At 43.8% G+C, this 144179-nt stretch overlaps 1 protein-coding gene and 4 pseudogenes across 3 annotated transcripts; 2 read left to right on the forward strand and 3 right to left on the reverse strand.

Moving 5' to 3' along the window:
- Nucleotides 1-5588: 5588 nt before the first annotated feature.
- LOC102123848 (cytospin-B-like) lies at nt 5589-53649 on the reverse strand (annotated as a pseudogene).
- Nucleotides 53650-79923: 26274 nt separating this feature from the next.
- Nucleotides 79924-115630, reverse strand: LOC102138683 (serine/threonine-protein kinase Nek4 pseudogene; annotated as a pseudogene).
- LOC102125286 (CMT1A duplicated region transcript 15 protein-like protein) lies at nt 102704-103900 on the forward strand. Of its 3 annotated transcripts, none has more exons than XM_045375301.2 (3): nt 102704-102997; nt 103139-103287; nt 103564-103900. In XM_045375301.2, exons 1-3 carry the CDS (start codon nt 102733-102735, stop codon nt 103717-103719), a joined length of 570 nt encoding a protein of 189 aa, XP_045231236.1. In that variant the 5' UTR covers nt 102704-102732; the 3' UTR covers nt 103720-103900. The 3 variants fall into 3 exon arrangements, with proteins under 3 accessions (XP_045231236.1, XP_045231237.1, XP_045231235.1); XM_045375302.2 differs by having other exon boundaries at nt 102704-102870; XM_045375300.2 differs by having other exon boundaries at nt 102710-102997; nt 103139-103900.
- A 20523-nt stretch (nt 115631-136153) lies between the features above and the next one.
- Nucleotides 136154-138494, forward strand: LOC102124249 (CMT1A duplicated region transcript 15 protein-like protein; annotated as a pseudogene).
- Nucleotides 138495-141272: 2778 nt separating this feature from the next.
- LOC102139054 (zinc finger SWIM domain-containing protein 5-like) overlaps nt 141273-144179 on the reverse strand; it is a 6682-nt pseudogene continuing 3775 nt past the window's right edge.

The following is a 144179-nucleotide window of genomic DNA, read 5'->3' on the forward strand; positions in this document are numbered from 1 at the left end:
CCTGGTCTCGAACTCCTGGGCTCAAGGGATCTGTCTGCCTCGGCCTCCCAAAGTGCTGGGATTACTGGTGTGAGCCACTATGCCAAGCCCCAAATACAGGAGATACTTGCATATATCTTCATCGAAGGGATATGTGTATTAGGTTGGTGCAAAAGTAATTGCAGTAATGGCAAAAACCGCAATTACTTTACACCAACCTAATACATATCTTCATCAAAGTGAATTTTTTCTATAAAGGGTCAAATTGTAAATAATTTCAGTTTGGTAGGTCATCTAACTGAAAAATTTCTGTTGCAACTACTCAGCTCTGCAGTTGCAGCAAAAAACAGTTCTAGAGAATATGTAAATGAATGTGTGGAGCTGTGTGCTTACAAAACTTACTTACAAAAACATGTGGCGGGCTGGATTTGCCATTCATCTGACTCAAGACTTAAATCTACTTTAACAGTAGCAGACTCACATCATTACTATTTCAAATTGCAAAAGCTCTGATGATATAAAATGTTCACTTTTATTATTTTTATAAAATAAGAACAGACCATGTCAAAATGAGAAAATTCTGAGTTATAACACAGTATATGCAATTCAGGCTAAGGGCATTTTTAGGTAAGCTACTTGGAGAAATACCATTTTTCTGAACAATGTTTTTATCACTCTTTTATGTGTATATGTTAATTTAAAAAGTCACAGTTTAGGAAGAAATAACTGACTTGTGAATTGTCACAGGGCTGTGAAGTGGGATAGAAGCACTGTGGATCGTGCCCAGCTCAGGAGGCCCCTCAGGTCCATTCCTGACGCTGTCATTCTAGGACAGCACACTCCTCATGGGTTTTATTTCTCCATTTTAAATCTTTTCTCAGAAAGCATCTGGTTTAATTATTAACTACAATACTTCTTCATGGCCTTTCCTTCAGATTTTCCACATCCAAATTGTAGGTCATAATATAACCTCTGACACAAAGAATATGCTTGGATTATGAATGATAATAACAAAATAAATACTTGTGAATCCCACCTCCCAAGTAAAAACTAGATTACTAATAACTTGCATCTATCTCTTTTACTTTATTGTTTTGCTTCAATTATTATTATTATTATTATTATTTGAGATGGAGTCTCATTCTGTCACCCAGGCTGGAGTGCAGTGGCATGATTTTGGCTCACTGCCACTGCTGCCTCCTGAGTTTGAGCAATTCTAGTGCCTCAGCCTCCTGAGTAGCTGAGATTACAGTTGCGCATCACCACACCTGGCTAATTTTTTTGTATTTTTAGTAGAGACGGGTTTTCACCACGTTGACCAGGCTGGTCTCGAACTCCTGACTTCAGGAGATCCACCCACCTCAGGCTCCCAAAGTGCTGGGATTGCAGGCATGAGCCACCGTGCCCGGCCTTCAATTTTTTTTTTAATATACAAAGTAATACATGTATATTCTTAAAATTATAGTTTGATAATATTTATAATTTAAATCACAGCTCCTACCCCATCTGATGTACTCCCTCCCAACCTCTTCCTAATCCCTCTACTTAAGCCCTTCAAACTGTATTATTTTTAAATAAATCACTTATTGGTATATAAATCACATACCACAAAATATACCCTTTAAAAATGTGCTATTCAGTGATTTTGAGCATATTCACAAGGTTATGCAACCATCACTGTTCACTTCTGGAACATTTTCAACCCCCAAAGAAGCTCTGTCTTATCAGCAGTCACTCCCTATCCCCTCTCCCCTGGCAACCACTCATCTCCTGTCTCTATGGATTTGCCTATTCTGGACATTTCATAGAAATAGAATCATACAAGATGTGGCATTTTTCACCTGGCTTCTTCATGTAAAAAAAGGCAATTTTAGAAACTTTTTTTTCTGTTAAAAATACAATATGTTTGGAAGGACACAATGGCTCATGCCTGTAATCCCAGCACTTTGGGAGACTGGGGCGGGTGAATCAACTGAGGTCAGGAGTTTGAGACCAGCCTGGCCAACGTCTCTACTAAAAATACAAAGTTAGCTGGCGTGGCAGTGCGTGCCTTCCTGGCCACTGGGGGCTGAGACAGGAGAATCGCTTCAACTGAGGAAGCAGAGGTTGTAGTGAGCCGAGATCTCATCACTGCACTCCAGCCTGGGTGACAGAGTGAGACTCCATATAAAAAAATAAATATATATATGTATATATATGTGTATGTATGTATATGTGTGTATATATGTATATATGTGTGTATATGTATATGTGTGTATGTATATGTGTATGTGTATGTATATATGTATATGTGTATATATACACACACATATATATACACATGCATACATATATAAAACGTTCATTGCAGAAAATATAAAAATACAGAAAAGCATGAATTTTAAATATTCACCCAGAGATAAGCAATGTTAAAATTTATATAGATCTCTTTTGCAAAACTGAAATTATACTCCCGAGACTTAGAATCTGCTTTTTGACTTAACATACTGTGCACATTTTTTCCTGTGCCTTTAAATAGATTTTCCCAACCCATGATTTTTAAGGGCTTTATAATATTCCACCATACACATATACCATAATTTATTTAGTTGATTCCCCTATTGTTAAAAATGTGTACCATTTCCAGTTCTTTTGAAGTAATTATAAATAAAACTATTACGAACTTACTTGCAATTACATCTTTACAGGCATCCATGACTATATCGTTAACAAAAATATCTAGAAATACAATTTCTGTGTTAAAGAACATACTCATTTTTAAGATTCCTGATACACACTGCTCAACTGTCCTCCCCAAAGGCAGTATTCATCTGCACTCCCAACAATGATGTAGTAGGATTCTCACTTGGACCACCTTTTCATTTTAAAAAATCTTCCAATATTGTAAGCAAAGAAACATTTCACGCCGGGCACAGTGGCTCACACCTGTAATCCCAGCACTTTGGGAGGCCGAGGTGGGTGGATCACCAGAGGTCGGGAGTTCGTGACCAGCCTGACCAACACGGAGAAGCCCCGTCTCTACTAAAAATACAAAATTAGCCAGGTGTGGTGGCACATGCCTGTTGATTCCAGCTACTCGGGAGGCTGATGCTGGAGAATCGCTTGAACCTGGGAGGTGGAGGTTGCAGTGAGCTGAGATCACACCACTGCACTCCCACCTAGGCAATACAGCAAGACTCCATCAAAAAAAAAAAAAAAAGAATAAAAATAGCATTTCATTCTTTCATTTGCATATCTTTGGTGACCAATGGGATTGAGCAATTTTACATTTAGTTTACGAAACAATTTCAATATTTCTGGCTATTTATAACTATTTACAATGCTTGTTAATGATTGAAGCCAACCACTTTAACTTATGTAGGGGTTCACCACATTGAGCTTCAGGATCTACAGTCAGAGGTGGTTGTCTGAGCCTGTGCTGCAGAGAAGATGTTCAATGCTCTGGGAAGGCAGGGTTGCCACGTTAAATCCCCTGGCAATACATGGGGGAGTGCGACAAATACAGGTGCCAAGGTGTCCATGACTTCAAGGGTAGCCACTTTCCAGCTGGGATGGAACAAAGGTCAAGCAACCATTACCTTTTGGAGGCTCTGAACCCTCACCCAGAAGCCCCATTTCCACAAGAAATAATAAACCTATGATGCAATATTGGTTCAACTCTCCAATCTCATTGGGCCCACTCTGTGCCCGCCGACCATCACCCTGGCCACAGAGCCTTCCTCTGTCCCCCCAACATGGCAAGCTCCTTCCTGCCCCAGGCCCTTGGCTCTAACTGCTCTCTGTACCTGGGATTCCTCCACCCCATCTCCACAGAGTTGGTTCTTCCTTTCATTCTGGTCCAGGTGTACATGTCACCTCCTCAGCTGGCCTTCCCAACTTGGAGCACCCCAGGCACTCCTGTCCATCCTGTGCAATTCTCTGCACAGCCCTTCTGCCTGTTCCCCTTCCCCTTTTATTTTCCTTCTTTATTGTCTGTCCCACTTCCCTTGACTCACCTGTTTCCTGGGGGTCTAGGCCTGGTTGCTGAGCACAGGGTCCAGCAAGTATTTAGAATATATTTAGTGAGTGCACACATGTGTGCACAGAGTTAGCCTGGAGACTGCCCCTCTCCCACCACTCCCTTGGACTGGAACTTGTTTGGTCATTCCACAGTCACGACTCGCCTAATAGACTGTCTCAGGATGGGGGTGAAGGATCCCCATGATGTGCCCCCCAACCCTGAAGCTGCCCTGAACCAAAACTGCTGGATGCAGCACTGCCCCCATCAACAGCAGTGCCCAGTCTCCAACACCTGCTCTTCCTGCAGCCTCTGCCAGGCTCCATTCATCCTCTGACTCTCACTTCTCTGGGCCCACTGCTTGCAAAAGAAAATTATAAGCCCCTCAAACATTGATTCAGCCTGGATTACAATGAAAAGATAAAATGTGAATCACAATGATGTGCAAAGAGTGCTTGGAGAAGAAACCTTCCTGCTGACATTGAAATTCTCTTACTAAATTGTCTTTTCTCAATGATCTCACATCAGTGACCTCACTGAAGGCACATAAAGGATGAGGCAGTTAGAGGATATTATACTCCAGCAACTATAAACGTACTGGGAGGAGAAGCATGATCAGAAGAGGGCAAACGTCTTACTTGAGTTTAAACATGTGGTGCTTCTCCTACTCATCAGAAATCATAGTCATTCTGTTCAAAATATCCTGAGAAGGGGAAAGTAGCTCCCTGAGCTACTCAACTATCTGCCATAATTTTTGGTTTAGTTCCTCATAGATGAAGTCCTTAACTATGAAGTATACTATGGTAGCAAAGCTTGTAAACAGGCTTGTTATAGGAAATACCATCTGCTTATTATCATACGGGATATAGGAAAATGGATTTCTGTTAAGAGGAAAATGAACTCAAGAGTCATGAGGTGAATGACCCACTCCATGGGCAGTGTACGGCTTTCTCTGTCAGGAGACTTCAGAATCCTTCTGGCCTTGTAGGATGCTTGACATAAGGGGTGCCTCTAGGGCTTTCTCTGTCAAGAGACTTCAGAATCTTTAGGTCTGGCCTTGTAGGATGCTTGACATAAGGGGTGCCTCTAGCGAATCCACATCCAGCTGCGGAACCTCGTTCTTCCTTGGTGCCTGTGGGTTGACTGGGACAGGCCAGCACTAAAGCATTAGAGTGCTGAGGCTGACAGCTGCAAGTGTGGTGCCACTGGGTCCTTTGTCCTCTCTCTCCTTGTTCTGATAGGCAGGAGATGGGTCAGTTTGCTTTGCCCTCTGCCTTCCCTTTGCTGAAGGACTTTGGCCTGTAAGTCATCTGATGAATGTGTGAAATTCAGCCCTAGGTCTCTTCTCAGTCTTCTGTCACTTCCCAAGAAGCATGACGAGGCACAGCTACCGTATACCTCCACGGCTCGCAACCTTGGCTGCGTTCCTAGGGCTCTGCCATGTCCTAGATTCTGCGGCTGACACTGGTGATGTGGTCAAGGTCATAGGGCAATTTTTAAAGGGTGAAGTCTGCCAACACTGGAGTGAACTTGGAATCAGATTCCTTCCCAGAGCCTCCAGGTAAGAGCCCAGCCGACGCCTGGACACACGGAGCAGAGAACCCACCTGGGCTCATAGGGGCTTCTGATGTACAAAACTGTGAGCTGCTAAGTGGGCACTGTTTAAACGACTATTTTTGTAGCATTCTGCAGCAACAGAAACCTGATAGAGAGGAATTACTGGGATCAAGAAAAACAGAGAATTCCACAGTTCCTTAGGATCAGATTATTATCCTGGCCTAGATGGTGAAAGAGTGGTGGTCTCTTCTTCAGGCCATCAGTGTCTCCATCGTTCACGTCCACCATCTTTCTCATCTTTTATAGCACGCAGACGGCTGGCAACTGGAGACACAGAACTGGAAAGACTTCCCTCAGGTTTAGGCATGAGTTTTAGATCAGAGGTTTTCAACACTGCCTGCATGTTAGAATCACCTGAGTAGCTGTCCTAGGTAATTCTGTGGCTACAACGAAGTATCACAGGTGGGGTGGCTTATAAGCAACACAAAGTTTTCACAGTTCTGGAGGCTGGACAGTCCAAGGTCAAGGCAGGTTTGGTGTCTGTGAGGGCCCATTTCCTGGTTCATAGGTGACACCTTCCCACTGTGTCCTCGCACGGTCGGAGGGGAAAAGCAGCTCTGAGGTTTCTTGGATAAGGGCTCTTATTCAGTCCCGGGGAGGGGACTGAATCACCTCCCTAAGGCCCCACTGCCTAACACCGTCACACTGGTGATTAGGTTTCAACATACTAATCCGGGGTTGGGATAAGAGGAACACAAACAGACCACAGCAGCAGCTTTTTAGAAACCCTGGTGCCTGGGGCCCTCCGCATTAGAATTTGATTCTTTAGATCCAGGGTTAGACCCAGACACGGGTATTTTTAAAAGCTCTCTAGGTGGTTCCAATCCATAGTCCACATTGAGAACTGCACCTGAGGGGCTGAATTCTAAGATGCCCCGACGACTTCTACTCCCTGGTGTCAACCTGGTGTTATTCCCATGATTACTTATGGCAAAGGGATTTTGCATATGTGATTAGCTGATTAATGAACTGACCCTAAAGTAGGGAGAAGATCAGATGGACCTGACCTAATCACATTGGATGTTTAAAGGCAGAGAGTTCTCTCCAGCTGGTGGAAGAGGAAGTCTGAGATTGGAGGCACGACCACGAAGGCACTGCCACAAGGGATCAGCCTCGATGGAGGAGCTGAGCATGACCCCTGGCCAACAGCCGGTGGGAAAACAGGGACCTTGGTCTTACCACCGTGAAGAGCTCATCAATCCCTGGATGAGCTGTGGATGCAGGCTCTCCCCAGAGCCTCTGGGTGAGGGCGCTGCTCAGCTGATGCCCTGACTTCAGCCTCAGGGGACCCTCAGTGGACGGCCCAGCCTCGCAAGCCAAACTTTTGACCTGCTGGGAGCTAATGAACACATGATGTTTACGTCACCAAGTCTGTGATAATTTGTTACACAGTGAAAGAAAACTAATGCAATGACTTAGATGAAAGCAATAAAAGTACTTGGCCATTTCTAGCCAAACCATTTCCAAAGTTATGTTTTCCACAAGAGTGAACTTTGCTGTCACTTTACATCTTTTCCTTTCTGCTACAATACTGCTCTAATATTCTAAATTGACATGTGAAACCAGTGGACTTTAAAATTCTTAAACTTGGGCCATTATAACTTCCTAAGGATTATGGATTCCAGCTTTGGAGACGCAGGTGAGATGTATGGACTCCCCACCCCTGCCCTTGCCTGATTCACCAGTATTGGCCAAGGGCCCAGGGAGCACAGCCAAGCTGCCACCCATCAAGGGGCGAGGCAGCTATACCTCTTGATGCTTCTTGGGAGGTGACAGAGGACTTGGGAGAGACTTAAGAGCTGAATTCCACATACTCATCAGAGTGACTTTTAACCCAAGATCCCCTAGCTGAGGGAAAGCAGAAGGCAAAGCAAACTGAGCATCCCTTGGTCTAGCTGAGGTCTGAGGGCATCAGGCCAGGGAGAGAGGAGGCACCACCCTTGCAGTTGTCAATCTCAAAACTGCAGAGCGCCCCATGTGACAATTTCTGGCCATGGCTAGGACCTCAGCACTAATGCTTTAGTGCCACAAAGTCCCTGTTTCCTGCTGGCTGTCAGCCAGGGGCCCTTCTCGGCTCCTTACGTGCTCCTCCCTCTTTAAGCCACCAGGAACACAAAGAGTCCTTTTCACACTTTGAATTTCCCCGACTTCTGCCACAAGCCAGAGACATCGCTTGGCTTTTAAGGGGCTCTGTGATTAGGTGGGGTACACCCAGACCATCTCCCTGTGTCATATAAAAGGGAGGACATTATACCAGGGAGAGTCATGGGGGTTATCCTTACAATTCTGCCTGTCACATTCATCCTCCTGGCTTTCTGTCCTTTCAGAATTCTTACTGGTAATTACATTAGAGATAGAGATCTTCCCATTGTAACACAAAACTAGGAGCTCAAGGTAGACTTTTAGATGAAAGGAGGTGTAGGGGTTCCCTGGGTCAGGGCTGCCTTTAGTGTGGAAAACAGCTAACAGGCATCAGGAGCATGAAATGTGAGGACTGAGAGTAATTTGCAGGGCCTTCCTGGGAGTGACTTATTCCAAAAAGACCTCAGGATGTCTGAGTTGAGCAGAATGTGTGGAAGGGTCTCCCAGGAGCATCATTTTGAGCTCAGTGAGGGCCTCACCTGATAATGAGGGCAGACTCATGTCCTGTTACTGGGTCTCAATCCTGGGCCACTCAAGACGTCAGGCAGTCGGCTCGGGGCTTGGCAGTTGGGTCTGGCTGCGATGCTCACTTCCCAGTGCTGCTGACCTGGGGCGGCCACCATGTGTCACTTCAGCTCCAATTGGCACAGTAACGGCAGTGAGGACCTCCTTACTCTGACCCTCCACACCTAGTCCTTGGTGGGAAATAAACCTTCATGCAGACACCAAAGCCCTTCAGGGGAGGGGAGCAAGTGCTCGAATGTCACCTCCCTGACCACTGTGTATAAATTGTACCATTCACCCAACATTCGCAATGCTCCTTTCCTGCTTTATTTCTCTCCACAGCAATACAACCTTCAAATACGGTACACATATTACTTTCTAATTTTAATTAACTGCCAATACCCCTGAAAATGTAAGTTCCATAACAGCAGAAACTTTTGCCTGTTTCTTTCGCTGTGTAATCCCCAGCAACTGCAATTACCTGGAGCTGAACAGGTAATTGCAGCTCAACAAAAATTCATTATTGAAATAACACACAATTTAATTCATTATTGAATAATATATTAACAAAGACCAGTAGAAACTGGTTACAGAACCCAAAAATAAAGCTGTATACCTATGATCATCTGATCTTCAACAAAAGCAACAGGAAAGGACCTCCTATTCAGTGAATGATGCTGAGATACCTGGCTAGCCATATGCCCAAGAATGCAACTATACACCTACCTTTCCCCACATACAGAAATTAACTGAAGATGGATTAAAGATTTAAATGTAAGACCTCAAACTATCAAAAATACTAAAAGGAAATGTCCTTCTTGACATCGGCCTTGGCAAATAAATTTTGGTTAAGTCCCCAAAAACGACTGCAGCAAAACCAAAAATTGACAAGTGGGACCTAATTAAGAGCTTCTGAACAGCAAAAGAAACTATAAACAGAGTACACAGACAACTTATAGAATAGGAGAAAATATCCACCAACTCTGCATCTAATATCCAGAGTCTATAAGGAACTTAAACAGATCAACAAACAAAAAACAAATAACCCCATTTAAAAATGGGCAAAGGACATGAATAGACACTTCTCAAAAGAAGACATACAAGCGGCCAACAAACATGAAAAAAATGCTGATCAGCACTTAACATCGGAGAAATGTAAATCAAAACTGCAATGAGATGCCTTCTCACATCAGTCAGAATGGCTACTAAAACGTTGAAAAATAACAGAGGCTGGTGAGGCTGTAGAGAAAAGTGAACACTTAAACACCATAGGTGGGAATGTAAATTAGTTCAGCCAGCGTGGAAAGCAGTTTGGAGATTTCGCAAAGATCTTCAAACAGAGCTACCATTAAACCCAGCAATCTTACTACTGGGTATGTACCCAAAGGAAAACAAATCATTGTACCAAAAAGACATGTGTACTTGTATGTTCATTCCAACACAAGTCACAATAGCAAAGACATGGAATGAACCTAAGTACTCATCAATGACAGACTGGATAAAGAAAATATGGTACATACATACCATGGAATACTACACAGCCATAAAAAAGAAGGAAACCATGTCCTTTGCAGTAAGATGGATGCAGCTGGAGGCCATTATCTTAAACAAACTAATGCAAGAACAGAAAACCAAATACCTCATGTTCTCACTTATAAATGGGAGGTAAACATCAAGTATATGGAGAAAAAAAGATGGGAATAACAGACACTGGGGACTCCAAAAGGGGTGACAGGGGGTGGGGAGTAAGGCCTGAAAAGCTAACCATTGGGTACTATTCTCACTACTTGAGTGATGGCATCAGTTGTACCCCAAACCTCAGCATCACACAACATACCAGTGTAACAAACCTGCACATACACCCCTGAATCTAAAATAAAAGGTACATGGCTACCGGTTTTCAAAAAGACTATGAACTATCTGACTTTCACCCGTTCTTTTTGGCTTCCTAATTCTGACAGAATAAGCCTATGAGCCATCTTAGACAAACAGGTCTAGACAGAATATTTCGTGAAGAGTAAATAAAGCAGACACATATTTATATTTCTAATCTTATGGAGATTTAACAACAAATGGAAAGTACTCCAGGCAAAATGAGTTTTGGGTTTCATTAAAATGTTATGAAAGCTAATATAAGACATTCACAAAAACAAACAAAAAAAGCACTCCAGCAGGAAATACTATCCGTAGGATCATGACTGGAAACATCTTACTTTCTGTCTCTTCACTGCAATCGCATTACAACAAGGTTACATCATAAAAGGCCACTCCTTCTGAAAATGTGAATTGCCTTTTCATATCTACTCTGGCAGCTGCCTCAGTCCATTTCTTTCAGGTGGGGAACAGCACAAGTGGCATCTGTGGCGTCATTTTTTTTTTTTCTTTTTCTTGAGACGGAGTCTCACTCTGTTGCCCAGGCTGGAGTGCAGTGGCATGATCTCGGCTCACTGCAACCTCCACCACCTGGGTTCAAGCAATTCTCCTGCCTCAGCCTCCCAAGTAGCTGGCATTACAGGCCTGTGCCACCAAGTCCAACTAATTTTTGTATATATATATATTTTTTAATAGCGATAGGGTTTCGCCATATTGGCCAGGCTGGGCTTGAACTCCTGAACTCAGGTGATCCGCCTGCCTTGGCCTCCAAAAGTGCTGGGATTATAGGTGTGAGCCACGGCACCTGGCCAGTGGTGTCGTTCTTGAATGATTGCTCCTTTTAACTATTTTCTTCAATTTCTCATTACCATTCCTATCTTCTTTATGCTAAACCTCCTGCTGGCAGCTGTCTCCCTCTGGCTTCTTATTCTTTCCCATGTCCTTGGCAGTGTGTGGCTGATGGGCTGGGGAGGCTGTAATCAAGGGATCTTCCTTCATGGCATGGTCTAGCCTGGGAATGGGGCGGAGGCAGAGTGGACAGGGTAGCAGGAAGAACAAAAAGGCACTAACAGGGGTCTAAGGCACGTTTATACTTTGGGAGCCACTATTACTGGAGAGTAACACAAGAGACCCTCCCTCCCTCCCTCTTTTTTTTTTTTTTTGAGACAGGGTCTCCCTCTGTCACTGTCACCCAGGCTGGAGTGCAGTGGCGCTATCATAGCTCATTGCAGCCTTAAACTCCTGGGCTCAAGTAATCCTCCTCCCTCAGACTCCCAAAGTGCTGGGATTTTTTTTTTTTTTTCTGAGATGGTATTTCACTCAGTTGCCCAGGCTGGAGTGCAGGGGTGTGATATCAGCTCACTGCAACTTCCACCTCCTGGGTTTAAGTGATTCTCCTGCCTCAGCCTCCCGAGTAGCTGGGATTACAGGTGCACACCACCATGCCCAACTAATTTTTTGTATTTTTAGTAGAGATGTGGTTTCACCATGTTAGCCAGGCTGGTCTCGACCTCCTGACCTTGGGTGATCCTCCTGCCTCAGCCTCCCAAAGTGCTGGGATTACAGGCATGAGCCACTGCACCTGGCCTCTTTTTTTTTTTTTTTTTAAACATAAAGTCAAAAGAAGCTAATGGCAAAGATAAAGTTACATACACTCTGAGTAGATTCTGGTTTTAAGACATCTGACAGCTGATATGACAGAGACTTCCAGTTCTGCTAATTTACTATCTGGGCTGCATCTTTGCTGAGACTGGGTTTTTCCTTCCACCTTCTCTCTCTCCTCACCTCCCCCAAAAGCTTGAGGCTGGGAAGGGAGTGTTGTGGTGCCAGAATTTTCGGAAGGTTTAGCAAAATGTTGTAAGAATGCAGTAGGAATTGGTGATTCTAAAGAGGGTTTCTATTTAGCGCGAAAGATACAGTAATAAAGCTTTTACAGAAATAAGTAGGACAACATGTTTATGATCTATGAATAAACAATTTCTTTTTTGTTTTTTTGAGATGGAGTCTCGCTCTGTCGCCCAGGCTGGAGTGCAGTAGCATGATCTCAGCTCACTGCAAGCTCCACCTCCCGAGTAGCTGGAACTACAGGCGCCTGCCACCACGCCCAGGTAATTTTTTGTATTTTTAGTAGAGACGGGGTTTCACCATGTTAGCCAGGATGGTCTTGATCTCCTGACCTCGTGATCCGCCCTCCTCGGCCTCCCAAAGTGCTGAGATTACAGGCATGAGCCACCACGCCAGACCATGAATAAATCATTTCTTATACAGAAAACAAAAAGCACTAACCATTAGAGGAAAGACTGATAAATCAGACTTAATTAAAATTAAGAACTTTGTTCATCAAAAGAAGAAAATTTAAGGCACACTGGGAGAAGGTATTTGCCATATATGTATTTGACAAAGGACTTACATGGAGAATACATAAAGAATTCTTAAAAGCAATAAGGAAGAGAATGACATCTGATTCTTAAAATGGGCAAAAGTTCATATCCTGTTTAAAGAGCCAATACTCCCCGCCCCGCTATGCAACCAACAAATAAAGTGGGCAAAAATTCTGAGCAGGTGCACTCCAAAAGGGATTATCCACACGGCCAATTTGCTATGAAAAGGTGCTCAATCTCCACTGCCAAAAGAAAAATGCAAATCAAAACCACAATGAGACACTACACATTACCCACATGACTTCCAGTACAGACTGATGCTACTAAGTGCTGATGAAAATGTACAGAAATTGACCTCTCATACATTGCTGAAAATACATAAATTATACAAATATTTCAGGCATCTGTTTGGTACTATCCTAGAATGTATACATACCCTAAGGCCCAGGAATTCCATTCCAAAGTATGTAACCGGAATGAGCACATATGTGTTTCAAGAGACATCCACAAGAACATAACAGCGCTATTCACCTTAGCCCCAAACTGGACTTGACTCAACTGTCTACCAATAATAGAATGGATAACTAAATAATGCTATAATCCTACAATGAGTTACTAAATGGTGAAGAAAATGAATAAATTACAGTATAGGCGACAACATGAGTAAATCTCACTGATTCAATACTGTGTAAAAAAAAAAAAAAAGCTAGATGCAGGGGGTTCCCTCCCTCCGCTCTGAAGTCCCCCTCCCTCTGTCTCTGTACAGGGGAGCTTCTATTTTCTGCCTTCTCCCATCTTTCTTGCCTATTAAACCCTCTGCTCCCTAAAACAAACAAAAAAGATAGATGCAAAATTACACAGTTTTAAAAATTCCATTCGTAATAAAATTCAAATGCAAGCAATACTAACATAATATTTACAGCTGCATACTTTTGTAAAAATCCATAAGGAGAAGAATTGAGGACAATGGTTATCTTAGGGAGTAGTGAGGGGTTATGATGGGAAAGTCGTAGGAAAGGTCTGTGGGAACTGGCGATGCTCTTCTTCTGGATGCGAGTGGTGACTGTATGACTTTTCACTTCCTCACAGTTCAAGAAACTATCATTTGGGGCTGGGAGCGGTGGCTCATGCCTGTAATCCCAGGACTTTGGGAGGCTGAGGTAGGTGGATCACCTGAGGTCAGGAATTCGAGACCAGCCTGGCCAACACAGTGAAACCCCATCTCTACTAATAACACAAAAATTAACCAGGTGTGGTGGCTTACACCTGTAATCCCAGCTACTCCAGAGGCTGAGGCAGGAGAATTGCTTGAACCCGGGAGGCAGAGGTTACAGTGAGCCGAGATCACGCCACTGTACTCCAGCCTGGGCAACAGAGTGAGACCCTGTCTCTTAAAAAACAACAACAAACTATCGTTTAAATTTTGTGCATTTTTATCTTTGTGTATAGTGTTTTACACGCACAAAAAACCTAAACTTATACCAGGTATTAATTCCTTTTCTGAACAGAAAACAGATACTGTCCTAGTAAACAAAAACTCTTAAATAAATGCAAACAACTCCGAAAGCAATAGAAAGAAAATATTTGGAGAAGTTTTGGAGGTCCATTTATGTAGGGCCTTTATATGAATTAAGCAAAGCACTCTTCTTTGGGAGTGTAATTTAGCAAAAGCTGTCTCCTTGGGTGGAGGCCCCACTACAGCATTCTTCCACACATTCCCACTGATCACAAAACCCACACCACTACCTCACTGACGCCATACCCACTAACAGTCACGCAAAGAAAACAGCCATTCTATATTGTTCTTTGGTGCTCTCATAATGTTTAACCTTGCCTTTTACTTAAAGGATTACAGGAACTGGCCTTAGGAGATCCAAAATATCCAACCAAGGTTGCAAGTATCCCACCTCAGGAAGGAATGCTAAACAACTGATTCATACAGCCTTGCTGCCACCAACCAGAACACCAGGTGGCCCATTACTCAAGACAACCATCACCAGCAGATAAGTTGACCCACATCCCTTCCCCTCCCCGTTCTCTACCCTACCCAGCCAGCATTCCCTACCTTGACATCAATTTCCGCACATTGCCTAATAAAAAAAAAATCCCTACCAGCTCATTTCAGGGAGTCAGCCAGAGAATCCTCCCTCTCCTGTGCTTCCTCCCTTGTGCCTGGGCATATGCTCTAATAAAGCCTTGCTGGAAAAACTCTTTTAGCCTGGTGAGAATTTCTATTGCATCAAAAGCCTAAGAACCCGTGGTCGGTAATACTTTGAGGAAAGGAAAAGGTCCCACTTCCCTAGGGAGATGCAGCTCTGCATGCAGCCATATGTTTGGTGGGTGGAGTGCAGACTGGCTTCCCGTTGCATTTGCCTCTCGGTTTGGGGGAATAGAAAGATGATAATTACATGCATACTGGCCCACTAAGCACAGGCACACATGGAACATGTACTGGCACAGGACTACTACTGCCCTGGGCTGGTGGAAGTTGGCTAATGTTGCCCCTTACCGCGTAACCTTCTGTCTTCTGGTACCACTTCAGTACAGCATTGTGCTTGGAACCGCCATATTCCCAGGCCAAGGCCACCAGGTTTCTTCTTTCCACACTGGTTAGAGAGAAGAGCAAATGTTAAGGAGAATATGCTAATGTTTAGAATCCTCAAATTCACAAGAAATAAATACCTACTTTAGAAAAGAGAATGTCTGGTTTATGCAGCCAGACTCTGAAGAAGCAACCACATTAGTTACAATATATTTGATGTCTCATAGTGTGAAATAAACATGAAATTGTGCCTCCTGTCATGAGTCTGGGGAGAGTTTTGCTACATTTTGTTTTAAAATCCATCTGTTGCTCATCCATCTAGTCTTTTATTTGTGTAAATATAATTCAGGCTAGAACTTTCAATTCAATCTCATTTGAATTAAGGATATCTATACAAAAGCATTCTACAGGTTTCAAGACTACATCAGTATCTAAATAACTTGCAAAGGGTAGAGATTGGCACAGCACAGTGGCTCACGCCTGTAATCCCAGCACTTCGGAAAGCTGAGGCAGGAAGATTACCTGAGCCCAGGAGCTTGAAACCAGCCTGAGCAACATAGTGAGACCTCGACTCTGAAATAAATAAATAAATAAATAAATAAATAAATAAATAGGCTGGGCATGTTGGTGCACACCTATAGTTCCAGCTATTCAGGAAGCTGAGGTGGGAGGACTGCTTGAGGCCAGAAGTTCAAGGATGTAGTGCATTATAGTTATACCACTGCACTCTAGCCTGGGCAATGGAGCGAGATCCCCACCTCTAAAAAATAAAAATTTTTTAAGGTATATTGGAAGGGCATATTAAAAATACCAGATATCCTGCCATTGCTTTATCTCAATGAGATAAATGTAAAATCAAAATAAATTGATTTTACTAATTCAACTTTTCACTATGAAAGATAAAATATCAATAGCATATTGATAGCTTTCCTGTATGCATATCTGGTATAATAAAAATGAGAATTTTAGAATAGCACTAATACTGGTTTTTAAAACCTCTTTTGATTATTTATATCTTGTGCACATAAACAGGACAATATGTAATATCTGGGGCTTTAAATTAAACCTCTGAAATATATGACTTCATCTGTTTGGGTGCAAATATAGGCTACATCAAGGTATAACAATAAGACCTAACTTTTTCATTCAGACTTTCATAAATCCTTTGACAGTACCCTTATTTGTAATTATAATATTTATTAAAAAGCTACTACTAGCTACTCGGGAGGCTGAGGCAGGAGAATTGCTTGAACCCGAGGCAGAAGTTGCAGTGAGACTCTGTCTCCAAAAAAAGAAAAAAAAAGCTATTACTCCAAAAGTAGCCAATTTTATATATTGATAAATAAACATACATTCCTAAGTTTTACTGAGTGAAATATTATGTGTATTGCACAATGCAAGGGGCTGGGAGAGATACCAAATGTAAGCTGAACATTTACTGTCCACTAAATTACAGCATAAATGGAGATAAAGGCAAATACTGTGCAGAAGTTATCCACACCACAAAGCAGTACAGAAATTAAACACTGGAAACAGTGTAAGACACCGAAGTCAGAGAAGGGAGATGTTGGCCAGGCATGGTGGCTCACACCTGCAATCCCAGCGTTTTGGGAGGCTGAGGTGGACGGAGTTTGAGACCAGCCTAGACAAAATGGTAAAAAAACTCGAGGTCAGGAGTTTGAGACCAGCCTAGACAAAATAGTAAAATCCCGTCTCTACTAAAAAAAATTACAAAAATTAGCTGGGTGTCGTGGTGCATGCCTTTATAATCCCAGCCACTTGGGAAGCTGAGGCATGAGAATCACTTGAACTCGGGAGGCAGAGGTTGCAGTGAGCCCAGATCGTGCCACTATACTCCAGCCTTGGTGACAGAGTGAGTGAGGATCTGCCAAAAAAAAAAGGGAAAAGGCAGATGTCAATGCTGCCAGGTGTTAGCTATAACTTCATGGAAGTTTTGACCTTTAAATAAAGGGAACAGTATTTAGAGTATGAAAGGGCAAAAGGAAGACAATTCAAGTTAGAACCTTATACACAAAGACTTACACTCAGATATGCTTGTGCAGTATTGCTAAGACACGGACTAAAATAGGTTCGGGTGGAAGGAGAGGCCAGGCTATTCTGGCAGGTGGGCAGGGGTGGTGCTAAGTACTGGAGCATCTAGAAGACTAGGATGAGGAGTGTGGATGACAGAGTCATGAGAAATTTCTGCAAGTCTGTAGCAGGATGTGCTCAGTGCTTCAGAAGATTAACCAACATGAAGAAGCAGGAAGACATGAGAGGAAACAGTTGAAAGAGGTTTGCTGTAACCTGGGTGACCAGGGGCACTGAAAAGGAAGGGGGTGACTGACAGAGGTGTGGCAGCAAAGACCAGCTCTTAGTGACCACCCTGCTGGCCTTGCAGTCCTCTCCCTCTGCCAACCCCTCCTTCACATCCCTGCAAAAGTCCTCCTTAAACACTGATTTCAAAATGCCTCTCTAATCCTTATATGCCACTGTTTTCTGTTGACTCCTCCTTAAAATATGGGTCCAATCTCACTGTACTATAACTCAAAAACAGGAACAAAATCCCATAAACTTGGTGGCTCCTCAGTGTTTTACCAAAATAAAGCACAAACCTCTTCCTTAGTAATGAAGATTTGCAATATGGCTCCAACCTGCCTTCCAGCTAGAATGACCTAGCCACCTATCCATCCACCCAACAAATACTGACAAAGAGCCTACCATGCATATATATGGCAGAGTGCCTGGCCTCAGGAAGCCCACAGTCTAGTCCAGACACACACCACCACCCACATTCCTCAAACTTCTACTTCTCTCTAGACTTCTTAAGCCAACTAACGACTCTCAAGTACTTTGCCTATTCAGTATTGTTTTTTTACAGCTCTTAATTTCATCTTGCACACTACTTACTGTCCAGCATCCTCCTTTTAAACTCGCTGAAGGCGGGCACTGCATCTTAACAGGGACATGGATTCTCCAGGCAGGACCACCACATCCTTTATAGGATCTATAACCAAATCAACCCTTGCTCAAAAATTGTGAATTTCAAGATGATGTCGTCAGAGCCCTTATGAAATTGCCCTCACCTGGGGAAAGACATTACCTGCCCCCAGGTAATGTTTTAATTGACAGACATCTGATAGACAGAGAGAGAGGGAGGAAAATGCCTCATGTGATGATCAGATCACAGGCAGCAGCAGGCAAGAAACTGGGAACCATGAAGAACTATTTTACATGAGAAAAGGCCATTCCAGCCACAGGGCCTGGTTCAATAAAAAAGTAGAAATCATTCTGCAGCAGGAAGAGCCGCAAACAAAACCCCTCAGACACCAAGTTAAAGAAGGAAGGGGTTTATTCGGCTGGGAGCATTGGCAAGACTCCGGTCTCAAGAGCCGAGCTCCCCAAGTGAGCAATTCCTGTCCCTTTTAAGGGCTCACAACTCTAAGGGGGTCTGCATGAGAGGGTCATGACTGATTGAGCAAGCAGGGGGTACGTGACTGGGGGTTGCACACACCAGTAATTAGAACCAAACAGAATGGGACAGGGATCTTCATAGTGCTTTTTTATACAGATAACTGATTAGGTCGGGGTCGATGTTTAACTACCAGGTCCAGGGTGTGACACTGGGCTGTCTGTTTGTGGATTTCATTCTGTCTTTTAGTTTTTACTTCTTTCTTTGCAGGCAGAAATTGGGCATAAGACAATATGAGGGGTGGTCTCCTCCCTTAATTCTTTCAAGGCTCTTTCTGTTGTTATATTAGTCAGATTCAAAACAGATAATGAAATAGACCGAATCCTCCAGATGATATTTCTTTTTCTTTTTTAGATATGGGGTTTTGCTATGTTGCCCAGGCTGGATTTGGACTTAACCTCCTGGGCTCAAGAGATCCTCCCAAGTCAGCCTTCTGAGTAGCTAGGACTATAGGAGCATGGCATGATACCTGGTCAGATGATATTTCGTAAAGGACCATAAAAATATAGAGCAGGAGAAACCTTTCAAGATTGTCTAGTTTATAGTTATAGAGGAAACTGGAGCTAAGAGAACTAAGTGCCTTGTTTAGAGCTATGCCACAGGCCAGAGACCAGGCCCACAGTTGCTGCCCATGACCCACAAATAGTCACGGAAGAAAACAATCCTTCTACAGCTCACAGCCACCAATTATGGGTACTAAAGTTGGGAGTGGGGCTAATTAGCTCTAAATAGCAGAGAAAAACAGTATTTACATCACTAAAGAGAACAACAAAAACAGCCCATTAATCCCTGTTTCTGTAGCTTCTGATGACCTCAATGTTGACAAGCAACTTCTGGGGACTGCTGGAAGCAAGCAATTGTCACTGTGATCCTTTGTTATTACAGTAAATAGAATCATCCAAGCAGACAGGTGCCTGGAGGGGGCTAAGTGGGGAGTATTGTCAGTTAGGTATTTACTTCAGGGCAATAGTTGTGGTCTCAACTTTAGCATGCATCTTGGCAATTAAAATAATGTTGTTTTTGGCCAAGCATGGTAGTTCACATCTCAGTGCTTTGGGAGGCTTAGGTGAGAGGACTGCTTGAGGCCAGGAGTTCAAGACCAGCCTGGGAAACAAAGCAAGACCCTACATCTCAAAAAAAAAAAAAAATCAGCAACAAAGTTTCTGTCTCCCTAGCACAAGCACACTGAGAGGTACAGCTGGCAGGAGGTAAGACACTTAATTCCTTGCATCAGCTGCACTGCTGGATCTAATGTCCATGACATGTCCATTATTCAGGGGTTGAAACTGCAGTTAAGTCAAAAATCTTTTATGTTTACATAATTTACCTGAGAGGGGAAGGTCAGGAAGGTCCAAGTCACCCCTTTGCTGGCTGACCTCACACTGCTCTAAGCCAGATGCCTCTGTAAAAAGCGGGGCACCAGAATGGTGAGCTTGTAACATCAAGAACAGCACCAACACAGGTGTGTGTGTCTGTGCGTGTGTGTGTGTGTGTGCAACAGTTCTTAAACACAGTGGAGTAACTGGGGGAGTTTTTAATTAACTCATTTATTCAAATAGGTAATATATGTAATAGACACAATCCTTAAAAGAAACAAAAAGGGCAAATAGCGAAGAGAAAGTCTCCCTTTCACTCCTGTACCCCAGTTCTCCTTCCCAAGTGTACTCAATACTAATCAGCTTTGTGAATATCTTTCCTGGAATGTTCTCTGTATATTCAAGGACATGTGTAAAGGTATTCTATTTTGAATGGCCAACGAGTATACGAAAAGATGCCCAACATCACTAATCATCAGGGAAATACAAATCAAAACCACAGTGACATGCCACCTCACACCTGTTAGGAAGGCCATCATCAAAACCCAGAAAAAATCAAGTGCTGGTGAGGAGGCAGAGAAACCCTTGTGCACTGTTCATGAGCACATACAATAGTGTAGCCATTATGGAAAACAGTATGGAGGTTCCTCAAAAACATAAAAATAGAACTACCAAATGATCCAGCGATGCCACTTCCAGGTATTTATCCCAAAGAATTGAAAACAGAATCTCAAGGAGATATTTACACTCTCGTGATCACTGCAGTGTTATTCACAAAAGCTAAGAGGTGGAAGCAACTCAAGTGTCCACCACCAGATGAATGGATGAAGAAAATATGGTATGTAATATACAATGGAATATTATTCACCCATAAAATGGAAATATTATTCACCCATAAAAAGGAAATCCTTCCCATGCCACAACATAAATGATCCTTGAAGACATTATGCTAAGTCAAAGAAGCCAGTCAGAGAAGGATAAATGTTGCATGATTCCATGTATGTGAGTGTATTAGTCCATTTCACACTGCTATAAAAACAAGTCAGTCACCTCCAAGATACAATGGGAGTACAGGAATTGAATAAATGCTCCTGTTCCAAATGGGAGAAATTGGCCAAAATAAAGAAGCCACAGGCCCCATGCAAGTCCAAAACCCGGTGGGACAGTCATTAAATCTTAAAGTTCTGAAACGATCTCCTTGACTCCATGTCTGACATCAGGTCACGCTGATCCAAGGGGTGGGCTCCTATGGTCTTGGGTAGCTCCATTCCTGTGGCTTTGCAGGGTACAACACCCCTCCTAGCTGCTTTCACGGGCTGGTGTTCAGTGCCTGTGGTTTTCCTGGGTGCACAGTACATGCTGTCAGTGGATCTACCATTCTAGGGTCTGGAGGACGGTGGCCCTCTTCTCACAGCTCCACTAGGTAGTGTCCCAGTGGAAGTTCTGTGTGGGGGCACCAACTTCACATTTCTCTTTTGTCCTGTCCTAGCCGGGGATCTCCATGAGGGCTCCATCCCTGCAGCAGACTTCTGCCTGGACATCCAGGCATTTCCATACATCCTCTGAAATCTAGACGGAGGTTCCTAAACCTCAGTTCTTGACTTCTGTGTACCCACAGGTCCAACACCACATGGAAGCCACCAAGACTTGGGGCTTGGGGCTTGCACCCTCTGAAGCAATGGCCCAAGCTGTACATTGGCCCCTTTTAGCCACCACTGGAGCTAGAGTGGCTGGGACACAGGGCACCAAGTCACAAGGTTGCACAGAGCAAGGCAGCCCTGGACCCAGGCCACAAAACCATTTTTAATTCCTAAATCTTCAGGGCTGTGATGGGACAGGCTGCCACCAAGATCTCTGACATGTCCTGGAGACATTTTCCCACTGTGTTGGTGATTAACATTTGGCTCCTTGCTATTTATGTAAATTTCTGCAGCTGGTTTAAATATCTCTCCAGAAAGTTGGTTTTTCATTTCTATTGCACTGTCAGGCTGAAATATTCCAAACTTTTATGCTCTGCTTCCCTTTTAATCATAAGTTCCAATTTCAGATCATTTCTCTCAAGTTTAAAGTTCCACAGATCTCTAGGGCAGGGGCAAAATGCCACCAGTCTCTTTGCTAAAACACAACAAGAGTGACCTTTGCTCCATATCCCAGTAAGTTCCTCATCCCCATCTGAGACCACCTCACCCTGGACCTTTCCAAAACGTATCAGCATTTTGGTTAAAATCATTCAACAAATCTCTAGTAAGTTCCTAACTTTCCCAAATCTTCCTATCTTCTTCTGAGTCCTCCAAACAGTTCTAACCTCTGCCTGTTACCCAGTTCCAAAGTCACTTCCACATTTCCAGGCTATCTTTAAAGCACTACCCAACTCTACTGGTACAAATTTCACTATTAGTTTTCATGCGGCTCTAAAGACCTTCCCTGAGACTCAGTAATTTATAGAGCAAAGAGGTTTAATTGACTCACAGTTTCACATGGCCGAGGAGGCTTCAGGAGACTTACAATCATGGTGGAAAGGGAAATAGGCACCTTCTTCACAAGGTGGCAGGAGGGAGGTGGGGGAAGGGGAGGGGACAGAGAAAGAGACAGTGCATGTGGAGGAGGAACTGTTAAAGACTTATAAAACCAGGAACTGTCAAACACTTATAAAACCATCAGATCTTGTGAGAACTCACTCACTATCACAAGAACAGCATGGTGGAAATGGTCCCCATGATTCAATCACATCCCACCAAGTCCCTCCCCAGACACATGGGAATTATGGATATTACAATTCGAGATGAGATTTGGGTGGGGACACAGAGCGAAACCATATCAGTGAAGAATCTAAAGTAGTCAAACTCACAGAAGCAGAGAGTAGAGAGGCTGTGGGGAGGGGAAGTGGGGAGTTGTTCAGTGGGTACAGTTTCAGTCAAGCAAGATAAAAAAGTTCTAGAGGACAAAAAGATGGTAACATAGACATCAGGGAGTGCTAGGTTGAAAAAGGGTTGAAAAACTACCTATTGGATACTATGCTCACCACCTGGATGATGGGATCAATTGTACCCCAAACCTCAGCATCCCACAATATACCCATGTAACAAACCTGCACATGTACCCTGAATCTGAAATAAAGCTGAAATTATAGAATAATAGATTCTATAAATTATAGAAATAAAGCTGAAATAAGTTTGTGGAGATCTGCTGTACAACATTGTGCTTATAGTTAACTGTACTTGAAAATTTGTTAAGAGGGTAGTTTTCATGGTATATTTGTTTTACCACCATTAAAAAAAAGTATTTCAGAATGCAGGTGAGAGTGATATTATTGAAAGAAAAACCTTGAAGAAAAACCCTCTGTTATGCTAAAAACACAAATGTTATCACAGGATTCCATTGCTTTGCATACCGTTTTGCTTCTTTCACTTACTGGTCATTCTCTACCTATCATCTTGGTGGCTTCTCATGGGAAGTGTCACACAAGAGGCCAAGCACAGGGCTCTAGGGCCAGATAGCCACCACCCAGCTGCATGATTCTGGGTTACTTCATCCTCTGTGCTTCATTTTCTTTACCTATAAAATGGCACTGATATAAATAGTACCTACCCCAGAGGATTGCTGGGGGGATTAAATGAGTTAAATCTGGTTGGGTATAGTGGTTCATGCCTGTAATCCCAGCACTTTGGGAGGCCGAGGCAGGTGGATCACTTGAGGTCAGGAGCTCAAGACCAGCCTGGCCAACATGGTAAAACCCCATCTCTACTAAAAAAATATGGAATTAGCCAGGCGTGGTGGTGCACGCCTGTAATCCCAGCTACTCGGGAGGCTGAGGCAGAAGAATCACTTGAACTTGGGAGGCAGAGGTTGCAGTGAGCCAAGATCGTGCCATTGCACTACAGCCTGGGCAACAAGAGTGAAACTCCGTCTCAAAAATAAATAAGTAAATAAATTAATAAATGTCTCTGAATTGAGTTTTCCAAGATTTTGTTCAGGATTTTTGCATGGAGGTTCATGAGAGAGACTGACCTTTCAATTTTCCTGTCTTTTAATGTCCTTGCAAGAATTAGGTATCGAAGGTATACTGCTCTCTTAAAATGAGCTGAGAAGGTTTATCCTTTTTTCTAGTCTTTTTCTAGTCTCTGTATGAATATGTAAGATTGGTGTTATTTCTTCCTTAAATGTTTGGGAGATTTCATGATGAAAACATCTGGGCCTCCTGGCATTTCCTTTGAGAAAAATATTTAAATTACAGACTATCAGGATTTCCTACTATTTTTTCTTATGCCAGTTTAGTAAGTGATGGTTTTCTAAGATTTTGACCATTTCATCAACATTTTCTAATTTACAGAGTAGTACCATACAGAGCAGTAATCTGTAATCTCCTTATCACTGTTTTCATAATTATGGGATCTTTAGTGATACACCCCTTTTAAAATTCCTGATATAGTTAATTTATGCCTTTTCTTTATATCAGCCTTGTCAGAGGTTCATCAATTTTAATAATCTTTTAAAAGAACAAACTTCATGCAGAACTTTTTAAAATAATCTTTTCATTTCATTACAAGTACACTAGTAAAAAAAGAAATCTGTTTTTGTTGGACTGAAAGCATCTTCCTTTTGTGTCCATCTTTGAAGGATATTTTCACCAAGTACGCCATTCTAAGAAAGCAGGCATTCCTTCAGCATTTTGCAGACGCCACTGCATTGTCTTCTGGCTTCCATCATTTTTGCTGAGAAGGCAGATGTCAGTTTTGCTCTTGCTCCTTTGACATTAAGGTTTCTTTTTCCCCTTTGAGTGCCTTTACAATGCTTTCTCTTTCATTACTAGCAGTTTTAGCCTAATGTGTCTAGGTGGTTTTCTTTGCACTTATTTTGCTTTTGGTTCATATTGTTCTTGAATCTGGGGCTTGCCATCTGTTTAGTTTTCAAAATTCTTGGCCATTATCTCTTCCAATATTGCTTTTGCCCTATCTGTCTTGTTTTTCTTGTCTTCCCTTTTGGGGACTCCAATTACACATTAGATCTTTTCACTCCATCCCATAATAGCTCTTATGTCCTTTTCTCTATTTTCTATTCTTTGTTTTCTCTGTACTCCAGTTATTTCTATCGACTTGTCTTTAGTTCCTTAAGCCTCTCTGAAAACGTTTAATCTACAGGTAAACTTTGTTGAGTCTTAAATTTAGGCATTTTATTTTTAAGTTATAACATTTCTAATGGGTTCTTTTTTATAGATTGTGGTTTTCTGCTAAAATTATCCACCTTGTTACTTATTTTCTTTACTGGATTAATCCCAGTTGTTTTAAAGTCCATGTCTAATATCTGGATCTCCTGTGTCTGTTTCTGTTGCCTATTTTTTCTCTTGTTTTTTCATCATTTGGTATTACCTATTTGTATACTTAGTATTTCTTAAATTGACTATGACACCATTTTTTTTTTAATGTGGCTGTAAGTTGAAGTTCTGGATGATGTAATCTTCCTTCAAAGAGTATTTATTTCTGATTCCAGAAGGCAGTTAGGATAGAGAAAGATCTCTTAAATTCAAACCCAAGTTTCTACGGGTTTTAAGACTGAACAAATAAAAGACTTCCTTAAGATGTTAAGGAAGAATATTTTCATAATCTAATAGCTAGAAAGGTCTTTTTAAGGCAGGAAACAAAACACTTAAAATCACAAAGGAAAGCACTGAACACAACATGCAACATTTTTCTTCAGTAAAATATAACTTCAAACAAAGTTCAAAGATAAAGAAAACAGCATTACATATAAAAAAGTTAAAAAGCACAATATATCAAGATTTCTTACAAATATGAAAAAGACTAATACCTCAAAAAGAAATACAGACAAAGTATGTAAGTTTTCATTCACACATACAAAAGACAGATAAATGGTCTGTAAACATATGAAGAAGTGCTCAACCTTACTGAAGAACAAAGTAAATCAAGATATTATTGTTCATTTATTTAATCTTTAAAACGTATAGAGTGTGAAAATTCTGGGAAAATGGTACCTTGCATGTTGTGAGGGGGAGGGTAAACTGAAGGGCAGTATGTCTACCAAGTTTTTCAACGTGCCAGGACAGGTCAAACACACTTCCTTTTCTAGGACTCCATTTTCCTTTTCTAGGCATCAATGTGTGGAAGATCTCAGGACAGGCTCACTTGATTTCATCCTCATCTCTTTGAAGGGTGACGTACTGGCTTATAAGAGACTGGAAAGTCAAAGGGTGTATTTGCCAAAGTCCTTAAAGCTTGGCTCATCAAGTGGCCTAGTTTCTGTCAAACAGGCCCCTTCTCAGAGGATGTGGAAGGTACAAGAGAGTAGAAGGCTGCCCTTCTGCAGCTTCTCCTGGCAAGCATGGCTGGGAAGGCATTTGCTGTTCTGTGGCAGGGGAGTGGAGGTTCTTGGGTCTATTTCATCATCTTCTGGGCAGTATGAGGGAGGCACAGAGAATGGTTTGCTGGCATGGACTGCACCTGTGGCTGTGTGGTCCCAAGGCTGATCCTAGATCTTGGCAGCAATGGTGGACCTGGGCATGTATCTACAGAAAGACTTCCTGATTCTGGCAGGAACAGAAGCTCCTTTACTGGACCAGCACTGAGATGCACTGGGAACTCTTCCTAGAAGCTCAGTGGACGGAGCCTACTGCCTTCTCCAGCCCTTTCAGTACAAAATGCCCTGGATTAAATCCCTTTCTGCTTAACTACAGTGATCTCTCATATTTACAAATGAATCTTGATACACCCTTATGCAGAAATAGCCTGTTTAGTGGTCAAAAAACTGCATAAGGATCTTCACTTTATTGATTACCCCAAATAACCTAAAATCTATCAGTAGAAGTATGGCTACATAAATTGATGCATACTATGTAACCTTTACAAAAAGGAATCATTTCTCCAAATGTTGAAATTTAAAGATGTCTCAGACATATTCCTTTATTCATTCAACAAATATTTATTGAGCTTCTATCATGATGTGACCATGTGTCACTCCCTGTTAGCGACAAAAGATGTGTTAGCAAGCAAAATAAACAAAAATCTTGGTCCTCACGGTGCTCACATTCCAATGATAAAGTGAAATAAGTGTTGGACTAATGTGTAGTATAATCCAATTTACACAACACACACCCTCTCTCTACACACACACATATGTATACAGAAAAACATCTAGAGGGATATACAGCAAACCATAAGCAGTGGTTATTCCTGGGGCTCATCTACCTGACTGAAGAGACAGCAGCTGCTGGGGGGGGTCCTCACTGCTATTTCACTTAGGGGGCTTCTAAGGGCCTTATGGACAGAAGTATTCTGTCCAGTTTCACCTGCCAAGAAAAGAGATGGGAACATTTATATGTTTTTCCAGTTCAAAATAGCAAATAATACTTTCTGATTTACCTTTCTGGTGACTTGAGAAGTATTCCATGTTGTTTAGTGTGATATTTATTATCCTTTTCTCCTCTGGACTAGAGCTGAATTGGAGAAATGAGAGGGGAGGAGGAGTTAGCTGAGTGGAGGCCAGTCCTAGATGTAGGACAACTGAATAAAATGAAGATGTTTAAATAATAAGGTGCCTAGGGGAGGAAGGAACAGGAAAGTTCTTGCACAAACTGTTACTGTTAATTCATTTCCCATTAACAGTAACAGTTAATGTAACAGTCACAGACTCACTCACTGAGCTTTCATGTTTTTCAATATGTGTAGTTTAATCTTCATTTAATTTAATTGCAAACTATTTTAGCAGAGATAATAACTGGGTACATTCTAGGATTAATTTTTACTACAGTCTTTTATTTTTTTTTTTTGAGATGGAGTCTCCCTCTGTTGCCCAGGCTGGAGTGCAGTGGTGCAATCTCAACTCACTGCAAGCTCCGCCTCCCAGGTTCACGCCATTCTCCTGCCTCGGCCTCTCGAGTAGCTGGGACTACAGGCATCCGCCACCATGCTCGGCTAATTTTTTGTATTTTTAGAAAAGACAGGGTTTTGCCGTGTTAGCCAGGATGATATCGATCCCCTGACCTCATGATCCGCCTGCCTCGGCCTCCCAAAGTGCTGGGATTACAGGCATGAGCCACGGCACTGGCCTACTACAGTCTTTCAATACAATGGCATGTTCATTGCAGTCCAGGAAGAAAGATACTGTTACAGTGGAGAGATGCATGTTCTGTTTCTTATATTTGCTATCTTTATGTGTACAGTGTATGTATGAAGTATAGCTATGTATCTTTCCAATATATGAAGATAAGCATGACTAAAGGGGAATTGTGAGTCCATCAGAAAATTCCAGGAAATCAAGCCTGTAATCCCAGCACTTTGGGAGGCCGAGACGGGCGGATCACGAGGTCAGGAGATCGAGACCATCCTAGTTAACATGGTGAAACCCCGTCTCTACTAAAAAAAAAAATACAAAAAAACTAGCCGGGCGAGGTGGCGGACGCCTGTAGTCCCAGCTACTCAGGAGGCTGAGGCAGGAGAATGGCGTGAACCCGGGAGGCGGAGCTTGCAGTGAGCTGAGATCCGGCCACTGCACTCTAGCCTGGGTGACAGCGCGAGACTCCGTCTCAAAAAAAAAAAAAAAAAAGAAAATTCCAGGAAAAACTGGGAGCACACCAAGATCAGGAGTGACAGATCAACACAGGTGCTCACATACAAGACAAGATAGAAAAATGTCTAGCAGGCTGCAACATGGGGATGGCCAGGGGTGCCTACAAAAGGGTCAGGTGCACAGTTGTGACGCCTGGTTTCCTAGGAGATGAAGCCTCTGGCTGACCATGCTAATTCTCATGAGATAAGAAAATGGCAAATAGTAGTGACCTGAATTTAATGGCTATGAGACACAGAAAAGAAATGAGGCAAGACAGGAACTGGAGGGGGGGAAGAGGTAGAGAGGAAGAGGCTGCAATTTGTGTTATTCATGAGTCAGGCTCTCCATCAGTGCCTCCCCGGAGCCTCGGCCAGGCTCCTGCATGCAGTGGCTGCACGTGGTAGCACCTGGAAAGTGCCCTTGTGTTTGTAACAACGTGAAGCCTGGGTAGAGTCAAGAAACGTTTGATATGTCAGGCCAAAGTTTGAATTTGGAGTTTTGCTTATAGAAAAAAATGATTAAATACCTGGGTATCCCAAGTCAAATGACTTGATGAGTGACTTACAGTGGCCATGGGCTCTGAGGGCGTTGCAGATGTTCTGTTAATGCAGACACCAGGCCACTGGCCAGCAGCATTGACCTTGGGGGACTCTGGCTCTTCATCCACAGGTCTGCGAGGCAAAGGTCAAATCAGATTGAAAAGGTGGAGGACGTTCCCATGGGAGAAAAAGACACAGAGGAAAACAGAGCTGATGTGGAGAAAATAAACAAAGCTGGAAGGGAAATTCTAAATTTAACATCCTATTTTCTCTACCAGCTTTGCATCTTCAGGAAATAATGTAGGCATTGCTCTCAATTTTTTAAAAAGCTGTTTCTTTGTAGGTTCTGGATATTAGCCCTTTGTCAGATGAGTAGATTGCAAAAATTTTCTCCCATTCTGTAGGTTGCCTGTTCACTCTGATGGTAGTTTCTTTTGCTGTGCAGAAGCTCTTTAGTTTAATTAGATCCCATTTGTCAATTTTGGCTTTTGCTGCCGTTGCTTTTGGTGTTTTAGACATGAAGTCTTTGCCCATGCCTATGTCCTGAATGGTACTACCTAGGTTTTCCTCTAGGATTTTTATGGTATTAGGTCTAACATTTAAGTCTCTAATCCATCTTGAATTAATTTTCGTATAAGGAGTAAGGAAAGGATCCAGTTTCAGCTTTCTACTTATGGCTAGCCAATTTTCCCAGCACCATTTATTAAATAGGGAATCCTTTCCCCATTTCTTGTTTCTCTCAGGTTTGTCAAAGATCAGATGGCTGTAGATGTGTGGTGGTATTTCTGAGGACTCTGTTCTGTTCCATTGGTCTATATCTCTGTTTTGGTACCAGTACCATGCTGTTTTGGTTACTGTAGCCTTGTAGTATAGTTTGAAGTCAGGTAGCGTGATGCCTCCAGCTTTGTTCTTTTGACTTAGGATTGTCTTGGAGATGCGGGTGCTTTTTTGGTTCCATATGAACTTTAAATCAGTTTTTTCCAATTCTGTGAAGAAACTCATTGGTAGCTTGATGGGGATGGCATTGAATCTATAAATTACCTTGGGCAGTATGGCCATTTTCACGATATTGATTCTTCCTATCCATGAGCATGGTATGTTCTTCCATTTGTTTGTGTCCTCTTTTATTTCACTGAGTTTGTAGTTCTCCTTGAAGAGGTCCTTTACATCCCTTGTAAGTTGGATTCCTAGGTATTTTATTCTCTTTGAAGCAATTGTGAATGGAAGTTCATTCATGATTTGGCTCTCTGTTTGTCTGTTACTGGTGTATAAGAAGAACCTACAAAGAACTCAAACAAATTTACAAGAAAAAAACAAACAACCCCATCAAAAAGTGGGCAAAGGATATGAACAGACATTTCTCAAAAGAAGACATTCATACAGCCAACAGACACATGAAAAAATGCTCATCATCACTGGCCATCAGAGAAATGCAAATCAAAACCACAATGAGATACCATCTCACACCAGTTAGAATGGGAATCATTAAAAAGTCAGGAAACAACAGGTACTGGAGAGGATGTGGAGAAATAGGAACACTTTTACACTGTTGGTGGGATTGTAAACTAGTTCAACCATTATGGAAAACAGTATGGCGATTCCTCAAGAATCTAGAACTAGATGTACCATATGACCCAGCCATCCCATTACTGGGTATATACTCAAAGGATTGTAAATCATGCTGCTATAAAGACACATGCACACGTATGTTTATTGCGGCACTATTCACAATAGCAAAGACTTGGAATCAACCCAAATGTCCATCAGTGACAGATTGGATTAAGAAAATGTGGCACATATACACCATGGAATACTATGCAGCCATAAAAAAGGATGAGTTTGTGTCCTTTGTAGGGACATGGATGCAGCTGGAAACCATCATTCTTAGCAAACTATCACAAGAACAGAAAACCAAACACCGCATGTTCTCACTCATAGGTGGGAACTGAACAATGAGATCACTTGGACTCAGGAAGGGGAACATCACACACCGGGGCGTATCATGGGGAGGGGGGAGGGGGGAGGGATTGCATTGGGAGTTATACCTGATGTAAATGACGAGTTGATGGGTGCAGCACACCAACATGGCACAAGTATACATATGTTACAAACCTGCACGTTATGCACATGTACCCTACAACTTAAAGTATAATAATAATAAATAAATTAAAAAAATAAATACATAAAAAAATAAAAAATTAAAAAATAAAAAGCTGTTTCTTGAGATATGGTCAAAAATGGTATTTTTATATGTAGAATGACTTGATATTAGCTCTAAGAAGCCTGTATGCTGCAAATTGTGAAAAAAATGCAAATGTTAACTGATCATAAACATTTCGCTTATTATCAATGGTGAATGCAGTGGATTGCCTTGCTGGCAAATTCTCCAAACCCCACGTAGCACACAGAGGCTGGAAAGATTAAATCTCGGAGCTCTCCTGCAGCTGGGATTTTGGGTGTGATTTAAGTTCCACCAATCAGAAAGACTTGGGCAAGACCTGGAGTGGCACCTGAGTCAGAGGAAGAGAGGCAAGGCACAGGGTGTTCGCTATGTGTACAGAGACTGTAGCAGAGACAAGATGCTTCTGGTGCTGGTAACTGGTGGCAGCTTTCCAACTGGGTGGGCAGCTTTCTGAAGTTAAGGCTCCTCTCCTGGTGGAGAGAGCAGGTTCCCTGGTGGTTCAATTCTGCGTGGAGGCTTTGGGAGCTGCTCCTGGAAGCTCAGCCCTCCCAACAATTCTGCAAGCCATTTAACACCTTTCTGCCAAAGCCAACGAGAGTGCAATCCATTAAACACAACAGAATCCTGACTCAGACATTCTGTCTTCTAAGCCTAAGAATCGTAACACCACTCTAGAATAACACCGCAATTCTGCATGAAGTGAAGCTCCTGCTCTCACCGAAATTTCCTGGTGTGTTCTTCGTGAGGTTTCTAAGTTTAAGCACAGATTCACAGAAAGTCTTTTATGATAGATCATCGACCCAATCCTCAATCCTCTCATGCATGGCTTCATCATCCAGGGGACTTTAGCATGTCATGTGATCTCCCTGTGAACGAGCCAAGACAAGGACTCCCAACCTTCTGATTGCTAAATCACTGCTCTCTTCGTTATATTATATTGCCACAGCTGTTTTGCAAGATGACTAATTTATGAGAATAGTTCAAACAGAATGTTTCTGGAAGTATATTTTAATAAGGTCAGTGGAAGTTTAAAATATTTATTTACTGATTGTTTTGAAGTTAATCTAGTTACTCATAAGCTTCTGTGGTTCAATTTACCGTGCACTTAATTCTCTAAGCTTTCCCCTGTTGCTCTATAAACATGAACAGAATACATTTCACAGGAACAGAACTTAAAACAGTTAACCCACACTGTCTTACACTCTTGACAGCCCCTTCTTCTGAGTGAAAAAAAAATCAGTAAACTGAAAACTTCATTGGAAGAAACCAGGAACTTAAGAAATTGTAAGGCGTTGGGTTTTTAAATGATTTTTTAAAGGTTTACTGAGAGGAACTGGTTTTCACATTTTCCCCTTTATGTTACACAGAATAAAATCAGGTGGCAAATACACAGAAAGAGAATGAAATCAGGTTAAGTCTGAGGAGAAAAAAATCTCCTCTGTCTGCGCCAGCCATTCTCAAGGTCATCAACAAACAAAATGGGCCACCTTCTTACCAGTCCATTTAAATGACTTCTTGCCCAAGGCCTCCAAGGACAATCATTTTAAATAATTCATGTTCATTTCCTTCTTTGATAATTTAATAAGAACAAAATAGAGAAGCCTACATTCTTCTGAGGTATTCCTTTCAGTTATCTAAATTTCTCTGCAATAAAAAAATACCGAATGATAAACAGACAAATTTAGACTGTATAAGAAAGGCCACAAGAATCAATTTCCAGTACCCCTGTCTTCAGGCATCCTAAGATGTTATTTCAAACACCCAGGCTGCTTGGCTAGAACAATACAAGTCAGTATGAGAAAACCCTGCATCATTTAAGCAGATTAGAGAAATACCCACTAATACTCACCATGTTATATAACAGCAGTTTGTGTGTGTGTGTGTGTGTGTGTGTGTGTGTGTGTGTGTGTACGTCTATGTGTGTAGGAGGCATTCACGGAACAAAGCCTGAACTGAATAACCAAAGAAAATGGTTATTAAGAATGCTATTGGTAGCTGGGCATGGTGGCTCATGTCTGTAATCCCAGCACTTTGGGAGGCCCAGGGTAGATCACTTGAGGTTAGGAGTTCGAGACCAGCCTGACAAACAGAATGAAATCCCGTCTCTACTAAAAATACAAAAATTAGCCAGGTGTGGGTGGTGGTACACATCTGTAATCCCAGCTACCTAGGAGGCTGAGGCAGGAGGATAACCTGAACCTGGAAGGCGGAGGTTGCAGTGAGTGGAGATTACTTCCACTCCAGCCTAGGCGACTGAGCAAGAATCTGTCTCAAAAGAAAAAAAAAAAAAAAAAAGAATACTATTGATGTCTAGGCCTGGTGGCTCACACCTATAATTCCAGCACTTTGGGAGACAGAGGTGGATCACCCAGGCTACAGTGTAGTGGCACCATCTCGGCTCACTGCAGCCTCAGTCTCCCAGGCTCAAGCGATTCTCCCACTTCAGTCTCCAGAGTAGCTGGGACTACAGATGCACACCACCACACTTGGCTAACTTTCTTTTTTAAGAAATGAGTTTTCACCATGTTGCCCAGGATGTTCTCGAATTCCTGGACTCAAGCGATCCGTCTGCCTCAGCTTCCCAAAGTGCTGGGATTACATGCAAGAGCCACTGAGGTTGGCTCTTTCTTTAGTTACATTACTGATGAAATAGCTGCTTTGTGTTTAGGGGCCATATTAACACAACAAAATGAAGCATATGTTCTACTTGTCCCCAGTATATAAAACTATGTTAATAATCGAAAATTTCACCAAAACAAATATGCATATATAATATGGTTTGGTTCTGTGTCCCCACCCAAATCTCATGTTGAAATTATAATTCCCAATGTTGGAGGTGGGGCCCGGTGGGAGGTGATTGGCTCATGGGGGCAGTTTCTAATGGTTTAGCACATCCTCCTAGTGTTGTCCTGCCATAAGAGGTCTCAAGGGATCTGGTTGTTTGAAAGTATGTATTACCTCCTGCTTCATTCATTCTCTCTCTCCTGCCAGCCATGTGAATATGTACCTGCACCCCCTTCACCTTCCACCATGATTGTAAGCTTCCTGATGCCTCCCTAGCCATGTTTCCTGTGTGACCTGTGGAATGTGAGTCAATTAAACTTATTTTTTTTTTTTTTTTTTTGAGCCGGAGTCTTGGCTCTGTCACCCAGGCTGGAGTGCAGTGGCATGATGTCGGCTCACAGCAAGCTCTGCCTCCCGGGTTCACGCCATTCTCCTGCCTCAGCTGAGGCAGCTGGGACTATAGATGCCTGCCACCACGCCTGGCTAATATTTTCTGTATTTTTTAATAGAGATGGGGTTTCACCACGTTAATCAGGATGATCTCGATCTCCTGACCTCGTGATCTGCCCACCTCAGCCTCCCAAAGTGCTGGGATTACAGGTGTGAGCCACTGTGCCTGGCAATACCCAGTCTCAGGTAGTTCAATCTTTTTTTTTTTTTTTTTTTTTTGACTAAGTCTTGCTCTGTCTCCCAGGCTGGAGTGCAGTGGGGCAATCTCAGCTCACTGCAACCTCCACCTCCCAGGTTCCAGCGATTCTCCTGCCTCAGCTTCCCAAGTAGCTGGGGTTACAGGTGCACACCACCACGCCTAATTTTTGTATGTTTAGTAGAGACGTGGTTTTGTCATATTGGCCAGACTGGTCTTGAATTCCTGACATCAAGTGACACTCCTGCCTTGACCTCCCAAAGTGCTGGGATTATAGGCATGAACCACTGTGCCCTGCCTCAAAGTAGTTATTTATAGCAAAGTGAGAACACACTAATATAAGTCCACTGTGTATGACAGGCATAGAACCATGTGTCTTAAAAGTGTTATCTACTTTAATTTTCCATAACCTCCACATATTGTCCCTTATTTTAGAGGAAAATTTGATGACAGTCCCATGGTTCACGAATGGTGAATCCGGGATGCAAATCCAGCTCTAGCCATGCCTTTCTCAAATTTTCTGTTGCGCACAAGTGTTCTGCGAGAGGTACACAAGGTTCTAAAAATAATGCTGTTGGTATTTCTTCTTAAAATATAAGAATATTTAATAAAAAATATCCCCAATATTGCTTTCAACATTCCTATTTTTGTACAATAATCTTGTCTTACAAGGCAGCAACCCATACCTACGAATAACAGTTGGAGGCCAGACTTTCTGATGGTGTGTCACACACAGCAGGTGACATGCACACACCCTATAAGCAGGCAGCCTCTCCACAGAGCACAGCAAGGTGCATGGCCCTCCTCAATGAATGGTGGTCTGCCTTCTACATCTTACCTTGTCATTTAAGACCATATATATATATATGTCTGTAATTGTTTCCTTTTAAAACTCTTATTTAACCTTTCTAATTTGTTGCTTTCCTTGTTATGTTAGAGAACAGAGTCTTCAAACACCTGTGATTGTCTAAAGCTTTTACTTCAAGACACCACTTTACGTTGTTTATTCTGATCCAGGCACAGGTGAGCTCCTGTACATGATTTTTTTTTTTTTTTTTTTTTTTTTTGAGACGGAGTCTCGCTCTGTCGCCCAGGCTGGAGTGCAGTGGCCGGATCTCAGCTCACTGCAAGCTCCTCCTCTCGGGTTCACGCCATTCTCCTGCCTCAGCCTCCCGAGTAGCTGGGACTACAGGCACCCGCCACTTCACTCGGCTAGTTTTTTGTATTTTTTAGTAGAGACGGGGTTTCACCGTATTAGCCAGGATGGTCTCGATCTCCTGACCTCGTGATCCGCCCGTCTCGGCCTCCCAAAGTGCTGGGATTACAGGCTTGAGCCACCGCGCCCGGCCGATTTTTTTTTTTTTTAATGTTTAGTAGAAACAGGGTTTTGCCATGTTGGCCAGGCTGGTCTTGAACTCATCATATTAAGTGATTCATCCACCTTGGCCTCCTAAAATGCTGGGATTACAGGCATGAGCCACCATGCCTGGCCCATGATGATTTTTTAAAGTATTCAAAGGTAACTCCCTTTGGGAAGCATTGCATGGCACCACTGCTACTTTCACAACAATATTTGTGAAGAGGGCGGGTTGTGCCAACCACATGCTCATGCCTGCTGGGATCTTTCCTCAACACCTGGATGACGCCCAGCCCCAGTCCTTTCAATTGATCTCTCATGAGTCCCCTCTACCCACCTAGTTTTTGGACTATACACCCAGCCACCTGAAGTTTTTTTTTCTTTTATGTCCTGCCTCTGTGCCTTTGCTTATTCTATGCCCTTGCCTGGAGTGTAATTTTCTCTAAAAACTTCTTATTGTTTTACACAAAACAAATCTAGGAAAAGTTTGTCCCTCTACTGTGAGACAGAAATTATGAAGTACTCTGTCTCTCAGATGTCAAACAGTATCTTCTGAATTTCACTTTCAAATTTCAATATAAGCATATTCAACAATAAAATCAAACAGGATAAGATGGCAATATGAACATAAGCATCTTAATCTACAAATCTGAACAAAAAGAATCAAAGAAACAGTAAAAATCTTGTAGTCAGGTATCATCTACAAGCTTGGACTTTGAAGAATTTCTGCTAATAGAGAGTATGCTATCCTGGCTAACATGGTGAAACCCCGTCTCTACTAAAAAAAATACAAAAAAAACTAGCCGGGCGTGGTGGCGGGCGCCTGTAGTCTCAGCTACTTGGGAGGCTGAGGCGGGAGAATGGCGTGAACCCGGGAGGCGGAGCTTGCAGTGAGCCGAGATCACGCCACTGCACTCCAGCCTGGGAGACACAGCGAGACTCTGTCTCAAAAAAAAAAAAAAAAAAAAAGAGAGAGTATGTGTGTTGCGGGGGGGGAATAAAATACCAAGAGCTTTCCCCCAAATCCCTTCCAAAGAAAATGGATATAAGGGAAACCCTCCACTAATGTCCCCCACCCTAGAGGGCCAGGGCTGGCAAGGAGCACAAGAAGCCCAGAGAGATGCAGGGCGTTCTGGCAAAGGATCAGGAAAAAGAGGAATTTACATCTGAGGAGGCCAAGGTTGGTTTACCCCAGACACAAAGGACAGTAGTGACAAGGGACAGGGCAGAAAAAGCCATAGTGTGCATCTAAAATGGACGAGGGGCATGCAAATGTAGACCCAGAGAGTTGGCTCTGCATCCCAGGCTCACCAAGCAGAGAAGAAACTGGGCAGAGGTGAACTTCCCCGTTAGGCACTCACCCTTCTCTACTCTACCTGAGCTTCTGTACCTTTCAATATGTAATATACATGCACCTTCAAGAGCCTTCCATCATGTTTCAGTCATAAGAAGATCCTAAGCACTGTCAGGCAAAGGCAGTGGAACTGAGCAGGATCCAGACACTGACGTGGGCCAAACATCAGACCCTGCCACACCTGGATCTGCTTCAGCAAGAGAAGGTGACAAACAAAATAATGCCCTGCTTGATGCAAACATTTGTTTAAATTTTTATTTATTTATTTATTTATTTTGAGATACAGTCTAACTCTGTCGCCCAGGTTGGAGTACAGTGGTGCAATCTCAGCTCACTGCAACCTCCACTTCCCAGGTTCAAGAGATTCTCCAGCCTCAGCCTCCTGAGTAGCTGGGATTACAGGTGTGTGCCACCATACTCGGGTAATTTTTGTATTTTTTTTAAGTAGAGATTGGGTTTCACCATTTTGGCCAGGATAATCTTGAACTCCTGACCTCAGGTGATTCACCCACCTTGGCCTCCCACAGTGCTGGGATTACCGGCATGAGACACCACGCCCAGCCGATGCAAATATTTCATAATACAAAGTAAAGGGGAAACTGCATTCAAGAGAGGACCAATGTTTGTAAATTCATGACCAGAAACAACTTGATACTGGTAATATCTACCTTAAAGTTCAACAAAATAAGAAGACATAAATTAAAGATGACAATTTAAAATGAAAAGTGAGTTAAAAATAATATAAGCAATCTAATAACTCATCAATATTTTAAAGCAGAACTAACCCAAAAGAAAAAGAAATGGGGGCATATTTAGGGCAGTTCTCTCTGAATGCAGATGAAGTGAATCATGTAAAGGTGGGATTTCAATTCAGTGGACAAAGGATGGTTCTGACAACAGTGCTGGCATGACCGGCATCCAGCTGGGAGAGAAAGACCCACAGCTCACATCAGATTACATAAAGAAAGGTGGATCAAACCCCTGCGAGTGTGTGTGTGTGTGTGTGTGTGTGTGTGTGTGTGTGTGTGTGTGCGCGCGCGCATAAAACAGACGGTGAAACTTAAACCCTTATTTGTAACAAACAAGATTGGAGAGGAAAAACCTTCAAACAAACAGAAAGAAACAATAAAAGAAAACACTAACAGTTAACATTACATAAAAATATAAACTTTTCTATGCTACAGATGTTAAAGCCAAAGGCCCATAGTACACTGGGGTCAAAAACACACCTTTGGGCAGGCACGGTGATTCACAATTGTAATTCCAGTAATTTGGGAGACTAAGGTGGGAGGATCACTCGAGCCCAGGAGTTGAAGACCAGCCTGGGCAATAAAGTGACACCCCATCTGTACAAAAATTCGAAATAATTATGAAGGCATGGTGGTGTTCGCCTGTAGTCCCCGCTATTTGGGAAGCTGAGTGGGAGGATCATTTGAGCCTGGGAGGTCAAGGCTGCAGGAAGCTGTGATCGTGCCACTGCACTCCAGCCTGGGTGACAAAGCAAGAACCTGTGTCAAAACAACAACAACAAAAAACCCCAAAACAAAAAACAAAACAAAAAAACCCCGACATCCCTAAAAAAATACTAACTTATAAACTGATGAGAAAGAAACAATCAGCTCAGTGAAAAAATAGGCAAAAGTGCTAAGTCTAGAAGAGAAAGTGCAATTGGTTAGTAAACATAAAAATATGCTCAGAGAAATACAAATTAAAATCTAATAAGATAGTATTTTTCACTTATCCTATTGGCAAAAATAAGATCAACACTCTCTGTGGCTGCTCAGACTATGTAGAGATGGGCACGTTCATCAAGAGTGAAATGTCACAGCAGTCAGGTGAGTAACCTGGAGACATCTATTAAAATAAAAATGTGCATAGTCTCTAGAGCAGCAGTCATAGTTTTAGAAATTCATCCTATAAAAATAAAATCACAACTATATAGGACTATATGAATAAGGACTGGTATTATAGCATCATTCGTAATGAAGAAAACCATTACATTACATTACATGCTGGCATTAGTAAGACAATATTTGAATATTCCAGGGCACATCCTTCCTGTGGAAGGCCATGCAGCTCTTAAAATGAGTTCTCTTTGTATATATTGACCTGGAAGTATGCCCATGTTACATGAAATAAAAAGTGAAGGTGCAGCGTACTGAGTAGAATATAGTCCTGTTTATATTTAAAAATATATAAACAAAGCCTATACATTTTATGATTAACACAAAATATACACACTGTTACCACTGATTACCTTGCAGGGTAAGTACTGAAGGAGGAGAAAGATTAGTATTTTTTTTGACACATCTCCATTTTGCTACCAGCATACCTAAATATTACTTCATAAGTCCACTACATGAATTCACCAATCTATTCATTTTTAAATTACAGTAAGACACATCTAGGCCGGGCGCGGTGGCTCAAGCCTGTAATCCCAGCACTTTGGGAGGCCGAAACAGGTGGATCACGAGGTCAGGAGATCGAGACCATCCTGGCTAACATGGTGAAACCCCATCTCTACTAAAAAATACAAAAAACTAGCCAGGCGAGGTGGCGGGCGCCTGTAGTCCCAGCTACTCGGGAGGCTGAGGCAGGAGAATGGCGTAAACCCGGGAGGCGGAGCTTGCAGTGAGCTGAGATCCGGCCACTGCACTCCAACCTGGGCGAGAGAGCAAGACTCCGTCTCAAAAAAAAAAAAAAAAAAAGACACATCTAGACTAAAAAGTCCATACTATATTTTCTGAGATTCTACAGTTTTGCTTAAAAATTAATTTATGCAAAACTAGTATTTTTGCTCCATGTCCTCTTGTTTAATAATAAAATCATTCATATCCCATGTCAACCTTCTATCTACAACTTAAAGTCCAGCTTGTTTCTCCCTCAAATTCTATTATTTGAGGAGGCTTTGAAGTTCTGAAACTATATTCATGAAAAAATGTAGAACAAAATGACATAAAGGCCCTGCAGAAACATAGCTGGTGATTAAAACTCAAGTAGCAGAAGGGCTTCTGTATAATAACATTATTTAGCATTTTATAAATGCTTACAGATAAAAATACTCAGCAGTACCAGGAGTAAAGACAGGACAAAATGTGGGGTGCAAATACGGTGGTACCTTTTAAGTTGAGGTTGCAGTTTTCTTACTGTTTATATTTAAAAACATCCAGCAAATGAGTTTTAAATCATCCCAATAACTCTGAATACGAGGTAAAGAGCTCCCAGAATATGCGGTCCTACTAGTATTTATTTTTACAGAGAAGATATCAATGTCTCTTCTTTCTCACAGCAAGCCAATTATTCTAGTGATTCTGGGCTGTCTGGTTTGACACCCCAAAACATCTTCCTGAGTTTAAAGAACATTCCTGTTCCTAATTTTCCTTTTATTAGACAGTAACTCTTGCCTTGTCTCATCCTTTGGATAAGATAGATATTAGTTATCCTTTGAATAGGTAATAGCTCCATGCTGAGAACTGCAGGAGGTTTCTGCCTGATGGAGGCTGCTGAATTGGGTTTGGATCTTCACAAACACATGTATTTCTGGAAGTTTAAAATCCACGTAAAATTGTGGATCGCTCTGAGTTGAACACAGTTTCCAGGGTGAGTTTCATTCATGAGGCTTTTGGTGTAGCTGTCATTCAACCGTTTTCCACTAGATTTCTATTGCCACTGTCACCGTGCTTACCTACCTAGCTTAACATCCTTTATGATCAAATGCCAAGACGAGCTCGGTCTGGAGACCCTGATCCAGCGGCGCTAGAGGAATTAAAGACACACACACAGAAATACAGAGGTGTGGAGTGGGAAATCAGGGGTCTCACAGCCTTCAGAGCTGAGAGCCTCAAACAGAGACAGACCCACATATTTATTGACAGCAAGCCAGTGATAAGCATTGTTTCTATAGATTATAGATTAACTAAAAGTATTCCTTACGGAAAACAAAGGGATGCACCCAAATAAAGGGATGCGCTCTGGCTAGTTATCTGCAGCAGGAGTGTGCTCTCCTTAAGGCACAGATCACTCATGCTATTGTCTGTGGTTTAAGAACGCCTTTATTCTCTTTGAAGCAATTGTGAATGGAAGTTCATTCATGATTTGGCTCTCTGTTACTGGTGTATAAGAATGCTTGTGATTTTTGCACATTAATTTTGTATCCTGAGACTTTCCTGAAGTTTATTATCAGCTTAAGGAGATTTTGGGCTGAGACAATGGGGTTTTCTAAATATACAATCATGTCATCTGCAAACAGGGACGATCTGACTTCTTCTCTTCCTAACTGAATACCCTTTATTTCTTTCTCTTGCCTGACTGCCCTAGCCAGAACTTCCAACACTATGTTGAATAGGAGTGGTGAGAGAGGGCATCCCTGTCTTGTGCCAGTTTTCAAAGGGAATTTTTCCAGTTTTTGCCCATTCAGTATGATATTGGCTGTGGGTTTGTCATAAATAGCTCTTATGATTTTGAGATACGTTCTATCAATACCCAATTTATTGAGAGTTTTTAGCATGAAGGGCTGTTGAATTTTGTCAAAGGCCTTTTCTGCATCTATTGAGATAATCATGTGGTTTTTGTCTTTGGTTCTGTTTATATGCTGGATTACGTTTATTAATTTGCGTATGTTGAACCAGCCTTGCATCCCAGGGATGAAGCCCACTTGATCATGGTGGATAAGCTTTTTGATGTGCTGCTGGATCCGGTTTGCCAGTATTTTATTGAGGATTTTTGCATCGATGTTCATCAGGGATATTGGTCTAAAATTCTCTTTTTTTGTTGTGTCTCTGCCAGGCTTTGGTATCAGGATGATGTTGGCCTCATAAAATGAGTTAGGGAGGATTCCCTCTTTTTCTATTGATTGGAATAGTTTCAGAAGGAACGGTACCAGCTCCTCCTTGTACCTCTGGTAGAATTCAGCTGTGAATCCATCTGGTCCTGGACTTTTTTTGGTTGGTAGGCTATTAATTATTGCCTCAATTTCAAAGCCCGCTATTGTTCTATTCAGGGATTCAGTTTCTTCCTGGTTTAGTCTTGGGAGAGTGTAAGTGTCCAGGAAATTATCCATTTCTTCTAGATTTTCTAGTTTATTTGCGTAGAGGTGTTTATAGTATTCTCTGATGGTAGTTTGTATTTCTGTGGGGTCAGTGGTGATATCCCCTTTATAAAATACCTAGGAATCCAACTTACAAGGGATGTAAAGGACCTCTTCAAGGAGAACTACAAACCACTGCTTAGTGAAATAAAAGAGGACACAAACAAATGGAAGAACATACCATGCTCATGGATAGGAAGAATCAATATCGTGAAAATGGCCATACTGCCCAAGGTAATTTATAGATTCAATGCCATCCCCATCAAGCTACCAATGAGTTTCTTCACAGAATTGGAAAAAACTGATTTAAAGTTCATATGGAACCAAAAAAGCACCCGCATCTCCAAGACAATCCTAAGTCAAAAGAACAAAGCTGGAGGCATCACGCTACCTGACTTCAAACTATACTACAAGGCTACAGTAACCAAAACAGCATGGTACTGGTACCAAAACAGAGATATAGACCAATGGAACAGAACAGAGTCCTCAGAAATAATACCACACATCTACAGCCATCTGATCTTTGACAAACCTGAGAGAAACAAGAAATGGGGAAAGGATTCCCTATTTAATAAATGGTGCTGGGAAAATTGGCTAGCCATAAGTAGAAAGCTGAAACTGGATCCTTTCCTTACTCCTTATACGAAAATTGATTCAAGATGGATTAGAGACTTAAATGTTAGACCTAATACCATAAAAACCCTAGAAGAAAACCTAGGTAATACCATTCAGGACATAGGCATGGGCAAGGACTTCATGTCTAAAACACCAAAAGCAATGGCAACAAAAGCCAAAATTGACAAATGGGATCTAATTAAACTAAAGAGCTTCTGCACAGCAAAAGAAATTACCATCAGAGTGAACAGGCAACCTACAGAATGGGAGAAAAATTTTGCAATCTACTCATCAGACAAAGGGCTGATATCCAGAACCTACAAAGAACCCAAACAAATTTACAAGAAAAAAACAAACAACCCCATCAAAAAGTGGGCAAAGGATATGAACAGACATTTCTCAAAAGAAGACATTCATACAGCCAACAGACACATGAAAAAATGCTCATCATCACTGGCCATCAGAGAAATGCAAATCAAAACCACAATGAGATACCATCTCACACCAGTTAGAATGGGAATCATTAAAAAGTCAGGAAATAACAGGTGCTGGAGAGGATGTGGAGAAATAGGAACACTTTTACACTGTTGGTGGGATTGTAAACTAGTTCAACCATTATGGGAAACAGTATGGCGATTCCTCAAGGATCTAGAACTAGATGTACCATATGACCCAGCCATCCCATTACTGGGTATATACTCAAAGGATTGTAAATCATGCTGCTATAAAGACACATGCACACGTATGTTTATTGCGGCACTATTCACAATAGCAAAGACTTGGAATCAACCCAAATGTCCATCAGTGACAGATTGGATTAAGAAAATGTGGCACATATACACCATGGAATACTATGCAGCCATCAAAAAGGATGAGTTTGTGTCCTTTGTAGGGACATGGATGCAGCTGGAAACCATCATTCTCAGCAAACTATCACAAGAACAGAAAACCAAACACCGCATGTTCTCACTCATAGGTGGGAACTGAACAATGAGATCACTTGGACTCGGGAAGGGGAACATCACACACCGGGGCCTATCACGGAGAGCGGGGAGGGGGGAGGGATTGCATTGGGAGTTATACCTGATGTAAATGACGAGTTGATGGGTGCTGACGAGTTGATGGGTGCAGCACACAAACATGGCACAAGTATACATATGTAACAAACCTGCACATTATGCACATGTACCCTAGAACTTAAAGTATAATAATAAAAAAAAAGAATAAATAGACATAAAATGCAAAAAAAAAAAAAAAAAAGAACGCCTTTAAGCAGTTTTCCGCCCTAGGCGGAAGTGGGCCAGGTGTTCCTTGCCCTCATTCCAGTAAACCCACAACCTTCATTGTGGATGTCATGGCCATCATGAACATGTCACAGTGCTGCAGACATTTTGTTTATGGCCAGTTTGGGGGCCAGTTTATGGTCAGATTTTGGGGGCCTATTTCCAACAATCAATGAAACATCTACTTGTGTTTAGCCCAGCAAGATTCTGAAAATTAACCCAAAGCTTAGTGGCACTTAGTTTCAGATAAGGTAATGAAGTTAGATCCCGTGTGAAGAGGCACAATCAAGACCCCACAGAAGGAAGCCAAACTTTCTGATTTCTTCAAAATAAGACATTGCTCAGATCTGCTCTGCCACTGTGCCCTCTCAACATTCCAGCTGCAAATAACTCTTCTTCATGAGACTTGTACTTTGTTTTTTCAGGACAACTTCATTTTATTCTCCAAATAAAAGACTGCTGAAGCTTCTGAGAAAAACAAAAAAGAGTGAAGGATCATCTTTGATCACGCAGCGAGCTGATTCCAAAATGCGGACAAAAAGCAGAGACTCAATGGCAATGATTCTGAGAAACAGTGAATGTCACAAGGAGACAACTGGGCTCTTTACAAAGAGGCAATTTCTCTTCTACACATTCCCCCTTTCATATGGAGATGGCTGTGGCTCTCAATCATGGGAAAAGCTGGGCTGTCTTTCTTCCACCAAATGCTCTGCTAGCTGACAGAGCCCAGGGAGCTGTGAACATGGAAACGGGGAGGGAGAGGCTGTAAAGGAGTTACCTAAGGCAACACCGTCTTAGTTCACAAACGCAAGAATTTCCAGCTTACACTGTCCCACATGGACAAGCTAATGTCCAGGATAGGTCAATGGGTTTTAATTCCTACTGTTCCAATTTTTTGGAAGCCAAAGGTTTTCAGACATAAAAAAAAAATGTCAGACTACAAGTGCCTGTACTAGGCTCCTTCCACCAGAACTTCTCCAACAAAGAACTGTGTGGTGAAGCAGAGATGCCCATGATGAACACCACAGGCCCCTCCAGAATTTACAGAGAGGCTTGTGCTTCCCTCTACTGTCAAGGCCAAAAAATTTTTTTTCTTTCATAATTTCAACCTAAAAATCCTGAAGGCCTAAGAGAAGCTTATGTCCACACTGTTTAAATCTGTAAAGATGCAGGTTAGGGAACAGGGAAGCAGACGCAGCTATTTAGAATTATAGACTGTGTATCTATGTCATAAATGTAACCTATAAAAAATACTATGTGAGTCAACAGATAATGCTGACTACAGTAAGAGGATATGAGAGGACCAGGTTCTACATTAACGGCCAAATTAAATGCCAGAGGCCCCTATCCGTTCATGGGTACTAAGATGAGGTCTGTTCAGAAACAGTTCAGGAATCCTCAGGGGAAGGGCTCCCTCTACCTGGGACAGGGGCTCGGTACCAGAGCATCTGCGGCAACAGAGCTGAAAAAGGGACCTTAGGGACCCAAGAATCTATACCTCCAACTTCCGCCCTTCCCCTCTGCGCGGCAGCTGGAGAACACGTGCTGAGCGGCTGTGACCCATTAGAGCCATCAGAGCAACACAGAAGGCAGCAGTGCAGGCACATGCAGTGACGCTCGGGCTGACACTCATGTGCGCACACGGAGTTAAGCCAATTCCAGCGGAGTCTGCACATGCTGCGCTGCCACACTGCTCACCTCCGAGAGGGGACAACCCAGGAACTGGTGGTGCAGGCAAAACACATTCGAATCACAGACATTCTATTTAGATACCAACAGCATTAATTAGGCACAGATGTTAAGTGTGTTTAATGATCTCTTTTAAAGATGTTTTCCATGGATGCTTACTGGTATTATATAAGCACAGTAAGAACTAGGTAAGTCACCCTGAAATAACAGCATTTATGCTAAGGCTGGCACAGGAGTTTCTGACTCTCCCACCAGGGAAAGGTCAGTTGACCAACCACTCCAGAGAATAGCAGAGCTTAAACGACCTTGAAAACTACTCACTTTTCCCACCTCTTTTAACAGAGGCAGGAGACAGGGCTGGGAATGAGATATTGCTAGTTGGCTGCAAAGATGAGGCTGAGAATGAGATACCGCTAGTTGGCTGCAAAGATGAGGCTAGCACCTTCCTTCCCCACATACCTTAACATCCGTTATTCTAACTCTGAAATAAAAATATTTTTGAAAGTGTAACAGGGCTGAAGATCGTTGATGAGTTAGATAATATCCCACTGTAGAGTTACTGAGTTCCGGTAATAAATGCTGATTTGCATTCCTCTCTGTGCCCTTCATCTCATGCCTATCAGCCTGGCTGCAACCATCCCTGTGAGTGCCCATAGATGCAAACAGAGCTTAAGAACCAGGTAATCCCGTGTCAGGATCCAGGTGCTTTTTGGGTGTTCTTACCTTCTCGCAGTTGTACTTGAAGATCTCATCAGAGAATGTTCTGCAAGTTCTTTGGCTGTAGCTGAACCAAGAATGACTTTTGAGTTCTCATTAGATGACTGCCAAAGTCAAATTGAGTTTCAATCAAGAAGTCATTCAGCCAAGATGGAAACACTGGCTGGCTTCTGGAGCTTGGAGGGTGTGAGTTGGTTTTAATTCTTGCTCATGGGGTAGGTTCCAGAAGTGGGTGAGCCATGAGCTAGTAACTGCCTAATAGTCAACTCTTCAGAGGGGACATCTTGCCAGAGAAATGCAAAATCAGACAAGAAACCATCACTGGCACTTGTCTGACTTCCTGCCAAATGCAATGACAGGCAAAATCATTATGATGCCTGATTCAGTACCATGACATGTTCTCATTGGTGTCAGTTCTAAAATTTAGAAATACTTTATGGTAAGGGATTAAACTGCTATATTGAGAAAGTAATGTTGCAAATCACTGGAAAATCAAAAAAGAAAATTCTGTGTTTAAAAAAACAGTGATGTTAAGATTGAAGATGTAGGATGCAGCATAGGGAGTCCTAAACTGCCAGGATGCATGCGGAGATTTCCTAGAATATCAGGGTTCACGCTGCATGGTCTGGACTGTGTCTCACAATATACGTAAGAAATGCCGCAGCTCACACAAGAACCTGGTTATTCGGGGCCACCATGGAAACTTAGGACTTGTCTTTTACCATTTATCATTAAAATAGCATCCATGTGAAGCAACACAAGTTCTGACTGGGATCTTCTTCCAATGACAGACAATAGGGAAGCAAGACAGAGGCAAACAAACAACAGCAGACCAGAGGCCACCCAGAATGGCCTCACTGCTGTTTCAATAGGGAACACTGCAAAATCTAGTTTTCCTAAAATCCACATCCTTTGGTGGCCAGAAGGTAAAGGTCCAGCTATAAAGTAATGATCTTGTCTGGTGCAACTGTAGTCCTAGATACTCAGGAGACTGAGGCAGGAGGATCACTTGGGCTCAGTAGTTCGAGTCCAGCCTGGGCAACATAGCAAGACCACATCTCTAAAAACAAATAGCTAAATAAAATAATAATCTTGATTTTGATTTTTCAAGGTGAGTTGTCTGATCTTCATCTTTCTCCAAAGGCCATTTTATGTAAAAGTCATAAACAAAGAAATGAACTACTCAGAAGCAGAATTAACAGAAAAATCACAACAGAATTCTGAGAAATATCCTCTTTCCAATATCATGAAATTCATGAAAACAGAACATCAGACCCAAAGGCTCAGAAGGAAGTCACTGATCCTGGAATTGTGTAAAAATCAGGGCCAACTGATCAACATTCAGAGCCCAGTAAACTTGATCTAAAAAGACTGATATTTGAAAGATACTTAAAAATTCAAAATCATCTCCTAGTATCCAAGAATCTCAAAGGGCACTCATTCTTGATTGGGTGAATATAATATCGCATTAGTTAAAGCATAAAATACTGTTTATAATTTTGTCTATAAACCATTTGAATTTCAGATAATAATTAACATTGGGCTCACTTTGGGAATACCTTCCTCTTAAATGTTGCTATTAGCAGAGCTCTCTGGACTGACAGGCTGTGTGTTTCTCCCCCTCAAGAGCGGAGGGGATTGTCACACATCAGCCAAATGCATGTTTTCCACTCTTTTTTAAATAAAGTGGGTTACGTCAAGGCCTTTTGAAGTAGCCCATGGGTGTTCTCAATGAGTAGGCACATCCCTGGGCCAGGAGGAATGTGTTATTATTTGGTGGCCCCTCCCTTTGGGAGTGATTCCAGCTTCTCCCACTGCATGGGAGTGACCTGTGCAAGGTGGTGGGTTCATATTTATTAGTGTGCACTCCCTGCACTAATAAATACTAAGACTCAAGGAGCATCCTAGACAGGACTTCTATTCTTTAAGCCTAGCAGGATACTTGGCTAGAACTTGCCCTTCATGTATAAGTGAGAAGCTTAACACCCCTTATGCTGCTAAGCATGGCAGAACTGCACTGGATAGAATGTTCCTAGAGTTGTGATGGTGCTGGTAGTGCAGACTGATCCCAGAAAAGAAACAGCAGAGCCTTGCACAGAGAGGCATGAAGCATCTCATCCCCACCAGGGAGCCCCACGCATAGTGATTAAGTGAGAAGCAAGCATGGCCTGGGTGCCCACCAGATTCATGGAGGGGCAGCTGTGCTGGGAACCACCCTGCTGGGGCCCTGCACATTCCCCAGCTCCTTCTGCAGCCAGGCATCATCATCCTCCTCCCCCTCCCCCTCCCCTTCCCCCACCTCCTCCAGCAGTTTCCTCTTCACAGTGCCCAGCTCCTGGTGGGCTTCTCACTTGATATTGTTGGCCACTGCCACAATTGTTGGCAGTCTGCAGATGCGGTTGGAATCACCTCCATTCCTTGGCCTCCTTCTGAAAATGCCAGAGCCCACCTCTGTGTCAGATGCCTGCCAGGGCTGGTGCCTGGGCAGAGACCCCAGAGTCCCTGTGTCAGTCACCAAGAAAGAACAGCCAGCAGTGCTTAGTGAGGCCCTTCTTTCACCGCCTCTCACTGCTAGGAAAAGGCACTGGTGGGAATTACACCTTCAGGTTATGAGAGCTCTCCATCCTGACAACAAATGACTGCTTTGATTTTACTTCCTGCTGGCAAGAATTTAGTTTCAGGGCCCAGGTCATGAAAATGTTCCAAGAGAAAGCAGGATAGAGACAGTGATCCAGATCTTGGAGGGGGTAATTTATAGGAAGATTGTGGTGAAGGCTCCCACCACATCTCCCCTGTATCTGCTCAGTCAGAGTCTTTAGTTGCCTCCCCAAATCTGACTTCTGTTCCTCCAGCTTGATCACATTACCTAGAAATAGACAATTCAGATAGGCCTTGGAAGAGTTGTGAGACTCTTGAGAGAAGGTAAGTCAGGTAGCAAAGGGGCAGCTCCAGATGCCACAGCAGGTGTTCAAATCTATCCATTCTACTGTAAATGCAACTTTTAGCAATTTCAATTTACCCTGCAAAGAGGGGCTGGAAGAAGTAAGTTCCTCCAAGACAGGGAACAGGATGATCTGAAAAATACATGGTGCATATTGAGGTTACAGCCTCAGCAAACAGAATGCACAACCAAATAGCAGCACTATGGGAAGAGGCCTCAATGGCCATGCACACTTGCACACCGAGCCCAGCCTCCCTTGCACTCACACACAGTCGTCCTAAGCATCCTTCATCACTGTGAGATAGAAGCTTTCACATAACAGAGCACATGACTGCTTATTCCTCCTGTGGTTTGTAAAGCACTTTCCAGAGTCGTGGGTGTCAATCACAGTTAAGCCTCTGAATCACTGATGAAGCTTTTGAAAAGCACTTACGTTCTAGTCCCACACTCCAGGTACATGGAGGCAGAATCTCCAAGGGCAAACGGAACCCAGGGATGTGTGCATTTAACATCTTCCCAGGTGGCTGGCCCGCCTCTCCCTACAGCCCCTCATTCTCCCTGCCTCCAATTCTCTCCATATGGCTATCAGTCATTCGAGTTTAAATGTGATGGTGTCAGTCACCAAGCTGAAATTTCTCAACAGGTCCTCATCCTCTAACCTAGAGCATTAGTTTTCTATGAAGCATGTGAATCAGAATCACCAGAGAAGGCTAAAAAGATGCCTGTTGGCAGGTCCTACCCCAGCAGTTCTAGTTCTAGTGGGCCTGTGAGTCTGCCATCTGGGATCATTCTGCAGAGTAGAAAACACTCCCTAATTTCCTCTTATTTTTCAGTCCATTTCTCTCCCATCAGGATCTTATGGGAAGGAGTGATTGGTCTAGGGCCGGATTCGTGTGTCCCAGGGTCTCTGAGCAAAAAGATATCTGAATAGTACTTCAAAATCCCTTTTAAAAAGTTTAACAGCTTTTCAAAAGATGGCTTGGGTTACTGTCAGTCTTGGATATATGATGATATAACCACAGGGGTGGGCCTAAATTTTGCTGTGGACATTAATTACACACTGGTTTTCTTGGTGTGTCTGTGCTGACTTTTAAGGATTTAGGGACAATACAACCCCATTCTCAACAGCAAAATATCACAAAAACAAAAACAAACAGAACAGAACTTGTCTTCTTTGACTTTTCTTCTCAATCATGGTGCTGGGTTTGGAAGCATACACTGACAATGATGGCGTACAGGTTTTCAGTTGTATTCTGAGAACAGCCTGGATGGCACCAACGCTGAATGCTGAGGTCCCGCAGTTCTATTGCGTGTCATGTCCAAGGAGAAATGGGGCAGGCGCTGTCAACTCTCACTCATACCAACTCATCAATAACTGGAATACACAGGTTCATGCACAGAGTTGCCATGCACACCAAATCAGCGAACACTGAACTATCGTGAAAAATACAGGTTAATACAGGTTAGGTTCCCGAGATCCTCTGGTCACAACATTCTCATCAACTGAAATGCCATTTGTGTTATACAGGTTCATCTGCCAATCTCTCCATAAAACAAGCAAGTCTCATCAGCAGTGGAAATCCATTCTTCCCATTTCCTTCTTCCTGATACTGAGCAAGTATTTTTAAATTCTTCCTCAGCCTCCTGATCTGCAGAATCTGCCTTGCCTCCAAGGTTAACCTTTCTCACACTTTACAGCCTTTTGAAACCTGGGAGCCGACCAGCATTAGCCAAGAAGAATTTAATATTTTCCTGATTTTGGGCGATGTGCATGTAAATGTCTTTGGTTTTCAGTCTCACAATAACGTTGCCCACTGCTTTTTAAAATTGGCTGTCTTCTCATGAATCCATGAATTTGGCCACTTTTCCATCTTTTCCACAGCTGCATCACACTCTACAGATGTCCCTTTAGCACGTCAGGGCAGCTTTACAAACGTATTGTCAAACACAAACATATTGTCAAACTTCCTCTCCCTTTCTCTCGTCGATTCAATAACTCACGTTTAACAGCTCAGGAGCTCATGCCTTCATGAAGCTTCCCTAACACACGTTTTCTCTGCACGTCTCTCCCAGCCTCCCTGTGCTTAGGGACAGTGGACAGCACTGCGGCACTGCACTTGGGGCCATTTTAAACAGCGAAGTCACCAAAACCAAGCAAAAAAATGCTAAAAGTGTAGTACTAAATAGACCACAAAAAAGACACGTGTACAGTACGAGAAGGTAAAGTGTTCGCCTGACTTCATGGGGAGCATAAGCACCAGATGACTCAACTTTTTCACTTCTCTGTGCATGTCCAAAAATGACAAAAATGACTGTGAAAGTGCTCGGTGTGTTGATTTGGGGGTTAAAATACATTTTAGAAGCTGGGTGCCGTGGCCCATGCCTGTAATCTCAGCACTTTGGGAGGCTGAGGCGGGAGGATCACCTGAGGTTGGGAGTTCAAGACCAGCCTGACCAACATGGAGAAACCCCGTCTCTGCTAATTAAATTCAAAATTAGCTGGGCATGGTGGCGCAAGCCTGCAATCCCAGCTACTCGGGAGGCTGAGCAAAACTCCATCTGAAAAAAAAAATAATAATTTTAGCAAGCAGGTGGATTTCAAAAATGTGAAATCTGTGAATAAGGAGGATCAACTGCATGGGGTGGGGAACTTCTCAGGCAACTGACCAAGCTATTCTTAGTAATGGCTGGTGTGACCTAAATGCTTTGTCCATTAAATCTTTTTTTTTTTTTTTTTGAGGCAGAGTTTCACTTTGTTGTCCAGGTTGGAGGGCAATGGCGCGATCTCAGCTCACTGTAACCTCTGCCTCCTGGGTTCATGCGATTCTCCTCCCTCAGCCTCCTAAGTAGCTGGGATTACAGGCATCCGCCACCACACCTGGCTAATTTTTGTATTTTTAATAGAGACGAGGTTTTACCATGTTGGCCAAGTTGGTCTCAAACTCTTGACCTCAGGTGATCCACCCACCTCGGCCTCCCAAAGTGCTAGGATTACAGGCGTGAGCCACCACACACGGCCATGTCCATTAAGTCTTTTGTCACAAAAGCAAAGAACATTAGATATGACAATTTGATAAGGCTCATTTGGACAAAGCAGGCAATGTTTAATCCCTTTTAAAAATTTCTTTCCCAAGTCAAAGTAAACAATGAGCTCATAAGCCACATGCTGATGCCTCTTCAGCAACTAAGTGGCCGACATCTGTAAGTTACTTGATATCCTATCATCAATGGCACACATGCAGGAATTGTTTTCTTCCTTAGACGAAGAGCACACATTGTTCATCCACTGTGACACCTATCATCCATCTCTATCAGATCTAAGAGACAACACAGAGTCAATACTTGGTGACTGGCAAGGTATTTCTTCTGAATAACCCATTCCTACCCCGCAGAATGTCCTTAGGAAGAGTCCCTGTGAACTCTCACACAGTCACAGCTGAAGTGTCCCAACTTGCAGCCTCCAAGCCGATCAGGCTGCATAGAGACAGTGGCAGCAGCATGGCTCACACACAGCACATCTAGCACACACAAGAAATATTTGTGGCCGGGTACAGTGATTCACATCTGTAATCCCAGTGCTTTGGGAGGCTGATTTGGGACGATCGCTTGAGCCCAGGAGTTTGAGGCTGTGGTGAGCTATCGTCGTACCACTGCACTCCAGCCTAGACAACAGACTGAGACCCTCTCTCTAGAACAACAACAAAATGAACAACAAACAACAAAGCATTTGCTATTTTTCACAGTCACTTATGTTGCTTATTTTTTTCTTCTGTTATCCAGTTTTAAACTTAGTTTAAGAGATTAATGATTGTTTCTTAGGGGCTATTCTTCCCAGGAGACTACAGCACACTCAAATGAAAGACTCTTCATAAACCCCAGCCAACACACGGTCGAAAACCTTCCCACAGTCACCCACTGCTGCTGGGTTCTTTAGTGTCCTACTCACTCCCATTCCACATTTCACCTGGGCTTGACCCCACTTATTTTTTAGCTCACTGATAAGTTGATTACTATGTAACTTGACAGCCTGGTGCTGTTCCACCTCATCTTCCAATGCAAACATGGTTTCTTTCATGTCTTTGATCTCTGCATCACTCTCTGATGTTTCTTCTTGTAGCTTTAGGCTTGTTCTGTTTAGCTGTTCTGCTTGGTGATTACATATCTCCTTCAGGTATGAATAATCTTTTTCCACTTAAAATAAAAGGAAAGTTCCCTGGTTGGCTTAACAACAACAAAGTTCACATGGTGATCAGTCCACTACAAGCCAAAGCCCCATCATGGACACAATATACCCATGTAACAAACCTGTGCATTAACCCCCTCAATCTAAAATAATACATTACAAAAAGCCCCTGGCAAGTCAGCAGCAGGCTCATGGACACAGTGGCAAAGACGCCCTTGGCATGTGCTGTTTCTTGCATTATTGGCCTCAGAAACAGCTGAGGCTACGAATAGTCAGAGAAAAATGATGTATGCTTCCAAACGGCTGGATTTTGTGCCCCTTCCTACAAGTCAAAGGGAATCTGCACGCACTTAAATATTCCTCTTTCCTGCAGCTGGGGGAGCGGTGCTTTCCTGGGAGGCACTGGCCCTGCACCAAGAGGGCTCCTTGGTGTGGCCGCCCCACCGCACATCAGCTGTGGAGCGGCGCCCTCTGCTGCTGAGCTGTGAACAACACCCCTGAAGCCAGGCTGATCTGCAATCTCCTTAGCCCTAAGATACTTAGCCATTAAGTTACAACGTTTCTTTAGAGAAATACATTATGAACCTGATAGAGAAACACAGTGGAAGGCACAGAGCACTGAAACATACACACACCAGAAGCAGAAAAGTGGCAGAGTACAGTCGTTCCACTTGTTCAATTTTTGATTGTTAAATATTTTAAATATACAGGAAACTACCAAAAATAATGATAAACAGGTATCCAGACTTAACAATAGTTAAATTTTGCCACACTTGCAAAATCTTTTTATTCTAGGAAGAATTTTTTAAGCTTCAATGTTCCCTCCCACCTCCAAGAGTAATAAACATTATCCTAAAATTGGTATGTGGTCATCCCTTGAATGGTTTTTCACTTTCACTATGTATGTATGTATCCATGATAATGCGTAGTATAGTTCTGGGTGTTCTGAATGTTTTACACAATGATGTTATACTGTATTGTGCTTTTAGAGTATACTATATTATGTTGGGTTGTAACATGGTAACATGCTCTATCCCTCACCAACCTATGCTTATTATGTCCTTGCAGCTTGTTTTTAGCTGTGTTTTCAAAATGTATCCATACTGATACACATCCTGCTAAGTGGCTACTTTAGTTGCTGCATAGTATTCCACTGTCTACAGAAGAAACTATAAACAGAGTAAACAGACAACTTATAGAATGGGAGAAAATATACAGTTAAGGTATATATTAACAAAGGGAAGCCAGGCAGGTGGCTCTGGACTGTAATCGCAGCACTTTGGGGGGCCGAGGTGAGTGGATCATCTGAGGTCAGGAGTTCAAGACCAGCCTGGCCAACATGGTGAAACCCCGTCTCTACTAAAAAATACAAAAAATTGGCCAGGTGCAGTGGCTCACGCCTGTAATTCCAGCACTTTAGGAGACCGAGGCGGGCAGATCACTTGGTCAGGAGATCGAGACCATCCTGGCCAAGATGGTGAAACCCTGTCTCTATCAAAAATACAAAAATTAGGTGGGCGTGGTGGCGTGTGCCTACAATCCCAGCTACTTGGGAGGTTGAGACAGGAGAATCTTTTGAATCAGTGAGTCAGAAGTTGTAGTGAGCCGAGATTGCGCCACTGCACTCCAGCCTGGTGAAAAACTGAGACTCTGTCTTAAAAAACAAAAAACAAAAAATTAGCTAGGTGTGGTGCTGGGCGCCTGTAATCTCAGCTATTTGGGAGGCTGAGGCAGGAGTATTGCTTGAACCCTGGAGGGGAAGGTTGCAATGAGCTGAGAGCACACCATTGCACTTCAGCCTGGGCAACAACAGTGAAACTCCGTCTGAAAAAAATAAATAAAAATAAAAAGGAACATGGCGAGAAGATATAACAATTATAAATTTATATAAACCTAATGACAGGATCCCAAAACATATTTTTAAAAATTGACAGAGCAAAAGGGAGAAACAAATACTCTTACACTAGTATTAGGATATTTCAATACTCCACTTTCAATAATAGAACCACCAGACAGATCAGTAAGAAAATACAGGACCTGAACAACACTACAAACCAATTGGACACAACAGCCATATAAAGAACACTCCACTCAACAACAGGAGAATACATTCCTCTCAAGTGCACATGGTACGTTCTCCAGAATAGACCACGTTAGGCCACAAAACAAACCTTAATACATTTTTAAAAATTAAAATAATTCAAAGTATCTTTTCTGATCACAATGTTATAAAACTACAAATCAGTAACAGAAGGAGAACTGGAAAATTCACACGTGGAAATTAAACACACTCTTCTTCAATTGGTCAAAGAAGAAGTGACAAGGGAAATTTGAAAATATCTCGAGACAAAGGAAAATGAAAAGGCAATATGCCAAAAGTTATGAGATACAACAAAACAATGTGAAGAGGGAAGTTTATGTAAATACATACACTGAAAAAGAAGAAACATAACCCGATCATAACCTAATTATACACCTTGAGGAAATAGAAAACGAAGAGCAAACCAAACCCAAAGCTAGCAAATGGAAATAATGATTACAGCAGAGATAAATAACATACAGAATGGAAAAACAATAGAGAAAACCAACAAAACCAAAAGCTGGCTCTTTAAAAGATAAACAAAATTGGCAACACATTAGCTAGACTAATAAAAAGAGAGACTCAAATTAACAAAATCAGAAATGAAATTCATTAAGAAAAAGAAAACTCAAATTATCAAAATTAGAAATGAAATATACTAAGAAAAAGAGAGAGGACTCAAATTACTAAAATCAGAGGTGAAATTGGAAACAGTATTACTTATTTTATGGAAACAAAAAAGATTGTAAGAGAATACTATGAACAGCAGTATACCAATAAATTTTATAACCTGGATAAAATGGACATATTCCTAGAAACACACAATTTACCAAAACTGACACATTAAGAAACAGAAAATTTGGTGGCTGGGTGCGGTGGCTCAAGCCTGTAATCCCAGCACTTTGGGAGGCCAAGACGGGCAGATCACGAGGTCAGGAGATCGAGACCATCCTGGCTAACATGGTGAAACCCTGCCTCTACTAAAAAAAAAATACAAAAAACTAGCCAGGCGTGGTGGCGGGCGCCTGTATTCCCAGCTACTCGGGAGGCTGAGGCAGGAGAATGGCGTAAACCCAGGAGCGGGAGCTTGCAGTGAGCTGAGATCCGGCCACTGCACTCCAGCCTGGGCGACAGAGTGAGACTCCGTCTCAAAAAAAAAAAAAAAAAAAAAAATGATTTCAAGAGACATTTTACCAAAAAAAGACCTATGACTGGACAACAAGCACACGGAAAGATGCTCAACATCACTTGTCACTAGGGAACTGCAAATCCAAACCACAGTGGGATACTACCTCACACCCCCTGGGATGGCTAGAATGAGAAAGATGGTCAATGACAAGTGTCAGTGAAGATGTGGAGAAATCGGAACCCTCATGAATCAAGTGAATTATAAAATAGTGCAGCTGCTTTGGAAAGCAGTTAGGCAGATCCTTAAAATGCTAAATGTAGAATTGTATGACCCAGTAATTCCACTTCCAGGTATCCATCTACTCGAAAGAAATGACACATGTCCACCCAAAACTTGAACCCAAGTGTTCACGGAGACATTATTAATAATCATAGCGACTAAAAAGTAGAAACAACCCAAATGTCCATCCACCGATGACTGGATAAGCCACATGATATATCTATAAAATGGAATGTTATTTAGCCACAAAACTGAAGCAAGTACTGATACCTGATACAACATGGACGGCCTTTGAAAACATGCCAAGTGAAGCAGCTAGTCACAATACACCACATATGATTCCATTTATGGAAAATGTCCAAAATAGGCAAATCTGTAGAGACAGATAATAGATTAGTGGTAGCCTGGGGCTAGGGAGGAATGAAGATTGACAAGGTTTCTTTGTGGGGTTATCAAAATGTTCAAAAATTAGGGTTAAATTAAAATGAATTAGGTTGCCTAACTCTGTAAATACACTAAAAAACAGACTTGCATACTTTACACAAGTGAACTTTATGGCATGGAAATTACATCTCAATAAAACTGCTTATTCGAGGGGAAGCAAGAAGGGAGAAGTTGGTGGGAAAAAAGACTTTGTTATATCTTTCAACACGTTGTGAGTTTCAAACCATCTGACTATACTATCTATTCAAAAGGAAATCTAAAATCAAAGGATCAAACAAAATTAAAGACAGACTCCTGATACTCCCCCAATTTGGGCTGGGGAGTGAAGAAGGGAGCTACCACCCACCCTGCCATAGTGTGAAGCAGTGGCTGAGTAAAGTCCGGCGGTGGGTTCTATGTGACAAGGGCAGCCTTGGGGAGGTTCCAGGGCCCATTCATGGCCTAGAAGCCACCAAAGCCACTGGACCTGAGGGGGAGATAATGTCCGACTAATCAGATGGCAGATGGCCCCAAGTAACTGGAGGAGCTGTCCATGCCCTTCCTCCTCTACCACTATCTCGACCTACATAAAATCTCAGAACCACCATCAAGCCCAAAGAGGAGCACGAAAACCCCGACTGACACCAGTCAGGCAGAATAGAAGCTTGAGAGAGAAGCTCCATTAACGGAAAGGGAAGAAAGGGAATTCCTCTCTGACACTAACTCTGTGGGCTGGGCTTACACCCTGGACTACCGCAGACTGGGATCAGCATGGAGACTCTCCCCTGCAACCCGGGACCAGAGAGCAGCCAAGGAGGGTGATTCTCAGAGCCCTCTGCTGTGCCTCCTCACGTGCTTGGCTGGTTAACAGGTGTTGCACCAAGAAAGATCTCTGTGGTCAAATTAGCTTGAAAAATGGTAGGTTAAAGAAAGTCAAAACATATTTTTTTTAACTGCAGGCCTTCTCAGAGCCTTTTCTTGTGACTCTTCAAGAGGGAGTCTGGCAGGTACAAAGCACTTTTGTGTTTTTTGAGGGATATCTAATAGGAAAGACAGTCTTCTTCATTTTACAGCCGAGAAGAAGCGGCTCAGCCAAGCTCCCAGAGTGGGTCAGTGAACAACCGGCCAGGGCTGATTCGGCAGCACCAGACAGCCTCTGCCACTGCCAGGTCACAGTTCTGGCTGGGTTCCGAATCATGGTGCCAGAGCTCTGGGGAATTTCATCCTGTGTCGAGGCAGCCTCTGGTCACTGCCTTATCCAGCTCTCTCAGAAACTCCGTATCTGAGCCCCTGGTCAGGTACATGTCTGGGACATGGTTGGTGAGCACAAAAGATGATCAGAGAACAGATCTGCTCCCCGCCTGGGGTGTGGGGACAGAGCAGCAGGGAAAGGCTGTGAATCTAGGCTGTGTCCGGGATCCATCTGGCAGTGGGGTCCATCTGCACAGCGAGGGACCTGCAGTTTTCCCCTCAATCTGTTGTATATAAATCAGCCACAACCCCTCCCAGCCTCGTGCCCGCACCTTGGGTCTCTGAAGCCCAGGTGGGTGGCTGGGGTCCAGGCTCCTAGCATCCCATGAGGCACTGCCCACCAGTGCGCACAGAGCAGTGGAAGGCCTGCCTGGCCTTGGGATGAGGTATCAACTATGGGATGGCCCGAGTCTTCTAGATCTGGTCCTGGCCAAACCCTTGGTCCTCATCTTCTGCCCCACTCTGCCACACACCCAAGGCCAGCTCTCCAGCCTCCCAGTATCACTCAGGCCCCTCCTTTTTCCTGGACATACTTATTCATGCCTGGTCAGCTCCTCCTGCTCCCCCTTCAAGGCTCCACTGAGGTGTCACCTCCTCCAGGAAGACATCCCTGACTTCCCCAGCCCAAGTCAGGTGGTGTTCATTCTCTGTGTCTCGTTGGCCCTGTCCAACATCCAGCAGAGCACTTGAGAGGCTGAACCCCTGGGCTGGACAGCCTGGGTTTGAATCTTGATCCTGCTGCACACCAGCAGAAGGCCTCGGTAGCAATTTATGGAACTCCTCTGTGCCTGCATGTTCTCTGAGCAAGAGGGGATGAGAACATTGCCCATCTCACAGGTGGTTATGAGCATGAAGTGAAGGAGCACAGTTACGTTCTTAGAGCAGGTTCTTGGCAAACAGTAAGTCCTCGATAAAGGCCGTGGAGGATGAACACTGGCCCCTATTGCACTGCATGGCAACTGTACTCCTGTGTCTTCACCATCCTCTGAAACCTCCCAGGGGATGGGAAGCCCAGCAAGTCAACAGTGGAGTGAGAGGAACGTAAAAGCCAAAGAAAGCCCATGGGCCCTTGGGAAGAAACTGAAGGACGAGGAGGATGCGGGCAGGTGGAGACGAAGGAGGGAGGCTCCAGGAAGCAGCTGGAGCAGGGTGATGGTGCACAGAGCAGGAGAGGAGATGCAAACAGTCAGCAAACACGGAAAATGTCCAGTCTCCCAAAAATCAGAAAAACACAACTGAACAATGAAAAACTAACTTTCACCCATCAGGTTGCAAAGCTTTAAAGTTGGTAACATCAAGGGCAGAGGGGTGATCTACAGAAACATGAACTCAGGGCCCACTGGAGGGAGGGAGTTGGCAGCAGCATTCTGGAAAGTAACCAGACATAGTCAGTTAAATGCAGAACACAGACCTAACCCACTCCTCAGAAATTCTCCTCCTCGGTGAGCCTCCTAACGACAGTGAGAAACGGGAAACCATGTAAATGTCCACGCAGCAGAGGATGCCTGAATAAGTAGGGTGCACAGGGCAGAGCCAGGAGTCTATGCCACAGGTAAAAGCGTGAGACAGATGTAGAAGCTCTCAGGACAGATATTGAGTGAATAAAAGTAGTTTATAGTATGAGCCTTACAGTATTGTTACTGGAAGGATGTGAGTGTGAGTTGTCCAGGTCCTTAGTGTTTTGAACAAATAATTGAACAACACACAAAGTAGCAAAGAAATTAAACACAGGAAAGAAGCAGGAAGGCAGGGATTTATTAAAGTGAGAAAGCACTCCACGGGGTGAGAGTGGACCCGAGCAATGGGCTCAAGGGCCTGGTTACAAAGTTTTCTGGGTTTTAAGTACTCCTTTTGAGATCCCTATAGGCTACTCCTTACCTGGATGAAGGATTGGTGGTGGCTAACTAAAGGCTGGGGCAAACTGGTGCCCTATGCAGAGGAAGGGATGGCTCATGCTTGGCCCTGGCCAATATTATATGAATGAAGCCACCCATGAAAACACAGTAGATCAATACTAAGTGGAATATACACCAAAATGCAAGGGTCCTTAACATTCAAAATAAATCATTTAAGTCATCCCATTAGCAGAAAAATACAGGAGAAAATAGTAAGATCATTTAGACGAAAAGTTTTTTAAAGCATTTAATAAAATTTAAAATTGAACCCCACACACACACACACACACACACACACAAACTTGAGTAAAATATCAAAGAGGACGGGCCAGGCATGGTGACTCACACCTGTAATCCCAGCACTTTGGGAAGCCAAGGTGGGCGGATCACCTGAGATCAGGAGTTCGAGACTAGTCTGACCAACACGGAGAAACCCCATCTCTACTAAAAATACAAAATTAGCCAGGCGTGGTGGCACATACCTGTAATCCCAGCTACTCAGGAGGCTGAGGCAGGAGAATCACTTGAACCCGGGAGGCAGAGGTTGCAGTGAGCCAAGGTCACGCCATTGCACTCCAGCCTGGGTAACAAGAGTGAAACTCCGTCTCAAAAAAATAAAAAATAACAAAAAAAAGAAGGCAACTTCCGGCCAGGCATGATGGCTCATGCCTGTAATCCCAGCACTTTGGGAGGCCGAGGCAGGGGTATCACCTGAGGTCAGGAATTCAAGACCAGCCTGGCCAACACGGTGAAACCCCGTCTCTACTAAAAATAGAAAAATTAGCCAGGCATGGTGGTGGGTGCCTGTAATCCCAGCTATTCGGGAGGCTGAGGCAGGAGAATCACTTGAACCTGGGAGGTGGAGGCTGCAGTGAGCTAAGATCGAGCCATTGCATTGCAGCCTGGGCGATAAGAGCGAGACTCTGTCTTGAACAAAAAAAAAAAGCAACTTCCTTAATTTGATGAAGTCTGATGAAGTCTAATATGAGCCAATAACAAACAACATAATTAATAGAGAATTATAGGAAGCTTTTTGCCCCAGTGCAGGACCAGACGAGGATGCCTGCTGTCACTCTCTGATCAGGATTGTAGTGGAGAAACAATACAGTAAGAAAAAAAAAGGCATTAGGATTAATTTTTAAACCAAAAAAATTGTCATTATGACACTATTACATGCCTAAATAATCCCTGAAAACCCCAAAACCAATACCATTAATAACTTACTGGATACATTATTGTTATCAACCAGATTACTTTAAACTAGTATGAAACCAACAGAAAATAATGATCAAACTAGAGAACAAGTATGAGTACAAAATGAGCAAAGCATATGAAGAAAAGTAAGGCACAGAAGCCAATAAACATTTGCTAAACTCTACCTCACATGAAACCTGCCACTGCAAGTTCCAGGTGAGAGGATCCCTGCAGAAACACTGCAGGGCAGGAGGATCCCCGGAGGCAGGACCACTGGGGAAGTGATGGAGCCCCTGCAGTGGGGAGGGTCTCAGGCCCAAGAGGGCCAGGTGGCTCCAGACCTCCTGCTCCAGCTTCCCCTTACTCCCCACACTAGGCACAGCCCCACGTGACTGGCCATGTCTTCTCTGCCACTGTGCAGCCTGCCAAATGGCAGCCTCCTTGCCCATTACATCATTCTAGGCTTCCCTTTCATGGGTCACCTTCTCCCTCCCAACACAATGCCAGAATCCACCCCAGGAGGATAGGGATCGGGAACCAAACTGTGGCACAATGAGTGGAGACCCTGGAGGCAGACATGGGTGCAGGCACCAAGAGTAGAAACACACTAGGCCTGGCCGAAGAGTTACAAGCACAGAAGATGGGGACATTCAAGGGCAGGCACGGGCCGTAGGCACAGGAGAGAAGACCTGGGCTACAGTTACAGGGGATCCATACAAAAAGGGAGCTCACTGGCTACAGATGCATGGCACAGAGGCACACCAGGGACAGACATGGGTACAGGTGCAGGACAGAGGAGTAGGTGAAGGTTGGTGTGGGCAGGGAGCACAGAGATAGAGACACCCAAAGGTAGATGTAGCTGTAGGCTGAAGGGTGGAGTCACAAGAGTCCTAATGTGGGCTGCATGGACAAGGGCTGGAGACACAGGAAGACGCGCATGGGAAGTAGGCACACTCAATGACAGGCCCCTACTGCAGTAACAACAGACGGAGACACCCAACGAAACAGACTGGCTGCAGGTACAAACACTAGGGATAGGCGTTTTGGGCACAGTCTCCTGGGAGAAATGATCCAGAAAAAGGACAGAAACAGGCTGAAGGCACAGGGGAAGGAGACACGAGTGCAGACATGGCCCAAAAAGTATGGATGAAAACACTGACTGTGGACATGGATTAGGGGGACAGAGAATGTAGCAAACACAGGCTGGCATGGGCAGAAGCTCAGGGGACAGACAGACAAAACCATCGGAATGGGCTGCAGCAGATTGAGGCACTGGAAGACTGCTACTGCCTGAAGGCTAAGGAGATGGCAACACTCAAGGCAAGCAATGTGCTGCAAGCACACAGGATAGAGACTCACATGGCTGGCAAGGGCTGCAGGAGCAAGAAATAGAGACTTCTGACTGGAGGCTTAAAGTGCAGGCAGAGGACAGACCAGGTGACAATACACAAGGGCAGACGTGGGCTTCAGTCATTATGGAATGGTGATACTGGTGAGAAGATACAGGCTTCAGGCACAAGGATGGAGACACACAAGGCCTTGCATGGCTACAGGCATACAGGGTGGAGACACTGGGAGGTCAATGCGGCTGCAGACACAGGGTTTGGAAACAGCTGGTGGAAAATGTGTGCTGTCAGATAAATCCCTGCTTAGAGAGAAATTTACAGCCTTAAGGGAATGTGTTACAATAGAAAAGAAGATTGACAATCACTCACATAAACTTCCTTCTCAAGAATTAAAAACGATCAAAATGAAAGAAAGCAGAATTAAAGTAATAAAGAGCAGACATCAATGAAATACGAAAAAAATGCAACAGAAACAAATCAAGGATAAAAGTTGGTTTATAGGGTCAGGCGCGGTGGCTCACGCCTGTAATCCCAGCACTTTCAGAGGCTGAGGCGAGCAGATCATGAGGTCAGGAGATCGAGATCATCCTGGTTAACATGGTGAAACCTTGTCTCCACTAAAAAATACAAAAAATTAGCCAGGCGGGGTGGCGGGTGCCTATAGGCCCAGCTACTCATGAGACTGAGGCAGGAGAATGGTGAGAACCTGGGAGGCGGAGCTTGCAGTGAGCCGAGATCGCGCCACTGCACTCCAGCCTGGGCGACACAGCGAGACTCTTGTCTCAAAAAAAAAAAAAAAAAGGTTTATAAATATTAATATACTTAATAAACCACTAGTGAAACTAATTAAGGTAAAGAGAAAACACACAAAAGACCAATATCAGGAATCAAAACAGAAGCCTGCTCTACAGAGCAGTGTATTAAGACACCAGGAGGGTTCGGTAAAATACTTAGGACTACGAGTTTGACAACAGAGATTCAAATAATACCACAATGAAAAACAAACTTACTAGGCCAGACATGGTGGCTCATGCCTGTAATCCCAGCACTTTGGGAAGTTGAGGCAGGTGGGTCACCTGAGGTCAGGAGTTCGAGACCAGCCTGGCCAACATGCCAAAACCCTATCTCTACTAAAAAATACAGCCGGGCACAGTGGCTCACACCTGTAATCCCAGCACTTTGGGAGGCTGAGGCAGGTGGATCGTGAGGTCAGGAGTTCGAGACCAGCCCGGCCAACATAGTGAAACCCTGTGTCTACTAGAAACACAAAAATTAGCCAGGTGTGGTGGCACGCACCTGTAATCCCAGCTACTCAGGAGGCTGAGGCTGCAGAACTGCTTGAATCCGGGAGGCGGAAGTTGCAGTGAGCCGAGATCGTGCCACTGTACTCTAGCCTGGAAGACAGAGCAAGACTCTGTCCCCCCAAAAATAAAAATAAAAATAAATAAACTTACTAAAATGGACACAGAAATAACATAAAACAAGAAAACTCCTACATATGCCAAAGGATTTGAATTATTAGAAGTCAAACCAGCCAACAAAAATACTGTTCCACATGGAAAATTCCATACCTAAAGAAATATTCCAAATATTTAAGAAAGAAAACACCTAAATTTCTCAGACTCTTCTAGAGAGAAGAAATATAGGAAATATTTCTCAGTTTTTTTTGTGAAGCCTGCATTACGTTGACACCACAATCTGAACAGGACATTAGAAAAAATATATATAGGCCTTCTCTTTCATTAACAGAAATACAAATATTCTTTAAAAAATCACATCATATGAATTAAACCACATATGAAAATGTAACACATGGATACCAAGTGGGATATACTAAAAAATGCAGGATTGGTTAACACCCAAAAATAGTTCATGTAAAATATCCTATTTTGAGAAAAACAGGAGAAAAACGTATGATTATTTACAGCATATGTAAAAAAAGCATTTATTCAAATTTAACAATTAGTCATAAATAAGTCTTAGCATATGTAAAAGAAGGCAGCTTCCTTAATCTGATAAAGTTTGTCTAAAATGAAATTATAACAAACTATATAATTAATACAGGACCTCTGAAATCTTTTCCCTGGAATCACAACCAGACACACCGTGTTCAGGAGGTGTGATCGGGACAATAAAAGAAAATAAAGAAAAATAAAGGTGTAAGAACCAACATTTAAGCAATATAGCTGCTATTACATGTGGCTGACAGTAAGTACATAAGTACCTAAGTACATAACTACATGTACATAAGTACATGAAAAATCCACCACAATCCAAAAATGACAGCTATGAATATGTGAATTAAGCCAGGTAACAGGATACAAAATCAATATATAAAATCAATTAGATTCTTATTTATCAGCAAGAAAGATATGCGAAATAAAATTAAGGTACAATGACCAGACTAAGAAACAACTATCTGCACTAGAAATGACCCTAGAAAGGATGAATTTATAGAATATCTTTTTAAATTCTTCAAATCAAGGTAAGAACACAAACGACCCAACAGAAAAGCCAGCATTGAAAATGAAGAAAAAGATGCAAAGGCCAATAAATATTGACAAACCTTCGCTTCACTAACATTTCCAGATGCAGATGACAGGAGGCCCGCAGGGACCCAGAAGGCAGGACCCCAGGCCCGGCCTCTGCCTTGGCCTGAGCTAGGCCACAGCTCCCCGGGGGCTGCGGGGGGCACGCAGCCTGATCAGCCCGACGCTCTGGGTCCCTGCGCACGCTTCCCTCCCTCCACCCGGTTCCCCTCTCTCTCTGTGCCTTGGGCCCCGTGGGATGAGCTCACAACCAGACTCACCAGGCCCGAGACGTTAGGAGAATGGAGAAGCGCTTGCGAGCGGAAAGTCCTCCAAGAACACGTGAAGGAAGCTTCGCCTTCACCTGGGACACACTTCCCTGATGCTGGCCTCGAGGCAGGCGCGCCCGCACACGCTTCCGGTCCATGACGACCACAGCGCAGACGACTCGAGCCCAGCCTCCACGAAAAGAAAATGGCGGAGTGGGCCTTCCCCTCCCTTTTATAACGGCTGTGCGCAACCGCTGTATCTTGGAAGCTTGGTTCTGATTGGATGAGAAGGAACTTTTTTGCCAACTCTTATTGGATAATAGTCTCCATCTCTGACTGGATAATCTTAACTAATCAGAGTTGGAGACTTATCCAATCCGTGTTGTAGTACAGAGTCTGCTCTCATCCTATCAGAAAGAGGCTTCCAGGCTGTGGCATTTGAATACAGACATTATAAAAGGGAGGCAAAGATCTGCACCTGCGGTGGAGGTTGGGCTCATGTTCTCCGCTGCAATGGAGTTAGCCAAGGAGCGTGTGCAGAACGCTTGCCTTATAGGCCAGCCATAGAGAAGGATGTCCCAGATGCAGGCAAAGTTTTGTTCATGTGTTCCTGGAGGATTTTTCTTGTGACAAGCGCTTCTCCATCCTCCAGCATGTCAGGCCTGGTGAGTCTGGATGTGACCGCTTCCTATAGGGGCCCCAGGCACAGAAAGATGCAAAGGAGGGTGGATGGAAGGGGAACGTGGGCAGGGCCCAGAGAGCATCAGGTTGCCCGTTTCACCAGGCGCCCCTGCTCTGGTGCAAGGCAGAAGCCGGCCAGACCCCCACCCAGCGCCCCTCCTGGGCTCTGGCCCTGGCACCTATACCCATCCCGCCCTTCTCTGCAGCTCCACTGCCCCGCAGGCAGGAGCTGCCAGCGTGGAACCTGCGGGCTGCAGTGCACAGTGGAGGCAGTAGCCGCTGCTCCCTGGATTCCCGGGATGTTTTTCTTTGGCTTTTTTCTTTTTCTATTTTATTTTAGATTCAGAAGGTGCACGTGCTTGTTTGTTACATGTATATTACATGCACAATGGTGCGGGTTGAACTTCTAGCATACCCAGCACCCAGATATTGGAGGTTGTACCGAATAGGTTCGTTTTCAACCCTTCCCCCCAACTTTTTGAGTCCCCAGAGTGTATTCTCTCCATCTTCATGTCCATGTGTACCCATTGTTTTCACTTAATACATGAGAACAGGCAATATTTGGCTGTTTCTGCAATTCACTTAGGATAATGACCTTCAGCTGCATCTAAGTTGCTGCAAAGGACATGATTTTGTTTTTTTTTTTTTTATGACTGCCTAGTACTTTGTGGTATATATGCACCACATTTTCTTTATTTAATGAACCGTTAGTGGATACTTGGAACGTCAGTTCCATGACCTTGCTGTTGTAAGTTATCTTGTGATAAACATGGGAGTGCAGTGCCTTTTTATATAATGACTTCTTTCTCTTTAGGTAGATACCCAGTAGTGGGATTGCTGGGTCGAAAGGTAGTTGTACTTTTAGTTCTTTGAGATACGTCCCTACTTTTTCCATAGAAGTTGAACTAGTTGACATTCCCACCAACAATGTATGAGCAGTTTTAGGTCTTACATTTAGGCCTTTAATCTACCTCGAGTTAATTTTGTACAGGTCAATGATAGGGGTCCAGTTTCATTTTTAAGTAAATGGTCAGCCACTATTCCTAGAACCATTTAGTGAATAGGGTATCCCTTCCACGTTAACTTTTTTGAAGATCCATTGGCTGATTTGTTTCCTGGCATTATTTCTTGAGCAAAATCCTTCAGCAGAATGTTGATGGAAGTGGTCAAAGTGATTACTCATGTATTGTTCCAATCTTATGGAGTAAACATTCTTTCCGCACTAACTTAGTTTAGGATGTTTATTGTAGGTTTTCTTAGATGCACTTGACCAGATTGTGGAAGTTCTCTTCAATTTCTAGTTTGATTAGGGTTCTAATCATATGATGGATTTAGCCAAATGCTTTTTTTCCTGTGTCAACCAGATTATCACAACTAATTCTGGTGGTCAAACCTGTAGACGTGTATAGTCTTATTACACACTGGATCATGGGTCACTCTTATCTCTGCTTTGCCCATGCAGTGCACCAGGCTTCCTGTGCCCATTGATGGACTGAGAGGAAGATGAGCCCTTAGGATGCCTGCTATGCTCACTGTTAAGGTAGGACTCATCCTTCTCCCATGAGCACCAGTGTTGCTCCTGCCCATCTCTCAGTGACCATTTCCTATCATTGGCCTGGACATTCTGGCACTTCAGTTCCCCACCTGAAGGTCTCGCCCCACCAAGTTCTTTGCACCAATGATTAGTCATGCCTACTGGGAACCTTTACAACTCCCCAGACTCCTCCAGGTGGTCAGTACCTCATAATATCACCCAAGCAAGGCACAGAGGGGATCTGCCCAGTTAATAGAGCTTGTGTTCTGAAACCCACCATCTCACCTTTTAACTCACCAATGGCCCTTTCTCAAGGCCAGGGAAAAGAATGAAGTCTCATTGCTAATAACTGCAATCTCAACAAGGCTGTACTTCCTTTTAGAGCCCCCTTACCTGGCATTGTCATTGTCTTGGAAGAAGTTCAGAATGCTTCTGCCTCTTGGTTTTATTACTCACCTGACAAACCTGTTCTGTCATGTCTAATTTGTGAAGAAGATAGGTGCAGCTCACCTTGGATTTGAAGGCTGACAGTACACCATTAGGAGGCATCTGATGGACTACCTCAACAATCCTCCACTGGCTCAAGGTTGCATTGACTAGATCTAGCTACCCTCTGACTGCCACCTGATGGCCACTTGTGGCACTATGTGGATAATGTCCTTGTACCTGATAACAAAGAGGGAGAGGTTCAATGGGCCCTCATATTGACAACAAACCACACAACTCAATGGGGATGAGCCATTGTCCCATATGATACAACAGCCTGCCATTTCCATCAAATTGTGGGGCTATATTTACTTATTTTTTTGGATGTAAAATGTTAATTTTATAGGAAGAATGGAATTTAAATTGGCATTCTTTAAATGTGGAATATCCAAGTTCAACAGTCTGTACTCATTGATTTCTTCCAAAAACAGAAAAATTTAAGGGACAGATCTGAACAAGTCACTAATTACTTGAAGCTATATGGTTTGCAAATGTTTTGCCCTTATTTCAGTACAGTTTGATATAATGAGATCGAATTTTTCCAAAACTGATACACTATAAATCTCAGTGGACATGCTAGTATCCTTTCAATAAATTTTCATTTCAGTAATATGAGCAATATCCAAGTATTATATACAGAAGGCTAAGAAACAGAAGAAATTGCCAGACTATATTATTCAAAACATCAAGAAACTGATGTCTAACTAATGTATTCAATCCTTGTTCTGGAGATCAACATTGTGAATGCATGAATTTCTAAGGGAAAATTTTAAAATTATAATTTACTCATGTTATAGATTTTGATGTTGAGAAAATTAGTTTTTGGAATAAATCTTTGATTTTTGTCAAATAATAGAGGAAAAATTTCCAGCATACTAAATAGCATATGACATTTTTTATGGCAAAACAAAAACGATTCTAATTGATGTTTCCTTTTAAAAATCTAAAAAGTGCTCATCCCTTGACCTTTCTGAATTCCCAAATATACTCCCTTAAATTAATAACATTGAAAATGCAATTGTATCAGAAAAGAACTATTACATTCTTACATTGTTTTCAACATTGTTAGGCTATTGCTACTTTTTAAAAAAAGTTTAGTAGATTTTTGGAGAACAGGTGGTGTTTGGTTACATGAATAAGTTCTTTAGTGGTGATTTCTGAGATTTTGGTACACCCATCGCCTGAAGAGTCTATACTGTACCCAATGTGTAGTAGTCTTTTATCTCTCACCCTGCTCCCACCCTTTCCCCGCCAAGTCCAAATTGTGAGGCTATATTTAGAATAAGGAAGGCAGACAAAATCTACAACCAGTCGGCCTCAGGCTCCTCACCCTCAGGGATCCCATCTCCACCAAGAAGACCCAGGGCATTGTCGGTATTTTTGGCTTCTGGAGAAAACATATGCCAAACCTCCAGTAAGTTCCATTTTTCAGGTCACCTATGAGACATCCACCTTCACTCAGGCCCTTCTCCAGAAGAAGCTTTAAGGGCTGACCAGCAGGCAATCCAGGAGGCCCTTCCACTTGTCCTCTGGAGGAAGGATTTGCAGATGTAGGCTTTAGGTTTCAAAGACATCGCTTTTTCACACATAGAGGCTTTAGACTACCCAATCCAGGTCTCTTCTTCCGTGGGCTTTTGGCATAAATCCTGTGTTAAATGTGTTTGACTCTCTTGAGACAGCTGGCTGCAGCTTACTTAGCCCTCTCTGAGATGGACACTGATGGGATCCAAGCCCATCGCAATAAAAATCGATTCCCATTGTGCCTTGAGTTTAGGATCCTCATCTTTGCAAACTGGGCACCACCACCGACCATCTCTTGCCAAGTGGAAATGGTACTCACAGGACTGAGCCAAGCCCGAATGCTTAGCAGTTTCTGCGCCTCATGAGGATTTCAGTCTCTGCTCCTCCAGAGTGCCTGAGGAAGATCTCCAATAAACAGCTCCCACTCAGCCTTTGGTTAGTTGGGGCCCTTCCACCAGCCAGGGGCCATCACATTGCTGCAGCAGGGGTGTGACTGCTTCGCTGATGGGGCATGCAGAGGTGCCATCTGGGTAGCTACCAGCCATCCTTCTGCATCAGACAACCCCTTCCAGCTGCAGAGGAAGGGTCACTAAGCTCAGTGGACAGAAATTACAGCCATTGTCCTGGTTCTATCATCCAAGGCCATCCTGAAATCCACATCTTCACCAACTCTGGGGCCTTCACTGATGGCTATGGGTGGCGTCATGCTGGGTGACCATGACCAGGCAGTGGGACGGGGGTGCTTCCCTTTGCGGGTACGTTGCTGATACGTAATAATGTGCCACTTGTTTGCTGTGTGTTAGCTCACAGCAGTCACCAAGGTGCTGCCTCTCGATAAGACCAAAAGGCAGACTGCCTTTCCCACATCTCTACCCTTATAGCTGAGACTGTGGTACTTGGACCGGCTGGACCTCCTGGGTACACCTGACTTTGGGACATCTAAGCTAGGCCTGACTGTCAACTTGGATTTGCACATGGGGCTTCCTTGTCCCATCCAACTCATTTGCTTGGGCCATCCAAGACTGGCTGCGCTGTTGATGAGACATCACTCTTTTTTCTCCCTTAGTCACCTTTGGAGAGGTGACTACCCACGTGCCAAGTGGCAAGTCGATTTTATTGGCCTACTCCGGCAAGAAGCAGGCCTCACCAGCTATGTTCACTATTGTTGACAGCTACTCTAGCCTGCTCCTTGCTTTTCTGTTGATGTTGACAGCCCAGAAGGTCTTCTTCCTACCTCAGTTGTGACCCCTTTGTGGAACCCCCATGTCATTCAGTCCAACCAAGGTACCCATTCTACAATTGAGGTCACCCAACAGTGGGCACTGGGGAATGGCATTCACCTGGGCATTTCACCTTCAATACCAGCAGACTGTGGTGGGCTAATGGAGAGAATGTGTGGGCTGTCGGAAAGACATCCCTTCTTTGTAAACACATTCGACTCCTTCTTGGCACTAATGTCTGCCCCTGGTGCTGGCCCATTTTAACGGCTGTCCACTGCTGCCACTACTCATCTCCACACCCAGGAGGCAAACCCACCTTTCAGTCTTTCTGTATGGTTCTTTAGGCCAACTTGCCACTCCATTGTGGGTTAATTGGACTTTGATGCTGCCATGGCCCTTGTCCTGGCCCTAGGAAAGGAATCCTTGAATCACGTTTTCCACTTACCTGTCTTCTCAGGGGTGCTACCCATACCTCAGGGCCACCCACCATGGGCATTGGCATCTCAGGGTCTCCTCACCTCTCCCTATCCAGTTACTGTTACAGGGATGGGTATGCCACCAACCATCCTGTATTTGATCTCACTTTGAGACATGGCAGCCACCACCATCTTGCTGTCCCACCGGGGACTCGACTGCAAAATCAACCCTGCATGAGAGTGAGCTGACAGCTGGCAGACTAGAAAAATATCTTGGCATGGCCGGGCGCGGTGGCTCAAGCCTGTAATCCCAGCACTTTGGGAGGCCGAGACGGGCGGATCACAAGGTCAGGAGATCGAGACCATCCTGGCTAACCCGGTGAAACCCCGTCTCTACTAAAAAATACAAAAAACTAGCCGGGCGAGGTGGCGGGCGCCTGTAGTCCCAGCTACTGGGGAGGCTGAGGCAGGAGAATGGCGTAAACCCGGGAGGCAGAGCTTGCAGTGAGCTGAGATCCGGCCACTGCACTCCAGCCTGGGCGACAGAGCGAGACTCCGTCTCAAAAAAAAAAAAAAAAAAAGGAAAATTTCTTGGCAGATTCCCTGGGAAGCACATCACCCTCTTTATGTTTCTAGCGATAAGGTAACATGGGCTGAATCACATTTCTGCCCTGCATACAGACATACCCAATCCTGGTTATTGCCACTGATGCCTTTGCTTTGTGTTAGTGCTTCTCTTTCAGGGCCTCATCTCGATAGCCTGGGCAAACCTCCTGAGAATGACCACCATGCAATGCTCTGGACTGGGAGCCTCCCTGTTGGTGTCCTCTACTGTATGACCTGCTTACTACTAACTCCACATTGTCTACCACAAACCTCAGAACTGAAACTGCCCCTCCAGTGCCAATAAGCACCCCTGGGGTCACTTGTACCAAAAATACACCTGATTAGTGAGGACAGGACCCTGCTCTTCCTGCTAAAATGCCTTTTGATTAGCATCTCCAGTGTTGGAAGGAGTGCCCTGACATCTGTTCCTACCAGTGCTACTACTACTGCTGTCAGCAAGCCTGTGAGCTGTGCTTCCACTTACAGCCCCAACTAGGAACTCTTGAATGGTGCCTAAGGCAGAGGCCATCCACTGGACCAAGTTCGCCTCCTGGGGATTCAACTTCTTGTGCTGCTTCTGGACTGGGCTGATTCAGGGTCCCATTGTCATTACATTGACTGGTTCTGACTGTGCTGTCTACAAGAGTTACTCCAGATTTGACCCCCTTTTCTCACTTTGCTTTCTCACCATGCAGTGCCTCCACTGCTAGATTGCCAGAATTCCAACAATTAGTTGCAGCATCGGCCTCATGACACCTTCTCTCTGGCACTCACATCTCTCCTCATGAGAAGTGGAAGCTGGGACTTCACTGCTAATTGACTCCTATCCCACGGACTCTGCCATCTTGCTATGTGACAATGCTACTGGCTAATATCACTGCCTGATTGACCACAGGCAGCCTTCTGTGTCACAGGCCGTCTTCTCTTATAAGAAGTCTGCTTTCTTCTAACACATAGCAAGCTTCCCTTCTGGATCAATTTCCATAAAAGTCTCCTCACCTTTTTTCTTAGCTTTTCTTTGGACCCCTCTATTGCTGTGATAACTATACAGGCTAGCGCTTTTGTGACACTCATCTAGTCCTTGAATCCACTCAGAGCTTTCCAATCTTCCGGGAACTACCTCATGCCTATGAAGCTTCTATGCCTTGTACCCCCTGGAGACTAGTTCATGCCTTTGCAGATCACATACTGATTTTTCCACCTGCTGGAAGACTGTCTCATTGTAACCATCCCTGTCATGCACCCAGGATGGCCACACACGGTCCCACTAACCATGACTACATTCCTATCCAGCAAGACCTTTACTGGTGTATTTAAAACTTTAGACAAATTAAATTTCACAGATTTTAATTGAGTAAAGAATTATTCACAAATTAGACAGCCTTCAGGACCAGAGGAGGTCAGTGCTCTGCTCCAAAGTGTGTGCAGGAGGGAGCATTTATAGATAGAAAATAGAAGTGAGGTCCAGAAACAGCTGGACCAGTTATGGCTTCGCATTTGCAATTATTAAGCATGCTTTGATATGTTGCCAGCCTATGATTGGCTGAATCTCAGCTGCTGTTATTGGTTGGGACTCAGCTATTTGTTACAAAAAATACACTCTTAAGTTAGGCTTCAGGTTTCTTTCCATGCTAAGTTAGGTTGCAGCTCCATATGTAGAAACTCAAGGTATGGAGGCAGCCTCAGGCCACGTTGAGTTTAACTCTTAGGCCACCTTTATCACAGTTTCTACAGCCTGTGCCTCCTAGAAACCCTTGGCATCTCAGTTGTGCTTCGCAGCCATTCGGGATAGATAGAACCTAAAACTTAGGGTTGATTAGGCCACCTCTGAGATCAAGCTTTTGTGCCTATGACATCACCTCCAGCACACACAGTGTATTTAGACCTTACTGCTTAGTTCTGAGTCCTCTTGGTCCTGTCCCTGTCCACTCTAGCCTGTCATTGCTCACAATGCAATAACTCCAAGCCTACTACCACCCAGACCTTTCAACTCCTTTTATATCCCCATGGAACCATTTTTCCAAGGCTCCGTGTGCCGTGGCTTTTGCTGTCCCAGGTTTCCCAAAGTTCCTCACGTAACTGTGTCTTCTCCAGGCCTATTCACCAATTACTCGGCACTGAGGTCATGGACAGCTTTTATCATAGGGTCATTTCAGATACCACCCAGTAGCCAGCCGTTTAGCTCACCAGTCATGCCTTTGCTGACATTCTGCAGCCTTACAGTCAGACCCTGGTTATGACCCATTCACTGTTTTTCCCTCACCGTTGGTGAGTCTGCCTGAAATCTGCAGCTGTACCTCACTCACAGAATCTCCTCTAATAGTTCAGCCACCAATGGACCTACTATGCCCTCTCTGCTGATGGTGCAGTTCAGTTCCCAGCAACCGTTTCAAGGATGCCACTGAGTCCTGTCTTACCATCACAATATGCCCTCCTATGAGATACCCTCACACTATTTTTAATTTTAATTTATCTTATGTTGTCTTTTTTGACCCATATTTTACTTACAAGCATATGTTTTAAATCTCCATGTATCTTGGATTTTCCAGATCTTTCTGTTACTGATTTCTAGTTTGATTCCATTGGGTATGAAAACATAGAACATATGTTTTGTGATTTCTATTTTTTTTTTTTTTTTGCATTGTTCAATGTATATTTTATGGCCTAGAATCTGGTGTATCCTGGTAAACGTTCCCTTATTCTGTTGCTGGGTGGAAGTATTCTATAGATATCTATCATATTCAGTTGATTAATCATGCAGGGGGAGTTCAACTAAGACCTTCCTGATTTTTCTGTCTGCCATGTCTGTCCATTACTGATAGAGGGTATTAAAATCTTCAACTAAAATACTGGATGTATCTAGTTCTTTTTGCAATTCTATCAGTTTTTGCCTCGTGTTTTGATGCTTTGTTCTTAGGCATATACATTGAGGTATATATATGTACATTGATATCCCTGATTGAAAAATTGACCCTTTTAAAATTAACAGATGTTCCTGTTTATCCCTGATGAATTACCTTGTTCTAAAGTCTCCTCTGTCTCAAAACAAGCTTTTTTAAAATTAGTCTTAGTACAGTATATCTCTCTGTATACCTTTACTTTTAAACTATATGTGTATTTATATTTAAAGAGTGTTTCTTGAAGATGCCATATAGTTGCATTTTGTTTTGTGATTCACTTTACATCTGTCTTTTAATAGATGAATTTAGACCATTGATTAGTTATTGGCATAACTGGATTAATATCAACCATATTTGTTACTGTTTTCTATTCATTGCACCTGTTCTTTGTTTCTATTTTTCCTTCTATTATTTAACTGCCTTTTACAAAATGAGTTTATGGAAGAATGATTGACTTACAAAAAGCAGTAAATATTTAATATATAAGTTGTATAGTTTTGGAGATAAGTATATATCTGTAAAACCATCAACACAGTCTATTCTGTAAACATATCCAATAACTCCAAAATTTTCCCTGGTGCTCTTATTTATTATTATTTTATGTGATAAAAACACAACATAAAATACACCCTCTAGGCAAGTTATTTATTTATTTATTTATTTTGAGACAGAATCTTGCTCTGTTGCCAGGCTACAGTGCAGTGGTGCAATCTCAGCTCACTGCAACCTCTGCCTCCTGGGTTCAAGTGATTCTCCTGCCTCTGCCTCCTGGGTAGCTGGGACTACAGGCATGCGCCACCACACCCAGCTAATTTTTTGTATTTTTAGTAGAGATGGGGTTTCACCGTGTTAGCCAGGATGGTCTCAATCTCCTGACCCTGTGATCTGCCCACCTCGGCCTCCCAAAGTGCTGGGATTACAGGCGTGAGCCACCACGCCCAGCCCAGCTGGTGAAAACAATTAAAAGCTTTCAGGAAGACAGTGATGCTGAATGATCATAAAATATATAGGGAGATTTTATGCATGAGGAGTTGACTTCGACAACTTTCTAGTTTTTTTGTTTTGTTTTGTTTTTGTTTTTGTTTTTGTTTTTTGAGACAGAGTCTCGCTCTGTCGCCCAGGCTGGAGTGCAGTGGTGCAATCTTGGCTCACTGCTAATTTTTTTTTTTTTTTTTTTTTTTTGTATTTTTAGTAGAGATGGAGTTTCACCATGTTGGCCAGAATGGTCTTGATTTCCTGACTTTGTGATCTGCCTGCTTCGGCCTCCCAAAGTGCTGGGATCACAGGCATAAGCCACCTGGGCGTGAGCGCCTGGCCTAGGTCTTCGTTTTTTACAGAATGAGAATAGGCCAGTACAAAGATAGGAGCAGTTGGAATTAGAGCAACAAAAATATTTCTAGATGATGTTTTGGGGAAAACATCAGTGAGGTTTAGGTGTATCAACTATCGATATCAAAAGAAAATTTACAGAAGCGTTTTTTCCCCTATTTTAAACGAACCAGAGATATACTATGTATGTCTATGTATGTGTTGACTTACACATTTCAGTGCACTAATAAAAATCCATTATACCTAGAGTCACTTCTTAATGTCTTTCATTTAGGATCCCAGATAGTTAATTTTGGTGGAAAAAGTTCCTTGCTGTACACATTTAATCAGAAATTCGATAAGCCCAGCAAAAGAAATTATTTCTTTGAAATTTAAAACCAATTGGAGTGATGGAATCCTATTCCCTGGGGGACACAATGGCAAACACATCGCCCAGAAATTGAAAGAAAACTCATCTTAATTCAGGTAGAAAACTAAAGGGCAATGGTTTTTGAAAATGTGATTATTTAGAAGAAAGTATTTTTTCATACTTCATTTTTTTCAGTTAAGTGTTGATTTATCTTGAAACCAGAACACATTTGAGAATGAAAGGATGTCCTGTAAGTAATTTCTTTGGGCAGTAAGGGTGAGTCAGAACCATGTAGGTGTCAGGAACACAGTTATCCTATAATTGAGGTGTATTAAGGGCAACCTGTGTATATCTTAAATATGCTTTTATGTGAAAAGTCTTACAGTTTGGTAATTGTGTAAGACCATTATTAGATGCTCCATAAATAAACTGATGACATCATAAAAGGCCCTGGGAAAAAAATATTTTCAAGAAAAATGAAAATACAATGAACAACAATATTTTATAAACAGAAAACATTTCTGAAGGTGGACAGTAGATTGTATTTAGACAAAGCCAGCTGACAAATTCTTGGAGCAGAAGGATGTAAGGAAAGTGCAGTGCTTGTGAGAAATGCTAAACCTCTGTAACCATGGCATTGAACTGGATGGAACAGTGCAGTTACTTTTCCTCTCTTTCCAGGCGATGCTAACCTGCTCTCCATGGATGCCCTCGTGACCCTCTCCCTGCCTAGGGCAGCCTGCTGGGCAATCAGCACTGGCATTCCGTCCTCTTCAAGTTCCCCCAGACACGTGTCAGCATCACCGTGGACAAGCACACTCATCATTTTCAGGCAAAGGGAGAGTCCAGCTATTGTGGATCTTGATTATGAGGTGTGAATATTACTTTTTAAGTATTATAGATTTTACCATTGACACACCAGTATTATAATTATCTAGATAAAATACTACTACATAGTGGAATATCCTTTCTTAGTAATTCAGAATTGTGATGACATATTTCCCATGAGTGACTATCACACAGTTGTAGAGAACATGCAGGCACTATTGAGACATATTATCGCTTAAAGATGTACATTTTCAAATGAGAGTCGCTTGTCACACCATTATGTTTAGAAAGTATATAGATGAAGAGCTATCAGTATAGGAAGCAACATATTTTTGTTTATTTATATATTTTTTTCTGGAGCAATATTTATTTTTAGAGTCCCTTGAATACAGAAGTGAAAATGTACTATTTAAGACTTGTATTTAACTTTATAAAATTTCTTTGCTAGATGGATATTACCTCTTATTGAACAACTAATAAAATATGTGGTATATAGTCATACATTTAAAACGTGGGAAGACGACTAAAACCTTTTTTCTTTTTTTTTTTTTGAGACGGAGTCTCCCTCGGCTGCCCAGGCCAGAGTGCAGTGACGCCATCTTTGCTCGCTGCAAGCTCCGCCTCCCGGGTTCACACCATTCTCCTGCCTCACCTTCCTGAGTAGCTGGGACTACAGGCGCCCGCCACCATGCCCGGCTAATTTTTTGTATTTTTAGTAGAGACAGGGTTTCACCGTGTTAGCCAGGATGGTCTGGATCTCCTTAGCTCGTGATCTGCCCACCTTGGCCTCCCAAAGTTCTGGGATTACAGGCGTAAGCCACTGCACCCAACCAACAACTAATATCTTAAAGTACATGAAGACAAACTTCAGGAGGCAAACATTAAATATATCCCCAAACTAAATGGACCTGTACTTTGCTTACAAATTGCTTAAATGGAAATGAAATTTGTGTTTAAGAAATGTTTTCACTGATGGAAAATAAATCTAATAAAACCATTATGTAAAAACATACTGATTTACAAAGCCAATGTGTCTCCATTTTAATTTGTATATACCCTAAATGAGGTTTATATTAAATGAAAATAAAATACGAAGAGTCTGTCAACGTGTAGAAAAGAAATTCAGCTGCTCGAGTACTAGATAGAGCTTCATATTCTTTAATCTATTTCCAGACCTGTGAATTGACTTTTTAAAATTTTATAATTTATCAACTACTCCCTATGGTTATTGACAATAGCAGGTGTTGGCCGAGCGCAGTGGCTCACACCTGTAATCCCAGCACTTTGGGAGGCCTAGGCAGGCGGATCACCTGAGGTCAGGAGTTCAAGACAAGCCTGGCCAACATGGAGAAACCTCATCTCTACTAAAAATACAAAAATTAGCCGGGCGTGATGGTGGGCGCTTTTAATCCCAGCTACTCAGGAGGCAGAGGCGGGAGAATTGCTTGAACCCTGGAGGCAGAGTTTGCAGTGAGCCGAGATCGCATCACTGCACTGCAGCCTGGGCAATAAGAGCGAAATTCTGTCCTAAAACAAACAAACAAACAAACAAAACAATAGCAGGTGTTATGACTGGGCATATGATGTCATTTGTTTCTCCTATTACTTTTATCTCTATATTACCATATAAAATTTTCAATCCAGTATTTTATAGCCCTGTGTTTAAACTGATTAGTACCCTTAAAAAAATAAGATTCTAGATATAAACTTGGTGGTTTAAGGCCCAGTAAACAGTAATCAAACAAACAATAGATTTGTCCTCATAAAGAGCATATGAAAGCCAAAGGTTTTTTTCTTTGTTGATCCTGCTTTGTATTACTCTGTTCTGTCCATTTTCTTTTCTGTAAGAAAACCCCAAAGAGATATAAAACAGTGGTGAATGGCCTCCAAATGACTGTTTGCCCTTGTTTTTTGAGCCAAAAACCTCTGGGAACAGGTCTTTAATTCTGGCAGCGGATTAGAACAAATGCTCAAAAATTCATGTTTTCTTCAAAAAATTTCAACTGGCGAGCTTTCACAATGTAAATTGTATACTTTTCACCCACATGCTCCCACAAACGTGCCTCTCTCTCATATTCATCCTCCTCTTCCAAAAGATCATACACCTGCTCTAAAAGCTGAACTCCCAGGCCCCGAATTACATCAGCTCTCAAGACTTCAACTAGTCTCCTGATCTTTTCAGAACCTCACATGGTAGCTGAAGGCAGTTCTTTGAAATGGAGTTCCTCTGCCTCTTCTGCAACTTTCCCATGAAGTATCAGTGTGTTCCGATATTTCCGATGAAGTTTGAATTCTGACACTCAATTTGCTACCAGGAGATCTTCACAGCTCGCTTTAGAATCCAGTTTCAGGTCATCAATTGTACCAAGGCATTAATTTCATTTGTCTGACCTTTCCCTTCCCTGGAATCCCCATCTGACTTATCAGTTGCACTTGTAGAAGAACTTAACTCATCCTCAGACAATGAATCGGTTTCCTTTCCTGAGGGACGCTGCAGTCAGAGGAGAGCCATCAGGCGGGATGGGTTGGTCTTCCTCCTGCGGTTTCCCTGGCCCTACTACACTCAAGAGAAGCTTTCCTCACTGAAGGGCCTGAAGAGAACATTTCTTCCTGAGACTGCTTTAGTTGCCTCCTCTCTGGCTGATAATGGTCAGTCCTTTGATGATGACGTCTCACTGCTCCTTGAACTGCTCAGACCCTGTGGCCACTCTACCTTGATTTTCAGCATCTTTTTTGTGTTGATGTGATATCCACTTTTCCAACAATGGGATGAGAGGGCAAAAATCGAGGAGGCGACTCTTGGAACTGTCTCTTTTCCCCTCTGTGCTCAGTCTGTTCTTTCTTCTTCTGCCATCACTGTTGAGACAGGGAAGGTTCAGATCTCGAGTTGTGTGGCTGTCAATCTGGGTGGATTCTGCCGTGTCTTTCTATAATACATTCACCAGCAACTTGATCCTGGTCCTTTGGCTTTTGTTCTTTGATTAGGGGCTGCAGAGCTTCATTGGTTCATTCTTTTCCCCAGTGACAACGTCAGAGGACCACGTGGGAATAAGGTTTTCAGGCTGAGCACTGGATTTAGTGTTGTCCTGCAGCAACCCCTCTTCCACTTGAGAAACACTGCATTTACCTGCTAACTCATTAGAGGCATCCAGGTGTCTTGGCTGATTCTCCTGAATGAAGCCATCGCTCCCTGAGTCCCTCCCTTTTGCTGGTAAGATGTCAATATTTACCCTACTGATTGTGGCTAGTTCTGTGGTATTGCTCAAGTCCTGTTTGTAGGTATGGGCTTTCAGGCTGGCACCTGACTTCAAGGGACCAGTTCCTAGGTCACTTGGCCAATTCCTAGGTTCCCCACTTTGATGATGTTTGTTCTTGTTAGGAAGACATTTTGAGTTTTCAGATCTCGATGAAGGGTGTGTTTTTCATGTAAATACTGCAAAGCCATGGCGATCTGTACAAATCACTCTGCCACCTGATTCTCAGGCAGAAGCTGCCCTTTCTGCTCCTTGAGTTTTCGGTACAGATCACCTCCTTCAAAGAAGCCCATGACAATGTCTCCTCCCTCCCATGACTCCTTGTAGGTGACAATGTTGGGATGCTTCAGCTGAGACAAGAGCTGGGCTTCCTGTTCAGCAGCTCGCCGCTCTTGGCTACAGGCATTTCGGAGGTTCAGTTATTTTTGTTTTGTTTTGTTTTGTTTTAGACAGAGTCTTGCTCTGTTGCCAGGCTGGAGTGCAGTGGCACAGTCTCGGTTCACTGCAACCTCTGCCTCCCGGGTTCAAGTGATTCTCCTGCCTCAGCCTCCCAAGTAGCTGGGACTACAGGCACATGCTAATTTTCGTATTAGCATGCCCAGCTAATTTGTGTATTTTTTAGTAGAGACAGGGTTTCACCATGTTGGCCAGATGGTCTCGATCTCTTGACCTTGTGATCCTCCCACCTCAGCCTCCCAAAGTGCTGGGATTACAGGCGTGAGCCACCACTCCCAGTCCCTTGGAGGTTCAGTGTTTTAATGACATACTGCTTGTCATCCTTCTGGTGATTCACAAGCATCACCTCTCCATAGCTCCCCTTGCCCATGACCCGCAGGTAGTGGTAGGCAGCCAGGGGCACATTCCCAGCGCTGGCCCAGAGTCAGGATGTGGCAACAACGGCAGGTAAGGCAGCAGGCAGCAGCAGGAGGCTCAGTTCACGCCCAATAGGCAGCAGTGGGGGCTACTGTTGAGGCAGCCATTCCCCGGGCAGGAGCGTGAGTTCCAGCCCAAGATGACACCACTGCCATAGCCTATTTATTTATATATATATTTTAAGAGGCAGGGTCTCACTATTGCCCAGGCTGGATTACAATGGTGCAATCATGGCTTGCTGCAGCATTGACCTCCCAAACTGAGGTGATCCTCCCACCTCAGCCTCCTGAGTAGCTAGGACTACAGGTGCACACCACCATGCCTGGCACATTTTTTTATTAAAAAAATTTTTTGGTACAGATGAGGTCTTGGCAAGCAACATTTTAAAATGCATTCTTTTGGACCATTCTTCTGTATTACACCTGGTGTTTCACTGTGAACCCTGAATATTTCTTCTTGCTTTACTTATTATATTTTATTATTTTATTTATTTATTCCTAAATAGAATAAGCAATATGGAGAGGCTGTCAACATGTATTCTAACCTGATTTATTATGGACCAAAGGACCTAAGTGCACATAAATTAAAATACTGTTTCTTTTGGATTTTTAGGATTTTAAAGGACCTAACAGTGTTTGCAATACATTGCCTACAGACCTCTATTTTACCCTGAAATGCAGCATTTATCCTGACCATGCTGCTTATCGCCTGTATTGGAGTGAGCAAACCAGAACATTTTGACATTCACTGGCCTCAGCAGAAGAGACCAGCTGAAGATCCTGGGCTTGAATGAGATTATCAACGACTTTACTATTCTAACCTATTAATGCTACAGCAAAGCCAGTACCCTAAAGTCTCACTACTAGAAAGATTTATACAAAGTCATATGCCATCAGAGTAGGATACATTGTTAGGCAGATCAAGATTTACTAGGGAAATAAAGATGCAATATTCCCCATCATAAATGATGACAGTCATATGACTAGCAAATTATAAGAATGGGATATATCTATATAAATACAATAAAGATAATGATAAACTTACATCTTAAAACTTCATTTGAAATTAAAATGACAATGTAAAATAATGCAAAATAGACTTAAGGCAACTGACACTATACCCATTAATCATAAATGCTTTAGGCAGATGATATGGTGAGGCTTTGTGTCCCACCCAAGTATCATCTTGAATTGTAATCCCCATAATTCCCACATGTCAAGGGAGAGACCAGGTGGAGGTAATTGAATCATCGGGGCAGTTTCCCCCATGCTGTTCTTGTGATACTGAGTGAGTTCTCATAAGATCTGATGGTTTTATAAGGGGCTCTTCCCCCTTCACTCAGCACTTCTTCCTGCTGCCTTATGAAGAAGGTACCTTGCTTCCCCTTCACCTTCCTCCATGACTGTAAGTTTCCCAAGGCCTCCCCAACCATGCTCAACTGTGAGTCAATTAAATCTCTTTCCTTCATAAATTACCCAGTCTTGAGCACTTCTTTATAGCAGTTTGAAAATGGACTATTACAGCAGATAATCAGAAAATCATTAAGCAACATTATTTATGTCTTTTTTTCCCCTAAGATCAGCTTTGGAGGGACTCCTGGACATGGAAAAACAATGGCGTTCCTACATAAAAACTTTGATGGGTGTTTCAAAAACCTCTATTAGAATAGAGCAGATTATCATTGATTTGTCAAAGAAACACGAACCACAGATTCTCATTCCAGTAAGAAACTCTATTTGAGTTCAGTAGAAAAGGGAACTGCAATCTGTTTCATTAATTCAGTTTTAAAATATACATCTTCTGAAGGTACAGATTCTATATACTAAGTTCATGTTTGACTTCATTTTTACATATGTATGGAAAGATATGTGTAATTTTACAAAAGTGTTAAAGTGTAATCATATAAAGGTTTTTAAATGCAATATCTTTTCTAAAATTGTGGTAAGAGCATGTAACATGAGATCTACTCTCTTAACAAAACTTTAAGTGTATGATAAAGTGTTTTTAACTATAGGCAGGTTGTTGTACAGCAGATCACCAGAATTTATTCATCTTGCATGTAACACACTTTATATTGGTTGTATAGCAACTCCTCATTTCTTTCTGCTTCCAGCATTTCACAATCATTCTATTCTCTGCTTCTATGAGTTTGACTACTTTAGATACCTCATATAAGTGGAATCATGCAACTCTTAATTTCATTTACTTTTTATTTTATTTTTTGAGATGGAGTCTCACTCTATCGCCCAGGCTGGAGTGCAGTGGCACGATCGGGGCTTACTACTAGCTCCGCCCCCTGGGTTCTCACCATTCTCCTGCCTCAGCCTCCCGAGTAGCTGGGACTACAGGCCCCTGCCACCATGCCCGGCTAATTTTTTTGTATTTTTAGTAGAGACAGGGTTTCACCATGTTCACCAGGGTGGTCTCGATTTCCTGACCTCATGATCCGCCCACCTCAGCCTCCCAAAGTGCTGGGATTACCAAGGTTGAGCCATCGCGCCCAGTCTACTTTTAAAAATTTCCTTTTCTGTCCTCAATTTATTTCTGCTCTACTGTGATTTCCCTTTTTTTGCCTAACTTTAGGCTTTGTTTATTCTTCTTCTAGTTTTTTGAGGTGTAAAGTTTCGTATTTGATTTGAGATCTTTTTCAAAGTCAGCATTTATTATTCATTTCCTTCCTGGCACTGCTTTGCTGCATCCCATAAGTTTTGGTATGCTGTGTTTTCATTTTCATTTGTCACAAGATGTTTTCTGATTTCTCTTTTGATTTCTTCTTTGACACATTGGTTGTTCAAAAATATGTTCTTTAATTTCCAGATATTTGTGAGATTTCCAGTTTTCCTTTAGCTGTTAATTTCTAGTTTTATTTCATTGTGGTCAGAAAAGACACTTAATATGAACTCAGTGTTTTAGTGTTTGTTGAGACTTATTTTTTGGCCCAATATGTGATCTGTTCTGAATAATGTTCTGTGTCCTTCGAAGAATGTGCGTTCTTCTGCAACTGGGTGGAATGTTCTGTCTGTCTGGTCCATTTGGTCAGCAGTGTTGTTCAACTCTGCTGTGTCCTTATTGATTTTATATGTAGATGTTCTATCCATTATTGAAAGCTGGGTATTGAAGGCTACTTTTATTGAATTGTTGTCTCTTTCTCTTCTCTCAGTTCAGTTCTCCCAATGTTTGTTTTATATACAGTATTTAAGTGTTCTGATGTTGGTTGTATATATGTTTATAGTTGTTCTATCTTTCTGGTGAATTGACCCTTTTATCATTTTATGATGTCCGTCTTTGTCTCTGGTGACAATTTTTGACTGAAAGTCTATTTTGTCTGAGATAAGTTTAGACACACCTACTCTATTTTGGTTCCAACTTGCATGGATGATCTTTTAACCATTCTTTCACTTTCGGCCTATGAGTGTCCTTGTATCTAAGTGAGTCTCTTATAGACAACTTTTAGTTAGATCTTGTTTTTTATCCATTCAGCCACTCTGTGTCTTTTAATTGGGGAGTTTAGTTTATTCACACTTGAAGTAATTTTTGATAAAGAAATTGAACTACTTTTGTTCATAACACTTCTCACACCAAATGTGTGGATTTTTTCCTGCTGACATCAAATATGTGGTATCTTTTTAAGCACCAGTTATCCAGTTCTCTGGACACCAATTGTGTGTCCTATAATTGAATAAAACACTGACTACCCAGAGTAGTGTCAGACTCCACAGTTTATTTTATTTTAATTAATTAATTAAGTAATACTATTATTATTTTTTGAGACAAGATCTCACTCTGACACCAGGCTGGAGTGCAGTGGTGTGATCATAGCTCTCTGCAGCCTCAACCTCCTAGGCTCAAGCTATTCTTTCACCTCAGTCTTCCCAATAGCCGGGACTAAAGCTACTCATGTGCCACCACACCTAGATGATTTTTGTATTTTCTAGACAGGGTCTCACTGGGTTGCCCAAGCTGGTCTTGAACTCTTGGGCTTAAGCTATATGCCCACCTCAGCCTCACAAAGGGCTAGGAATTACAGACATGATCCACCACATCCAGCTGCTACTTTTTAATTTTAACAGAAAGAACAGATCTGAACTCATATGCTTCTAGTAAAAATGAGTCAAGATGTATAAAGACAAAAGTTGACTAAACTAGAAGAAGAAATTTATAAATCAACCATGATAGAAAGAGGCTTAAATATACATCTGTTAGTAATTGGTAAGTCAGTTGGACAAAAATTAGTAAGGAAATAGAGTTAACAACAAAACGAACAGCTTGATTTGTTAGAACAAAACTAAAGAATACATAATTTTCTCAAGCACACATGGCATGTTTTTAAAAACTGGTTGCCCAGCCGGTTGCGGTGGCTCACGCCTGTAATCCCAGCACTTTGGGAGGGTGAGGCGGGTGGATCTTGAGATCAGGAGTTCAAGACCAGCCTGGCCAAGATGGTGAAACCCAGTCTCTACTAAAAATACAAAAAATTAACTGGGCGTGGTGGCAGGCGCCTGTAATCCCAGCTACTTGGGAGGCTGAGGCAGGAGAATCACTTGAAATCGGAGGGCAGAGGTTGCAGTGAGCTGAGATTGCACCACTGCACTCCAGTCTGGGCAACAGAGCGAGACTCCATCTCAAAAAAAAAAAAGAAAAAGAAAAAAGAAATGCCTACACATTCAGCAAGGTACATTGCAAACAATAAAATGAAAAACACTCTATTATTATAATATCTGCCTAAATACATACAACTTGCATCATGATTTTATATATGTATTTTCAGGACTCTGTACGCATTGTCAATGTTTAAAGCAGAATTAATGTTTAGTTTTTTCTACATTAAAAAATACAGTTTTTGACCAGGTGCGGTGGCTCACGTCTGTGATCCCAGCACTTTGGGAGGCTGAGGTGGGCAGATCACCAGGTCAGGAGATTGAGACCATCCTGGCTAACATGGTGAAACCCCTTCTCTACTAAAACTACAAAAAAATTAGCCGAGGCCGGGCGCGGTGGCTCAAGCCTGTAATCCCAGCACTTTGGGAGGCCGAGACGGGCGGATCACGAGGTCAGGAGATCGAGACCATCCTGGTTAACACGGTGAAACCCCGTCTCTACTAAAAAATACAAAAAACTAGCCGGCCGAGGTGGCGGACGCCTGTAGTCCCAGCTACTCAGGAGGTGGAGGCAGGAGAATGGCATGAACCCGGGAGGTGGAGCTTGCAGTGAGCTGAGATCCGGCCACTGCACTCCAGCCTGGGTGACAGCGCGAGACTCTGTCTCAAAAAAAAAAAAAAAAAAATTAGCCAGGCTTGGTGGCGGGCACCTGTAGTCCCAGCTGCTCGGGAGGCTGAGGCAGGAGAATGATGTGAACCCAGGAAGTGGAGCTTGCAGTGAGCTGAGATCATGCCACTGCACTCTAGCCTGGGGGACAGAGTGAGACTCGGTTAAAAAAAAAAAAAAATTGTTTTTAATTAGTTCCTCAAGATTCAAACATCCACAGTGAATAACAAATACACTTGCATTTTTACTCTAGGATGTTTTTTTAAAACAGCAATCATAGGAATTAAAATGTTTATATGTGATGTTACAGATAGGTTGATATTTAACACCAGAAATTAATTCGGTGTATTATCCTCACATTTATAATAAAACAAATGTCCAGGTTCACTCCCCCTATAATCTGGTGGTTCCTTCTGCCTTGTTGACCACTGGTTCCAAACACAGCTAGATAGTACTATGTTGGCAATAATCTACGGGCTTTCCTTAGGGGGAATCATAGGGGCTTACCCAGATAAAGCCATGCCATTTTATTTTGTCTGATTTTGGTAGCAGCCTGATTCAATAAAACAATTTCTTAACGTTTAGGATATTCATTTTATATTTCTTCCTGTCTTGCCAAATATTCTGCTGGTCACTTTATTAAAAATTTTAGACAGGATATAAACTTAACAATGCTAACTTTTCTATCTGAAATGAGGGTTCTGAACCTAAACAGAATTTGAATGACTACTAAGTCATTCATATTTTTTAGTGCAAAGCTATTCGTTTGGGTCATATTAAATTGTTGACCTGCAAAAGTGGTAGTTTTACATGCTTCAATCTGTATATCTTGGAGTGAGTGGTGGCTTTGTGATTGTTAGGAATTAAAACTTACTAAGTTCTACACGAATAAAGGGCATCAGAAAGGTAAAACTAGATGAGCGATTATTTGTCCATAAATCAGAAATACACGTATAATTGAAGTATTACAACAACAAATATGAACATCTTAAGAGCTATAGAAAAATTGCCTTACTCTGTCCAGAGGGGAGGTTGTTGGTCCAGCCAGCTCACCTGCCAGGTCTCTGGCTCCTATGCTAGACCTTTATGTGTTGGAACCACAGATACTAGTGTTTCCCCAAGTATTTACTTACATGATGATATTATTGTTGTCGTTATTATTATTGGTAATATCCATCAGATTTCCTGGGGGCATGAATGATACTTATGTCCACATGCCCCACCCACAGGCCTGGCAAATACAAGATATGCAGTAAGTGTCGATGCACAGGTGGTGACAGTCATTGGCCAAGCACTTTCCCATGCATTATCCTACACAATAACTTTAAGAACGCATTGTATCATACCTTTATCTTGCTCTTGAATCAGTATTTTTTTATTTTTAAATTTATAACATCAATGAGTAAGGAAATGCCTAATAATCACAATAGGAATCTCTTAGGACTTTAGCAATAAAGTTCTGATAAATTGAAATCCTAAATCTTCTCAGTCAGGTGCTTTTATGGTGAAGGCAGATTGCTATTCCTTGCATGGTAACTGCATTTAAGTTTTATGCAGTGGCTACATTGGAAAAAGCAGTGGCGTGCTTAATTGCATGGAGAATGTAATCTCACGTCTGCACCCACGACCAGTTGCTTTTCTGTGGTCAGGTTTATGAACAGTGAATACTGATCCTCAGATGACCTCACTAAATACATTACTGTGTTTGTAAGTGTTCACATGAGCATTTTGATTTCCCTACTATTATGGATGAAAAAAAGAGTCGAATTCTGTAAAATATCTGAGGAGATTTATTCTGAGCCAAATATGAGTGACCAATGGTCCGTGACACAACCCTCAGGAGATCCTGAGAGCATGTGCCCAAGGTTGTTGGGGCACAGTCTATTTTATACATTTTAGGGAGACACGAGACTCGGTCAGATACATGTAAGATGCACATTGGTTCAGTCTGGAAAGGCAGCAAGAAGCGGGGAAGGGGAAGCTTCCAGATTATGGGTAGATGGAACAATTTTCTGATTGCCAGTTGGTTGAAAGAGTTAAGTTATTAACTGGACGACTTGGAATCGGTAGAAAGGAGTGTCTGGGTTATGATGATAAGGAGTTGTGGAGACCAAAGTTTATCATGTAGATGAAGCCTCCAGGTAGCAGGCTTCAGAGAGAAGAAATTGAAAATGTTTCTCAGCAGACTCAGTTTGTTCCGTCGGTAATTCCAAAAGGGAGGAGGGTGTAATGAGGCACCCCTTGTCCCCCATCATGGCCTGAACCAGTCCCTCAGGTTAGCCTTGGAATGCCCTTGCCCAGAGGAGGGGTCCATTCAGATGGCCAGTGGGCTTAGAATTGTATTTTTGGTTTACATTATGTATTTACAAATGTAACTTAATACCTCTTGAACTGCAATGAAAGGTTATTATTTACTGTGTGTTGTTCAGAATAACATTAAGGTAGTTGTATTTGCTTCCTAAGGCCAGTGACACAGAAGTTCTTTCCCATGAGGAGCTCCTGCTGGTCACTCAGGTTGTGAGGATGGACACACAGCAGCCATGCTCTGAAGCGGCTTACATGCTGGGGCCTCTGCTCTGCCAAAGGGACAGTAAGTAGTGGCAAGAGGAACTGTCTTGGCCCACTAATAATACATGTCCATGTTTTATGGGAAATTTACCTGCATGGGTTAATAACAATATTGTCTGCCCTGGCAGTCTGTGTTTCATTAGGAATAATTAACTTGAAAAAGCAATGTATCTTATAATTGGGAAAAAGGTGATAAAAATTATATTACCTCTGGGTTATGTCTCTTTGATACAGTGTTTAAATAAGACCACAGCTGTAAAGACTAATGGAATCATCTGAAATATTTTATCACTTGCTAGCAATATCACCTATTGAAATGTTTTCATTAGGTGAAACTATTTTATCACCTATTTTACCAAAAGCTAAGATCACTAAAATTGGTCAGCAAATGAGAAAATGTGAGGACAGAGCCATCAGGCCTATTGGCTCGTTAGCACCTCTGACAACTCTGCATGTTCACAGGGAAACCTCCATGACCTCAGCTCCCCCAAAATAGGCAAAATGAAACGCATGTATTCTAGCTTTGATCTCGTCTCTCATGAATATGCTCTGTCCAGGACTTCTCTGTCATCACTCCCCAGAAGCTGGAAGAAAGCCACAGCCATGCCAGGAGTGGAGCCAGAGTGTGCAGGACACGGCAGCAGCACCCACATGTGATGGGCTGTCTACACACAAGGTGGGTGTGCCCATGGAGCAGGTCGCAGAGAAACTGTGGGAGATCACAGACTGCAGAGATCATTCTGGCATTTGGCACTCTAAGGAAAGTATAAGGCAATTCTGTCTGATTATTTAAAATAGAATTGTTTCTGTCCCAAACCCATTTACTTTAGGAGGAGATAGGATTCCATTCTTGAGACGCCTGTGGCTGCTTCTGTTGGATTTGGTGGCAGTCCTTTCTGCATGTCTCAGAGGATCATCAGTGCAACACCCTGAGGAAAGCAGTAACATAGAAATTACACAGTTCTACTGGAGATTCACCTTTATCCAAATCGAAGATGAAGCATTTTGGGGGCAATAATAGGATGTTAGTTGTTAATTCTGGGTCCTGGGAATATGAGGGAGTTTAGTTATCTATATTTTATATTCCTCTTTGTTTAAAATTTAGTAAGTTTCCAGCACTTTGGGAGGCCGAGACGGGCGGATCACGAGGTCAGGAGATCGAGACCATCCTGGTTAACACGGTGAAACCTCGTCTCTACTAAAAAAAATACAAAAAACTAGCCGGGCGAGGTGGCGGGCGCCTGTAGTCCCAGCTACTCGGGAGGCTGAGGCAGGAGAATGGCGTAAACCCGGGAGGCGGAGCTTGCAGTGAGCTGAGATCCGGCCACTGCACTCCAGCCTGGGCGACAGAGCGAGACTCCGTCTCAAAAAAAAAAAAAAAAAAAAGGCCGGGCGCGGTGGCTCAAGTCTGTAATCCCAGCACTTTGGGAGGCCGAGACGGGCGGATCACGAGGTCAGGAGATCGAGACCATCCTGGCTAACACAGTGAAACCCCGTCTCTACTAAAAATACAAAAACTTAGCCGGGCGAGGTGGTAGGCGCCTGTAGTCCCAGCTACTCGGGAGGCGAGGCAGGAGAATGGCGTGAACCCGGGAGGCGGAGCTTGCAGTGAGCTGAGATCCGGCCACTGCACTCCAGCCTGGGTGACAGAGCGAGACTCCATCTCAAAAAAAAAAAATAATAATAATAATAAGTTTAAAAAAACATCAAAATGCCATGATTATTTTACTTTGAGATATTTAAGGATTACGGACACTTTAAAAATATACACAAAGTAAGAGTCTGGCACATACATATGCCAAACATAGCAAAACTGTGTCATTCCAGAGATTTTGGCATGTTGAATGGGCACTGTGGTGTTCTACAATCTTCAAGAACAGTACACTTACACCTTCAGTAAGAACTCCAGCTTCCCTGCAGCTTTATTTCCTGAAGAGGTCATGCTGACCAGAGAGGCGGCCACACTGAGCTCCCGAACCACCGTCCCCTCGCTTACAGCTCTGCAAGAGCTCCTTCCGCGAGGAATACCTTCCAGTTGTTCTCACCTTAAATGGTGAGTGTCCTCAGCGTAACAAGAGTGAGGCCAAATATTATAACCATAACAAGGTGGGGCCTTTCAGTGTTCAAACCACAAACAAGAAACTCGACAGCATATCCTGCAACTGTCATTTTATTAGCATTGGTTTATTTTTCATTATAGCCCTAAATATTTATCCAAAAAAGTTAAATTTTGGTGATTAAAATTAAGATACCTTTCTTCCATAAGATTTTGATCGTTTTTATGTATTTGATGTGAAATTGTGCTTCTGCTTGTCTGGAAGCCTTTCCTTCTCTATATGAATACATTTTAAATCAATTTACTTTGAAATAAGACCTATTATCTCATCTATGGAAATTATTTCCTCCTCCTAAACAAAGTAGCACTTAACCCATGTAAAAGCTGGTATCCATGTGCATAGATACCCGCAGCTGCTCTTCATCCATCGGTAGCTGGGAAGTGGCTCATGTCATCCCTGCATGAAACAGAGAAGTGGAGCGGGAGTTACCCAGCCTGTGCCCCACCAGGGCTTTTTCAGGCGTGGACATTGGAGAGCAAAACCAGCCTTCAACCTTGCCTCGTGGCACACGAGAGGAGAAACTTCTGGAAGCACCTCCACACTCTCTAATAGGATCTGGCATAGGCATCAAGGTAGAGAGTCTATCTGTGAAGACCATTGTGTGGGTAAAGGGTTTAGATATTGTAGTAAACCACTTACTTCTCTTTCCCATGTTCCTTGATTATGGCGGAAACATTAGAAAAAAAAATCCCGGTTGTGCAAAGAAAAATTATGCAAATGTCAGTAATACATTCAAATGTATTAAAATAAGTCATATTAAAAGAAGTTATTAAAAAATGTTTTCAGGGTTCATCCATGTTGTAAGAGGTATCAGAACTTCACTCCTTTTTATGCCTTAATTATATTTTATTGTTTGTATATACTATAGTTTTTAAATCCAGTCATCTGCTGGGTTGTTTCCACGTTTTGACAATTGTCACTACAGCTACTTTCACTTTTTTTTTTTTTTGAGATGGAGTCTTACTCTGTCGCCCAGGCTGGAGTGCAGTGGCACAATCTTGGCTCACTGCAAGCTCCGCCTCCCTTGTTCAAGCGATTCTCCTGCCTCAGCCTCCAGAGTAGCTGGAACTGCAGGTACCCACCACCACACCTGGCTAATTTTTTGTATTTTTAGTAGAGAGGGGGTTTCATCGTGTTAGCCAGGATGGTCTCGATGTCCTGCCCTTGTGATCCGCCCACCTCTGCCTCCCAAAGTGCTGGGATTACAGGCGTGAGCCACCGCACCAGGCCAACATTTTTTTACAAACAGAAGTTAAATGCTTATAAAACTGAATGGTAATGCGGTATTGCCTAAGTTCTTGCCATTTAATAATATAAATATCACATTAATAATAACTTAGAGACTCACTCAGTTTTCATATGCTTAATTTCACCTTTTTCCTTTATTGAATGAAAATAGGGGGACTTGATTGTTGGTGTTTTTTGTTTATTTGTTTTGTTTTTGAGATGGAATCTCGCTCTGTTGCCCAGGCTGGAGTGCAGTGGCGCGATCTTGGCTCACTGCAAGCTCTGCCTCCCAGGTTCACGCCATTCTCCTGCCTCAGCCTCCTAAGTAGTTGGGACTACAGGTGCCTGCCACCACGCCCGCCTAATTTTTTTGTATTTTTAGTAGAGATGGGGTTTCACCATGTTAGCCTGGATGGTCTCAATCTCCTGACTTCGTGATACGCCTGACTTGGCCTCCCAAAGTGCTGGGATTACAGGCGTGAGCCACCTCGCCCGGCTGATTGTTGGTGTTTTTTAAGACTTGGGTTCTCACTCTGTCACCCAGGCTGGAGTACAGTGGTGCAATCACAGCTCACTGCCACCTACAACTCCTGGGCTCAAGGAATCCTCTTGCCTCAGCCTCCTGAGTAGCTGGGACTACAGGCATGCACCACCACACACAGCTGAAAATGGGGAAACTTGGAAAAGGTATTGTTTATTATAACCTATTTGGTCTTGACTTTTGAAATAATTAGAATTGGATTTAAAATTTGGTCCTGGAATAGCCATAATTGATCATTATTCCAGGAAAAGTAAATATTGGTGCACCCAAGTAAATGCTTAATAGATTTGAATTGTATTAAATAAATTAAAACAAAATGTGCTTTAGAACCTGCATTCACAGTTTAGTACTTCACTGGTTTTAGTTTACTTGGTAGCCAAATGTTGTCTAGTTTATGATAGTGACAACTGGGGATATGCCAATGATAATTTCTGTAAAACTCTGTTTTGGCCAATTAAAATTGTTACTCCAAGAATGTAAGACTTAGAGCAAAAATTTATAATAAATCCTAAAGAGAAGAGATACGCATTCAGCACTGTTCCTCCTTAGATCTTGCTATGACGTAACTTATAGTCAAGGTGTTTTGTTTTGTTTAACAATATTTAACAATGAGATTGTCAAATTATCATTGATATTTGACCATTTAAAATACGAAGCTCTTCTCACTGGTTGTCCTTTACCTGGCAGGGAAATGTTTGATTTATCATAGTGACTACTGGAGACGTGCCAGTGGGAACCCATTCCCACTGGGTACAAAATAACAAGGCTACAGCCAATTTACCTGAAGGAAAAATCAAGATTTGGCTTAAATAGGAATACATATTTATGTATGCACCAGAGACCAGGTGCAGTGGCTCATGCCTATAATCCCAGCACTTTGGGAGGCCGAGGCAGGAGAATCACTTGAGGTAAGGAATTCAAGACGAGCCTCGCTAACAAGGCCCTGTCTCTACTTAAAATACAAAAATTAGCCGGGCGTGGTGGCGGCAGCTGTAATCCTGGCTACTACTTGGGAGACTGAGGCAGGAGAATCGCTTGAACCTGGGAGACAGAGGTTGCAGTGAGCTGAGACTGCGCCATTGCCCTCCAGCTTGGGCAACAAGAGCAAAACTCATCTCAAAAAAAAATAATAATAATTAATTAATTAAAAATAAAAATTAAATTAAAAGCTCCAGAGTATTTAAATTATGCATCGTCACTTGGTTTTGAAAAATAACAGTTTTATGTTGAATCTGTATATAGCATACATTTTTCCACTTGCATTACAAAGTTCCTGTTGATATAAGAAAAGCTTTGGCCGAGTGCGGTGGCTCATGCCTGTAATCCCAGCACTTTGGGAGGCTACGGCAGGTAGATCATGATGTCAGGAGATCGAGACCATCCTGGCTAACACAGTGAAACCCTGTCTCTATTAAAAATACACACACACAAAAAAAGTAGCTGGGTGTTTTGGCAGGTGCCTGTAGTCCCAGCTACTCAGTAGGCTGAGGCAGGAAAATGGCATGAACCTGGGAGGTGGAGCTTACAGTGAGCCGAGATCAAGCCACTGCACTCCAGCTTGGGCGACAGAGTGAGACTCCATCTCAAAAAAACAGAAAAAAGAAAAGCTTTGAGGTTTAAAATAAGTGTGTTTGTGAATTATACCAATTATAGATACTTAAAACATGAAAAAGCATAGAGGAAAAAGGGATAGACAGTGGGGTGGGGTGGAATTTGAGGTATTAGAGAAATTCTTTATGTAACAGTTTCCCCCTTTCCAAATCTTCTATTGTTTGATGTTAGTTTCTTTAACCTTTGTAATAGCACTAATGCTATTGGCTTATTTTTATCATTTTTCTTGAATTTCCTTTGAGTCCCCTTCTATTATCAAAATTGCTTACTGGCCTGTCACAATGGCTCATGCCTATAATCCCAGCACTTTGAGAGGCCAAGGTGAAAGGACTGCTTGAGGCCAGAAGTTCGAGACCAGCCTAAGCAACATAGTGAGAGACCTCATGTCTACAAAAAGTTTTTGAAAAATTAGCTGGGTGTGGTGGCACATGCCTGTAGTCCCATCTACTTAGGAGGCTGAGGCTGCAGTGAGCTATGATCATGCCACCACATTCCAGCTTGGGCAACAGAGCAAGATCTTGTCCCCCTGGGGGGGCGGAGGGACCACTCACCATTTTACCGTTTCAACATTTGCTTCTTGTAGGAACATTTAATAGGTTAACCAGATTACACGGAGACAGAATTCTTTTTCATTATAGACAGAATTCAATGATTCAATGCTGTCAAATCCCTTATGTTGGAGGCAATTTTAAGAAAGAAAAAGAAAGAGTATTTCCCCCATGACATGGATCAGAGGCCCTAAATTGCAAATGCAGGAAGCATTGGCTATGCTGAAAGAAGCTCCTTGTCATATTCATAATTTCCCAGTGAGAGACAAGGTAGAAACTGCTCTCGGCTGAGCGCACATGTCATCCTAAATGCTACCTGTGAGACCACCAGGACCTTCCAAGAAAAATGCTTCCACACTGACTCCCTCACTTGGCAATCAGGCATAATGTAAGAAACTTAGCATTTTTCTAACAATTCAGGAAAGCTGAAATCAAAGCAGACATCAACTTCACAAATGATATATTAATCTGAGCTCAAATATGGAAATTATTATTATTATTATTATTATTATGAGTTGGAGTCTCACTCTGTCACTCAGGCTGGAGTGCAATGGCATGATCTTGGCTCACTGCAACCTCTGCCTTTCGGGTTCAAGCAATTCTCCTGCCTCAGCCTCTGGAGTAGCTGGGATTACAGGGCACCTGCCACCACGCCTGGCTAATTTTTGTATTTTTAGTAGAGAGGGGGTTTCACCATGTTGGTCAGGCTAGTCTCGAACTCCTGACCTTGCGATCCACCCACCTCAGCCTCCCAAAGTGCTGGGATTACAGGCAGGAGTCACCGTGCCCAGCCAGAAATTATGTAATGATAAAACTAGATTTAAGTGTGTGGGAAGAAGAGAAATAACTGTTCATTTTCTTTTAGCAAATGAATACATTTAAGGCTGTGGCTTGGGTCCTGCCTTGCCTGTGGGTTGAGGTGAGATGTATCCAGTGCTCCCCGTTACTCTTGCAAACAGGACCTAAATATTCCGCAGACATTTTTTCCAGCTACCGGTGATTTTCCATAAAAACATACTTTACTATTTAGGCATTACATTCTTAATGCCTTTATTATGTTTTCTTCTTCACAAATAATTACATTGAAATATAAATAAGTTTTCACCTTCTTTCCAGGTATGCCTTTGGACAGTCCCAGCTATTCAGGAGGCTGAGGTGGGAGGATCTCTTGAGCCTGGGAGTTCAAGGCTGTAGTGAGCCATGATTGCATCACTGCACTCCAACCTGGGCAATAGAGTGAGACCCTGCCTCAAAAAAATAGTTAATTCTTTTCTTTTTGTTCATATATAAATTGTACATTTTAAAATATTTAAATATCATTTGGAGCAAATCCCCCTGTGGCATGTTTATGATTCCTGCTTTGGTACTTGAGACTCAGCCAGGTCTGTTTTGTCCTAAACAACTGCTGGGATCTTTGTTGTTTTTTCAGCCATTTGTACATTGATTCTCCTGGTCATTTCTTTTACCCCTGTGTATAATAGCACAAACCTGGGAATGTTAGAGAAGACACATGAATGGGCATTTAAAATATGTTGAGAAGCACAGTAACTATTAAAACTAACACGGCTTTCAAACAGATGATGATTAATAAAATTGTGGCTTCTTATTTTTCTAACAGGAAATGCTATGAATTTTAGTGCACTAAAAACCAATGTGTAACAGAGAGTGCAGCCTGATTTTTAAATTTTGTTTAAAACAGTGTCATAGTGTAGGAAACCAGAAAGAATTGGAAACACAAATGAAAGAAAGAGACTGCTCCCTGCAACTTTTAGCCATGAGAGTAACAGTATACATTTAGATAGAAAAGGCTATGAGATTCCAAAAAATTCAAAGACAATATTGAGTTTCAGAGAATAGCGGGATATAACCCAGTCCTTGGTGGTCAGCTGAACCATATTATGATTGTTTTTAACATGGAAGGAAGAAGACTCTGCTCTCTTTTTAAAAACCTGCTGTTGAGCTGTGTACTCTCTGCCCCAGCCGATAGTCACAGCCTTGTCCTTACTGTGAGCAGAGTGAGGAACTGATCATCTCACTAGTGTGCAAGCTCTCAGACTTGTTCTTTACTAGAGTAGGTGCAGTCTGGGTGCAGTGATGGCTTCTCTCTGTGCCCAGAGGGCTGCTCCCTCCTTCACTGCCAGGACAGATGTCAGTGTGTGTTCTCCCAGCCAGTAGGACAGATGCAGTCAGTAAACAAAACAAACAAACACAGACACACACAAACACCTTCCTGGCTCAGCAACCCTGACCCCTGACAGCAGAGATGAATCATGTTACTCAAAGTAGAAAGTTGCCATCAGTAAGTGAAACTCACAAAAGGGTATCTTAAAAGACAATTGCTTTAAATTTAACATCTATAAATTAATATGGCTGGGCATGGTGGCTCACACCTGTAATCTCAGCACTTTGGGAAACCAAGGTGGGCAGATCATCTGAGGACAAGAGTTCGAGACCAGCCTGACCAACATGGAGAAACCCTGTCTCTACTAAAAATACAAAGTTAGCCAGGCGTGGTGACGCATGCCTATAATCCTAGCTACTGGGGAGGCTGAGACAGGAGAGTAGCTTGAACTCAGGAGGCAGAGCTTGCAGTGAGCTGAGATTATGCCATTGCACTCAAGCCTGGCAACAAGAGTGCGACTCCATCTCAAAAAAAAAAAATTGCAGTTGATTATGGAGATTGATTAAGAAGTAAACTGCATGATAGAAAGGGGAACATATTAATCAAAAGTAGAATAATAAATTTCATTGTATAATTTTTTTCTTTTTCTCCAAGTTAATATATAAAGGACAATAGCATAGAATTAAGGGTGTTTGTTTTTATTCAAGAATGATTTTTTTTTTTTTTTTTTTTTTTTTTTTTTTTTTTAGGCAGAGTCTCCCTCTGTTGCCCAGGCTGGAGTGCAGTGGCATGATCTCAGCTCACTGCAACCTCCACTTCCTGGGTTCAAGGGATTCTCATCCCTCAGCCTCCTGAGTTGCTGGGATTACAGGTGCTGAGCCACCACACCCGGCCAGGAATATTTACCTTTTTTTTTTTTTTTGAGACAGAGTCTCGTTCTGTCGCCCAGGCTGGAGTGCAGTGGCACGATCTCGGCTCACTGCAAGCTCTGCCTCCCGGGTTCATGCCTTTCTCCTGCCTCAGCCTCCCCAGTGGGTGGGACCACAGGGGCCCACCACCACTCCTGGCTAAATTTTTCTATTCTTTTAGTAGATACGGAGTTTCACCATGTTAGCCAAGATGGACTCAATCTCCTGACCTTGTGATCCGCCTGCCTCGGCCTCCCAGAGTGCTGGGATTACAGGCGTGAGCCATCACACCCAGCCAAGAATATTTTCAAAAGCATATCTCTCAGGCTATAAAAATTGAAGTTCAAATTGTGTAATCAAGTTTATAGCCTGAAGCAATTGGATCTATTAAAATAATAAGTATTCGTTTTATTTCTAAGTAAAAGAGATAAATCAAAGGCCAATAAAGCATTTCACTTGGGAAAACTTTCTTTTCGGATGGTTTTCATTCTGATTCTGCTGTTACTTTCAGATCAGTTAATACATAGAAGACGACTACAATTTTGTGTTCAGATTTAGAGTATAAACCAAGTCTCATTTCATTAACTAATATAGACCAATGGGTTGGTTAAGAAAGGAACCATTAATTTTACAAAGAGAGTTATCCTAAACTGTGACCAGTTTTCCAGTACTTAATTCTTTTTGTAAAAAAGAATTCATTCTTTTTTTAAATGGCAAATAAAATTGTATATATGTTGTGTAAAACCTGTGTAGAAATAAGCAGATTGTGGAATGATTACATTGCACTCAGGAACATATGCATACTTACTTTTTTGGTGAGAACACTTCTTGATTTTCAAGAATACAATACATTAACTGCAGTCACCATGTTGAGCAATGTATCTCTTAAAATTATTCCTCCTGTCTAACTACAATTTTGAATGCTTTCACTGTCTCCCCAAGTCCCTGCCTCCCAGCCCCTGGTAACCTCCATTCCACATCCTGCTTCTGTGAGTTCCATTGTTTACATTCCACATAAGTCAGATCACGTGGTAGTTGTCTTTTTGTGCCTGGCTCATTTCACTTAACACAATGTGCTCCATTAACCTCCTGTGAATCCCAGTTTCTAACCTGCAATTGCTCTAAGTGTTTTCATTCCCTTTTCATGGTTTCTACTAAGAATTCCAGAGCTCAGCTGCAATGTGTTCACTGCTTTGGAAGTTATTCATTGTTTTTCTTTACTTCTTGTCCATGGACACACAAATAAATTGTCTGGTGCAAGTGCAGCGGCTATATGCCCTTCCTGTGAAGGCAGGCCGGTTTGACATCTATTAAGCAAATCCATCTCAGCATTCTTAACAGCATTTATATTGTTTGATATCAGGCTCAGCAATTTGAAAAATATGCCTCTGTCTTTGTAAGACTACCAATGGATTGGAGACGACTTATGTAATATTCAACTCAGCAGATAATGTATATAAAAATTACTTCATATGATTTAATGATCTTGAATCGATTTAACTGTTTATATGTCATACTTGGAAAAACCAGGGCAATTATAATGTTTAATAATGGCATCTGCATAAAAAGCAATAATTCATATTCCACTTTAAAAATCTTTTCTCTTGTGTAGAGGGGTAAGTGGCATCCTAGTTGCAACAGAAGGATGTACTGGTGAGCTTGTGTAGCGGTCCCTAAGTTAACGCATGTTGCTTTATTTGACTGACACTGATGTTCCCATCTTAGCTTCCGGCTGTTACGTGGGCAGAAAACCCAAAGTTAGTAACTTTGAACAGTTCCATCAATGTTAGTAACTCAAGGGCCAAAGTGATGGACTAAACTGCCAGTCGAGTCAATCTCTGGTTCGCCCTCATGATGACAGAGTGTTTTAAGGTAGTGAGGCAGTGCTTAGTCTCAAGGTAGCCTCCCTTCCTCTCATGCATTACTTGGTGTTTGTGTGCAGGAATGTGGATCCTCTATACATGCCTGGGGTTGTGGGTGTGGGGAGGCGCCTCCAGTGTGCTGGGGTATATATACCCCGGGGACTCTGCAAGTGCCTCACCCATACATGCTCCCTGTGGCCTGGTGACAGGGGTCACCAGGCCCATGGAGGCTTACAGTGTGGAAGTTGGAGGCTTCACCATAATCTGTGGCCTGAGCTTGGCCTCAGGGAATATTCCTGGGTGGTGTCAGCTATACATCCTCCTTACTCATGGTCATAGGGGAGCAGTGACTCTCTGGGACTGTGGGATGGGTGGTAAAAGAATTTACCAAGACAATCGTAGGTAAAGAAAGGCAGATTTATTGGACACCACAGAGTTTACATGTTTGTGGTGATGTGGGTGTGTACAATTATGTACAGTGCATAACAATCGATGAAAAGAATAGATGCTGATGTTAATGTTTTATGTATTTAATATCCTATGTTTTTGATTGTTATTTTAGGGTATATGCTTACTTTTTTTTTTTTTTTTTTTAAGTTAACTGTGAAGCAGCCTCGGGCAGGTCTTTCAGAAGGTTTCCAGAAGAAGGCATTATTATCAAGGAGATGACAGCCCCATGCCTGTTACCGCCCCTGAAGACCTTCCAGTGGGACAAGATGTGGCGGTAGAGGACAGTGAAATTGATGATCCTGACCCTGCTTAGGCTTAGGCGAAAGTGTATGTTTGTGTCTTGGTTTTTAACAAAAACGTTTTAAAAGTGAAATAAATAAATAAATAATGAAAAAAGCTCATAGAATAAGGTTAAAAGGAAAGAAAATATTTTTGTATAGCTGTATAATTTGTGTGTTTTTTTGTTGATCTGTTTGAGACAGGGTCTCACTCTGTCACCCAGACTGGAGGGCAGTGGCACAGTCACAGCTCACTGTGGTCTCAACCTCTTGAGCTCCAGAGATCCTCCCACTTCACTCAGGAGGACGCCAGTCCTGCAGGCAGACATCAGGCCCCAGATGGACCCTGGATTCAAGGTGTACACCAGGCCCCAAGTTGACAGCTAGGCCCCAGATGGACACCAAGGCCCTAGGTGGACAGCAGGCCCATTTGAACACCAGACTCCTGTGGACATCAGGCCGCAGGTAGACACCATGCCTTAGGTAGATACATAGGCTCCAGGTGGACATTAGACCCAGGTACACAGCCAGTTCCCAGGAGAACATCAGGCCCAGGTGAAAACTCAGGCCTTAGGCGCACATCTGGCCTTAAGTAGACACCCAGACCCCAGGTTGATACCCAAGTCCCAGGTGATCACCAGACCTCAGGTGGACACAAGGCCTTAGGTTAACAACAAGACCCAGTAAGCCATCAGGCCCCAGCTGGATAGAGTCCCCAGGTGAACACAAGGCCCCAAAAGGAACATAGGCCCAAGGCAGACATCAGGCCCTAGGTGGACATCAGGCCTGAGGAGGACATCCGGCCCCCGGTGAACATCAGGCACAGGTGTCCAAGCAGGCCCTGGGTGGACATAATGGTGTCTAGGTAAGGAGGTGTCCTGGGGGCAGGGTGAGCAGTCAGCAGCCCAGTGGAGTCCTGAGTAGGACTTATGGAAGAAAGGGGCCAAGGGGACGGAACCTTAAAGAAGCGACCTCACTTCCTTGATGACACATCCAACAGAACTTAGAACTCTGGCAACCAGGCGCCCAGATCCTAGGGTCAGCCCAGTAACCAGCTCACTTGGTGGGAGACGCTTGAGAGAGCAAGATGTTCTCGTGTTGCTTCCCCACTTTGAGAGGCTGCTGCTTCAGGAATGGAGGGAGTGAGAGCCTTTTCCGGCGATGCCGAAGAAGGCTCATCCCTCACCCCAGACGCCTGTGGCCCTTTGTAAGAAGGCGCACCCGGGTACCACAGGGCAGCCCGGGGCAGGCCCTAGCAGGGCAGGCCACACCAGAGATCCCATCGGGGCTGCATCTGCACATTGTCCTTGTCCAGGAGGAGATTCGGGAGCCCATGGAGGCACAGGCACAAGGTGAGGTGGCCTGCAGTCTGGAAGACTTTGTAGGGGCAGTGTTTAGGGGCTGGAACTCCTTTAAATTCAGTGAGGTTGTTTCTGTGTTTGGAAATTCCAGTGGAAAGTGACTGACGCTGCGGACCCTTTCTCCTTTTTCAGCTCCTGGTCCATTTGAAGAAATAGGAGCACTTCCAGCACCAGCTGTTGAGCCAGAGCCAGCATGGGAAGAGCCCCCTCCAGAGACAGCGCTGGAGCTGGAGGGAGCTCTGGCCAAGGACCAACCCAATGAGGGGCTGCCTGAAATTATGGTACCTGCTGTAGCCACTGGCCTTAGCCTTGCAGCTGAAAGGGTGGCTGTAGAGAGAAGTCGGAGGGAGGGGGTGACCAACACGGCCCCAGCCAGCAGCTCCCATGCTGCCCCTAGTCCTGGGCACGGTGGCAAACATGGAGGCAGAGACCAGGGTTTTGAGCCTGGGCTCCTCTACCTTGCTGGAGAGAGGCTTGTCTCATTCACTAGAGCTGCAGTTCTGCTGCTGCAGGGCTTATTTATTCTACTGCTGCTGGTGGGGTCTATCTGTGTGCAGGAGGTGCTTGAGGGCATTAAAAGAAGGCTGAGAGGAAGAATTCCAGTAGCTCCTCCTGCACCCAGAGGCGGCCTCCTCCTCCAGGCATGGATGTCTGTCCGCAACTGGGCATCCAGGCTGTTTGCCCCTGTCATGCTGCCCAGGACAGGCTCTTAAAAGGCGGGCAGAGGGTGAGGGGACCAGGAGGCAGCTCCAAAGGGTACAGCAAGCAAAGCTTTTAAAGACAGCACTTGTGCCCCAGGCTGTCCATGCCACCACCTGCCCTAGCATTTATTAGTAGTGTTAGAATTACTAGTTGATGAAACAATATTTCAATAAAGTTTAATTTCTGAAACTTTGTGCCTTTTTGAACTCCCTAATGTTAGATGGTATTTTTGAGGTGATCCTGAAAATCTCTGATAGTTGTGTCTTTTGTTGTGGTTGTTTGTGTGATTGAATTACCATGGAGTCAACTGTTATTAGAAACCTTTCAGGTATGGCTTTTAGAAGACCTTGACCTACTCTTGCCTGTTTTGACTCTCTGGTTTATTGTGGAAAGAGGGATGATGTAGGCTCATGTCTCTGGCAGATCAATCACCTTTTGCCATCAAGGATTTGGCATCAGAGTTTCCAAGAATTATGTGTGCAAGTTGACACACTGGCACTTTAGCTAATCTGGGTGTCAAAACAGAATGCCATAGACTAGGTAGCATAGAAAATTGATTGCTCACAGTTCTGGAGATGGCAAAATCCAAGGTCAAATGGTCAGGAGATTCCATGTCTGCAGAGGGCTGGCTTCCTGGTTCAGAGATAGCCATCTTTTACGGTGTCCTTACATGACAGAAGGGATGAGGGAGCTCTCTGCAGTCCCTTTGATAGGGGCACCAATTCCATTCATGAGGTCCCTGCCTTCATGAACTTAATCACCTCCCAAGGCCCCACCTACAAATACCATCACAGGGAATTAGAATTTGACACATGAATTTGAGGAGGACAGTAACATTTGCTTTACAGAATCAGGTCTCCCCAAGCCATATGCACTCACAGGAAACCTATAATCTTCTATTAAGTATTTGCTGGTCCCCTTTGAGATTAGGGAATTTTTTTTCTTTAAGAAAAATGATCTTTCATGTGATCCATGGTTTATTCATAGAAAAGCACTGTGAGTTCACACGCTAAAAAGAAGGGCAATGGTGACACAAAAATGACAGTGACCTCTCTCTGTCTCTCTCTCTTTCTCTCTCTTATTTAACCAACCCATTGGGCTGAGACGTTGTAGGGGCGCTTGGCTGGGCAGTAGGACTTGAGTAGCCACAAGCGGCAAATACATCTTTTTGGTCAGCTTGGAGTAGAAAAGGTGACAGTTTGTCAACGAAAGAAAAAGTAAAGCAGATGGAGAAGTTCTTAGTTCGCTTTCTAGCTATACCACCTCTTCCCTATGAAACCCCACCCCCAAATCAGGAACTAAGACATAAAAGAGTAAACACCAAGGCACTGGTAACCAACTGACTCTTCTGAATGCCCTTGCTATCTCCTACAACAATTCCAGGCTGAGCAGAGGGGTCAGGAAGGTGGCAGGAACACGATGATTCCCTGTGGAGGTCAGCCAGGGCTAAGACAGGGCTGCTCACTAGGGCTAGAAATTAGGAAGGAGAGGCTAAGTGCAGACCAGCCCTAGCCTCCAAGTCAGCAAGCAATGAGATTGCGACAAAAACAGGCAGAAGAAGCCTGAGGTAGAAAGGCAGGGGAAGAAAGCAAGTATGGGGTGAGAAGAGAACTGTGCAGCGAAAGCAGCCAGTCTGATGGCAGACGGAGACTGGTGCTTAGAAGCTCATTCGAGGAGAGAATGAATAGAGGAGGCACAGAGATGGGGAACAGACATTTAGCTGGTGAGAGAGATTTAACACGAATAGGAAGAGAAATCTCGCACAAAGGACACATTCATGCAGATCCTCTAAGATGAACATGCAGTCATTCCTACATGTAGAAATACACTCAGTTACACATATAAAACCACAGATGCATGGAGAGCAAGCATACACACACATATTTCCACACATGTGCTCATGTGTGCCCAGATACACACACACTAAACATACAAAACACAAGAGCATTTACACATAGATATGCATCCTCACATGTATGCAAATGTTACATCCTCACACACAGACCCACAGTTCAGTGTGCACATATCCACACAGGTACGCAGTCATAGAACAGACATAGATACGCATAAAGATGTAATGTGCACATACAGACAGGCATGCGCAGTTATATCTATGCACATAGACACATGTACTCAGTCATACAGATACACACACTCTCTAGCACAAAGGTGATCAATGTAGATGAATATTGTGAGCTCAGTGGCTTCCCAGACCTTCATCTTTTCCCTGCACTTGTTTCAAAGGTGCTCAGCAGACTACTGGCGAGGCTGTGTGAGGCGGGGGAGGAGCTTCAGAGTCCTCACAGGTTTGTGAGGCAAAAGTCTAAGTCCAGTCCTGGCCTCTGCCGTTCACCCACCACTGGGCTATTAATGCTTTGTCTGTAGGTGAGAGATTTTGCATAGACTAGTCTTGGGATATTTTCTAACTGATCGTTTTTCTCCTTGGCACCCCCACTATCCCACTGGGAAGGGCATACACTCTGCAAGGGAAACCTGAGAAATGGTTGTGAGTCTCCTCAGACAGTAAGCATATCCTCTACCCACAGCTACCTCAAGTGCCCATCAAATCAGAACCAGAATTATAAATATTTATGACTTTACAATAATTGGCAACACATATACTATAGTATTTACAGCACCATAAATGCATCTATTTCTCTGGTACAGCAATCTCTGAGACGGAACAGTGTTCTGTGTTTGCCAAGAGAGACAGGGCCAATGCCCAGGACACGCAGGACGTAGGGACAGAAGGTGACATATCATGGGGTTTCTGGTCGATCTGCAGGGCCCAGCTTCTCCATGAACAGTGGGCTGTAGTGAGAAGCTTGCCAAGACAGGCATATTGACTGGAATTAGACTCTCCCCATCCTTAGCCCTGTGGTCCTTTGGCCTCAGCCACAGGTGCTCAGAGTCCTCTCAGGGTGCACAAATGTTTCAGTGTTTTTGACCTGACCTGATACTTCCTGGGGACCCAGCCTGCGGGGCCGGTGAGCTACCTGCTTTCTCAGCCAAAGGGCTCTCGAAGCAGCAGCATCAGCTTTTTCTTACCTTTGTAGATCTGTTGGAGATTGTCGATGAACTGGGCAAATTGCAGGTAGCCATCCTGGGGCAGCAGGAAGGTCTCCCGAGCCTTGCTTAGAAACTCAATAAACTCCATACCGGCAATGGCTGATGTGTGTTGGGTGTAGTGTGGGGTGTTGATGTAAGCATTGATGGTGGCATCAGCAACTGGCACAATGGAGCTCTGTCAGTGGAGATGAGCTTTCCAGAGCTGTGGCGGCCTGGGATGCTGACCAGGCCAAGTGCAGTCACCGTGCAACCTCACACACAGGATGTCTGAAAGCACCATGGCAATGTGCACACTCTTCACCACCAGGGGGATGAGAACTGCCAGATCATTCTTTCCCAGAGAGTGGCTGAGGGCACAAACTCAGAGCACGTCATTGATGGCTGCGCGGGTATCCTGGTTAAGAGCCGGGTTAAGATGGCTCATGGCCATGAGGCCAGCTTGAAGGCACGGAGCTGCAGCCATGGAGATGCACGTAGCAGGCAATGGGGAACAGCTGGGAATGGGCCGTGCCACCGGCAACAGCCTCAGTGGCAATCTGGCAGGCGGCCTCAAAGGCAATGTGGTCTTTCTCAGAGTGTAAGGGCTGACAGGGCACAGCTCTGTGGATGCTTCATAGCACGCTGCAAGGCCAGTGTGCAAGCACAGCTAGCCAGTTCCTCCCGCTGTGGATAATCAAGACTGAGGTGCGGGATAGTGGTGTGGGATACGGCTGTGGCAGCTACAATACTAGTAGCCTCAGTAGGGGTGAAGAGTGTGTCCCAGCTCTGCAAGATGCTTACTGGGGCCCACACACCTGTCAGGCCAGTGCCTGAGCTCAGCCGTGGCCATCTGGGTCCTGATTCAGGTCTGCCCAGATTACCATGTGGGGTTTGAACTTGGCCTGCAGAGATGAGTTCTCCTTCCTCCTCAGCAACCTTGAGATGATCTGAGGCAAACCAGGGCAAGGAGGCATCCCAGGTGGCCAGACCCTGCTTGGGGTCTCTTCCTATCCCTTCCGTCCCCAGGCCAGAGGGTTGAAGGTTTCTGCAGGTGCTCTTAGACCCTCACAAGGATGGAGCAGTAGAGCCTGGGGTTTGCTTGCCCCGAGGCCAGGGCTGCAGATCTGCCAGGAATTCTAGCTGAAGTGGGGCCTCTCAGGGTTGAGTCTTGTGCTGGTCTTTGGGCTTTAGAAAAGGTCCTGAGCCGGCCGGGCGTGGTGGCTCACACCTATAATCCCAGAACTTTGGGAGGCTGAGGCGGGCGGATCACAAGGTCAGGAGATCAAGACCATCCTGGCTAACATGAAACCCCGTCTCTACTAAAAATACAAAAAAATTAGCCAAGCATGGTAGCAGGCGCCTGTGGCCCCAGCTACTTGGGAGGCTGAGGCAGGAGACTGGCATCAACCCGCAAGGTGGAGCTTATAGTGAGCCGATATTGCGCCTCTGGACTCCAGCCCGGTCGACAGCACAAGACTCCGTCCCGGGAAAAAAAAAAAAAAAAAAAGAAAGTGTCCTGAGCCTCCAAGCTGTCTGGGGTTTCTCACAAGCATGGACAGGGACGGGACCAAGCCACCAGGCCCACATGCTCAAACCACAGTGGCTGGCCTTGGGAATTAACGGGTAGTCTTGACTGGGCGTGGTGGCTCACGCCTGTAATCCCAGCACTTTGGGAGGCCCAGGTTGGCAGATCACGAGGTCAGGAGATGGAGACCACCCTGGCCAAGATGGTGAAACGCCGTCTCTACTAAAAATACAAAAAATTTAGCCAGGCGTGGTGGTGGGTGCCTGTAGTCCCAGCTACTCAGGAAGCTGAGGCAAAAGAATGGTGTGAACCCGGGAGGCTGAGCTTGCAGTGAGCCAAGATCACGCCACTGTACTCCAGCCTGGGTTGCAAAGCAAGACTCCGTCTCCAAAAACAACAATAACAACAACAAAAACAAACAAACATTAGCTGGACAGGGCGCCTGTAATCCCAGCTATTTGGGAGGCTGAGGCAGGAGAATCGCTTGAACCCAGGAGGTAGAGGTTGCAGTGAGTCCAGATCGCGCCACTGCATTCCAGCCTGGCAACAGAACTTCTAGACTCTGTTTCAAAAAAACAAACAAACAAAAAAAATTGCACAGATCCCTAAAAATATGATTATATGCATTTTCTTTTTTGTTTTGTTTTGGTTTGGTTTGGTTTGGTTTTTTGAGGCGAAGTTTCGCTCTTCTGCCCAGCTTGGAGCAATGGCGTGTTCTTGGCTCACTGCAATATCTGCCTCCCCCGTTCAAGTGATTCTCCCACCTCAGCCTTTCAACCAAGTAGCTGGGATTACAGGTGTGTACCAGCACGCCAGTCTACTTTTTTTATTTTTCTTTTTTTTGAGATGGAGCTTCGTTCTTGTTGACCAGGCTGGAGGGCAATGGTACCTTCTTGGCTCACTGCAACATCCGCCTCCCAGCTTCAAGCAATTCTCCTGCCTCAGCCTCCCAAGTAGCTGGGATTACAGGCGCCTGCCACCATGCCCGGCTAATTTTTTTGTATTTTTAGTAGATACAAGGTTTCATATGTTAGCCAGGGTGGTCTCGAACTCCTGACCTCAAGTGATCCACCCGCCTTGGCATCCCAAAGTACTGGGATTACAAGCATAAGTCACCATGCCCAGCCTGATTATACCCATTTTCTTTTTTTTTTTTCTTTTTTTTTTTTTTTTGAGATGGAATCTCGCTCTGTCGCCCAGGCTGGAGTACAGCGGCCGGATCTCGGCTCACTGCAAGCTCCGCCTCCCGGGTTTACGCCATTCTCCGGCCTCAGCCTCCCGAGTACTGGGACTACAGGCGCTCACCACCTCGCCCGGCTAGTTTTTTGTATTTTTTAGTAGAGGGGGGGTTTCACCATGTTAGCCAGGATGGTCTCGATCTGCTGACCTTGTGATCCACCTGTCTCAGCCTCCCAAAGTGCTGGGATTACAGGCTTGAGCCACCGCGCCCGGCCTCCCATTTTCAATAAACACATATGAAAATGGTCTCAGGCGTTTTAATAATTAGAAGACCAAAATAAATAAAAATGTAATAACATTACCCACTAACCAGAATATAGAAAAGAAAGACTGACAAAATCAGGTGTTGGAAAGGACATCTAATTAGAATGCTATTAAACTCGTGGTTGGGTTGTATATTAGTCAATGAAATCTTTGGAATTAAAAAAATTAATTGATAAATTGTGTGTATTTGTGGTGTACCACTATATATATATATACACACACACACAGTGACACACATTGTAGAATAGCTAAATCTGTGTGTGTATATATATATATATATATATATAGCCACAGACATACACTGCAAAATGGCTAAATCAATAAATCAAGGTACCTAGCATATTAGTTACCTTAGATACTTCTTCTTCTTATTATTATTATTATTATTATTTATTTTTTAGATGGAGTCTCCCTCTGTCATCCAGGTTAGAGTACAGTGGTGTGATCTCGGCTCACTGCAACCTCTGCCTCCTGGGTTCAAGTGATTGTCCTGCCTCAGCCTCCCGAGTAGCTGGGATTACAGGTGCCCGCCACCACGCCCAGCTAATTTTTGTATTTTTAGTAGAGATGGGGTTTCACCATCTTGGCCAGGCTAGTCTCAAACTCCTGACCTTGTGATCTACCCGCCTCAGCCTCCCAAAGTGCTGGGATTACAGGTGTGAGCCACCGTGCCCGGCCAATACTTATCTTTCTGTGTGTGTGTGTGTATGTGTGTGTGTGTGTGTGTGTGTGTGTGTGTGTGGTGAGAACATTTAAAATCTGCTGTCTTAGCAATTGCAAATATTACCACGTTGTTATTAACTATAGTCAACATGTTGTACAATAGAGCTCTTGAGCTTTTTCCTCCTAGCTGAAATTTTTGGTGACATGCATTGCATTTGAGCATATGCATTACTATGACCAAGCTATTTCATTTGTAGGGCTGTACTTAACTAAAATATACATGTGAACCAAAAGAAATTAACAAGAATGTTCATAGTGGCTTTTTTGCTAATAGCCCCAAACTGGGAACAAACCAATGTCCATCAACAGTAGACTTGATAGATGTGCCCTATTCAGGCAGAGCACTACCGAGCAGGGAAAAGAAATGAACTGCTTCATGAAACCGCCTGAAAGAGTGTCACAAATGTAATAATGCTGGGCCGAAGAAGCCACACACAAAACCATTCCTACCGAATGGCCCTCCATGCATCCATTTATGAAACAGGCATCACTAATGGGGCTGCTAAAAACCAGGTGACTCTTTGCTTTGGCAAGACAGATGGGCAGTGGTTAGGGAGCAGAGCTTCAGGAGAGGGATTGCCAGTTTGTTATTTTTATTTCATTTTTTTGGACTGTGTGGTAGCTCCAAGCATGTGTCCTCTTTGTGATAAATCAGAGTAGTAGAATAATAGGATTCCTGTGTATATTACACTTTAATAAATGTATTTGAATTCATTTTTGCCATTAGGGCAAATAGTATAAATTATAATAAATCTTTGCAATTTTAATATTATTTCTGCTTGATTACAAATAAGTCACCTGAAGGATTCCAAACTTGGATATTTTAATATAGAACTTTTGCCTGCAAGTATATATTTCTAGAGACCCACAACTGTCTGATTAATGTCATTTGAGTGTAAAAAAAGCAAAGTTATGTTGAGAATTTGCCAACTCTCTAACCTTTTACTTGAAGTTAAGCTAATTATCCACATCCATCAATGAAATTGCATTCACGGAAGAGTCCAGTCCATGGCATAAATGATAGGAACCTCAGAAAAGTCATTTCTTCTTCATTATTTATGTAAAAACATGACATTTCTTGGAAACACAGACCAGCAAACTCTCAGTTTAGTGTTGCTTCCATTGCTTTCTATAGTCTTGTTACCAGAGAATATTTTTATGTTCCAGAATTGCACAGAGGGAAGAGCTGCCTATTATGGTTACCACTGTGGCCATCGAGAAAGGCACACGATTCCTAGGATCCCAGCAATGACCCTCCCTGGAGGTGAGGGGAATTAAGGGACCTGCTAGGGAAATTGTGGGGGCAGAGTACACAGTCTCTACAAAGCTTTCTCTGTGTCTGGTACTTGAAGTCCACAGGCAGTAAACAAGGGAAGATTACAAAACAGGCTGGGAGGGATTCCATGAGCAAGAGCTGGAACCCCATAAAAATAAAGTGAAACCCATGTTTATGAAGCTAAACACAGGCCAGTAACCCAGCAGTCAGAGAAACTAAAGGAAAAATCCAGGGAAAGGCAGAGCAATTGCAGGCTCAGCAGCTGTTTCATGCCAATGAGGCAAGTCAGCAGATCGGCAACGTGTGTGTGCGCGCGCGCACGCGCTTCCACTTACACACTGGCTATAAAATTCAATTCATTTTATTCCAGTGTGTGAGTGTGCACATGTGTGTGTGTGCACTCCTGTTGACCCAGTATCTGCTCTATGTCCGGGTCCATGACCCTGGACGACCCCAGGTGTGCCCTCGATGACATCTGCAGGGATGGAGCACAGTCCCTGCCATTGGGCATTGCACTGTGTGATGCCATCCTTGGCGCCCTCAATGTGATGGAAACCAATAGGCTTCCTTAGGCTTTCCTTTCAGATGGACAGGAAATAAATGATGCTCTATTGTCGTTTTGTTTCATTTCTTTCCATGGATTCTGTCACTGTCTTCCTCTCCTCCTCAACTCTGCAAGAAGGGGATTCCTGATGGGGTAAGGGTAGCTGGAGAGAAATGAGGCACCAAGAAATTATCAAAGGGTCTTTTGGCCATCTGGGGACAGTCCTCATGTGGTCCCCAGCCCAGTTGAGGGTTCTGGGCCGGTCACCCTGCAGCCTTGGTGCTATATCTCTGGATCCGGCCTCCACAGGAAGAACCCTGGGAGACCCAGCAAAACGGGGTGCCTGGTCTGGCAAACATCCCCCTGTGCCTCTGGCTTTGCGGTTCAGGACTAGGCCCAGACATCATGTCCAGGCAGTGCCAGGCCACCTCACTGCCCCCTTTGAGGTGAGTACAGAAAGCTTTTGGGGGCAAGCATGAAGCTGGGCCTGAGGCCGACTATCCCTCCCTGTGTCCTGGAGAGGGGGCCTTGACCCGAGGAGACCCCCAGGGCATGGCCTGTGGGTGCTGATGTGGGGAGAGGAGGGTCTGTGGACTGAGGGGGGGCATTGGCAGGGGACATTGAGCACCGCGGCTCAGAGTTCTGCTCAGGTCAGTGGGAACCTGGTCAGTGAAGGCCTGGTCAGTAGGGTTCTGGCTAGCAGAGATCTGGCCAAGTGGCCACTAGGTGACCTCAGGCAGGGTTTGTCCTTGGAGCATCCTTGCCGCCATCTGTAGTGGGAATGAGTCATGGCATGCTGGAGGGCTTCTGGGAGGAGGAGGTGAGCAGGTGTGTGAAATCTAGCCCTGCCACACAGATCTAGCACTTCACAGCCTAGCTGAGTCCCCTGCTAGGGAGGGGGCCTGCCCTTTGCCCTTTGCCCCCAACTCTCAACCCTCTGCCCCCTATCCCCCATCTGCAATCCCAGGACTGCCCTGGATGGGGAGGTCTGAGGTTAGGGAGCACCCGTGGATGCTTCGATGATGGCCATGGGTCCTGCCGGGAGAGACAGTGACAAGGGTGACCCAGTGTCCTGGGTGTACATGTGAGTAAGGCAGCCGGGCTCAGGCAGAGCAGTGATACAGGCATGTACCCGTGTTCACCCACATACACATGCATGCTCACATGCACAAACACTGCATGCGCACACGTTGACACTTCAGAGGGTGGAGGGTGCTGACTCTGGGCCCAGCTGACCCAGGCAGGGGCCCATTGTGATGGGTGTCATGACCCCACAGTGTCACTGGTGCTGAGTACTCACCCGCCTGCCCGCCTGCCATCTCTATGTCTGGAGCTCTTAGAAACAAGACATAGAGGTGTCTGGTCCTGAGAAGAGGAAGTTTTGCTAAGCGAGAGACACAGCTGACTCAGCCAACTCAGGTGAGTGTGACCTGCTCTGTTCCCTCCCTGCTGACTTGGTGACAGTCAGTACCTGGTGGGCAGTGCTGGCCTCTGGGCAGGTGCCGAGGAGGGTCATCCCTGAGCACTCACCAGGTGCCTGTTGTGCACTGACCTGGTGGACTCGGTGGGGTAGGTGCTGTCCTCGAATGTACCCCATTCCACAGGTGAGATGTCTAGGGTCAGAGAGGTGGTGACTGGCCAAGGGACCCAGACATGACTCTGGGCTGTGCTCTTAGCCCTGCCCTGTACAAGCCCTGACCTCTGTGGCCCCCCTGCCCTAGATTCCAAATCTGCCCGGGGTTTTCCGGCCCCTGATGGGGCAGAGTCTGGCCCTGGAAGAGCTAAGATCATGTCATTGCATTCCAGCCTGGGCAACAAGAGCAAAACTCCGTCTCAAAAAAGAAAATAGAATATACAGTATGTTCACATACTAAAACAGCACGAAAACATAAAAATTAACAAATTAGCCATATATTGAAAGTGATTAAAAATTAAAGTGATTAAAAATTAAAGAAGCTATTTCATTGAATATTATACTGGTCAGCATTGAAGTTTGCCAAAATTTAAAGATTTCAGATTGCTGAACATGTATGTTAATAAATTGTAGATAAGAATATGTGTATTTATAAATATATTTCAACAGTTTCACTTCCTCAGAATAGTGTTACTACTCAAGTATCAAAGAGGCCAATTGGGTCATGAACACACATAGAAGCATAAATGCAATGTTTATCATCTAATCTTCATGGAAAAAAATGCTCAAAAACCTAGAGATGTGAGCAGTATCAATAAAAATTTCTACAATTTGTCAAGATTGTTTAAAATGATAAGTCTATTTCCCTGGTTGGTTGTTACTTTTCTGGAAGCCTGAGGAGAGGAGAAGCTGCCAGTGAGGTCCCTGAGGTTACCCAGGCCCTGGAGAGACACAGCATCAGCTGACAACTGTGGTAAATGCCACGGAAGACTCTTACTAGGAAGAGGCTGCAGGACCGTGTCTGCTATGCTTGTGTTTTAAATGCTGGCCAAGATGAGTCAAAACTCCTTTTCCTTTTTCAAATAGAAGAATTTTCAGGTACTCAAAAAATGTTACACAAGACTAATTTATTGTGTTTGCCCTATATAATTTCTTTCCTAAACAATTTAAGCAGGAGTTATTTCACATACTGTATTTGGCAATCAGCTTTTGTTATTTCGAACCACTGGACAATAAATTTGCTTTCTTCCCCTTTTCTCTGTGTGTGTGTGTGTGTGTGTGTGTGTGTGTGTTTTGATATGGAGTCTCGCTCTTGTGGCTGGGACTGGAGTGCAATGGCGCGATCTCAGCCCACTGCAACCTCCGCCCTGGCTCGCTGCATCCCTCTCTTCTGCAGAGAAGATGTCAATATTCACCCTCCTGACCCTGGCCCGTTCTTGGTATTGGCTCAAGTCCCCTGGGCCTTCGAACTGGCAGGTGACCTCAAGGCACCAACCACCCTGGGTCTCTCCTGGAACAACCACTTGCCTTCCACCATTATCATGTCTTGTTCAGCCTCAGAGGAGCGTGGTTGGGGTGGATTACTTCATGCCTTGATTCTGCCTTGCTGGAAACCACAGTGGCAGCAGGCTTGGGTGTCACCAAGTCCTCACGTTTCATGCTATTTCTGGAGGTTCTGGCCTTTGTGGCCTCTGAAAGGAAGGTGATCTGGTGCTTTGGGGAAGACCCTCGGGATGCTCCTCCAGATGGTCTTCTTCAGGCCTTTTGCTCAGCATTGATCTGATCAGTTCTGCCAGCTCTGGGCCATGATCTCTGGCACTTCGCGGCTTTCCATCATAAACTCCAGACTTCGTGTCTTTTGCATGGAAAGCACTCGGTGCCCATTTCATATGACACCGCACCCCGGAGCCCAAACGTCAGCCCTGCAGGTGTTGGGTTTGTTGGGGACAATTTTGGGCTCAGGTGCAGGGGCGCTTCCCCAGGGCAGGCGCGTCCTGGTCCCCATCTGAGGCCGTGGGCTCCTGGCAGGAGGACCTGGAGTTTTCAGATCCCCGGGAAGGGTGTATTTCCCCCACTCTCGGGCACAAGCTGACCTTTGGTGGCTTTGGGCACGGATCACCGCCTTGCAGAAGCCCGCTATAGCGTGGAGCAAGCGGTGTGTCACTGCCTGGGACTACTCCTGGGTGATGGCGCCTGGAGGCCTTGGCTGGGACAGATTGGGGCCTCCGGGTCGGTCAGCGGCTGGCGCCCGGCTGCGGCTTTCAGAGGCTTTTGGTCACCGCCTGCCATCGGGATCCGCTCCCCCGAACTGGCCCTGCCCACGGCGCGCGGGTAGTAGCGGGCAGCCAGGAGCCAGTGGCAGGCGCCGCCGTTGGGATGACGGGCAGGAGGCTGCGCTGGAGCCCGCTAGGCAGCGCGGACCCCTAAAGCAGCGGGGCGGGTGAGCGAGCGGCGGCGCGGGCGGCTGAGAGGCTGAGGTGGGTGAGGCGGTTGAGGGCCTGAGGCGACTGCAGGGATGAGGCGGCTGAGGCGGCTGAGGGGCTGAGGCGGCTGAGGGGCTGAAGGGCTGAGGCGGCTGAGGGGCTGAAGGGCTGAGGCGGCTGAGACGGCTGAGACGGCTGAGGGGGCTGAGGGGGCTGAGGCGGCTGAAGGGGCTGAGGCGGCTTAGGGGCTGAAGGGCTGAGGCGGCTGAGGGGCTGAAGGGCTGAGGCGGCTGAGACGGCTGAGGGGGCTGAGGGGGCTGAGGGGGCAGAGGGGGCTGAGGGGGCAGATGGGGCTGAGGCGGCTGAGGGGGCTAAAACGGCTGAGGGGCTGAGGCGGCTGAGATGGCTGAGGGGGCAGAAGCGACTGAGGGACTGAGGGGCTGAGGGGGCTGAGGGGGCTGAGGCAACTGAGGGGCTGAGGCGACAGAGGGGCTGAGGGGCTGAGGGGGATGAGGGGCTGAGACACTGAGGGGCTGAGGCGGCTGTGAGGGGCTGGGGCTGAGGGGCTGAGGGGCTGAGGGGCTGAGGGACTGAGGAGGCTGAGGGGGCTGAGGGGCTGAGGGGGCTGAGGGGGCTGAGGGGCTGAGGGACTGAGGGACTGAGGGGGCTGAGGGGCTGAGGGACTGAGGGGGCTGAGGGGCTGAGACGCTGAGGGGCTGAGGCGGCTGACGGGGCTGAGGGGCTGAGGGGGCTGAAGGGCTGAGGGGGCTGAGGGGCTGAGGGGCTGAGGGGGCTGAGGGGCTGAGGGACTGAGGAGGCTGAGGGGCAGAGACACTGAGGGGCTGAGGCGGCTGAGGGGGCTGAGGGATAGAGAGGCTGAGAGGGCTGAGGGGCTGAGGGGGCTGAGGGGCTGAGGGGGCTGAGGCGGCTGAGGAGGCTGAAGGGCTGAGGGGGCTGAAGGGCTGGGTGGCTGAGGGGCTGAGGCGGCTGAAGGGCTGAGGGGCTGAGGCGGCTGTGAGGAGCTGAGGGGCTGAGGCGGCTGGGGGGCCGAGGGGCTGAGGGGCTGAGGCGGCTGAGGGGGTTGAGACGGCTGAGGGGCTGAGGCGGCTGAGGCGGCTGAGGCGGCTGAGGGGCTGAGGCGGCTGAGACGGCTGAGGGGCTGAGGCGGCTGAGACGGCTGAGACGGCTGAGGGGCTGAGGGGCTGAGGGGCTGAGGGACTGAGGAGGCTGAGGGGCTGAGACGGCTGAGGGGCTGAGGGGACTGAGGGGCTGAGGCGGCTGAGGGGGCTGAGGGGGCTGAGGGGCTGAGGGGACTGAGGGGCTGAGAGGCTAAGGGGCTGAGGGGCTGAGAGGCTGAGGGGCGGGCAGCCTGGCGGGTCCCTGCCACAGGGTCGACCGCACGTCACGTGGCCGAATCCCCGGGGCTGCTTTCTCTCCGGCTGCTCAGCCACTTGTTTTCTTACCGTGAACCTCGTGGGCTCCTGCTCGGCGTCCTTTCTTGCTCTGTCTCTGTTTTCGCTGCATTCTATCGGCAAGTCTTTAATTTAGGATATTTCACTGATATAACTGAGGATGAACTGTGTTTTGCAGCATTGTATTACGCGTTTTCTCCTAGATTTTGGTATCATTTTTATGCTGACTTGATTAAACATTTTGGAAACTTTCCTGGAACTGATAAAATAGCTTTGATATGATCTTTTTCTTGAGGTCATAAAATAATTTACTTTGAAATGTCTCAACCTAACAACTTTTGTGCTTTTGTTGTTTTGTGCAGAGGTGGGAAGGCTCCTTTGCATTTTTGGTATAACTTCCGAGTTAATGATTTTGTTGTTTGCTTCGCACAATCACTTAGTGATCTGTGTTTTCCAGCTTCGAGTTAACATGTATCATTTTGTGAATTAAAAAAATGTCTCGCATATCTCTTTGTATGTCTCTTTTCGTTTGTCATATTTGGAATTGCCTTCATTGTTTTCAGCATTAGTTTAAAGTAGGAATTTATTAAATATTCCAAAAAGACCAAAGTTTTACTTCATCTCCTAGGCATTCATTTTTCCATGTGTTATTCACTGATTTCTCCATGTTCATTAATATTGGGAATAATTTATAGAAATTGATTATTGCTGCATTACACACTTACGGAGCAACATTCTTTGCCTTCAGTATTTTAATGTATTTTTCTATTAAATATACTTTAGTCACTTATACCGTATTTAGGTTTATTTTCCTGATTCTCGACCCACTAATTATTAATTGGAATGCTGATAATTTTCCCTAAGCTTCAATTGTTCATAATTTATTCATTTATTTATAACACATGAGCGTAAACTACTTTATTAGGAAGATTTAATGATATATTGTGTAGATATTTTATACTATATGCTTGGACACAAACACTCTTAAATAATTGTTGTATTTTTTCTACCTGCTTTTGACATAATGAAAGTGCCGTTTTAATTTTTTAACTTTTTTATTTAGTTGTAAAAGACTTTAGGATGTATTGGTCCCAGATGCTTTTGTTATCTGTTTTTTAGCCACATTGTTTATTCCGTTGTCATTATATGATATTTACATGCTGTATTAGTCTGCTCAGGCTGTTATAACAAAATACTACAAACTGGGTGCTTTCAACAGCACACATTTATTTTTACAGCCCTGGAGGCTGGAAAGTCTATGACCAAGACAATGGCTGATTTGGTTCTTGAACAGGCTTTCTGACCTCTTCTTATAAAAGCATTATTTCCATCATCAAGACCCCACTCTCATGACCCCATGTAAACCTAATTACCTTCAAAGGCTCTATTTCCAAATCCCATCACACTGAGAGTTTCTTCGGCATATAAATTCTTGGGGCAGGCCGGGCGCGGTGGCTCAAGCCTGTAATCCCAGCACTTTGGGAGGCCGAGACGGGCGGATCACGAGGTCAGGAGATCGAGACGATCCTGGCTAACACGGTGAAACCCCGTCTCTACTAAAAAATACAAAAAACTAGCCGGGCGAGGTGGCGGGCGCCTGTAGTCCCAGCTACTCGGGAGGCTGAGGCAGGAGAATGGCGGGAACCCGGGAGGCGGAGCTTGCAGTGAGCTGAGATCCGGCCACTGCACTCCAGCCTGGGCGACAGAGCGAGACTCCGTCTCAAAAAAAAAAAAAAAAAAAAAAAAAAAATCTTGGGGAAACAAATATTTGTGCCACAGCACACACTGCTGACCCTTTCTTTGCATTTCCATAGTTGTTTAATTTTATTATTTATAATATTTTGGAGGAATACCCTAATTATATTTTGGGTACTTATTAATTTTTTAATATAAAATGCATTTATTAAGCAGTCAAACTGCTAATAAAGTCATATAGTAGTTGCTTCCTGTACTATATATATCGTGATATTTCAGAAAGATTTTGCATAATATATGTAATGTTATCATTCAAACATCTTTAATAAGTAGGTCAGAAAGAGAAGAATGTTTTCAATGTTCAAACAAACTAAGGATACATTCTAGGTCCAAATCGCCAAATACATGAACTTAGTTTGTAGTCAGGCATTCAACTGTTTAATTACAGTCCACCCAGAACACACATTTTATTCTCAGTTCTCATTTAAGCAGGGCATTGATAACGCATATTTGTCTAACGGCAAGTTTGAGCATTAGCTTTTGATAGCATCTTAACCCAATTTGACATTTCTGTGTGCTTCAGTGTCCAGACAAGCATTCTCCAACACGTTTTCTTCTGCCGGAAATGTTCTGTATCTATGCTATGAAATATGCTAACCACTACCCACATGTGGCTTTTGAGAACTTGAAAAGTAGCTAGTGTGACTAACCGAATTTTTATATTATTGTAATTAATTTCAATTTAAATGTAGTAGCCATGTGTGGCTATTGGACAACGTGCCTCTGGGTCATTACCACTGGTATCTACATAGATGAGACAATTCACAGAAGCCTCACACTTTACCCCATTCTTCTTAACGTCAAAGCATGGGACCTGCTACTTCACCTGTCTACACTTTTGAGTTATCACTCATTTTTTACCCTAACATAAGTCAAGGTAGATAGTATGCCAAAAATTATAGAAAACTAGTGACAGGCCAGGCCAGATGGCTGTAATCCCAGCACTTTAGGAGGCTGAGGCAGGTGGATAATGAGGTCAGGAGTTCGAGACCCGCCTGACCAACATGATGAAACCCCGTTTCTACTAAAAATACAAAACTTAGCTGGGCATGATGGTGTCCACCTGTAATTACAGCTACTGTGGAGGCTGAGGCAGGAGAATCCCTTGAACCTGGGAGGCGGAGGTTGCAGTGAGCTGAGATCACACCACTGCACTCCAGCCTGGATGACAGAGTGAGACTCTGTCTCAAAAATAAAAAAGTAAAGAAAAATGAAAACTAGTGACAAAATCAGTAACTTAGCAGTTTTCCTTGAACTCTTCGATGTGATCCAATAAATAATCTTGTGGGGTTTTTTTTTGTTTTTTGTTTTGTTTTGTTTTTTCTTTTCTTTTTTTTTTTTTTTTGACTGAGTCTGGCTCTGTTACCCAGGCTGGAGCGCAATGGTGTGATCTGGGCTCACTGCAACCTCTGCCTCCCAGGTTCAATTGATTCTCCTGCCTCAGCCTCCCGAGTAGCTGGGATTACATAATCTTGTGGTTTTAGTTTGATCTCTGTGTGTTGATTTTATTATCTTTAAAATGATAACACTACGAAGACCTACTTCATATTATTTTATTTTTTTGAGACAGGGTCCCACTCTGGCACCCAGGCTGGAGTGCATTGGTGCTAACAGGGCTCACTGCAGCCTCAACCTTTCAGGTTCCAGTGATACTCCCACCGCAGCCTCCCAAGTAGCTGGGACTACAGGTGGGTGCCACCAAGTCCGGCTAATTTTTATTTTGTTTTAGAGAGACAGGGTTTCGCCATGGTGTCCAGGCTGATCTCCAATTCCTGAGCTCAAGAGATCTGCCCACCTTGGCCTCCAAAAGGGCCGGGATTATAAATGTGAGCCACCATCCCCCACCCTCTATAATTTTAAATTAGGCAACTGAAGTAATGCATTCATCATACCATATCATGTTTTATAAAGCATAAAGTCAGGATAACAAGGTGGTTAAGAGCATGAACTCAGAGGTGAAATCATTCTGGAAAAAGTTACTTTTGATAAGAAGAACAACACATGGAATAGAAGATAAAATTTGAATTGTTTGCAATGTTTTCATTTTTACAAAAATGTTTATGTTTGCATTTAATGTGAAGGGGAAATTTCAAAAGAACTATTTTAAATAATACAAAATATTTATATCATCACTTTTTTTTTTTTGAGACACAATCTCGCTCTATCACCCAGTTGGAGTGCAGTGGTACGATCTCAGCTCACTGCAACCTCCACCTCCTGGGTTCAAGCAATTCTGCTGCCTCAGCCTCCCGAGTAGCTGGGATTACAGGCGCCCACCACCATACCTACCTACTTTTTGTATTTTTAGTAGAGACAGGGTTTTGCCACGTTGGCCAGGCTGGTCTCAAACTCGTGACCTCAGGTGATCTGCCCACCTTGGCCTCCCAAAGTGCTGGGTTTACAGGTATGAGCCACCATGCCCGGCCTATCATTACCTTTTTGATTATTAAAGGGTTACATTAAAATGATAGGATTTAAAATATCATTTAAATTATTCAAATTGTTATTCAAAATTTGAGAAGGAAATACTGGGCTACAAAATAGGCATTATTCTGTAAGTTCTGTGTCCTGCTCTGAGCATAAGTGGTCTGACATTAGGAAAGTCAATAATTACCATATAGTACTTTCTCTTTAAATACTGCAAATAAATAATGTAATTAAATGTATCATTTAATCGTTACATGTGGTAAATCAGTCACACACACACACACACACACACACACACACACACATAGTGAATTTACCAGATGCATCCCATCAGTCTGACAAAACACTCAGGATTAATAAAACATGTGTGGAGACCTATTCTTCAAAGTAACATTCAAGTGGATATGGATATATTATCTTTTCCTTTGAAACTAAAATTAAGGTAATATTCTACCTTTTAAAGGGATAATCATGCTAAGTTTTAACTATGAGAGTATTTCTATCATTCACTCTTGTTGCCCAGGATGGAGTGCAATGGCACCATGGTGGCTCACCATAACCTCCACCTCCCTGGTTCAAGCGATTCTCCTGCCTCAGCCTCCCGAGTAGCTGGGATTACAGGCGTGTGCCACCAGGCCCGGCCAATTTTGTATTTTTAGTAGAGACGAGGTTTCTCCATGTTGGTCAGTCTGGTCTCAAACTCCTGACCTCAGGTGATCCACCTGCCTTGGCCTCCCAAAGTGATAGGATTATAGGCGTGAGCCACTGTACCTGGCCTATCTTCATTTTTAAAATAAAATTTTATGCTATCTTTTAGTTTATGTCCCTATAGAATAATCTTGATCCATATACTTTTGTTATTACAGGCAGAACAGGATAAACTTCCTCCCTCTGGAATAAATGCCATGACCACTGCTCTTTGAGCATTATTTTTTAAAATTATTTTTTAAACAGAAATGTATCTAATCTACAGTAACCAAATTCCTTTTCAACGTAACCACATTTCTTTTAAGTGAAAAATTCAATATTACCTTCTGTTATCAAGAATTCTCTGAATACAAAACATTTATTTTTTTAACTTTAGAAGAAATTGAAAATATCTAGATGTACTAAGCTAAAAATACAAGCCCTGGGTTTATATGATGTTAACATGTCTTCCAAATTTTAAGGAACAGGTATTTAAATGCCATACACTTTGTTTTCAAATTTAGAAAATGTTTCAACCTTTTGACTGGGCATGGTGGCTCATCCCTATAATCTCAGCACTTTGGAAGGCCAAGATGGGAGGATCACCTGAGCTCAGGTGTTCTAGACCAGCCTGGGCAACATGGTGAAACCCCATTTCTACAAAAAATTACAAAAATTATCCAGGCATGGTGGTACCACCTGTATTCCCAGCTACTTGAGTGACTGACAGGCGAGGTTTGCTGGAGCCAGAAAAGTTGAGGCTGCAGAAATTAAAGTGTCGAGGTTAACCGATGGTAAATATTTAATTTTTCTCTTAAGAGAAATATTGGTTACATTGAAAAGAAAGTTGCTTAATGTAAGATAGATAAATTTCTGTTAAAAAAATTTTTAAGTGAGCCTTGTTAGCACCACTGCACTTCAGCTTGAGTGATAGAGCAAAACCTGTCAAAAGAAAGAGGAAGGAAGGGAGGGAGGGAGGGAAAGAGAAAGAAAAAGAGAGGGAAGGAAGGAAGCGAGGGAAGGAGAGAGGGAGGGAAAAAGGGAAAGAAGGAAACCAAAGAAAGAAAATGTTTCAAGCTTTACAGTAGCAAAGCCACTCTGTAATGAATAAACTACAGAACCAAAACAAAATCGGATTCTACTGACCAGTCTAACCAACAATATGATAAACTTCTGATTCGAATATCAAAAGCCAATTTCAATAATAAATATATGGTATGAAAACCCCACAAAGGTCAAGTAGGAGGTATTATACTAAAATGAAATTATGAGTTGAGAATAGGAAATCTACAAATCTAATCAAACAAATTGAAGATTTATAAGGAAATTGTACTGCCAATGTATAACTTGGCAAGCTATTCAGTGGAACACAAAGATATTATTAATGAAGTTGCATATATATTTTTAAATGTTTTCGTTGAAAAGGATTTTTTATGCTGGGCGCGGTGGCTCATGCTTGTAATCTCAGCACTTAGGGAGGCCGAGGCAAGTAGATCACCTGAGGCCAGGAGCTGGAGACCAGCCTGGCCAACATAAGGAAATGCTGTCTCTACTAAAAATGCAAAAATCAGCCCGGAGTAGTGGCACGTGCCTGTAATACCAGCTACTGGGAAGGCTGAGGCAAGAGAATCACTGGAACCCAGGAGGTAGAGATTGCAGTAAGCCGAGATGGTGCCACTCTATTCCAGCCTGGAAAAAAAAGTGAATTTTTAAAACTGAGGACGTTAATAACTTGAAAAAGTATTCAGGGATAAAGAGAGAAAAAATAAATTCAGATTGTTGCTTACATATATAAATATATTTTAAAAGATAAGCTTTTTTTTTTATTCCTTGAATAAAAGGAGCAGATATTTAAATTCCGTGCCTTTCATTTTAAAATTTAGGAAATGCTTACAACTTCCCACACTGAAATTTATACTAACACAACTAATATAATCTATTGATAATAAAATAAAATAAAACAAAAAACGGAATTCTCTTGACCAATCTGTTTTCTTGATTTTTAAAAGTCTAAATGTATACTCAAAGAAAGAAAACCATTAATAATTGATTCTCTTATTCGAAAATATTTACTGATCATTTACCTTCCACTAAGTGATCTCTAGCTCATGGAAATACATCAGTGGAAAAATATATAAAGTTGCCCAGCTTCGTTAAGCTTAAATTCTAATCAGGGAGAAAAGAAGTAATTGGTCAGTGGGTTTTTTTTTTTTTTTAGACGGAGTCTCTTCTGTCTCCCAGGCTAGAGTGCAGTGGTGCCATCTCGGCTCACTGCAAGCTCTGCCTCCTGGGTTCACACCATTCTCCTGGCTCAGCCTCCCGAGTAGCTGGGAGTAGAGGCGCCCGCCGCCACGACCGGCTAATTTTTTTTTTTTTTTTTTTTTTTGTATTTTCAGTAGAGATGGGGTTTCACCGTGTTAGCCAGGATGGTCTTGATCTCCTCACCTAGTGATCCCCGCACCTGGGCCCTCCAAAGTGCTGGGATTACAGGCGTGAGCCACCGCGCCCAACCTGCGCAGTGACTTTAAAACAGGAGTATGATACGTCTTGGAATTCTAAAAATTCCATACTGTGGTTGCTGTGTGGAGACTGGATTGAAAAAAAGGGCAATGATAAAAGCTTAAATTCATATAGAATATGGCTAGCCTATAATTTTGAGGGTCCCTGAAATAAGAATATATAATAGTTCTCAGGCTGGGTGCAGTGATTCGTGTCTGTATTCCCAGCACTTTGGGAGGCCAAGGCAGGTGCATTTCTTGAGGTCAGGAGTTCAAGACCAGCCTGGCCAACATGGTGAAACCCCATCTCTACTAAAATACAAAAATTAACTGGGCATGGTGGCTGGCGCCTATAGTCCCAGCTACTCGGAAGACTAAGGCAGGAGAATGGCGTGAACCCGGGAGGTGGAGCTTGCAGTGAGTGGAGATGGCGCCACTGCACTCCAGCCTGTGCAACAGAGCGAGACTTCTATCTCAAAAAAAGAAAAAAAAAAAAACTTGTATTATTGGCTTTTCTATAAATAGCATTTGGACTTATAATTCAGACACCATAGAATAATGTACCAAAATATTTTGCTTCCTTTCCCTTCTCTTACCAGATAATTCTCAGTTTCCTTTTCTTTTCAACTCCTTTTTTATACTTGTTTTTTTTTAAAAAAAACTCTGCACATTTCCAATCTTAGTATTGCAGAAACAAAATATGTGGTCAAACCACATATACAGGAAGAGTTGAATTATATCCAAGCACTTTTTATATAAACAATTCCCCATCACTTTGTTTTGTGATTGTTTTATATAATCGAATGTCTTCCAGATGTACATCCCAAAGCAGTGGTTGTCAAGCTCTGCTGTGTCTAATTGCATCAGAATTATCCACAATTTTAATGATAAATACAGATAAATCGGCACAACTCCCGATTTATGAAATCAAAATTTCTGCCGGGCATGGTGGCTCACGCCTGTAATCCCAGCACTTTGGAGGCCGAAGCGGGCAGATCACGAGGTCAGGAGATCGAGACCATCCTGGCTAACCCAGTGAAACGCCGTCTTTACTAAAAAATAAAAAAAAAATTAAAAATTAGCTGGGTGTGGTGGCAGGCGCCTGTAGTCCCAGCTCCTGGGGAGGCTGAGGCAGGAGAACGGCATGAACCCAGGAGGCAGAGCTTGCAGTGAGCCGAGATCGTCCCACTGCACTCCAGCCTGGGCAACAGAGCGAGACTTTGTCTCAAAAAAAAAAAAAAATTTTTTCCAGAACCCAGGAATATGCATTGAAAAAAGTCTCCCTCAGGTGATTCTGAAGTGATATGTGGTCTGAGTTTAGAATTCAAGGAAAATTACCTTCCTTGCCCTCCACTTGACCCGTATATCCACATGTCCTCTTTCCCTTTCCCATTCTGCTCTCTCTCTTTCTGCACCTTCGTCCATCCTCTCTTCCCTCCACTTCTCCTCATCCAGATCCGAAGCCCTTTCTCACCAATTCTCCTAAGACTCCAAATCGTCAGTTGCCTCTAAAGTTCCCTCTGTTCCATGAGCAAGTTATGTGGGCATATGTAGAATTTAAGCCTGGGCCTAGCTGAATCAAAGGCTGAAATTAAAGATTTCCCTAAACCCAGAGGGGACCAGCAAATACTTATAGAAGGTTATAGATTTCCTATGAGTGCAGATGGCTCAGGGTGACTGGATGCTATAGACCAAATCTTATTGTCCCCCTCAAATTAGTGTGTTAAGATCGAATTCCCTATGTGATGGTCTTTGGAGGTGGGGCCTTGGGAGTCGATTACGACATGAAGCAGAGACCCCATCAATGGGATTAGGCTCAGGCCTGTAATCTCAGCAACTTTGGGATCCGAGGCAAACGGATCACCTGAGATCAGGAGTTTGAGACCAGCTTGGCCACATGGTGAAACCCAGTCTCTACTAAAAATGCAAAAATTAGCCAGGGATGGTGGCAGGTGCCTGTAATCCCAGCTACTCAGAAGGCTAAGGCAGGAAAATCGCTTGAACCCGGGAGGCAGATGTTGCAATGAGCAGAGATTACACCCCTGCACTCCAGCCTGGGTATCAGAGTGAAACTCTTATCTCAAAGAAAAGAAAAAAAACTATGAAAGCAGGGGATAAATTGTACATACATGCAAACATCAGTGTCATGACACCTATTTATCAGGATTTGAGAAATTAATTAATTTGGCTGATTTTGAGCCACAGTCATTGGATAACTTGATTCCATTTAAAACAAGGGAGGATTATTTTGGGTTCAACCTATTCTGCTTTTCTAACTCTTCCTTTCCCACATTCTATTCAAAATAGAATGAATTTGACATTGCAAAACTGGCTTGTATCATAATGGCTACTATGCTTTAAAATAGGGTAGGTGCTTTGGGATCTTTGGAGTTTTAATGTACAAACCATTCATAATTTATCCGCAAAGCTGAGTGTGGATTGTTTTGTTCTACATCCCCTGATCTGAAAACTGACCAGAAAAGCTATCACTGAGATAAAGCAGGCACCCCACTTAGGGGCCTCCTTCCTCCCACTCTCCAACAAGCCTGGAAATAAAGGAAAATCTTGAGTTCCTTCAAGGGAGATTCCAGGCACCTAGCTCACCCTGAAAAGTAATGAGCAACTTGATAAACAAGAATGTAATAGTAGCTTAAAACAATAGCCAAGGTAGTTAGAGTTGTGAGATGTTTGGTTCCCTATAGAAACTAATGGTAACATCTTAACACAAGTCCCTGAGTTGTTTTTCAGAAACCTGAAGCCCCACCAAATGGATCCCTTGGCATGCAGACCTCAGATAAGGGGGAAAGAGAGAACTGAATTCTGAACTCTGTTCTTTCTTCTTCCTTTTTTTTTTTTTTTTTTTGAGACAGAGTTTTGCTCTGTGGCCCAGGTTGGAGTACAGACGGTGGTGTGATCACAGCTCACTGCAGCCTTGACCTCCTGGGCTGTGGTGATCATGCCATCTCAGCCTCCCAAGTAGCTGGGACTATATGCATGTGCCACCAAGCCTGGCTAATTTGTTCCTTTTTTTTTTTTTTTTCTTTAGACAGAGTTTTGCTCTTGTTGCCCAGAGAGAGTGGCTGGAGCCGTGGCAGAGGAACATAAATAGTAAAGATTTCATGAACATTTATCAGTTCCCAGATAATACTTTCCTAATTTCTTACACTTGTCTTTATTTTAATCTCTTAATCCTGTTATCTTGGTAAGCTGAGGATGTAGGTCACCTCAGGTCCACTGTGATGGTGGTGTTAACTGTACAAATTGATTATAAAATGTGTGTTTCAGCAATATGAAATCAGTGCACCTTGAGAAAGAACAGAATAACAGCGATTTTAGGGAACAAGGGAAGACAACCATAAGGTCTGACTGCCTGCGGGGTCAGGCAAAAAGAGTCATAGGTTTCGGCTTGCAGAGAGCCTATAAACGGATGTGCAAGTAGGACAGATATTGCTAAATTATTTTCCTAGCAAGGAACATTAATATTAAGACCCTAGGAAAAGAAATGCATTCCTGAGGGGAGGTCTACAAATGGCCGCTCTGGGAGTGTCTGTCCTATGCGGTTGAGATAAGGACTGAGAAACTCCCTGGTCTCCTGCAGTACCCTCCAGCTTACTAAGATTGGGAAACCCCAGCCCTGGTAAATTTGAGGTCAGACCAGTTGTCTGCTCTCAAATCCTGTTTTCTGTTAAGATGCTTATCAAGACAATATGTGCACTGCTGAACGTAGACCCTTATCAGGAGTTCTGATTTTGCCCCGGTTCTGTTTCCTCAGAAGCATGTGATCTTTGTTCTCCTTTGCCTTTTGAAGCATGTGATCTTTGTGACCTACTCCCTGTTTTACACACCCTCCCCTTTTGAAATCCTTAATAAAACCTGCTGGTTTTGAGTGTCAGGTGGGCATCACCATCCTACTGGTATGTGATGTCACCCCCAGCAGCCCAGCTGTAAAATTCCCCTCTTAGTACTCTTTCTCTTTATTTCTCAGACCGGCTTACACTTATGGAAAATAGAAAGAACCTACATTGAAATATTGGGGACAGGTTCCCCCATATCTGGGTGCAGTGGCTCATGCCTATAATCTTAGCACTTTGGGAGGCCGAGGCAGGTGGATCACCTGAGGTCAGGAGTTCAAGACCAGCCTGGCCAACATGGTGAAACTCCGTGTCTACTAAAAATACACACACACACACACACACACACACACACACACACACACACACACACACAAATTAACTGGGTCATGGTGGGTGCCTGTAATCCCAGCTACTCTGAAAGACTGAGGCTGGAGAATTGCTTGAACCCAAGAGGCGGAGGCTACAGTGAACCAAAATTGCACCATTGCCCTCCAGCCTGGGCAACAAGAGCAAATCTTGTCTCAAAAAAAAAAAAATTAATTAATTAATTAATTAAAAATAAAAATAAAAGCTCCAGAACATTGAAATTATGCAATGTCACTTGGTTTTGAAGAATAACTGTTGTATGTTGAATCTGCATATAGCATACATTTTTCTACTTGCATTACAAAGTTCCTGTTGAAATAAGAAAAACTTCGGCCGGGCGCGGTGGCTCACGCCTGTAATCCCAGCACTTTGGGAGACCCAGGCGGGTGGATCACGACCTCAGGAGATCGAGACCATCCTGGCTAACACGGTGAAACGTTGTCTCTACTAAAAATACAAAAAAAAAAAAAAAATTAGCCGAGTGTGGTGGCAGGTGCTGTAGTCCCAGCTACTCGGGAGGTAAGGCAGGAGAATGGCATGTACCTGGGAGGCAGAGCTTGCAGTGAGCCGAGATCGCACCACCACACTCCAGCCTGGGCGATAGAGTGAGACTCTGTCTCCAAAAAAAAAGAAAGAAAGAAAAGCTTTGAGGTTTAAAATAAGTCTGTTTGTGGATTATACCAATTATAGATATTTAAAACATAAATAATGATAGAGGAAAAAGGGATAGACAGTGGGGTGGGGTGGAATTTGAGGTATTTGTAACAGTTTTCCCCTGTCTAAATCATCTATTGTTTGAAGTTAGTTTCTTTAACCTTTGTGATAGCACTAATGCTATATGGCTTATTTTTATCATTTTTCTTGAATTTCCTTTGAGTCCCCTTCTCCTATTACCAAAATCGCTTACTGGCCTGGCATAGTGGCTCATGCCTATAATCCCAGCACTTTGAGAGGCCAAGGTGAGAGGATTGCTTGAGGCCAGGAGTTCGAGACCAGCCTAAACAACAGAGTAAGACCCCCATCTCTACAAAAAGTTTTTGAAAAATTAGCTGGGTGTGGAGGCACATGCCTGTAGTCCCACCTACTCAGGAGGCTGAGGCTGCAGTGAGCTATGATCATGCCACCACATTCCAGCTTGGGCAACAGAGCAAGATCTTGTCCCCCTGGGGGGGCGGAGGGACCACTCACCATTTTACCGTTTCAACATTTGCTTCTTGTAGGAACATTTAATAGGTTAACCAGATTACACGGAGACAGAATTCTTTTTCATTACAGACAGAATTCAATGATTCAATGCTGTCAAATCCCTTATGTTGGAGGCAATTTTAAGAAAGAAAAAGAAAGAGTATTTCCCCCATGACATGGATCAGAGGCCCTAAATTGCAAATGCAGGAAGCATTGGCTATGCTGAAAGAAGCTCCTTTTCATATTCATAATTTCCCAGTGAGAGACAAGGTAGAAACTGCTCTCGCCTGAATGCATATGTCATCCTCAGTGCTACCTGTGAGACCACCAGGACCTTCCACAAAAAATGCTTCCACACTGACTCCCTCTCTTGGCCATCAGGCATAATGTAAGAAATTTAGCATTTTTCTAACAATTCAGGGAAGCTGAAATCAAAGCAGACATTCAACTTCACAAATGATATATTAATCTGGGCTCAAATATGAAAATTATTATTATTATTATTATTATTATTATTATTATTATTTTGAGTTGGAATTGCGCTCTGTCACTCAGGCTGGAGTGCAATGGCATGATCTTGGCTCACTGCAACCTCTGTCTCTCGGATTCAAGCAATTTTCCTGCCTCAGCCTCCGGAGTAGCTGGGATTACAGGCATCTGCCACTACGCCTGGCTAATTTTTGTATTTTTAATAGAAAGGGGATTTCACCATGTTGGTCAGGCTGGTCTCGAACTCCTGACCTTGAGGTCCACCCACATCAGCCTCCCAAAATGCTGGGATTACAGGCAGGAGTCACCGTGCCCAGCCAGAAATTATGTAATGATAAAACTAGATTTAAGTATATGGGAAGAAGAAAAGAACTGTTCATTTTCTTTTAGCAAATGAATACATTTAAGGCTGTGACTTGGGTCCTGCCTTGCCTGTGGATTGAGGTGAGATGTGTCCAGTGCTCCCCGCTACTCTTGCAAACAGGACCTAAATATTCTGCAGACATTATTTCCGGCTACAGGTGATTTTCCATAAAAACATACTTTACTATTTAGGCATTACATTCTTAATGCCTTTATTATGTTTTCTTCTTCACAAATAATTACATTGAAATATAAATAAGTTTTCACCTTCTTTCCAGGTGTGCATTCGGACAGTCCCAGCTATTCAGGAGGCTGAGGTGGGAGGATCTCTTGAGCCTGGCAGTTCAAGGCTGTAGTGAGCCATGATTGCATCACTGCACTCCATCGTGGGTGACGGAGTGACCCCGGTCTCAAAAAAAAAATAGTTAATTCTTTTCTTTTTGTTCATATATAAATTGTACATTTTAAAATATTTAAATATCATTTAGAGCAAATCCCCCTGTGGCATGTTTATGATTCCTGCTTTGGTACTTGAGACTCAGCCAGGTCTGTTTTGTCCTAAACGACCGCTGGGATTTTTATTGTTTTTTCAGCCATTTGTACATTGATTCTCCTGGTCATTTCTTTTACCCCTGTGTATAATAGCACAAACCTGGAAATGTTAGAGAAGACACATGAATGGGCATTTAAAATATGTTGAGAAGCACAGTAACTACTAAAACTAGCACAGCTTTCAAACAGATGATGATTAATAAAATTGTGACTTCTTACTTTTCAAACAGGAAATGCTGTGAATTTTAGTGCACTAAAAACCAATGGGTAACAGAGAGTGCAGCCTGACTGAAAGATTTTTAAATTTTGTTTAAAACAGTGTCATAGTGTAGGAAACCAGAAAGAATTGGAAACACAAATGAAAGAAAGAGACTGCTCCCTGCAACTTTTAGCCATGAGAGTAACAGTATACATTTAGATAGAAAAGGCTATGAGATTCCAAAAAATTCAAAGACAGTATTGAGTTTCAGAGAATAGTGGGATATAACCCAGTCCTTGGTGGTCACCTGAACCATATTATGATTGTTTTTAACATGGAAGGAAGAAGACTCTGCTCTCTTTTTAAAAACCTGCTGTTGAGCTATGTACTCTCTGCCCCAGCTGATAGTCACAGCCTTGTCCTTACTGTGAGCAGAGTGAGGAACTGATCATCTCACTAGTGTGCAAGCTCTCAGACTTGTTCTTTACTAGAGTAGGTGCAGTCTGGGTGCAGTGATGGTTTCTCTCTGTGCCTAGAGGGCGGCTCCCTCATTCTCTGCCAGGACAGATGTCGGTGTGTGTTCTTCTCCTAGCCAGTAGGACAGATGCAGTCAGTAAACAAAACAAACACAGACACACACAGACACCTTCCTCGCTCAGCAACCCAGACCCCTGACAGCAGAGATGAATCATGTTACTCAAAGTAGAAAGTTGCCATCAGTAAGTGAAACTCACAAAAGGGTATCTTAAAAGACAATTGCTTTAAATTTAACATCTATAAATTAATATGGCTGGGCACGGTGGCTCACACCTGTAATCTCAGCACTTTGGGAAGCCAAGACGGGCGGATCACCTGAGGTCAAGAGTTCGAGACCAGCCTGACCAACACGGAGAAACCCCGTCTCTACTAAAAATACAAAATTAGCCAGGCGTGGTGACGCATGCCTGTAATCCTAGCTACTGGGGAGACTGAGACAGGAGAGTAACTTGAACTGAGGAGGCAGAGCTTGCAGTGAGCTGAGATTATGCCATTGCACTCAAGCCTGGGCAACAAGAGTGAGACTCCTTCTCAAAAAAAAAAAAAATTGCAGTTGATTATGGGGAATGATTAAGAAGTAAACTGCGGCCAGGCGCGGTGGCTCAAGCCTGTAATCCCAGCACTTTGGGAGGCTGAGACAGGCGGATCACAAGGTCAGGAGATCGAGACCATCCTGGCTAACACGGTAAAACACCATCTCTACTAAAAAATACAAAAAACTAGCCGGGCGAGGTGGCAGGCGCCTGTAGTCCCAGCTACTCGGGAGGCTGAGGCAGGAGAATGGCGTGAACCCGAGAGGCGGAGCTTGCAGTGAGCTGAGATCCGGCCACTGCACTCCAGCCTGGGCAACAGAGCTAGACTCCATCTCAACAAAAAAAAAAAAAAAAAAAAAAAAAGAAGTAAACTGCATGATAGAAAGGGGAACATGTTAATCAAAAGTAGAATAATAAATTTCATTGTATAAATTTTTTCTTTTTCTCCAAGTTAATATATAAAGAGCAACAGTATAGAATTAAAGGTGTTTGTTTTTATTCAAGAATGATTTTTTTTTTTTTTTTTTTTAAGGCAGAGTCTCCCTCTGTTGCCAAGGCTGGAGTGCAACGGCAAGATCTTGGCTCACTGCAACCTCCACTTCCTGGGTTCAAGGGATTCTCATCCCTCAGCCTCTTGAGTTGCCGGGATTACAGGTGCTGAGCCACCTCACCCGGCCAGGAATATTTACCTTTTTTTTTTTTTTTTTTTGAAACGGAGTCTCGTTCTGTCGCCCAGGCTGGAGTGCAGTGGCACGATCTCGGCTCACTGCAAGCTCTGCCTCCCGGGTTCATCCCTTTCTCCTGCCTAAGCCTCCCCAGAGGGTGGGACCACAGGCGCCCGCCACCACTCCTGGCTAACTTTTTGTATTTTCTTAATAGATACGGGGTTTCACCGTGTTAGCCAGGATGGTCTCGATCTCCTGAACTTGTGATCTGCCTGTCAGACTCCCAGAGTGCTGGGATTACAGGCGTGAGCCATCACACCCAGCCAAGAATATTTTCAAAAGCATATCTCTCAGGCTATAAAAATTGAAATTCAAATTGTGTAATCAACTTTATAGCCTGAAGCAATTGGATCTATTAAAATAATAAGTATTCATTTTATTTCTAAGTAAGAGAGGTAAATCAAAGACCAATAAAACATATCATTTGGGATAACTTTCTTTTAAGATGGCTTTCATTCTGATTCTGCTGTTACTTTCAGATCAGATAAAACATAGAAGACGACTACAATTTTGTGTTGAGATTTAGAGTATAAACCAAGTCTCATTTCATTAACTGATATAGACCAACAGGTTGGTTAAGAAAGGAACCATTAAGTTTACAAAGAGAGTTGCCCTAAACTGTGACCAGTTTTCCAGTACTTAATTCTTTTTACAATTCATTAGTTTTTTTAAATGGCAAATAAAATTGTATATATGTTGTGTAAAACCTGTTTAGAAATAAGCAGATTGTGGAATGATTACATTGCGCTCAGGAACATATGCATACTTATTTTTTGTGGTGAGAACACTTCTTGATTTTCAAGAATACAATACATTAACTTCAGTCACCATGTTGAGCAATGTATCTCTTAAACTTAATCCTCCTGTCTAACTACAATTTTGAATGCTTTCACTGTCTCCCCAAACCCCTGCCTCCCAGCCCCTGGTAACCTCCATTCTACTCTCTGCTTCTGTGAGTTCCATTGTTTACATTCCACATAAGTCAGATCACGTGGTAGTTGTCTTTTTGTGCCTGGCTCATTTCACTTAACATAATGTGCTCCGTTAACCTCCTGTGAATCCCAGTTTCTAACCTGCAATTGCTCTAAGTGTTTTCATTCCCTTTTCATGGTTTCTACTAAGAATTCCAGAGCTCAGCTGCAATGTTTTCACTCTTTTGGAAGTTATTCATTGTTTTTCTTTACTTCTTGTCCACAGACACACAAATAAATTGTCTGGTGCAAGTGCAGCGGCTATATGCCCTTCCTGTGAAGGCAGGCCGGTTTGACATCTATTAAGCAAATCCATCTCAGCATTCTTAACAGCATTTATATTGTTTGATATCAAGCTCAGAAATTCAAAAAATATGCCTCTGTCTTTGTAAGACTACCTATGGATTGGAGAAGATTTATGTAATATTCAACCCAGCAGATAATGTATATAAAAATTACTTCATATGATTTAATGATCTTGAATCGATTTAACTGTTTATATGTCATACTTGGAAAAAGCAGGGCAATTATAAAATTTAATAATGGCTTCTCCATAAAAAGCAATAATTCATATTCTACTTTAAAAATCTTTTGTCTTATGTAGAAGAGTAAGTGGCATCCTAGTGGCACCAGAAGGATGTACTGGTGAGCTTGTGTAGCGGTCCCTAAGTTAACGCATGTTGCTTTATTTGACTGACACTGATGTTCCCATCTTAGCTTCCGGCAGTTATGTGGGCAGAAAACCAAAAGTTAGTAACTTTGAACAGTTCCATCAATGTTAGTAACTCAAGGGCCAAAGTGATGGACTAAACAGCCAGTCGAGTCAATCTCTGGTTCGCCCTCATGATGACAGAATGCTTTTAGGTAGCGAGGCAGTGCTTAGTCTCAAGGTAGCCTCCCTTCCCCTCATGCATTACCTGGTGTTTGTGTGCAGGAATGTGGATCCCCTATACATGCCTGGGGCTGTGGGTGTGGGGAGGCGCCTCCAGTGTGCTGGGGTATACCCTGGGGCCTCTGCAAGTGCCTGACCAATAGATGTTCCCTGTAGGCTTACAGTGTGGAAGTTGGCAGCTTCACCATAATCTGTGGCCTGAGCTAGGCCACAGGGAACATTTCTAGATGGTGTCAGCTATACATCCTCCTTACTCAGTGTCATAGGGGAGCAGCGACTCTCTGGAACTGTGGGATGCGAAGTAAAAGAATTTACCAAGACAGTTGTAGGTAAAGAAAGGCAGATTTATTGGACACCACAGAGTTTACATGTTTGTGGTGATGTGGGTGTGTACAATTATGTACAGTGCATAGTGCTTGATGAAAATAATAGATGCTGATGTTAATATTTTATGTATTTAATATCCTGGTTTTTTTCTTGTTATTTTAGAGTATATGCTTACTACTTTGTTTTTAAGTTAACTGTGAAGCAGCCTCGGGCAGGTCCTTCAGAAAGTTTCCAGAAGAAGGCATTATTATCAAGGAGATGACAACTCCATGCCTGTTACTGCCCCTGAAGACCTTCCAGTGGGACAAGATGTGGCGGTAGAGGACAGTGAAATGATGATCCTGACCCTGCTTAGGCTTAGGCGAAAGTGTGTGCTTGTGTCTTGGTTTTTAACGAAAACCTTTTAAAAGTGAAATAAATAATGAAAAAAGCTCATAGAATAAGGTTAAAAGGAAAGAAAATATTTTTGTATAGCTATATAATTTGTGTGTTTTTTTGTTGATCTGTTTGAGACAGGGTCTCGCTCTTTCACCCAGACTGGAGGGCAGTGGCACAATCACGGCTCACTGTGGTCTCCACCTCTTGAGCTCCAGAGATCCTCCCACCTCCCTCAGGAGGACGCCAGTCCTGCAGGCAGACATCAGGCCCCAGATGGACTCTGGACTCAAGGTGTACACCAGGTCCGAAGTTGACAACCAGGCCCCAGATGGACACCAAGGCCCTAGGTGGACAGCAGGCCCAGTTGAACACTAGATTCATGTGGACATCAGGCTGCAGGTAGACACCATGCCGTAAGTAGACATGTAGGCTCCAGGTGGACATTAGACCCAAGGTACACAGCCAGTCCACAGGAGAACATCAGGCCCAGGTGAAAACTCAGGCCTTAGGCGCACATCTGGCCTTAAGTAGACACCCAGGCCCCAGGTTGATACTCAAGTCCCAGGTGATCACCAGACCCCAGGTGGATACAAGACTTTAGGTGAACAAGACCCAGTAGGCCATCAGGCCCCAGCTGGATAGAGTCCCCAGGTGAACACAAGGCCCCAAGAGGAACATAGGCCCAAGGCAGACATCAGGCCTTCTGTGGACATCAGGCCTGAGGAGGACATCCGGCCCCCAGTGAGCATCAGGCACAGGTTTCCAAGCAGGCCCTGGGTGGACATAATGGTGTCTAGGTAAGGAGGTGTCCTGGGGGGAGGGTGAGCAGTCAGCAGCCCAGTGGAGTCCTAAGGAGGTCTTATGGAAGGAAGGGGCTGAGGGGACGGAACCTTAAGTGACCTCACTTCCTTAATGACAGACCCGAACAGAACTTAGAACTCTGGTAACCAGGTGCCCATATCCTAGAGTCAGCCCCGTAACCAGCTCACTTGGTAGAATACGCACAAGAGAACAATATGTTCTCGTGTTGCTTCCCCACTTCGAGAGGCTGCTGCTTCAGGAATGGAGGGAGTGAGAGCCTTTTCCGACGATGCTGAAGAAGGCTCATCCCTCACCCCAGATGCCTGTGGCCCTTTGTAAGAAGGCACGACCAGGTACTACAGGGCAGCGCAGGGCAGGCCCTAGCAGGCCAGGCCACACCAGAGATCCCATCGGGGCTGCATCTGCACATTGTCCTTGTCCAGGAGGAGATTCGGGAGCCCATGGAGGCACAGGCACATGGTGAGGTGGCCTGCAGTCTGGAAGACTTTGTGGGGGCGGTGTTTAGGGGCTGGAACTCCTTTAAATTCAGTGAGGTTGTTTCTGTGTTTGGAAATTCCAGTGGAAAGTGACTGCGGCTGGGGACGCTTTCTCCTTTTTCAGCTCCTGTTCCACATACAGAAATACCAGCACTTCCAGCACCAGCTGTTGAGCCAGAGCCAGCATGGGAAGAGCCCCCTCCAGAGACAGTGCTGGAGCTGGAGGGAGCTCCAGCCAAGGACCAGTCCAACGAGGAGCTGCCTGAAATTATGGCACCTACTGTAGCCACTGGCCTTAGCCCTGCAACTGAAAACGTGGCTGTAGAGAGAAGTCGGAGGGAGGGGGTGACCAGCACGGTCCCAGCCAGCAGCTCCCATGCTGCACCTAGTCCTGGGCAGGTGGCAAACATGGAGGCAAAGACCAGGGTTTTGAGCCTGGGCTCCTCTACCCTGACGGAGAGAGCCTTGTCTCATTCACTAGAGCTGCAGTCCTGCTGCTGCAGGGCCTGTTTATTCTACTGCTGCTGTTGGGGTCCATCTGTGTGCAGGAAGTGCTTAAGGGCATTAAAAGAAGAGTGGTTAGAAGAGTTCCAGTAGCTCCTCCTGCATCCAGAGGCGGCCTCCTCCTCCAGGCATGGATGTCTGTCTGCAACTGGGCATCCAGGCTGTTTGCCCCTGATGGGCTGCCCAGGACGGGCTCCTAACAGGCGGGCAGGGAGTGAGGGGATCAGGAAGCAGCTCCAAAGGGTACAGCAAGCAAAGCTTTTAAAGACAGCACTTGTGCCCCAGGCTGTCCATGCCACCACCTGCCCTAGCATTTATTAATAGTGTTAGAATTACAAGTTGATGAAACTGTATATCAATAAACTTTTATTCCTGAAACTTCGCACCTTTTTGAACTCCCTAATGTTAGACGGTGTTTTTGAGGTGATCCTGAAAATCTTTGGTAGTTGTGTCTTTTGTTGTGGTTGTTTGTGTGATTGAATTACCATCGAGTCAACTGCTATTGGAAACCTTTCAGGTATGGCTTTTAGAAGACCTTGACCTACTCTTGCCTCTTTTGACTCTCTGTTTTATTGTGGAAAGAGGGAATGATGTAGGCTCATGTCTCTGGCAGATCAATCACCTTTTGCCATCAAGGATTTGGCATCAGAGTTTCCAAGAATTATGTGTGCAAGTTGACACGCTGGCACTTTAGCTAATCTGGGTGTCAAAACAGAATGCCATAGACTAGGTAGCATAGAAAATTGATTTCTCACAGTTCTGGAGATGGTAAAATCCAAGGTCAAATGGTCAGTAGATTCCGTGTCTACAGAGGGCTGGCTTCCTTGTTCATAGACAGCCATCTTTTTACTGTGTCCTTACATGACAGAAGGGATGAGGGAGCTCTCTGCAGTCCCTTTGATAGGGGCACCAATTCCATTCATGAGGTCCCTGCCTTCATGAACTTATTCACCTGCCAAGGCCCACCTCCAAATACCATCACATAGAATTAGAATTCGACACATGAATTTGAGGACAGTAACATTTGCTTTACAGAATCAGGTCACCCCAAGCCATATGCACTCACAGGAAATCTATAATCTTCTATTAAGTATTTGCTGGTCCCCTCTGGGATTAGGGAATTTTTTTTCTTTAAGAAAAGTGATCTTTCATGTGATTCATGATTTATTCATAGAAAAGCACTGTGAGTTCACACACCTGCTAAAAACAAGGGCAATTGTGATACAAAAATGAAGAGTAACCTCTCTCTGTCTCTCTCTCTCTCTCTTAACCAACCCATTGGGCTGAGACATAGGGGCGCTTGGCTGGGCAGTAGGACTTGAGTAGCCACAAGTGGCAAATACAACTTCTTGGTCAGTTTGTAGTAGAAAAGGTGACAGTTTGTCAACGAAAGAAAAAGCAGACGGAGAAGTTCCTAGTTCGCATTCTAGATATACAACTCCTTCCCTAAGAAACCCCACCCCCAACTCAGAAACTAAGACATAAAAGAGTAAACACAAGGTAACCAACTGACTCTTCTGATAGCCCTTGCTATCTCCTACAACAATTCCAGGCTGAGCAGAGGGGTCAGGAAGGTAGCAGGAATATGATGATACACTGCAGGTCAGCCAGGGCTATGACAGGGCTGCCTACTAGGGCTAGAAATTAGGAAGGGAGAGGCTAAGTGCAGACCAGCCCTAGCCTTCAAGTCATCAAGCAATGAGACTGTGACAAAAGCAGGCAGAGGAAGCTTGAGGTAGAAAGGCAGGGGAAGAAAGCAAGTACGGGACGAGAAGAGAACTGTGCAGCAAAAGCAGTCAGTCTGATGGCAGACGGAGACTGGTGCTTAGAAGCTCATTTGGGGAGAGAATGAATAGAGGAGGCACAGAGATGGGGAACACACATTTAGCTGGTGAAAGAGATTTAAGACGAATAGGAAGAGAAATCTCACAAAAAGGACACATTCATGCAGTCATTCCTACATGTAGAAATATGCTCAGTTACACATATAAAACCACAGATGCATGGAGAGCAAGCATACACACAGACACATATTTCTACACATGTGTTCATGTGTGCCCAGATACACACTAAACATGCAAAACATGAGAACATTTATACATAGATATGCATCCTCACATGCATGCAAATGTTACATCCTCACACAGAGACCCACAGTCCAGTGTGCACATATCCACACAGGTACGCAGCCATAGAACTGACATAGATACACATAAACCTATAATGTGCACATACAGACAGGCATGTGCAGATTTATCTATGCACATTGACACATGTACTCACTCAGTTATACAGATACACACACTCTTTTAACACAAAGGTGACCAGTGTAGATGAATATTGTGAGCTCAGTGGCTTTGCAGACGTTCGTCTTTTCCCTGCACTTGTTTCAAAGGTGCTCAGCAGACTCCTGGCGAGGCTGTGTGAGGCAGGGGAGGAGCTTCAGAGTCCTTACAGCTTTGTGAGGCAAAAGTCTAAGTCCAGTCCTGGCCTCTGCCACTCACCCACCACTGGGCTATTAATGCCCTGTCTGCAGGTGAGAGATTCTGCATAGACTAGTCTTGGGATTTTTTTCTAACTGGCTGTTTTTCTCCTTGGCATCCCCACTATCCCACTGGGAAGGGCATACACTCTGCAAGGGAAACCTGAGAAATGGTTGTGAGTCTCCTGAGACAATAAGCATATCCTCCACCCACAGCTACCTCAAGGGCCCATCAAATCAGAACCAGAATTATAAATATTTACAACTTTACAATAATTGGCAACACATATACTATAGTATTTACAGTACCATAAATGCATCTGTTTTTCTGGTTCAGCAATCTCTGAGATGGAACAGTGTTCTGTGTTTGCCAAGGGAGACAGCGCCAATGCCCAGGACATGCAGGACATAGGGGCAGAAGGTGGCATATCTTGGGCTTTCTGGTCGACCTGCAGGGCCCAGCTTCTCCATGAACAGTGGGCTGTAGTGACAAGTTTGCCAAGGTATGCATATCCACTAGAGTTGGACTCTCCCCATCATTAGCCCTGTGGTCCTTTGGCCTCAGCCACAGGTGCTCAGAGTCCTCTCAGGGTGGACAAATGTTTCAGTGTTTTTGGCCTGACCTGATACTACTTGGGGACCCAGGCTGCCGGGCCAGTGAGCTACTTGCTTTCTCAGCCAAAGGGCTCTCGAACCAGCTGCATCAGCTTTTCCTTGCCTTTGTAGATCTGTTTGTGGTTGCTAATGAACTGGGCAAATTGCAGGAAGCCATCCTGGGGCAGCAGGAAGGTCTCCCGAGCCTTGCTTAGAAACTCAGTGAACTCCATACTGGCAATGGCTGATGTGTGTCAGGCTGATGTGGGTGTTGATGTAAGCATTCATGGTGGTATCAGCAACTGGCACAATGGAGCTCTGTCAGTAGAGATGAGCTTTCCAGAGCTGCGGCAGCCTCGGGTGCAGTCACCGTGCAGTGTCGCACACAGGATGTCTGAAAGCATCACGGCAATGTGCACACTCTTCACCACCAGGGGGATAAGCACTGCCAACTCATCCTTGCCCAGAGAGTGGCTGAGGGCACAAACCTAGAGCACGTCATTGATGGCTGCGTGGGTGTCCTGGTTAAGAGCCAGGTTAAGATGGCTCATGGCCAATGAGGCCAGCTTGAAGGCACGGAGCGTGCAGCCACGGAGCTGCGCATAGCAGGCAATGGGGAACAGCTGGGAATGGGCCGTGCCACCGGTAGCAGCCTCAGTGGCAATCTGGCAGGCGGCCTCAAAGGCAATGTGGTCTTTCTTAGAGTGTAAGGGCTGACAGGGCACAGCTCTGTGGATGCTTCATAGCAGGGCTGCAAGGCCAGTGTGCAAGCACAGCTAGCCAGTTCCTCCCACTGTGGATAATCAAGACTGAGGCACAGGATAGTGGTGTGGGATATGGCTGTGGCAGCTACAATATTAGTAGCCTCAGTAGGGGTGAAGAGTGTGTCCCAGCTCTGCAAGATGCTCACTGGGGCCCACACACCTGTGAGGGAGAACCTGAGCTCAGCCGTGGCAACCTGGGTCCTGATTCAGGTCTGCCCAGATTACCGTGTGAGGTTTGAACTTGGCCTGCAGAGATGGGTTATCCTTCCTCCTCAGCAACCTTGAGATGATCTGAGGCAAACCAGGGCAAGGGAAACATCCCAGGTGGCCAGACCCTGCTTGGGGTCTCTTCCTATCCCTTCCATCCCCAGGCCAGAGGGTTGAAGGTTTCTGCAGGTACTCTTAGCCCCTCACAAGGATGGAGCAGTAGAGCCTGGGGTTTGCTTGCCCCGAGGCCAGGGTGGCGGATCTGCCAGGGGTTCTAGGTGAAGTGGGGCCTCTCAGGGTTGAGTCTTGTGCTGGTCTTTGGGCTTTAGAAAGGGTCCTGAGCCGGTCAGGCGTGGTGACTCACACCTATAATCCCAGAACTTTGGGAGGCCGAGGCGGGCAGATCACGAGGTCAGGAGATCGAGACCATCCTGGCTAACACGATGAAACCCTATTTCTACTAAAAATACGAAAAAAATAGCCAGGGGTGGTGGCAGCCGCCTGTAGTCCCAGCTACTCAGGAGGCTGAGGCAGGAGAATGGCGTCAACCCAGGAGGTGGAGCTTGCAGTGAGCCGAGATTGAGCCACTGGACTCCAGCCTAGGCGACAGAATGAGACTCCATCCCCCTCCGCCACCCCAAAAAAAGAAAGCATCCTGAGCCTCCAAGCTGTCTGGGGTTTCTCACAAGCATGGACAGAGACAGGGACCAAACCACCAGGCCCACTTCCTCCCAGGGGCACACTTGAGTATTGGCGGCTGAAAATTCATTCTCTTAGGCATGTCTCTGATGCAAGGGTCAAAGTGCTGCTGACGTCAGCATACAGTTGTTTTAAGCAGTGAGGACAGAACTTGGGCTGGCTGAACAGAGGCCATCTTCTCCCACCATCAGCCCCATCCTTTCTTAAGCCATCAGGAATAGGAATACGAGAGCTCCATGGATTCATTGTCCTGTCCCAAGAGTAGGGCATAGAAACTCCTTTCCCCTGGGCATAAAGGGAGGTGGGAGTTACCCACTTCTGTACCACAGATCACCAGCCATCGTACTATCTCTCGGGGTCTCCAGTTAAGGGTTGATAAGGTCATCTGCATCACCTGTAGCCCAGGTTCCAGGGCCACGTTGAGCAGGGTGCTGTCAGTACTACTGTTAGTGGGAGTAGCAATCTTGAATGCATTTTCAGCCAGTTCGAAGATGAGGGAGGAAGAACAAATGTGCCTCTGCATTGCTTCCGGAATTGTTCAGAGCCTCAAAGTGTCTCCTTTGGCAGCAGTCAGCATGGTGGAGGCCAGTTCCCGCTGCTATGATTCCAAGTGTCCAAGCAGGAACCAGGGAGGATAACGGCTGGGCACCAGAGACACCATTTGGTGAGGGAGGGATGTGTCGCCTGCACAACCTGAGTTTTCTAAAACAGGTAACCTTACGATACGTAAGGCTAATTTATAGGCCAGGTCTGGATCATGAGACAGCAGAGCTGAGAACAAATACTGGCAGAAGTATGCATGGAAACGCTCTCTCGCTGGATGACTTCCCAGATTGCTGAAAGGGCCACCTTCCAGCAGCAAGATGCCCTATTTTTGGAGAGTTTGCACTAAGTCTTCACCCAGCTGCAGCTCTTGGAGTTGGCTGAGGAGCTGCTCCTCATTACCACACACCTTGTACTGTGGGTAGGAGACTTCAGGCATTACCCTCTGTGACCCAGGCCCATGGATGCAGCTTCCAGGGCCAATGACAAGTAGGACTCACTGCTGTTTGGGGAGCCTATAGCCACAGGTACATGTTGGTACACAGGGGGTCTGCTTTCATTCATATTTAGATAGCTGTCATCATTCAGGAGGCAGGCCTCAGTCAAAGTGAGAAACATGCAGTCAATGGGATCCAGGGGGTGGCCCACCCAGCCCTCCAGGTTTGTGATGGTTGTGGTTCCTCTCTGCAACACCTCTTTCTTCTGATGCTTGTAGATTTTCAGTTGTCACTGCTGCTGCAACCTCAGAGTATTAATAATGGCCACTGTGAGTCT

This window comes from Macaca fascicularis, chromosome 16 (assembly GCF_037993035.2).
Source record: "Macaca fascicularis isolate 582-1 chromosome 16, T2T-MFA8v1.1".
NCBI lineage: Eukaryota > Metazoa > Chordata > Mammalia > Primates > Cercopithecidae > Macaca > Macaca fascicularis.

Coding starts and splice junctions, on each gene's coding strand:
- LOC102125286 (XM_045375300.2), top strand. CDS start 102,733: ATGTTCTCGTGTTGCTTCCCCACTTTGAGAGGCTGCTGCTTCAGGAAT. Junction 102,998..103,138: donor CATGGAGGCACAGGCACAAG/GTGAGGTGGCCT, acceptor CTCCTTTTTCAG/CTCCTGGTCCATTTGAAGAA.